Genomic DNA, 131,434 nt, shown 5'->3' on the forward strand with positions numbered 1-131,434 from the left:
ACGCCATTTTGGATCCCGATGTCGTCCACGCCGGCGACATGTTCTTGCGGCGACGCCATTTTGGATCGGCGAAATCCCGCGATAGTCAAGATGGCGTCGCCGCAAGAACATGTCGCCGGCGAGGACGACGTCGGGATCCAAAATGGCGTCGGCGAAAACTCGCGAGATTTCGCCGACGCCATTTTGGATCCCGACGTCGTCCACGCCGGCGACATGTTCTTCCGGCGACGCTATCTTGACTATCGCGGGATTTCACGATACTCAAGATGGCGTCGCCGCAAGAACATGTCGCCGGCGTGGACAACGTCTGGATCCAGGATGCCGCCGGCGGAAGATGTCGGGGATCGTGGAGCAGCGGCGATGACGGCGTGAGTATGAGAGACGGAGTGAGAGAAGGGGTCGTATGTGGAGTGAAAGAGTGAGTGGAGATGGTGAAAGGTGAGAGGAGTGTGTGTTGAGGAGTGTGTGTGTTGAGGGTTAACATGGCAAGAGGTGTGATGCTATCGCATCCTGCCATAATCTAGTTTGTTATAATCTACTGTATGTGATTATTGTTATGCTGTAATGTCTATTGTCTGTACAAGTCCCCTCTGAAATGTAAAGTGCTGCGGAATATGTCGGCGCTATAGAAATAAAATGTATTATTATTATTATTACACTTCAATAGGAGTGGATCTGCAGTACCTGGGAATGACCACTACACAATATATGAAGCTGTTACATACACTGTTGAGTCAGGGCTGGAAACGGCAAATCAGTGTCGGCTCACCACCGATCAGTTATCGATGACATATGTTAAGTGTTTGACTCCTTTAAAAAAGAGGAATAAGAAGCAAGAAGCTGATTGATAGGTCAGCAGAGACTATCCTTTTACATTCTGAGGTTGAAAACCTGACCAGTTCTTATCCTTACGTAAGCTGGCCAGTTGTGCGCATTATTCCTTGCATCATTCCCCAATGCCTGTGATAGATACACAGTGGTGTATGTAATGACACACAACTCAGCTCTTCTCTCAAACACTCAGTGCTGTGAGATGAGAGCTGCAGCTTGTCACATACACCTCCCTGCATTATTCCCTAATGCCTGGGGTAGATAGAGATGGTGTATGTAATGACACACAGCACTGCTTTTCTCCCTACACTGTCAGTGCTGTGAAAGGAGAGCTGTAGCATGTCACATACACCTCCCTGCATTATTATTCGATGCCTGGGATAGATGCACATCGGTGTATGTAATGACACACAGCACTGCTTTTCTCCCTACACTGTCAGTGCTGTGAAAGGAGAGCTGTAATGTCACACACAGTCCTGCATTACTATTCAATGCCTGGGATAGATGCAGATCAGTGTCTGTAATGACACACAGCACTGTTCTTCTCTCTACACTGTCAGTGCTGTGAAAGGAGAGCTGTAGCATGTCACATACACCTCCCTGCATTATTATTCGATGCCTGGGATAGATGCACATCGGTGTATGTAATGACACACAGCACTGCTTTTCTCCCTACACTGTCAGTGCTGTGAAAGGAGAGCTGTAATGTCACACACAGTCCTGCATTACTATTCAATGCCTGGGATAGATGCAGATCAGTGTCTGTAATGACACACAGCACTGTTCTTCTCCCTACACTGTCAGTGCTGTGAAAGGAGAGCTGTAACATGTCACATACAAATCCCTGCATTATTCCCCGATGCCTGGGATAGATGTGGAGTGGTGTATGTAATAACACACAGCACTGCTCTTCTTCCACACTCTGTCAGTGCTGTGAAAGGAAAGCTTGTCACTCACAGTCCTGCATTATTCCCTGATGCCTGGGATAGATGTAGAGCGGCGTATGCAATGACACACAGCTTTGCTCTCTTCCCTCTGCACTTGACATCTCAATAGATGCCAGCACTGGGATCTGTGTGACCTGGTTGAACACATCAGTCTTAGTGCTCATTCACACATCCGATGTTCTCATACGAGTGCTGTCCCTGGTTTTCATGGGTAGCAGCCATACTTATGAAAGTGTTTGGAGCCAGTCAAACGTCCGTGATTTTTCGCAGACAAAGCAATCTGCGCAAAATTGCGGAGACATGGCTGATATTGATCAGAGTGACGGATCAAAATCGGCAATGCAAGCATGTGGATCCGATTTTCACAGACTGTCACATAGGAGAAGATGGAGAAATTTTTTTTTCTCCACATACACAAGAAAAACCGATGACACTTGAACCACACTCTGATCAAAATAATTGTGTGAGAAACTGACGTGTGAATGAGGCCTTACTATAGCACACAGAGAAAGACGGTTTTCTTTGAGGGCGTTTGCTTTTTTCCCCCTGTATGGTGCTGTCAGATTATGATTGGGCAACATCATATAGGGTAAAAAGTAAACGCCCCCAAAGAAGTATCTCTGCTAACGCCCCCTTCTTGATTGAACTGGGAATTAGAATCTAAACTTTACCAACTAATATCTCCGCAATGGAGCATCATTTTTTTAATGAAAGTTCCCCAAACATTTTTTAACAACTAAAATATTCATAAAATATTTTTTCCCATTTTCACTACATTATATGGTAAAGTGAATAGTATAGTAAAACAAGCCCACGTATGACTGTGCAGACGGTTGAATAAAAAAAGGTATCTCCCTTAGAAGGGGAGGAAAAAAATGAAAGCATAACAAGAAAAATTAGCTAAGCTGGAAGAGGTTAAATGATGGCTTATTCATATTTAGTGTTGATCTCATCCCAGCTTTTGGTGCTTTTTTAAAAAAAAGTAGGCCCAATTTTTTTTTATACTTGTGAGGGTGTGGGATATTTAATGGTTATACAGTATTCCGGAAAATTGGCTTCAGGCAAATAACAGTTTAAATACACAAATCTAAAAAAAAAAAGTAAAAAAAAAAAATCTATTTGCGCCATGTTTCTGCATTGCTGTATGTTGGAATGACCTTCAGTGTGTGAGCACTAAACAATGGTTATAGCAGCCAAATGCCAGATTACAATGTAATTAATGGTGTACTGGAGCCATCTAGTGGTCACAATCTGTTATCACATCATAAGAAAATGAATTGTGTTGATCCTGGAAAAACCTCTAATTTACACTTTTTGAGTTTATTTCCCCTTCCCCATTGAGTCACACTCAAGTGTCAGAATGAAGAACATTGGGCCCACCGGAGGATTTGATTCTGAGGACCCACATTTCCCCCCTGCTGAAGAGCCCCCATAGCAACTACAAGGTTTGCACTATGAATTCTCCTGAAGGGGAAGCCAGGGCCCACCGGATGATTCTCTGCTTCTCTGGTGGGCCAGTCCGACCCTGGTCACACTCGAAGACTTGCAACTTGTTCACAGCCTGAAATCCAGGTTTCTACATTCTCTGTCCAATGAGCAAACTATGAAGTGAGACTTGTCTAGAATAGATACAATCAGGGGTATACACAGCAAAAGGTCCAAATTGGGGTCCCACGATCGTGTTGCAAGGACCTGAAGTTCCCAGGTTCCATTAAATGCTAAATTTTGCAGGTTTTGTACTCCTACTTCTCTCCAATTCTTGCGATCAGCGGGGGTCCTAACTGTGAGACCTCCATGGCATGGCATTTCTATTGGCTCTGTCTTCATGAGACCCTCATTGATCACTGAATGGGAGTCCTGAACCCCCCTGTCAAGGCTGCTGTATTCAACGGGGTGTCCTAGGCATAAAGCGATAAGTTTTATCACCGATCCTGTAGATGGTTGATAAATATCCATTGCGGTAAAAATCCCTTTATTGCCCCTTTCATGCATAGAAATCAACAAAGGAACTTCAAAAAGTGACATCAATGGAAAAAAAAATCTCTTACCATTTTGTGTATACAGCTCCTTTGCCATCCAATGTGTCTATGTGGTGACAGACTACAAATAAACCCTGTGCTGCCTGACCCTGCGGTCGTGTGTCTCTCGAGGTTTACCGGGCACAATACAGACAAAACTTGGCGCACCACTCAACCCACAATCCAAACGGTGGAGTATTCAATGCATTTATTTTGGCTTTTTGCAGTTTTTGTTCTGCAGAATATATCGCGCAGCAGGAACGTTTCGGTCACCGCAGAAGTCTGAGCATACGGAAGAGGAGGAAGATGGGTATTACCCGGGAAGGAGGCACAGGAAACCTGGGTATATCTAAGAGATGCCCCTATATCCAGGCACTACATTCTCCTCCAAGCAAGTACTAATCCCCTGTGTACATATAGATCTACATATGGAGTATATACATATAGACAGCCGTGAATTTATATTAGTTCATACCTTCATGTGAAAACACGCATATAAACATACATGTACAGTATATACAGTCATGGCCAAAAGTTTTGAGAATGACACAAATATTATATTTTCACATGATCTGCTGCGCTCTGGTTTTTATGTGTGTTTGTCAGATGTTTTTATCACATACAGAAATATAATTGCAATCATATTATGAGTAACAAAAGGTTATATTGACAGTTAGAATGAGTTAATGCAGCAAGTCAATATTTGCAGTGTTGACCCTTCTTCTTCAGGACCTCAGCAATTCTCACTGGCATGCTCTCAATCAACTTCTGGATCAAATCCTGACTGATAGCAGTCCATTCTTGCAAAATCAATGCTTTTATTTTGTCTGAATTTGAAGGTTTTTGTTTGTCCACCCGTCTCTTGATGATTGACCACAAGTTCTCAATGGGATTAACATCTGGGGAGTTTCCAGGCCATGGTCCCAAAATCTCTATGTTTTGTTCCCTGAGCCATTTAGTTATCACCTTTGCTTTATGGCAAGGTGCTCCATCATGTTGAAAAAGGCATTGTTGATCGCCAAACTGCTCTTGGACGGTTGGGAGAAGTTGCTCTTGGAGGACATTCTGGTACCATTCTTTATTCATGGCTGTGTTTTTAGGCAAGACTGAGAGAGAGCCCATTCCCTTGGCTGAGAAGCAACCCCACACATGAATGGTTTCAGGATGCTTGACAGTTGGCATGAAACAAGACTGGTGGTAGCGCTCACCTGGTCTTCTCCGAATAAGCCGTTTTCCAGATGTCCCAAACAATCGAAAAGGGGATTCATCAGAGAAAATGACTTTACCCCAGTCCTCAGCAGTCCACTCCCTGTACCTCTTGCAGAATATCAGTCTGTCTATGATGTTTTTTCTGGAGAGAAGTGGCTTCTTTGCTGCCCTCCTTGAGACCAGGCCTTGCTCCAAGAGTCTCCGCCTCACAGTGTGTGCAGATGCACTCACACCTGCCTGCTGCCATTCCTGAGCAAGCTCTGCACTGCTGGTAGCCCGATCCCGCAGCTGAAACACTTTTAAGAGACGGTCCTGGCGCTTGCTGGTCTTTCTTGGGCGCCCTGGAGCCTTTTTGGCAACAAGGGAACCTCTCTCCTTGAAGTTCTTGATGATGCGATAGATTGTTGACTGAGGTGCAATCTTTCTAGCTGCGATACTCTTCCCTGTTAGGCCATTTTTGTGCAGTGCAATGATGACTGCACGTGTTTCTTTAGAGATAACCATGGTTAACAGAAGAGAGACAATGATGCCAAGCACCAGCCTCCTTTTAAAGTGTCCAGTGGTGTCATTCTTACTTAATCATGACAGATTGATCTCCAGCCCTGTCCTCATCAACACCCACACCTGTGTTAATGGAGCAATCACTGAAACGATGTTAGCTGGTCCTTTTAAGGCAGGGCTGCAATGATGTTGAAATGTGTTTTGGGGGATAAAGTTCATTTTCTAGGCAAATATTGACTTTGCAAGTAATTGCTGTTAAGCTGATCACTCTTTATAACATTCTGGAGTATATGCAAATTGCCATTAGAAAAAATGAAGCAGTAGACTTTGTAAAAATTAATATTTGTGTCATTCTCAAAACTTTTGGCCATGACTGTATATATACATACACATACTGGTATATATGTGTGACCCAAATGCATACATTGATTCGAGAAAAATTTGTCATAGGAATATTCGGGCACAGTTATTATGATTAGCAATGGTCGAGTTCGACGTTCAGTCTGGTCTTTTTTCATGGCGGCTGGTATTCAGCACTCGCACCCTCGGTCAGCCATCCTGGGCGCCTCTGGTTTGCGACGTCACGACGTGCCTCGTGCCGTAACATCACGGGCCCCAGGATGCCGGGCGCCGAACTGAAGACCAGACTATACGCCGGACCAGGGCAGAACAAATTAAATTGCCCATCACTAGCTCCAACCATACACTTTATGTTTCTTACATTGGCCGGATTTATCCCATAAATAAGTACCCCCCCCCCCACACACACCTTGCTGGCCAATAGGGCTATGTGAGTAATAAATAGAGGTCGCCATATTTGTTTAGTCTATCCCCCTAAATTTGGCCCGATGAAGTAGCGGACGCTCATGTATGTACACAGCTACCTGCTTTTTTTTTTTTGCAGTTCATAAGCATCTGTACACATACCAACCATAAGCCCACTTGAACACATACAAACTCGGGAAATATAACTCCCCAAAACCTTTGTCGCACTAAGAATACATTTTATGTATACAGGTATGTCCGTGTCATTAGTATTTATACTTATTAAAGAGGAAGTATCAGCTTAAAGGGATGGGGAGGGGTAGAAAAGTGATACGCTTGATTGGTCAGGCATACAAGCCTGGAGGATTAGCACTCTAGTTTACCATCTAGTATGCCATTGACATTTCTTTTTTATATTTATCCTTGTTTTCCTTTTTTCAGCCTTTTGAGAAATCTGCCCAATCTATCCTGGGTGGGTTGCCCATAACAACCAATCACAGCACAGCTTGCATATTCCTAGAGCACTGTAAGCAATGAAAGCTGTGCTGTGATTGGTTGCTATGGTAAAAAAAAAGAGGAGTAAAACAGTCTTTGTTTCCCATAGCAACTAATCAATACACAGCTTTCCGTTTTAATGGACACTATGATAAATGAAAGCCGGGGTGTGATGAGTTGCCACATGTAGGTGTTTTTTAGCTGTTTTTTTTATGAAATTGTCTCATATTATTTTTTTTTCCCCTAGCAACCAATCACAGCATAGCTTTCATTTTTTATAGTTGTCTTGAAAAATGAATGCTATGCTGTGATTGGTTGTTAGGGGAAACAAAGACAGAGCCGTAAATGGCCCCATAGCAACCATTTATAGGCTATGTTTGTGGGGGGCAATTGCACCAGGTTACCAAAGAGGGGCTTGTGTTATGTTTGGGTGCTACCACTCCGCCTTGGAGTACCAAGGTTAAAGCGGTGAATTAAAAGAAGATTGGTTATGATGACCCCACAGAGGGCTAAAAGAAGCTTAATAGCCCAAAACGACACTAAATGGCCATCTCGGAAAAAAATATTTAAATAGGTTATTCCCCTCCCCAAAAAAAAACCCTGTAAAAATTATCTGCACCATTAATATAATACATTCAAAATGGTGGCTGGATGTACCATTCAGAAAGCGGAAAAAATGAGATCCAATCCCACATTACATTGACAAGTGTCTACACATTAAAAGGTTAAAAGCTCACTACAATGCTATAATATTGCACATGAAGTACGGCCGAGCTGTCTGGTCGAAAAAGTGATACTTCCCCTTTAACAGACCAGTCTTGGCATAAATATAGCCACCATAGCTTTAAGAATAAAAGGTTTTTATGTTTTTTGCAAGAGAGGTACCTTAATACGTTGTCCTGCTATGGCAACAAAGACAGATATAGACAGAAGACTGGATTTTTTGGATTTTTTTTTCTTAAAGGTGACCTGCCACCAGGACGAAAGTATCCAACTTTTTGCTCTTATTTCATTCTCGCTCCTCCCCTGAGTATTTTGCTTTTTGTTTTATTTAAATCCGCCATACGGTGGCAGAGATATGGGCCTTTTTATTTAGCGCTGATTTTTTTATGGTCGTTACTAAAGGGGCGGAGCTCAAATAGTAACTATGCAAAGCAGCTGAAAGACACGCCCCCACGGTGCAGACTTTAACAATTAGCCCTAAATAAAAAGGCCCATATCTCAGGAACTATATGGCGGATTTAAACAAAACAAAAAACAGATTACTTAGCTGAGGAGCGGAAATAAAATAAGGGCAAAATGGCTACTTTTGACCTTGTAATAGATCCTCCTTAAAATACCCTTGAAATTCTGCTTTGGAGGCATCACAACTAATGGGAACTGGTAGGCAGCTAAAGTGTTACTGAAAACACGTTACAATCGCATTGTCTTATTAAACAAAGGAAATAATGTCACTACCCATTTTCAGAAAAAATCCCTCCCATCACCGCTCGCGGGTGGATGGGCAGCAGTCCAGAGAGGCGCATGCTTTTGGCAAGTAATAGCGAGAATTGCGGCAAGGTGTCACTGTCATCTCATCTGGGTGGGACAGGCCCAGAGAGTGGAAGGCACTTAGTTCAATCCTCAGTATGGCTGACGAAGAGGCGGAGGCATGAGATGTGGCTTGAGACAAGGGTCTTCCAATTTAGTCCTGTGTCTGTCCAACTCGACTATCCAGGGGAGGATGGACCTCCATAGACCGATGCCGCCAACATAGAGCAAACTGGGCAATGTATCCTCAACAAAGGTGGAACCTTGACCTTACTAGCCAACCTTGGCTAATGACTATAGTAGGAAGGATTACCCCAGCACTTAAGAGCGATGACATATTTGTAGCCCCCAATGCTCTTCTAAACTAGACCATAAAGCCCATCATATATGGGAGACAGTGTAAAATGTACTCTGGACACGGAGGTCCACCAGCGCTAGAAGAATTTAAGAGCCATCTATATAGATATCCATAGGAAGCCACGTCACCATAAGACTGATGCAGGAATGATGCAGTGGCTCTTGTTATAGAATGAAGAGGTCCATGACCTGGCACAGAAGTGACCTATTGGGCCAACAGTCTTGTTCATCACTGGTGGCCCCACATGCTCTATATGGTCCTTCTCCACTCTACCAGCCTCACCGTGCTCCTCCATCTCTGCCTCTGTCTTCTGCCTTGTCCCGCTTGCGTCCAGTCTCCCCACCTCCTGCTTCCACTGCCCCTTTGTTGCCAGTTACGAGGCTGCTAATTTCATCAGTAGGCGAACGTCCAATGCTCCCATCCACCTGGACCCGGATGTCGGGAGAGATAGACAGTTGATGGTGGGGCACTAGGCCGCCATTGTCTGTGCATTTTGGGTATAGGTACGTTTTCATCTGTCCTTTGCCCTTGACATTGACTGTCCCCCTGTAGTCAAAGTCATAGCCCATTTTCACTAACACCCTGTAGCTTTCTTCACTTGCCTGGATGCGACATTCCACACCTGTTGTGTCCATCCTGCTTGCAATGTTCACCGTGTCCCCCCAGATGTCATAAAGCAGCTTGGTGGTCCCAATAACGCCTGCCGTCAGTGGGCCATGGTTAAACCCAATGCGGAGCTTAAAATTAAACCACAGCATGTTGTTGTTAAAATCATCCACCACACTCATCATCTCCTTGGCAAACTCAAAGAGCGTCTGCAGGTGGCGGTGGGGTTGGCTGCTGTCTTGGCACTGAGATGGGTTGAGTCCAGAGGCAGCCATGTACGTAGCGCCAATGGTCTTGATCTTCTCGATGCAGGAGTAATGAGGCTTGCTAAGAAGTTCATCAAAGTCTCCGATCAGTTCGTTGAGGACACGGTAGCACTCTTTACCTCCTTCGTAGTTCTCCTCGTAGAACTCGCTGAAGTTGACTATACTCGCAAAGATGACGCCAGCATCGTCGTGATTTTTGGAGTAGCTCTGGGAGACCTTCAGTTGCTCAGCTACGTGATATGGGATGATGTTCCGGAGAAGCCAGTCTGCCTGATCTCTCATACTCTGGATCTTAGTGCGGTGAAGGTCTGCCTCCACGTCTCCATGGTAGTGCAAGCGGTAGCTGACCTCAAACTCACGGTTCAGGAACCAAACCAAAAGCAGAAGGAGGAAATAAGCCACAGTGAGCTCCTGCCCAAGCTGTGACGATGGCTTACTGGTATTGCTAGTGCCAAGGTTGGCATCGGGTGGAGGGGAAGAGCTGGCGATAAAAGAAAAGATAAATTGTTAGTGAACAGATTTATTATTGTTGGTAAGATAATGTGATATGGTAAATAAACATGCAAAATGGCTGAAATCTTCCAAACCAGAGGCCCACCTGAAATCTACATACAGTATTTTGGTCTTTTCACTGTAAGGTGGTATGCTCACCCCTTGTCACGACACAGCTGTTGGGTGACCTGGGACCAAGTGCTCTTTCCCTGTCCCTAACTCTAGGGGATGCCCTAGCTCGCCCTACTCCCCGGGATAATTCTGAAGGTGAAGATGTCGGGGCCTCCACCCTTGCCTTATCGCTTGAGTTAGCCCTCCGTCTGTTCTCTTCCCCCACCCAGGGAAGAGGGACGCAACTGTGCACCATAGTACACCAACCCAACAAACAAGGCAACAAAAACAAGGGTGAACAGAAAACTCCAGGCATAAAAAATATTCACTCACATATAACAGGAATGCACCGGGGTGTGGAGGAAGGGGAATAAACCAAAATAGAGAAGGATAGGGAGTTACAATGCATACAAACGAAACAACAGTCACTAATAACTCCTCCAACTCTCCTTCTCATATGTACTCCTCTCCCACCGATAGCCATGCAGCAAAGCTCTGACAAGGATTAGTAACAGAGCCCAGATTATAAAGGGAAAAGGAGGCGCTAACCAAGCATGGCTGTGAGTAAGGGGATTTCCAACATGGCCGATTAACCCCTGATCTGCCAGAAGGAACATTTAAAATGAAGGAGAAGTGCTTCTTCTCAGCGCCGGAGTAGGAGCAATCAGACGCTGCGGTCTTCTGGCTCCACACTGTGGCCGTAACCCTGTGACACCCCTCTTCCCAAGCTACATTTTAGGTATACCATTCAGCCTACTAGTGCAAAAACTCAAAATAGAGCTGTCTACAGATGGGTCTCTATCTTTTATTTGCATTTTTTAGAGGGGTTATCAGTCATTGCACAGAAGGCGGAGGAGGTGAGCTGTAACTTCATTTATTGTGAATGGTGGATACTGTGTTATCTACTGTATATAGAGGTGTTATCTGTCATTGTACAAGGAGAAGGTGAGCTGTTACATCACCTATTGTGACTGGTGGATGCTATGTTATTTGCTGTATATAGAAGTGTTATCAGACATTGTAGAGGAGGTAGAGGAGGTGAGCTGTCACATCACCTATTGTCAATGGTGGGTGCAGTGTGATCTGCAGTATATAGAGGTGTTATTTGTCATTGTAGAGGAGGAGGTGAGCTGTGACATCACCTATTGTGAATGGTGGGTGCAGTGTGATCTGCTGTATATAGAGGTGTTATTTATCATTGTAACCCTGACTATGATGATGATGTGATGATCACTAAAAACTAATATCTATAGAACAAGAAGTGTCAGGTTATTATGCTGCTTAGTGTAAAAACTGCAGGATATATATATATATATATATATATATATATATATATATATATATATATATATATAGTGACATGGATAATACAAAAATCAACAAATTGTTCAAAATAATGCTTAACATGAAATTAGAATAGATCATTTTGTAATTATATTTTCCCTTTAAGATCAAATGAGATAAACATTGTGTGATAAATAGATATGTGGCGCCCCTGAGGGTTCAGTCGCCACAGAGGTACTGCACCTCCTCCTGAGGTGTGGTAGCCCACCATCCAGGTAAGGTGGAGACACCTGACCACACTCCAACACCTGCACTCCACACAACACGGTAGTGTAGCAAAGCACCTTCGGCGGCTCCCTGCTTGGAGTGTAGCATAGCACCCCTTGGTGGCTCCCTGCTTGGAACACGAAACGTGCTGGGAGGTGGGTGGAGTTTAGTTTACATAAAAGAGCGGAAAGAGTTGAGGAGTCAGTCAGTCAGTCATTCATTCAGTCAGTGAGTGAAGCTGTAGAAGGACAGAGTGTGAGACAGAGAAGATCCCCGGGAGAGGGATGGAAGAAGGAAGTGCTGCAGCAGGCCACAGTGATCTGGGTCTGCTGGCACAGGAAAGAGACAGAGAAATGTCATGAACTCATTTTCTGCTCCACCAGTTGAGAGTTCCCCTTCCGTTCTCCCTCTGGTGGTGACAGGAGGTAGTGCGGTTGGTTTAAGTGGTAGTGATCTGCCACCTGATGAGGAAGATAACGATTGGATCTCTAGAGTATCAGACTGGATATAAGACAGCCGACGCCCTATCCGGGTGCTGGTGATTCAGTCTGCTTCTCAGGTCCTGGACTTCAGCTCTCTTCCAGTCTTCTCAAGTTAAGTTTGTTTTTTGCTAATGTTCACACTTGCGCTTGTTGGTCAATTCAGTTTTTTGTGTAATCAGCCTGCCCCTGCTGGGGCTATGCTGAAATTCCACTCCTATTAATCAGTATTTGCCAATCTGCTTTTTGTCCCTTATTAGATTGGCCTCTTTTTTGCTCTGTCTCAGAATATTTCAGAGTGCTGATATAGGTTTAGAAGTCTAGTGACTTCAGGGTTAATTTTGCTATCAGAAGTGTTGGACAATATTTTTGTAGGTTTTTTTTGGCAGATTGCAGACAGTGTCCCTTTTCTGTCCTTTTTAGTTAGCCGGGCCTCATCGTTTGCTCAGCCTATTTTCCTGCCTTTGTTTGTATTTTCATCTTGTTTCGCCGTCAATACATGTGGGGGGCTGTCTTTCCTTTGGGGTCTGCTCTGGGGCAGTTAGTTTTCCTCTTTTCCTGTTTAAGGCTTATGTAGTTATCCGGTTGTGACGAGGCATCTAGGACCAACGTAGGAACGCTCCACGACTGCTGCTAGTTGTGCGGGTAAGATCAGGGATCTGCAATCTGCATAGTTACCAACTTCTCTGGTTTTCTGAGACTTAGCTTGTTGTCTTTTTTTCCTCCTCGGTTTCCATTCATAACAGAGAAAGGAAGCTTGATTCTCCATTGGGAAGAAGGATTAGCACGGAACGTGAGGAGAATAAGAGAACAAGGACCAGGGTTAGAGGAGAACCCTTCTCAAGTTCTAAGCGCAAGGCTGGGGTCCGGTCCCTGAGGTTGTATGGATACTAATGGTCCTGCAGCAGACACCGGAGGAATAGAAGTAGTGACCACTTTATTCCCACACAAGACTTGGGGGCACAACAGCAACATAAGAGTGAGCCGGGACTTAGTAGCACGGAGTCCCCGAAGCAGGCTACAGCTGTCTGCCGTACAAGTAGAGTTCATAGGAACATCTGACAGGAGGAACTCCAGTGTAACTCAGTACTAGGAGTACTTCATTCAAAGGCGCTATAAGAGGAGACGTTCAGAAAAGGCACATATGTTGGCGGAGTGTTGGAAAGGAGTACTTCATCTTGCCTGGAAGTTGGCTGAGCTCCTGACCCAGAGGACACGGCACGGATGCGGGCACCTGCACCTGCAACAGACTGTGAGTAAAGCTTTGGAACTACATGCCCTGGTGTCCTCCACTTATTGCTGCGCCAACCCGCCCAGCACTGCTACATCCCTTGCGCCTGACACTGCACCATCTAAGTGTCACTTCACCTACACTGCCCTGGGACTACAGCCCTGCCTGTGGAGGGCTATAACATCATTGCTGCACCACACCATCTGTCCCAGATGATCTGTCTGCAGCGTTGGCTTACATCTCCATTGCCGAACACCACAGGTGGCGTCACGATTCACTTATAAACTTTCACCACCATAAGCACACTGCAACAACCCCTTTTACAATGGGCGCCCAGGGCCACGGGCCGGGTCCCAGCTGCCGTGACATCTCCCATTGAAGCTCATCGGGCCCGGTACCGAGTACCCCGTCAGCCCTGGGAGGGCGGCCCAACTTGGAGTCACGAACAGGATGACGAAGCCCGGTGCCACCGGGTTCTGTGTGCCTACGATTTATTGGTTTGTGGAAATGTGGAAAAGACCCAATTTGATAGACTGTAAAATGAATGCTAAAAATGGCCGCCAGCGCGGAGAAGAGGGGCGTGATAACATGGGTGGTCCTAAGAAAAGGCCGCAAACTGTCCTGGGCCTCCCCTGTGTGAACTTCTATGCGACAGCAACATGGCCCACCCCCCGAGGGGTTCGTATACTGGCATGGTATGGAGGAGTAGGAAGAAGATGCCGCCCCCAGAAGGAGGAGCGGGAGCCGGTGACGGGAAAAGAGGCCAGACAGGAAGAGAAAGGAGAGAACGCCATGGTGGAAGGAGAGAGGAGGCCTGAAGAGCGAAGGGAGGTTAAGTTGAATCTCCCAGGCGCAATGGCTTAAGGCTCCGATCTGGCTTCCCATCTAGACTGTCAACAGCTGGAGGAGGAGATTGCCCGGCTGACTCATGAACTGCGGCTGAAGCAGGGGGCGCTCTGGAGGAAGAAGTGGCAGCTCGCCCTGGAGGGGCCTACACCGGCGGTACCCCAGTCACCGGTAACCGCCATTGCTGCACCGGATCTCCCCCAGGCAAACCCTGTGGAGACTGCAACCGCTGCAATACCACCGGCGGCATTCATCACCGCCGCCCCGCTGTCACCGCCGCTGTGTGGGGCCCGTTCAGAGGAGTTATCTGAGGGCCTGTGGCCTGAAGCGGAGCCCCAACCTGGACCTAGCGCGGCTGCGCAGGTCCCACCGGAGATCCCCGCAGACCCGGAGCCGCCATCTGCTCCACCACCGCCGGCATCCGGGCCGGCTACCCATGTGGATACCCCTGCAGCTGCCCACCATCTCAGGCCTGCACCAGAGCTGCAACACCGCCAGGAGGCATCAGGTATGCCCGTCGGCCCTGAAGATAGGGAAGCCACGGGGTGCCCACCGGCTACAGCGGCCGGACAGGTAGTGCTGGACTTGATCTGGGACCGCGATACTAGTTCACGGGGGGATACACCTGAACCCCTGACAGTGGTGCCGCGGTCCACGGTGGGCAGGGGCCGGTCCCGGGAAGAGGAGGAGGAGACGAGAGCCCGATGCCAGGAGACCCTCCGCCAGCTGGCAGCGGAGCAGAGGGAGAGAGAACAGAGGAGGCTGGCTGTGCTAGGCCCAGATCTAGACCGGAAAGAGAAGGTCCGGGCCGGTCACTTTGGTCCCCGGGATTCAGCCGGATGGGGACAGGTCCTCAACGTAAACCATGAGCGGGGGTTTGGGTTCATAGAAGACACCCAGAGAATCTCCCCTGGAAGCTCAAGCAACCAGTTTCCAGTACCCTAGGAGGGGACCACCAACATTAAGGAGAATATGGACAACTAACTTTGTTACCCAGGAGGGTATTTGCACCGTTGTGCCCTATTGTTTACAATTATGTTCCAGTTTTTTTTAGTTTGCCTAGTTGCGTTGGCAGCATTTATTATGGAAGTCTGAACTGTGGAGATCATGGACACTGAATGATCCAGAACTTTAATGTATATAGTTGCACCTCTTTAGGTGCCCTCTCTTGGTTTTACATAGCTCTTTTATAAATAAGGACTACCTCATCGTGGAGCAAGGCTCCTACCAAAAGGACACTGCAAGAGATCCCGGCTGGGAGCGGTGTCCAGCACTTACAAGAATTACTGAAGTTTTGATGTGAAGTATTTTATAATGTGCCTTATGACAGTATTAATAGAGAATAGCTTTTATATAGATTCTAGTTAGTATCAATGACACATAGGAATGTTTTAATAAAGAGATTTGAATAAAGATGAAGATTTGGAAAAATGCAGATGATGAACCAGGCATCCACGGTTGTCACTTAAGTTTAACAAAAGAAAGTAGAGAATGTGTAAGTAAGAAGAAGTGATAATGATTGAAATAGCACTTTAAATTAGGTAGCATAACTTTAAAGATAGTTAGTTAAAATTATTTGCAACGTTTAAGAAACAGTGCCTCTCATATTGAGAAGATTAGATAAGAACTGTTTGTTTTGCATTACTAAATTTTGTATGTTCCTGTATTTGTAAACTTCTGTTTTCTTGCAGCCCGCGGACGTGCTGTGTTTAACGGGGGGGTATGTGGCACCCCTGAGGGTTCAGTCGCCACAGAGGTACTGCACCTCCCCCTGAGGTGTGGTAGCCCACCATCCAGGTAAGGTGGAGACACCTGACCACACTCCAACACCTGCACCCCACACCACAAAGTAGTGTAGCAAAGCACCTTCGGCGGCTCCCTGCTTGGAGTGTAGCATAGCACCCCTTGGTGGCTCCCTGCTTGGAACACGAAATGTGCTGGGAAGTGGGTGGAGTTTAGTTTACATAAAAGAGCGGGAAGAGTTGAGGATTCAGTCAGTCAGTCATTCTTTCAGTCAGTGAGTGAAGATGTAGAAGGCCAGAGTGTGAGACAGAGAAGATCCCCGGGAGAGGGATGGGAGAAGTAAGTGCTGCAGCAGGCCACAGTGATCTGGGTCTGCTGGCACAGGAAAGAGACAGAGAAAGGAAGCTTGATTCTCCATTGGAAAGAAGGATTAGCACGGAACGTGAGGAGAATAAGAGAACAGGGACTAGGGTTAGAGGAGAACCCTTCTCAAGTTCTAAGCGCAAGGCCGGGGTCCGGTCCCCGAGGTTGTACGGATACTAATGGTCCTGCAGCAGACACCGGAGGAATAGAAGTAGTGACCACTTTATTCCCACACAAGACTTGGGGGCACAACAGCAACATAAGAGTGAACCGGGACTTAGTAGCAAGGAGTCCCCAAAGCAGGCTACAGCTGTCTGCCGTACAAGTAGAGTTCATAGGAACATTTGACAGGAGGAACTCCAGTGTAACTCAGTACTAGGAGTACTTCATTCAAAGGCGCTATAAGAGGAGACGTTCAGAAAAGGCACATATGTTGGCGGAGTGTTGGAAAGGAGTACTTCATCTTGCCTGGAAGTTGGCTGAGCTCCTGACCCGGAGGACACGGCACGGATGCGGGCACCTGCACCTGCAACAGACTGTGAGTAAAGCTTTGGAACTACATGCCCTGGTGTCCTCCACTTATTGCTGCGCCAACCCGCCCAGAACTGCTACATCCCTTGCGCCTGACACCGCACCATCTAAGTGTCACTTCACCTACACTGCCCTGGGACTACAGCCCTGCCTGTGGAGGGCTATAACATCATTGCTGCACCACACCATCTGTCCCAGAGGATCTGTCTGCAGCGTCGGCTTACATCTCCATTGCCGAACACCACAGGTGGCGTCACAAATCACTTATAAACTTTCACCACCATAAGCACACTGCAACAACCCCTTTTACAATGGGCGCCCAGGGCCACGGACCGGGTCCCAGCTGCCGTGACATCTCCCATTGAAGCGCATCGGGCCCGGTACCGAGTACCCCGCCAGCCCTGAGAGGGCGACCCAACTATACTGGGGCAGATTTACTAATGTCCTTTTTTCTGTTTGCCTATTCTGGGACAAGTTGATTTTTCATTCCTTCAGTTTTATTTATCTGGCACATAAATGACAATAATTTGGCAGTCCAAGTTTAGAGCAAGTATTTTTTGCCAGAAACAAACTGTTAGGTTTAATAAATGTGTCCTAATGTTCGAGTCTCCAGACCATGTCCAAGTTTAGACCCCGGCCCTGTGGTGCGCGTAACTGTTCATCGCACTTTGTCCGGAGTATTCCTTTAAAGGGGCATTCCCATCTTGACAATCATGGTATATCCACAAATCTCTGTTAAATGAGGGTATAAATTGCCATAAATTTGTTAGTTTGGGGTCCCAAATCTTGAGCCCACATCTATCTTGAGAATGGGATCCCGTTATATACTGCCTGGACAGGAGAGGCAGCTGCACCTGCGCAGGTCTCTCCATTCACTTCTATGGTAGTTCCAAAAATGACTGGCACGTTCTTAAGACAGAAGCAGTTCCCACCTCTGGGACCCGCACCTATCAGACACTTATGGCGTATTCTATGGATAAATGTCTGACATGGGAATACCCTTTTAATCTATTCGATATTCCAGATTGTTCTTTTCCACCTTTTAGAAAAAATAAATAAATAAATAAATATATATATATATGTGCTGCGAAAATAATCTATTCCGCCTCCTCAAAAAAAGGATACCGTTCACAGTTGAATATGTCGGAAATGGGCAGATGTCTAACAAAGTGTGATGTCGATGGGACATACACTTATCTATGACATCCCAATGCATTGAATTCTGGGTCCGATCCTGAATACCATGGACGTTGTACTGCCGTTGCCCTTTTAGGTTCTCCTGTTAGTATAAGAATCCATGGCTGTATTTGGTCCTTGGCATTTGTATAGACAGATGCTTGTGGCAGGTGGGGGTTTAGGACCGTGGAGCTTGGGGACAATGGGGGACTGTGAAAGGAGTCTGGAAAAATGGCCTGTGGTGAAGGATTTGTTTTGCTGGAAGGCAGATAACTGGAGAAGATGTGGCAGCTGGGCATGCAAATACGTGGCCTCCACACCCTGACCCAGACTAATCATCCTTCAGACCACAAGTACAAAGAAGGTTTAGATAATGCGAGCCAAGAACGCAATAGTCCTAGTTCTCTAACTGCACAAAATTATTTATTTTCTTCTAATAAATGTCATTATTTAGAGGGAAAAGTCTCCTTTTTAACTTATGAATTAAAGTAGAAGTTTACTTTTAGCACTTGGGATCCATTAAACTCAAAGTCTGAAGTGTTAAAAGTTTCCTTGCAGAACTCCCAGGCCATATCTAAGAAAGTGACATAGATCGTTTACTGCCTTGTCCCTACACACCCATCAGACATAACATTAATATTGTTGTGCTGCCTGAACAGCCCTGACCAGTCAAGGCCTAGACTCCACAAGATTTCCCATGGTGTCCTGTGGTATCTGCACCAATTTGCCATAACTCCTTCAACAATTGGTGCTACAGTCACTCTTTGTGGGATGCGTCAATGAGTGTTGGGTGCCCATAACAATGTCGCCAGCTCACTAATTATCCTTCAATGGACAAGATCCGTCATATCGGTAACACCCGACAAAACCTGCCGTATAACAGAAACAGCCCACAAGACCTGCCATATACCGGTAACACCCCACAAGACCTGCTGTATACCGGTAACACCCCACAAGACCTGCTGTATACCGGAAAGACCCCACAAGACCTGCTGTATACAGGGAACACCCCACAAGACCTGCCATATACCGGTAACACCCCACAAGACCTGCCGTATACCGGTAACACTCCACAAGACCTGCTGTATACCGGAAAGACCCCACAAGACCTGCCGCATACCGGGAACACCCCACAAGACCTGCTGTATACAGGGAACACCCCACAAGACCTGCCATATACCGGTAACACCCCACAAGACCTGCCGTATACCGGTAACACTCCACAAGACCTGCTGTATACCGGAAAGACCCCACAAGACCTGCCGCATACCGGGAACACCCCACAAGACCTGCCATATACCGGAAACAGCCCACAAGACCTGCCGTACACCGGTAACACCCCACAAGACCTGCCGTATACTGGGAACACCCCACAAGACCTGCCGTATACTGGGAACACCCCACAAGACCTGCCGTATACTGGGAACACCCCACAAGACCTGCCGTATACAGGGAACACCCCACAAGACCTGCTGTATACTGGGAACACCCCACAAGACCTGCCGTATACAGGGAACACCCCACAAGACCTGCCGTATACTGGGAACACCCCACAAGACCTGCCGTATACTGGGAACACCCCACAAGACCTGCCGCATACAGGGAACACCCCACAAGACCTGCCGTATACAGGGAACACCCCACAAGACCTGCCGTATACAGGGAACACCCCACAAGACCTGCCGTATACAGGGAACACCCCACAAGACCTGCCGTATACAGGGAACACCCCACAAGACCTGCCGTATACTGGGAACACCCCACAAGACCTGCCGTATACAGGGAACACCCCACAAGACCTGCCGTATACTGGGAACACCCCACAAGACCTGCCGTATACTGGGAACACCCCACAAGACCTGCCGTATACTGGGAACACCCCACAAGACCTACCATATACAGGGAACACCCCACAAGACCTGCCGTATACCGGGATCACCCCACAAGACCTGCCGTATACTGGGAACACCCCACAAGACCTGCCATGTAGATCAGATCCTTACATTTGCCCATTTTTCCTGCTTCCAACACAAGAACTGGAGATATACATTATTTTGACTATGTTTTTTATGAAAATGTACTTTTTGACCTGATATATCAGCGATTTACCTGAAATTTGTTGCAATGTCTATGTCCAGTGTCACCGGAGGCCTAGAAAAAAAGAACATAACGTTATATCATGATAAAAATACATTCTAAAGAGAAGAAATCTGTTGCATCCCTTTATAGGGCTGGCAATGACTTACGTGTCTGGGAAGAGCGGCACGTATAGAAGAATCAACAGGGACGCCCCTGCCAGGGTTGCAAGAGAGGATCGTAGCCAGGAGCTGAGCTGACAGAAGTTGCAATACTGGACGATGGGGATCAGAAGAGCGGAGCACAGGAACATGGTGTACTGGAAAAAGTGCAGAGACAGATAATGACCACCAGAGGGCGACACACCACCACAATGATTACAATTGGTGAGCCCCTAGCTCTCTACATAGACAATTACTTTCCACAATGACAGTCAATATCAGCCAAGACACGGGGCGCTACATCCACTGTGTGATATGTATATCTATATAGAATAAAAAAAGAATGAGGCCCCTTTTAGATGCTGCTTGATACCACAAACCCCTTTAAGAGATTTTTAGGCATAGAAAAATCACGAAGACCTCATCTAAAAGCTAGAAGAGTGTTTGCAAACACCAACTTTAGCTCTGGAAGACCCGGCCTATCCATGCATCACGTTTGAACATCTTGTAATACCAGATTTGCCCTGCAGTGGCCGCTGTGTTGTCAGCTAGTCACCTCCTGGAGGCGATCAGCAGTGATCAACCGATTGCCGAGTGATTTTCAATATTAAAGGAGCTGTTTTGATTGGAAATCCACTTTAAGGAGGCCATACACCGTGAAATAAGAATAGGGCTTAATTGGAATCGGAATAATGGCAAGGCTCTTTAAAAAAATGGAAAAAATGGAAAAGTCTTGGATCTGTTGTATATCTGTTGTGCGCCGCGTATGGCTGAGAAACACACAACCTCACAGTTCCCATCGCAATTTTGTTTTCCATCATTTATAAGATTGTGTCTAATGAATATTAATGGAAAAGGCCTGGGAACCATGAAGCGGAGGGAATGGATCTGAGGGGCAGACGGATGTTTCCGTGCAGTTTTGTTAATGGAAGAAGATTTCCAGTAGAACAATTTCCAATCTTCGATTATTAAACCTTTGGCACCGATTCTTGGGAAACAGGATTCAAGGCAATTAGATTAAATTGTGGGGAGACCTCGGTTCCATATCAAAAGCGGGGTCCGACCTTTCCCATCTCTCACAGACCAGCGTGTATTCTGGAACAATGTCCATGGGGAACGGCGGAAAACACAAGGTGATAACAGTAGTCGTGCATCAGGGAAAAAGGAGGCAGTCAGATCAACGCCTGGGATTAATCAATCTGTTGTCTATCGATCTTATCTATATATCTATCATCTAGAAAAAGAACAGTGGAGCAGTACAATGACAAAAATAATGGAGGGTGCGAGGCAAAAGCAAAAGGATCATCAATTATCCCATATGGCTATCCAATATCTATCTAACTATTTATCTATTATCTATCTATCTATCTATCTACCTATCTGTCTGTCTATTATCTATCATCTGGGTAGAAACACAGTATTTATGGGAGGAATAGGGCTAAGCAACAGCACATGTGAAAAAGACTTGGGTATACTAATAGATCACAGACTGAATATGAGTCAACAGTGTGATGCAGCAGCAAAAAAGGCAAATGCAATTCTAGGATGTATTAACAGAAGCATACAGTCTAGATCACGTGAAGTCATTATTTCCCTCTACTCCTCTTTGGTCAGACCTCATCTGGAATATTGTGTCCAGTTTTGGGCACCACATTTTAAAAAAGACATCAACAAACTGGAGCAAGTTCAGAAAAGAGCGACCAGAATGGTGACCGGTCTGCAAACCCTGTCTTATGAGGAAAGGTTGCAGGATTTGGGAATGTTTAGCTTGCAAAAGAGAAGACTGCCGTATACCGATTGCTTTAATTATTGTATTGTTAACGTTGTTACTTATGACTTGTGTTTTGAAACTGTTAAACTGTAAAGCGCTGCGGAATATGTTGGCGCTATATAAATAAAGATTATTATTATTATTTATTATTATTGAGAGGAGACTTAATAGCTGTGTACAATTATCTCAAGGGCTGTCACAGTGTAGAACGATCATCTTTATGCTCATTTGCACAAGGAAAGACTAGAAGCAATGGGATGAAACTGAATGGGAGGAGATACAGATTATCTATCTATCTATCATCTATCATATTTCTATGTTTCTATATATTACATATCTATCTATTGATTTTATATCTATTAAATATCTATTTTATTTACCTATGAATTACATCTCTATTTATACCTCTATGTCCCATCTTTTTATCTTTCTCTCTATCTATCAATCCCACAGTGGCTATACGGGGCTCAGTAGTATTTGCACACTGGGCCCCCATGGTCAGGGGTGCCACTTCCAACTGTACCCATGTTCCCAGGACCCATATATAATTGCAAAGCTTTGGTAGACCAGGGAGCCTATGGCCATGTTTTGTAAGCATTGCTGCTGGCCACCTCTACAGCAGCACTTAATCTGCCCAGCTTCTTCACTAGTACTCTCCTAGTCATTGCAGACAAGGGAATTATGCAAGGTAGTAGAATTCTCCAAATTGAGGATGCTTCACCACCTAAATCCAAGAGGCAAAGCCAATCAACATAGTCTTTTATTTTCCACCATACTATATTTTTTTTAATGGTAAGTTGTGTAATACCAATGGATGCACAGACTAGAGTGCGATATCCAATGCGGCTTCTATGGGAAACCTGGTCCCATCCTATCCGCTGATATTGGATGCTGAGAACCATGAAAGGACTCCATAGATATGAGAAGGGGGAAACAAAAAAACAAATTGAACTGGTTGGTCGTAGTTGACATTACCCAACTTCTTAAAGGGATGGAGCATGTTATTCCTTGCTATGGGCCCTGTTTTCTCTATGTGGGCCCCTCAGGGTCAATGTTTGTGTAAGAGACCGTATTCATACATGTGCGTTGGTATAGAAGTCCTGGGTCAAGTAGGAGAAGACGACAGCTGCAGGGAGAGACACAAGCACAGTGCCAATCAGATGACGTGGAAGCCAACCAGAGATGATCTCCAGGAGCCGTCTGGTACACAGGAACATGTCCTCCAGGTAGAATGCCATCCTTCAACGTGTACAGAAGAAAAGGGATAAAGCAATTAAACCTTTGCGTCACTTTTAACGTAAACAAACATTTTCATATCTCCACCCACGAGGATCTAGTTCATTGACTTTTCACCTACCTGACGGAAACAAGCAAGGAGAGGAATCCCAGGAGGCCGCAGACGGCTAGCACCACAAGTGGCGGCGTCGGGGGATATACAGGCACTGTACCCGGCTTCAAGAAGCAAGTGATGGACAGGAGGGCGAATATAAAAAATGAGAGGAACACATCAAGCAAGGAGCTGAACGTGGCACTGGCAAAGGTCTTCACCGGACCCATGCGCATCACCTGGAGACAAATCATAAAAACATGATGGAAAGAGTCATATCCTATAGGTGCCCACATAGATCATTGCCAACCGTGCAAATTAAGAGCATCTTTAGGTTCTGCAAACTACTACCTCCTCCTGGTAGCTCGCTCGATATGAGGTTTCCAGCTCCTTGTCTTGAAAGTTCAGGCTCCAGCGGTTAATGGGCGGCTTGAAGAAATAATCCTTCATTAAGCTGGAAGGAAAGAATTGGTCAAAGTGAGACGTCTTTGATGTGTCAAGAAATTATCTCCAGTCTTGACTCTGACCACACTATCTACGCTTTTATATATTTTTTTTTACATCATTTTTAAGTTGTTTTTTATTAATTTGTCTGTTTTATTACATAGTTACATTCCCATTCAGTAACCTCTTTCCAGTTCTTGGAGCCTTCCTTACCTTATACAGTTAGTCGTTCCTAGACCAATGTGTCTTCCGCTTCCTTTACTGACAGTTTTCTTAGAGTCTTATGCTTAGTATCTTTTTGGAGATTTTCCATTTAGTTGTTTGTGTTAAATTACTATATTCCTAATTAATTAACAAGTGCAGATGCTGCTGGGATCACACGGCTTTACCAACTAGTAAGCTACAGAGACACAGAAGAACTTGCCATCTATCTATCCATCCATCCATCAATCAGCAGGGAAGAAGTAAAGGTCGGCAGTCATTTAAATCTGCTCCTATTCTGCCACCTAGTGAAGTGAATGAAGCTAGCTAGGAATAGTGGATTCCAGAAGCGACACCTTATTAAAAACAAGATTAATTTACTTAAAAAACAAAACTGTGAAAACTTGCGCTAATGTGTGTACCCTAAAGATAAAAGCTGCAAACCAGAAGGCATGGAGCAGAGTTAGTGAAATGTGTCCCAAAGCAGAACAAGGCAAAGAATGAATTACCTTTCTGTAATCAGAAGTGGCATGAAAAGGCGGTAATCCCAGAGGTGATTCTTTGTGAGCAAGGTATATGAAGGTCCTTCTCATATGTAGTCCATGGCCAAACGGTTCCTGATATCCTGGATAAAAGTGAGCAGGATTTTGCTAAAAGACGATGTCCCGGCCGGTGACTAACGCCTATCTGTAGCTCTGCAGCGGCCGCCTGTATGTGGTGCAGACGCCGCGTCAGAGGGCAAGCCTGCAAGGTGCAGAGACGCTGCAGGACCTTGTGTGACGTCACAGTCAAGTGATGAATCACGTGACAGGCTGTGGAGCGCTATGGAGCGCTCAGGGAGCCAAAAAGAATATCCTACGCGTTTCGGAATTCTCGGATTCCTTCCTCAGGGATGGCCCCATAGAGCACAGATTACTCTTATATATCCTGCATCACTTTAAAAGCAAATAATTCAATTTCGCTGTTTAGACCGTTTGGAATCAAGGTGTCCAATTCAAATATCCATCTGCTCTCTTCCCTGGACATTTGGTGTATAAAGTTTCCCTTCCTCCAACTTTTATTAACCACTTTAATCCCAGTAAATTTAGTATCCTTTATAGAACCACCATGATGTACTAAATAGCGGTTAGAGAGGGAGTGACCTGTGAATTTCTCACAAATGTTCTGCAGATGTTCCCGAATCCTGACATGAAGCGGACGTATAGTGCGCCCTACATATAATTTTCCACAGGGACATGTTATACAATATATCACCCCCTTCGTGTCGCATGTGATGAAGTCCTTGATTGCAACTTCTGTGGATCCATTAGTAATCGAAAACTGTTTCTTATTACCCAATTTCCTGCAGGGCGCACATTTCCTACAGGGAAAGAAGCCATGTGGGTGTTGCTGTAGATGGTGGTTGGAAGCCATTATAGGGTTTAAAATGGAAGGGGCTATCATGTTTCCCAAGTTATTCGCCCTTCTAAAAATAAACCTCGGATAAACTGGTAATGCCTCCCCAATAACTTTATCGTTTCTCAATATTCTCCAATGTTTGTTTATAATTTTTTTTAAAAATGTTACTATTAGCATTATATTCCTCCATAATGGTGTTTTCGTTTTTTCTTATTTTGTGTCTAAGTAGCTGTTCACGTGGTATGTTACCTATTAAGTCCCTGGTTTTTTGTAGGGACTGAATGTCATACCCTTTTTGACAAAATTTTTAAGTTAAGGTGTCGGCCTCATCGTTATAGTCTTTCATCCTGGAGCAATTCCTATGGGCTCGTATAAATTGGCTCTTTGGAATGTTAAGGAGCCAACTTGGGAGGTGGCAACTATCTAAGGAAATATAGTTATTAGAATCCGTAGGTTTATGGAATAATTGTGTCTGAATAGTATTACCGTCTATAAAAAATTTTAAATCTAAAAAATTAACTTCTTTGGAGCTGGTGGTAGCCGTGAAATTTAAAAAATAACTATTTTTATTTAATTCATTGATAAAATCCATTATTAAGATAGGCCCACCAGACCATATAAAAACAACGTCATCAATGAAGTGTTTCCATAGTACCAGGTTCGCCCTTAAGTTGCCATCAGGAAAAATAGTTTCTTGCTCCCACATGCCGACATATAAATTTACATAACTAGGCACGAACCTGGTACCCATCGCGGTCCCCCCCTGCTGGGAGTAGTAGTGCGCTCCAAATCTGAAGTAGTTGTGAGTATAAAATCAATACATTCCACAATAAAAGAAATTTGGTCATTGGGTAAAAAATTAGCTTTTGTCAGAAAAATTTTTGCAGATTTACATCCCTTTCCATGCTGGATTATAGTGTATAAGGAAGTAATGCCCAGAGTCTCTAAAATAAAATGTTCTTTCCACTCTATAGTCTGTAAAATTTGTAAGACATGAGTACTGTTTTTTAGATATGCCGGGAGTGTGGGAACTAATTTCTGCAAATAACAGTCCACAAATTTAGAAAGATTGGCTGTTAAGCCACCTATTGCCCATATTATTGGTCTTCCAGGAGGATTGGTCAGGCTTTTGTGTACCTTAGGGAGATAGTAAAAATATGGGACTCTGGGATGGGTAGTGTTGATGAAATCAAACTCATCCTTTCTCAAAAAACCTTTGTCAAGTCCATCTTTTATTAAACATTGTATTTCTGCAAGATAACTGTCTGATGGATCATTATCCAATAGTCTGTAGGTGCGAGTATCAGACAATATACGTAGAGACTCTTTTTCATAGTCAGCAGAGTTCAAAATGACTATGCTCCCGCCTTTATCTGCTGGTCTTATTGTAATTTCAGGATTCTCTAGAAGTCGCCTAATGGCTCTACGTTCTCTATTAGATAAGTTGTATTTAAATTTTGCACACCTTTTATCGGAGATGCTTCTGATATCATGCACAACATTATTCTGAAATGCCTCAAAGGCCTCCGAATTGGAATAAAATTCGATTTCTTTTTTAAAGAGGTGTGTTGGTATGGATCTTTAGATTCCATCATGCCATCAGGATTGCTGATGGTAACTCTTTTTTTCATATAATATTTTTTAATAGCTAATCTTCTCATAAAGGATTTAATTCCTATAAAGGCCTGAAATCGATCAAACTTAGCACTAGGAGCATGCTTCAGGCCTTTATTCAATAAGCTCCTCTCATTCTCATCCAAAATGTGATTACTAAGATTAAAAATCTTTTGTTCTGAGTGGACTAGTTGATTCTCCGATGATTGTTGTCTATTCTTTTTTTTGGTAAGTTTCCCGCCCCTACATCCCCTTTGCCGTCTTTTCTTTGGCCTACCTGAAAAAACGGAAGGTGGCTTTGTTTGGTTTTTGGTTTAGATTTTTTGGCAAGGGTAGCTACATTATTTGTCATTAAAGATTGATTGACGTGGTTGTTACTAGAGGTAGAAGGAAGGTTTTCCATATTATCGAGTGATGAGAATCTATTCTGAGCAGAGATAGGCGGTGCTGGTGTGGATATAGCTAATGCTGTGTCTGGAGGTTGGGCATTCTCTACGTTAGAATCCATACTTTGTGTATGATTAGTATTAGGATTCATAGAATCATAGAATCATAGAATCGTAGAGTTGGAAGGGACCTCCAGGGCCATCTGGTCCAACCCCCTGCTCAAAGCAGGATTCACTAAATCATCCCAGTCAGATGTCTGTCCAGCCTCTGTTTGAAGACTTCCATTGAAGGAGAACTCACCACTTCTCGTGGCAGCCTGTTCCACTCATTGATCACTCTAACTGTCAAAAAGTTTTTTCTAATATCTAATCTGTGTCTCCTCCCCTTCAGTTTCATCCCATTGCTTCTAGTCTTTCCTTGTGCAAATGAGAATAAAGTTGATCCTTCTACAATGTGACAGCCCTTTAGATATTTGTAGACAGCTATTAAGTCTCCTCTCAGTCTGATATGGATTGTCCATATCAGAAATAAGGCCGGTTTCACATTTGCATTAAAGGCTGCAGCGTCGGCCTGCGCACGGCCACCACTAAGCCCCGCCCCCTGCCGCGCCTTCGCCGGTAGCTCCGCCTCCGGGCGCATGACGCTGCATGCGTCATGCGTCCCCTATCTTTATCACTGAGGACGCAGGCCGTGCGCAGTATGCGTTTTGGCGGTGCCTGCGTCCTTTTGACGGTGCGCCAACCAGCGCCAAACGCAACCTGTTGCAATTTGGTTGCGCTCGGCGCACCGTCAAAAGGACGCAGGCGCCGCCAAACGCATACTGCGCATGGCCTGCGTCCTCAGTGATAAAGATAGGGGACGCATTACGCATGCAGCATCATGCGCCCGGAGGCGGAGCTACCGGCGGAGGCACGGCAGGGGGCGGGGCCGACGCTGCGGCCTTTAACGCAAATGTGAAACCGGCCTTAGGTGAATCAAAAATCTCTCACTAGAAGTTAGAAGGGAGTTCTCACCCCCTTGTATTTCATCCAAGGTCACTAATGGGCTATATGGTCTGGGAGAATGGTAATTCTCACCAACAAAGGAGTTTGTACTTGAAAGGATTGGATAATGTAATCGTGTGGAGTGGAGTTGACTAACAGGATTATCAGATAGCAAGTCCCTCCCAAATTGTTTCTTTTTGTTTTCTATGATCTCTCTTTCTTTTATATGTATTCTTTTCCGTATATTTGCGGAGAGATGGATAATTTCAGGGTACAGTTCATATGGTTATATTACTTCAAATAATTTGGATATTTCATCCCTAATTTTGATTAAACCATTTTTCCTTTTATCTATAATAAAAGATTCTGTTTTTTTAGAGAATTCTTTAAACATAGCATCCCACTCAGCTAATGCATTGCCATCACCAATATCCCCTGAAAGAGGCTTGTAAACTGTAAGATCTTTAGGTGTACTATTAAATGACAAATACCTTCTCCAATGTGTCTATTTCCCACAAGTCCCTCATTTCTTTAATCAGATGTTGTTCTAGTGTCTTTAGGGAATCAATAACTTTGCATAGATCTTCTTTACTAGAGAGTGCAGGTATCTCCTGATGTGGTAGAAGATATCTGGGATATCAGGAACCGTTTGGCCGTGGACTACATATGAGAAGGACCTTCATATACCTTGCTCACAAAGAATCACCTCTGGGATTACCGCCTTTTCATGCCACTTCTGATTACAGAAAGGTAATTCATTCTTTGCCTTGTCCTGTTTTTGGACACCTTTCACTAACTCTGCTCCATGCATTCTGGTTTGCAGCTTTTATTTTTAGGGTACACACATTAGCGCAAGTTTTCACAGTTTTGTTTTTTATTTTCTTTTCTGGACAAATGAAGTGGTTTTGTCCTAAAAACTTGCTGCTTTGGATTATATTTATCACGCTTAGCGCCGTTGGCTCTACATTGATTTTAAGATTAATTTACTTGTCTTCTTTAATAGCCTCCACAAAGTGGAGGCTATCTATCTATCTATTTCACCAATCAGCAGGGAGGAAGTAAAGGTCAGCAGTAATTTAAATCTGCTCCTATTCTATTGAAGTGAATGAAGCTAGCTAGGAATAGTGGATTCCAGAAGCAACACCTTATTAAAAACTACATTAATTTACTTGTCTTCTTTAATAACCTCCACAAAGTGAATGGCAGTCTTCTCTCTGATGTTTTTGAGTTAATTTACTGTATTCCTAATTAATTAACAAGTGCAAATGCTGCTGTGATCACATGGCTTTACCAAGTAGTAAGCTACAGAGACACAGAAGAGCTATCTATCTATCTATCTATCTATCTATCTATCTATCTATCTATCTATCTATCTATTTCACCAATCAGCAGGGAGGAAGTAAAGGTCAGCAGCAATTTAAATCTGCTCCTATTCTATTGAAGTGAATGAAGCTAGCTAGGAATAGTGGATTCCAGAAGCAACACCTTATTAAAAACGAGATTAATTTACCTGTCTTCTTTAATAACCTCCACAAAGTGAGCGTCAGTCTTCTCTCTGATGTTTTTGAAGCGGAGAGGGAGTAGAGCGGACTGGTCCATACTGACTCCACACCAGCGACCCTTTCCTTGAAGCATCTCGTACAAGGAAGCCTGGCTGTTGTTCAAGGTGTCTTCTGGAGGAGGGCTTAGAAGTCCATTCTGGGTTTTTACATGCCGTCCGATGGCTGTGGGCTGTGTAAGAGGAATGGGGGGGATCTTTTTTGTTAACGGGGTAGGAGAATCTGATATTTCCTCATTCAAAATTTATCTCCAGTCAACACTGAAAAACTCAGTGAAATCCATTTTCATGGCAACTAATATTATATGGGGGTCAGGAAGCTGAGATATGTGGAGCTGTTTGACAGCATCCTTGCATTGTAAAGCCACAAAACAGCTTGTGGTTGTGTTTAAGCATATTAGGGTAGATTCCCCCGCACCTTCAGAGGTCATCAATATAATGAATTTCACTTACCCGGGTGCCCCCTCCTTTCCATTCTTCTGGGGTACCATTTACAGCGGATGTTCCTTCCTCCACTCCATCTCGGACTCCAGATTCTCCACAAGAAGGACAGTTCTGACAGTAAAAAACAGTAAAATATATCAAAGTTATGTAATTTTTTTTTTTATTAAATCTACTGCTTTTATAACATATCTTCATGGGGTTTGGAGTCCTATGACCACTTCTTCCCTATACAAAGAGTTAAATGATAAAATTCTAGCTTCCTGTAGCCAACACTAGAGAGAACTCACTGCATATGGGTTACTTGTAAAAATATGTATGCAGTGAACTCCCCCTAGTGGTGGCTGTAGATCAACAAAGAGATAGTTAATTGTAAGGTTCCATCTCACCACGGGACTCATAGACAGTCACGTCAGCCTCCGTGGAAAGAACCTGTCACGAGAGTGTCACATCCCCTGGAAGATCTGGAGCAGGATGGTCATGTGGGGTAATGAATCACAGGTCTTCTTTAGAGATGGCGTGAGTTGTGTCCCATATTAAATGGATTTAGTTTCTTCTGGTGCTGAAGAGGTTAACAACCCTTTCTATGCTTGTCAGAAACATGCAGCTCCATTTCAGCTGCTTCTGATCTGGTCATTCCCTCTTCCTATAAAAACTGGTCAGACCTTCTTGTCCCTGCCAGTGAAAGATTTGTCTTCCCGTGCTGTGTGCTAAAGCTAAGTGCTTAAAGTAGAGTTGCTGTAGAGGTGTTCTGTGGTTTGCCCTAGTACGTGTGTGTTTATCTCCTGGTCCCTGTTCCCATTCAGTTTATTCCTCCCTGTCCCTATGCTTCTCCTATGGTTGGTTAGTGCTTGTGTATGATAGAGGTTTTCTGTTTTCCCTGTTTTGTCTTTGTGTCTTGTTTACCTTATATTTCTGTCCCATGCCTTATGTGGTGGGAGAGGGGACAGATCAGGGTTTAACAGGAGCATAGTAAGGTCGGAGGCTCCGGCCTCTCTACCTTCAAGACGACCCCCGGGACAGGGATCGTTACCTTCCCAGTTCCAGGGACAGTTTGAGGCCCCCCTTCCTTACTGATGACTGTCACAGCGTGACAGAACCCTACTGCCTAAAATGTAAACTATACATAAATATCATAGCAATCGGCAAAAACTGTAAAACTACCACTTTGGGGCATACTTTACATAACCTGTACTCCACTTATATTTATGGCATTTTTTCTGACATACCATATCTACTTTTGTATGTTTCCCACACAATACCGCCCTCAAGTGCACATATAATATGGACACATAATGCCTAAAAAAGCTAATGGTGAAGTCCCAACAAGAAAGGGACAAAAAAAAATCTAACTTGTTCCGACTTTTCTGCGACTTTCATGTGGCGATCGCGGTGTCCTCGGAGTCGCAATCTGACCCCACTGTGACACCGTACAGTCCAAAATGTGTTGTGCGCTCATATCGCGCAGCTCTCTGCAGGAGGCCTGGGGACATTAATAGATTGGGATTCAATGTGAGCCTCATTAAGGCTGCTCTGCCTCTCACACCCATCGGGAGAAGGGCCCGGGGGTGCTGCCACTAATTGCTGCTAATGAGGACAAAGGGTGGCAGGGGGATAGCTCCTGGGGACAATCCTTAACATCCCACAGAGATCAAACCATTAACGCTTTCCTACCAGCTGGAGATTTCAGATGACATGTGCATCATTAACCCTATATGTCCAGGGATCACTTTTTTTTAAATTCCCCTATTCGGCCATATTCCTGCGATTCACACACTGCACAGGTAGAATTACCCACCTTGAGTCTTTCCACGTGAGAGCAATGGAGAAGAGAGTCACTGGCACTGTCAGCGAAGAGACCCCCCACGCCATGAGGGGTCTGGGAGCCGCTGCCGGGGTCTGATCCCTCCTGTAATGGTAGCAAGGTCTGGGAGCAGCTGCAGCTCGGCACACGTGGTCTGCGCCCAGAGATCAGAAAGGTCTTCAGGCCTAAGGGGACAAGGGGACATTAGTCACTAAACAGTCTGTATAACCACATCAGCCGCTGCCGTAGTATGGGGCCCTGCACGGTCATGATGGCTGTACTGATGCCGATATCATGGGGGCACTCTGGTTGTCACTGATATAGGCACCTTTTGGATGGTGTTAATAGCCAGCTCTGATATGTAGGCACTATGGCTAGTTCTGTTATAGGGGCACTATGGCTAGTTCTGGTATAGGGGCGCTATGGCTAGCTCTGGTATAGGGGCACTATGGCTAGCTCTGATATAGGGGCGCTATGGCTAGCTCTGGTATAGGGGCGCTATGGCTAGCTCTGATATAGGGGCGCTATGGCTAGCTCTGATATAGGGGCACTATGGCTAGCTCTGATATAGGGGCACTATGGCTAGCTTTGATATATGGGCAAAATGGCTAGTTCTGGTATAGGGGCACTATGGCTAGCTCTGGTATAGGGGCTCTATGGCTAGCTCTGGTATAGGGGCTCTATGGCTAGTTCTGTTATAGGGGCACTATGGCTAGCTCTGGTATAGGGGCACTATGGCTAGCTCTGGTATAGGAGGCACTATGGCTAGCTCTGATATAGGGGCACTATGGCTAGCTCTGGTATAGGAGGCACTATGGTTAGCTCTGATATAGGGGCACTATGGCTAGCTCTGGTATAGGAGGCACTATGGTTAGCTCTGATATAGGGGCACTATGGCTAGCTCTGGTATAGGGGCACTATGGCTAGCTCTGGTATAGGAGGCACTATGGCTAGCTCTGATATAGGGGCACTATGGCTAGCTCTGGTATAGGAGGCACTATGGTTAGCTCTGATATAGGGGCACTATGGCTAGCTCTGGTATAGGGGCACTATGGCTAGCTCTGGTATAGGAGGCACTATGGCTAGCTCTGATATAGGGGCACTATGGTTAGCTCTGATATAGGGGCACTATGGCTAGCTCTGGTATAGGAGGCACTATGGTTAGCTCTGATATAGGGGCACTATGGCTAGCTCTGGTATAGGGGCACTATGGCTAGCTCTGGTATAGGGGCTCTATGGCTAGTTCTGTTATAGGGGCACTATGGCTAGCTCTGGTATAGGGGCACTATGGCTAGCTCTGGTATAGGAGGCACTATGGCTAGCTCTGATATAGGGGCACTATGGTTAGCTCTGGTATAGGGGCACTATGGCTAGCTCTGGTATAGGAGGCACTATGGCTAGCTCTGGTATAGGGGCGCTATGGCTAGCTCTGATATAGGGGCGCTATGGCTAGCTCTGATATAGGGGCACTATGGCTAGCTTTGATATATGGGCACTATGGCTAGTTCTGGTATAGGGGCACTATGGCTAGCTCTGGTATAGGAGGCACTATGGCTAGCTCTGGTATAGGGGCGCTATGGCTAGCTCTGATATAGGGGCGCTATGGCTAGCTCTGATATAGGGGCACTATGGCTAGCTTTGATATATGGGCACTATGGCTAGCTCTGGTATAGGGGCACTATGGCTAGCTCTGGTATAGGAGGCACTATGGCTAGCTCTGGTATAGGGGCACTATGGTTAGCTCTGGTATAGGGGCACTATGGCTAGCTCTGGTATAGGAGGCACTATGGCTAGCTCTGGTATAGGGGCGCTATGGCTAGTTCTGGTATAGGGGCACTATGGCTAGTTCTGTTATAGGGGCACTATGGCTAGCTCTGGTATAGGGACATTTTGGCTAGCTCTGTTATAGGGGCACTATGGCTAGCTCTGGTATAGGAGGCACTATGGCTAGCTCTGTTATAGGGGCTCTATGGCTAGTTCTGGTATAGGGACACTATGGCTAGTTCTGTTATAGGGGCACTATGGCTAGCTCTGGTATAGGAGGCACTATGGCTAGCTCTGGTATAGGGGCACTATGGCTAGCTCTGGTATAGGAGGCACTATGGCTAGCTCTGATATAGGGGCACTATGGTTAGCTCTGGTATAGGGGCACTATGGCTAGCTCTGGTATAGGAGGCACTATGGCTAGCTCTGGTATAGGGGCGCTATGGCTAGCTCTGATATAGGGGCGCTATGGCTAGCTCTGATATAGGGGCACTATGGCTAGCTTTGATATATGGGCACTATGGCTAGTTCTGGTATAGGGGCACTATGGCTAGCTCTGGTATAGGGGCACTATGGCTAGCTCTGGTATAGGAGGCACTATGGCTAGCTCTGGTATAGGAGGCACTATGGCTAGCTCTGGTATAGGGGCACTATGGTTAGCTCTGGTATAGGGGCACTATGGCTAGCTCTGGTATAGGAGGCACTATGGCTAGCTCTGGTATAGGGGCGCTATGGCTAGTTCTGGTATAGGGGCACTATGGCTAGTTCTGTTATAGGGGCACTATGGCTAGCTCTGGTATAGGGACATTTTGGCTAGCTCTGTTATAGGGGCACTATGGCTAGCTCTGGTATAGGGGCACTATGGTTAGCTCTGGTATAGGGGCACTATGGCTAGCTCTGGTATAGGAGGCACTATGGCTAGCTCTGGTATAGGGGCGCTATGGCTAGTTCTGGTATAGGGGCACTATGGCTAGTTCTGTTATAGGGGCACTATGGCTAGCTCTGGTATAGGGACATTTTGGCTAGCTCTGTTATAGGGGCACTATGGCTAGCTCTGGTATAGGAGGCACTATGGCTAGCTCTGTTATAGGGGCTCTATGGCTAGTTCTGGTATAGGGACACTATGGCTAGTTCTGTTATAGGGGCACTATGGCTAGCTCTGGTATAGGGGCACTTTGGCTAGTTCTGTTATAGGGGCACTATGGCTAGCTCTGATACAGGGGCACTATGGCTAGTTCTGTTGTAGGGGCACTATGGCTAGCTCTGGTATAAGGGCACTATGGCTAGCTCTGGTATAGGGGCACTATGGCTAGTTCTGTTATAGGGCCACTATGGCTAGCTCTGATATAGGGGCACTATGGCTAGATCTGGTATAAGGGCACTATGGCTATTTCTGTTATAGGGGCACTATGGCTAGCTCTGGTATAGGGGCTCTATGGCTAGTTCTGTTATAGGGGCACTATGGCTAGCTCTGCTATAGGGGCACTTTGGCTAGTTCTGTTATAGGGGCACTATGGCTAGCTCTGGTATAGGGGCTCTATGGCTAGTTGTGTTATAGAGGCACTATGGCTAGCTCTGGTATAGGGGCACTATGGCTAGCTCTGGTATAGGGGCACTATGGCTAGCTCTGATATAGGGGCACTATGGCTAGCTCTGTTATAGGGGCACTATGGCTAGCTCTGATATAGGGGCACTATGGCTAGCTCTGATATAGAGGCACTATGGCTAGCTCTGGTATAGGGGCACTATGGCTAGCTCTGCTATAGGGGCACTTTGGCTAGTTCTGTTATAGGGGCACTATGGCTAGCTCTGGTATAGGGGCTCTATGGCTAGTTGTGTTATAGAGGCACTATGGCTAGTTCTGTTATAGGGGCACTATGGCTAGCTCTGGTATAGGGGCACTATGGCTAGCTCTGATATAGGGGCACTATGGCTAGCTCTGTTATAGGGGCACTATGGCTAGCTCTGATATAGGGGCACTATGGCTAGCTCTGATATAGAGGCACTATGGCTAGCTCTGGTATAGGGGCACTATGGCTAGCTCTGGTATAGGGGCTCTATAGCTAGTTCTGTTATAGGGGCACTATGGCTGGTTCTGTTATAGGGGCACTATGGCTAGCTCTGGTATAGGGGCATTATGGCTAGCTCTGTTATAGGGGCACTATGGCTAGGTCTGGTATAGGGGCTCTATGGCTAGTTCTGGTATAGGGGCGCTATGGCTAGCTCTGGTATAAGGGCACTATGGCTATCTCTGGTATAGGGGCACTATGGCAAATTCTGTTATAGGGCCACTATGGCTAGCTCTGATATAGGGGCACTATGGCTAGCTCTGATATAGGGGCACTATGACTAGCTCTGATATAGGGGCACTATGGCTAGTTCTGGTATAGGGGCACTATGGCTAGTTCTGGTATAGGGGCACTATGGCTAGCTCTGTTATAGGGGCACTATGGCTAGCTCTGGTATAGGGGCACTATGGCTAGCTCTGGTATAGGGGCACTATGGCTAGTTCTGGTATAGGGGCACTATGGCTAGTTCTGTTATAGGGGCACTATGTCTAGCTCTGGGATAGGTACACTTTGGCTAGTTCTGTTATAGGGGCACTATGGCTAGCTCTGTTATAGGGGCACTATGGCTAGTTCTGTTATAGGGGCACTATGGCTAGTTCTGGTATAGGGGCACTATGGCTAGTTCTGTTATAGGGGCACTATGGCTAGCTCTGAAACAGGGGCACTATGGCTAGTTCTGTTGTAGGGGCACTATGGCTAGCTCTGGTATAAGGGCACTATGGCTAGCTCTGGTATAAGGGCACTATGGCTAGTTCTGTTATAGGGGCACTATGGCTAGCTCTGGTATAGGGGCACTTTGGCTAGTTCTGTTATAGGGGCACTATGGCTAGTTCTGTTGTAGGGGCACTATGGCTAGCTCTGGTATAGGTGCACTTTGGCTAGTTCTGTTATAGGGGCACTATGGCTAGTTCTGTTATAGGGGCACTATGGCTAGTTCTGTTATAGGGGCACTATGGCTAGTTCTGTTATAGGGGCACTATGGCTAGTTCTGTTATAGGGGCACTATGGCTAGTTCTGTTATAGGGGCACTATGGCTAGCTCTGGTATAGGGGCACTTTGGCTAGTTCTGTTATAGGGGCACTATGGCTAGCTCTGATACAGGGGCACTATGGCTAGTTCTGTTGTAGGTGTACTATGGCTAGCTTTGGTATAGGGGCACTATGGCTAGTTCTGTTATAGGGCCACTATGTCTAGCTCTGGTATAAGGGCACTATGGCTAGCTCTGATATAGGGGCACTATGGCTAGGTCTGTTATAGGGGCTCTATGGCTAGTTCTGTTATAGGGGCACTATGGCTAGCTCTGGTATAGGGGCTTTATGTCTAGTTCTGTTATAGGGGCACTATGGCTAGCTCTGAAATAGGGGCACTATTGCTAGTTCTGTTACAGGGGCACTATGGCTAGCTCTGGTATAAGGGCACTATGGCTAGTTCTGTTATGGAGGCACTATGGCTAGCTCTGGTATAAGGGCACTATGGCTAGCTCTGATATAGGGGCGCTATGGCTAGGTCTGTTATAGGGGCTCTATGGCTAGTTCTGTTATAGGGGCACTATGGCTAGCTCTGGTATAGGGGCTTTATGTCTAGTTCTGTTATAGGGGCACTATGGCTAGCTCTGAAATAGGGGCACTATTGCTAGTTCTGTTACAGGGGCACTATGGCTAGCTCTGGTATAAGGGCACTATGGCTAGTTCTGTTATGGAGGCACTATGGCTAGCTCTGGTATAAGGGCACTATGGCTAGCTCTGATATAGGGGTACTATGGCTAGTTCTGTTATGGAGGCACTATGGCTAGATCTGGTATAGGGGCACTTTGGCTAGTTCTGTTATAGGGGCACTATGGCTAGCTCTGGTATAGGGGCACTATGGCTAGCTCTGGTATAAGGGCGCTATGGCTAGCTCTGGTACAGGGGCTCTATGGCTAGTTCTCTTATAGGGGCTCTATGGCTAGTTCTCTTATAGAGGCACTATGGCTAGCTCTGGTATAGGGGCACTATGGCTAGCTCTGGTATAGGGGCACTATGGCTAGCTCTGGTATTAGGGCACTATGGCTAGTTCTGTTATAGGGGCACTATGGCTAGCTCTGGTATAGGGGCACTATGGCTAGTTCTGGTATAGGGGCACTATGGCTAGTTCTGTTATAGGGGCACTATGGCTAGCTCTGATACAGGGGCACTATGGCTAGTTCTGTTGTAGGGGCACTATGGCTAGCTCTGGTATAAGGGCACTATGGCTAGCTCTGGTATAAGGGCACTATGGCTAGTTCTGTTATAGGGGCACTATGGCTAGCTCTGTTATAGGGGCACTATGGCTAGTTCTGTTATAGGGGCACTATGGCTAGTTCTGGTATAGGGGCACTATGGCTAGTTCTGTTATAGGGGCACTATGGCTAGCTCTGATACAGGGGCACTATGGCTAGTTCTGTTGTAGGGGCACTATGGCTAGCTCTGGTATAAGGGCACTATGGCTAGCTCTGGTATAAGGGCACTATGGCTAGTTCTGTTATAGGGGCACTATGGCTAGCTCTGGTATAGGGGCACTTTGGCTAGTTCTGTTATAGGGGCACTATGGCTAGTTCTGTTGTAGGGGCACTATGGCTAGCTCTGGTATAGGTGCACTTTGGCTAGTTCTGTTATAGGGGCACTATGGCTAGTTCTGTTATAGGGGCACTATGGCTAGTTCTGTTATAGGGGCACTATGACTAGTTCTGTTATAGGGGCACTATGGCTAGCTCTGGTATAGGGGCACTTTGGCTAGTTCTGTTATAGGGGCACTATGGCTAGCTCTGATACAGGGGCACTATGGCTAGTTCTGTTGTAGGTGTACTATGGCTAGCTTTGGTATAGGGGCACTATGGCTAGTTCTGTTATAGGGCCACTATGTCTAGCTCTGGTATAAGGGCACTATGGCTAGCTCTGATATAGGGGCATTATGGCTAGGTCTGTTATAGGGGCTCTATGGCTAGTTCTGTTATAGGGGCACTATGGCTAGCTCTGGTATAGGGGCTTTATGTCTAGTTCTGTTATAGGGGCACTATGGCTAGCTCTGAAATAGGGGCACTATTGCTAGTTCTGTTACAGGGGCACTATGGCTAGCTCTGGTATAGGGGCACTATGGCTAGCTCTGGTATAGGGGCATTATGGCTAGTTCTGGCATAGGGGCACTATGGCTAGTTCCGGTATAGGGGCGCTATGGCTAGTTCTGTTATAGGGGCGCTATGGCTAGTTCTGTTATAGGGGCGCTATGGCTAGTTCTGTTATAGGGGCGCTATGGCTAGTTCTGTTATAGGGGCGCTATGGCTAGCTCTGGTATAGGGGCTCTATGGCTAGCTCTGATATAGGGGCACTATGGCTAGTTCTGATATAGGGGCACTATGGCTAGTTCTGATATAGGGGCACTATGGCTAGTTCTGATATAGGGGCACTATAGCTAGTTCTGATATAGGGGCACTATGGCTAGCTCTGATATAGGGGCACTATGGCTAGTTCTGATATAGGGGCACTATGGCTAGTTCTGTTAGAGGGGCACTATGGCTAGCTCTGGTATAGGGGCACTATGGCTAGCTCTGGTATAGGGGCACTATGGCTAGCTCTGGTATAGGGGCACTATGGCTAGCTCTGTTATAGGGGCACTATGGCTAGCTCTGATATAGGGGCACTATGGCTAGCTCTGGTATAGGGGCACTATGGCTAGTTCTGATATAGGGGCACTATGGCTAGCTCTGGTATAGGGGCACTATGGCTAGTTCTGATATAGGGGCACTATGGCTAGCTCTGTTATAGGGGCGCTATGGTTAACTTTGATATAGGGGCGCGATGGCTAGCTCTGATATAGGGGCACTATGGCTAGCTCTGGTATAGGGGCACTATGGCTAGTTCTGATATAGGGGCACTATGGCTAGTTCTGTTATAGGGGCGCTATGGCTAGTTCTGGTATAGGGGCACTATGGCTAGCTCTGATATAGGGGCACTATGGCTAGTTCTGTTAGAGGGGCACTATGGCTAGATCTGGTATAGGGGCACTATGGCTAGTTCTGTTAGAGGGGCACTATGGCTAGCTCTGGTATAGGGGCACTATGGCTTGCTCTGATATAGGGGCACTATGGCTAGCTCTGGTATAGGGGCACTATGGCTAGCTCTGGTATAGGGGCACTATGGCTAGCTCTGATATAGGGGCACTATGGCTAGTTCTGATATAGGGGCGCTATGGTTAACTTTGTTATAGGGGCGCTATGGTTGTCACTTTTCTGGGGACACTGTAACTAATTCTGTACTGTTAGACACTGTAAGGTCAGGGTCAGTCTCTGATGACCGCACCTGGTCGCACTGTGTGTGCTCTGTCTTTGGTCATGGCGAGCGCGTCCAGTACTCCCAGTCCTTCCATGACTATCACATGCTTTGCTCTTCGTAGACTTGGCATCAGACATGTGCTGTGTTACCCATCGGTTTACTCTTTGTATGATAAACTAATTATCTTGAGAATTACCCACAACTTTTATTAATAACGCAGAATCTCGCCGGCCGCCACATACCAGCACCGACCCCGCCATACATTGCGAGCCTTGTCAAGCAGAACAGCTGCAGTAAAAATACAACCTCAGCTATGAGGGTGCGTGCGAATGTGAGGCACAAAAATGCACATACAGTAAACTATGGGGCAGCAGCTGTGCAAGGGGCGAGCGTCGGCGTGCAGTGCCCACTATGAACAGCAGGTGGCAGCACACATTCTAGGGACGGTGCAGTCTCCTGCAGCATTTGCCAGGATCAGGCTGATCATTTGGGGTCACAAACACACAATTTGGTTCCTTTATTTTCAGGTATTTAGACCTTTACTTATGGCTTGTATGGACTGCAGTGGCATGCATTAACCCTTTTTTTTTCATTTAATACCCCAGGGGACTTGAACCTGTGTCCCGTTCTGGTAGACATCCTGGTTCCTTATATTTTATATTCTGGATCATTTTCGTTCATTTAAAAAATATGGTTGTCATAAATAGACAATCCCTTTAAATTTATACTAGTGTGTTATACATAGGTAAATTACATTATGGGTCTAAGGTAAGTGGGTACAATCTCTGTACTGTGCTATGGAGTAAGTTGGCACCATAAAGAGAGCAGGAGAAAAAAAATATGCAATAAAAATACAATAGGTATATATAATAATTCATCACTATTACTCAACAATGCTAAAATATACAGCAATCTTGTAAACACCCCCCCCCCCTAGCATTAACTAGCCCTCAGTGAAATTCCCCTTTAAGGCAAGTCTGCCCAACTGGAGCCCCTGAGACGGAGCCTTTAAGGCGTCCATTCTGGCCCACCCGCTCCCCTGAAAGCTGGATAGATTATAATAGATGACATCATGTTTCCAAGGGTATTCATCCCTCGATTACATACTCAGAACTGAAATGCAGCCGACACTATGGAAAAACCTGGACAGCGCTGCCCGCGGCGCTGCCGATATCTCAAGATTCATCTCTGTATTACAGCACAGGAACACTCAGTCCTTCCCATTTGTGCGGTATAATTCTACATTTTCCTGTCTTAAAGGGAAATGTAGGATTATTTAAATATGTTACTTTTTTACCCGTTGTAAAAGCCGCTGTTCTCCTGAATCCGATGATGTTTTTCTTTTGTTCCTGCGCCTCTCCGTTCCCGAGATATTGCCCTTTCTTCCCTGCGTGTAAATTTAGTCTCGTTGGCCAAGTGGTCGTGGTCTTCATTCCTCCTATGTGGGCGTCGTCTTCAGTCCCACGCCTACTTGGCAAATAAGACTTCAATTATATACAGGGAGAAAGAGGCCATATCTCAGGAACGGAGAGGCGCAGGAACAAAAGAAAAACAACGTCGGATTCAGGAGAACAGCGGCATTTATTTTAGGTGGAGAGAATTACATTTTTATTGCGAGTGATAAATCTTATTTAAGACTCTAATTATTTTGAAGCCATTCACTTTACTAGACCAAAGCCTAAGTGCAAGGCCATGCCTGGTAACAATGGATGCCTGTAGGTTTGTATAGCACTGCACCTGTTTACTGACGGTAATCAGCCATCTTAAAGATAAATAGCTGATTTTTTTTTAACATAAGACCAATCCCCAGGCGGCCATACTTACTATCCCATTACTTGATACCACATGAGGGGTGGCCCGGTCAGATAAAGTACAAAGCTGCTTGTGAAGTTTCGCCAGAGAACAGGCAACATCCACCTCATTATATCTTGTACTCTGAGAGCAGGATCATCCTTACTTAATAGAAATCATGAAGTGAAGAGACGTCGAGTGTAAATCACACCTAGGCCGTAAATTGTACATGTACGGGAACAAGACCAAGAAGTCTGCACCACATCGTCAGTAAGTGTCAGTAAGTAATGTGTGAGGAGAGGTTGTCAGTTCCCTTCCCTCACACAGGAGAAAGGAACAGGGTAATGTTTGAATCCTGTCACTTGCTGCAAAAAAATTATGGGCCCTATAGGAGTTGTTCTTTTTCAGGAACGTGGAAAACCAAACTGTGTAAAATAACAAACTCAGACGATACCCACCCTCACCGAGTCCACCTGATCCTGAGTAACCTCCTGTATTATACCCCAGAGCTGCACTCACTATTCTGCTGGTGCAGTCACTGTGTACATACATTACATTACTGATCCTGAGTTACATCCTGTATTATACCCCAGAGCTGCACTCACTATTCTGCTGGTGCAGTCACTGTGTACATACATTACATTACTGATCCTGTACTGATCAGCAGAATAGTGAGTGCAGCTCTGGAGTATAATACAGGATGTAACTCAGGATCAGTAATGTAATGTATGTACACAGTGACTGCACCAGCAGAATAGTGAGTGCAGCTCTGGGGTATAATACAGGATGTAACTCAGGATCAGTAATGTAATGTATGTACACAGTGACTGTACCAGCAGAATAGTGAGTGCAGCTTTGGAGTATAATACAGGATGTAACTCAGGATCAGTAATGTAATGTATGTACACAGTGACTGCACCAGCAGAATAGTGAGTGCAGCTCTGGAGTATAATACAGGATGTAACCCAGGATCAGTAATGTAATGTATGTACACAGTGACTGCACCAGCAGAATAGTGAGTGCAGCTCTGGAGTATAATACAGGATGTAACTCAGGATCAGTAATGTAATGTGTGTACACAGTGACTCCACCAGCAGAATAGTGAGCGCAGCTCTGGAGTATAATACAGGATGCAACTCAGGATCAGTAATGTATGTACAGAGTGACTGCACCAGCAGAATAGTGAGTGCAGCTCTGGGGTATAATACAGGATGTAACTCAGGATCAGTAATGTAATGTATGTACACAGTGACTCCACCAGCAGAATAGTGAGTGCAGCTCTGGGGTATAATACAGGATGTAACTCAGGATCAGTAATGTAATGTATGTACACAGTGACTTCACCAGCAGAAGAGTGAGCACAGCTCTGGAGGATAATACAGGATGTAACTCAGGATCAGTAATGTAATATATGTACACAGTGACTCCACCAGCAGAATAGTGAGTGCAGCTCTGGGGTATAATACAGAATGTAACTCAGGATCAGGAATGTAATGTATGTACAGAGTGACTGCACCAGCAGAATAGTGAGTGCAGCTCTGGGGTATAATACAGGCTGTAACTCAGGATCAGTAATGTAATGTATGTACACAGTGACTCCACCAGCAGAATAGTGAGTGCAGCTCTGGAGTATAATACAGGATGCAACTCAGGATCAGTAATGTATGTACAGAGTGACTGCACCAGCAGAATAGTGAGTGCAGCTCTGGGGTATAATACAGGATGTAACTCAGGATCAGTAATGTAATATATGTACACAGTGACTCCACCAGCAGAATAGTGAGTGCAGCTCTGGGGTATAATACAGGATGTAACTCAGGATCAGTAATGTAATGTATGTACACAGTGATTGCACCAGCAGAATAGTGAGTGAAGCTCTGGAGTATAATACAGGATGTAACTCAGTATCAGTAAAGTAATGTATGTACACAGTGACTGCACCAGCAGAATAGTGAGTGCAGCTCTGGAGTATAATACAGGATGTAACTCAGGATCAGTACAGGATCAGTAATGTAATGTATGCACACAGTGACTGCACCAGCAGAATAGTGCGTGCAGCTCTCGGGTATAATACAGGATCAGTAATGTAATGTACTGTATGTACACAGTGACTGCACCAGCAGAATAGTGAGTGCAGCTCTGGAGTATAATAACTCAGGATGTAACTCAGGATCAGTAAAGTAATGTATGTACACAGTGACTCCACCAGCAGAATAGTGAGTGCAGCTCTGGGGTATAATACAGGATGTAACTCAGGATCAGTAATGTAATGTATGTACACAGTGACTTCACCAGCAGAAGAGTGAGCACAGCTCTGGAGGATAATACAGGATGTAACTCAGGATCAGTAATGTAATATATGTACACAGTGACTCCACCAGCAGAATAGTGAGTGCAGCTCTGGGGTATAATACAGAATGTAACTCAGGATCAGTAATGTAATGTATGTACAGTACATAGGGACTCCACCAGCAGAATAGTGAGTGCAGCTCTGGAGTCAGGATGTAACTCAGGATCAGTACAGGATCAGCAATGTAATGTATGTACACAGTGACTGCACCAGCATAATAGTGAGTGCAGCTCTGGAGTATAATACAGGATGTAACTCAGGATCAGTACAGGATCAGTAATGTAATGTATGTACACAGTGATTGCACCAGCAGAATAGTGAGTGCAGCTCTGGGGTATAATACAGAATGTAACTCAGGATCAGTAATGTAATGTACACTCACTGGCCACTTTATTAGGTACACCATGCTAGTAAGGGGTTGGACCCCCTTTTGCCTTCAGAACTGCCTCAATTCTTCGTGGCAGAGATTCAACAAGGTGCTGGAAGCATTCCTCAGAGATTTTGGACCATATTGACATGATGGCATCACACAGTTGGCGCAGATTTGTCGGCTGCACATCCCTGATGCGAATCTCCCGTTCCACCACATCCCAAAGATGCTCTATTGGATTGAGATCTGGTGACTGAGGAGGCCATTTGAGTACAGTAAACTCATTGTCATGTTCAAGAAACCAATCTGAGATGATTCGAGCTTTATGACATGGCGCATTATCCTGCTGAAAGTAGCCATCAGATGTTGGGTACATTGTGGTCATAAAGGGATGGACATGGTCAGCAACAATACTCAGGTAGGCTGTGGCGTTGCAACGATGCTCAATTGGTACCAAGGGGCCCAAAGAGTGCCAAGAAAAAATTCCCCACACCATGACACCACCACCACCAGCCTGAACCGTTGATACAAGGCAGGATGGATCCATGCTTTCATGTTGTTTACGCCAAATTCTGACCCTACCATCCGAATGTCGCAGCAGAAATCGAGACTCATCAGACCAGGCAACGTTTTTCCAATCTTCTACTGTCCAATTTCGATGAGCTTGTGCAAATTGTAGCCTCAGTTTCCTGTTCTTAGCTGAGAGGAGTGGTACCCAGTGTGGTCTTCTGCTGCTGTAGCCCATCTGCCTCAAAGTTCGACGCACTGTGCGTTCAGAGATGCTCTTCTGCCTACCTTGGTTGTAACGGGTGGCAATTTGAGTCACTGTTGCCTTTCTATCAGCTCGAACCAGTCTGCCCATTCTCCTCTGACCTCTGGCATCAACATGGCATTTCCGGCCACAGAACTGCCGCTCACTGGATTTTTTTTCTTTTTCGGACCATTCTCTGTAAACCCTAGAGATGGTTGTGCGTGAAAATCCCAGTAGATCAGCAGTTTCTGAAATTCTCAGACCAGCCCTTCTGGCACCAACAATCATGCCACGTTCAAAGGCACTCAAATCACCTTTCTTCCCCATACTGATGCTCGGTTTGAACTGCAGGAGATTGTCTTGACCATGTCTACATGCCTAAATGCACTGAGTTGCCGCCATGTGATTGGCTGATTAGAAATTAAGTCTTAACACACAGTTGGACAGGTGTACCTAATAAAGTGGCCAGTGAGTGTATGTACACAGTGACTCCACCAGCAGAATAGTGAGTGCAGCTCTGGAGTATAATACAGGATGTAACTCAGTATCAGTAAAGTAATGTATGTACACAGTGACTGCACCAGCAGAATAGTGAGTGCAGCTCTGGAGTATAATACAGGATGTAACTCAGGATCAGTACAGGATCAGTAATTTAATGTATGTACACAGTGACTGCACCAGCAGAATAGTGCGTGCAGCTCTCGGGTATAATACAGGATCAGTAATGTAATGTATTGTATGTACACAGTGACTGCACCAGCAGAATAGTGAGTGCAGCTCTGGAGTATAATAATACAGGATGTAACTCAGGATCAGTAATGTAATGTATGTACATAGTGACTCCACCAGCAGAATAGTGAGTGCAGCTCTGGAGTCAGGATGTAACTCAGGATCGGTACAAGATCAGTAATGTAATGTATGTACACAGTGACTGCACCAGCAGAATAGTGAGTGCAGCTCTGGAGTATAATACAGGATGTAACTCAGGATCAGTAATGTACCGTAATGTATGCACACAGTGACTGCACCAGCAGAATAGTGAGTGCAGCTCTCGGGTATAATACAGGATGTAACTCAGGATCAGTAATGTAATGTATGTACACAGTGACTGCACCAGCAGAATAGTGAGTGCAGCTCTGGGGTATAACACAGGATGTAACTCAGGATCAGTAATGTATGTACACAGTGACTGCACCAGCAGAATAGTGAGTGCAGCTCTGGGGTATAATACAGGATGTAACTCAGGATCAGTAATGTAATGTATGTATACAGTGACTGCACTTAGGATCAGTACAGGACACGTATTTACAGAGATTACATACACTTTTGCAGGATATTTTGTGTACCTGTCATGTATAATAACGCACTATGCATGTTCTATAACCAGATCTGTCTGTGCTGACGGAGGCCTGGCACAGCCGGTGGTTTGTGAATTCCCTGCCTGTTATCAGCTCTTCCTATACAGTAGGATGTGAGCTCTCTCTCTCTCTGTCCCCAAGTGTTGTGCAGAGCAGATACACAGCGATGCTGCCTTTTTATTTGCCATGTCTATGGAGTCTTTTCATGTTAAGGAACGCACAGTCCTGCCTAATCCCCCTCAGATTAACACACAATATCATATAAAACTCAGTAACACAGCGAAGTTTGTGTCTATTGTGCGTAGACTAGCAACTGTGCACGTCATCAGCCCACAAACCCGCCATTATAATGTGCCAGTCATCTGTACCTGGGAAGGAGACAAGAAACACTTAAAGTGACAGTCCACCTGTAAATAACCGTCGCTGCGAGGGGCGCCTCCCCGGAGATAATGGGCGACCACAGAGAGCCCGAGCAGAGGGGGCCACTGTGATCGGCCAGACATTGGGGGCCATTTCTAACAAAGAGGGGATTGATCACACCGCTCCACCTTTTTAAGAAACCCTACTGGACTGACTGGTTCAAGTCGGGGTTTAGGCCCATTCAGCGTCCCCCTTTTCATAGACCACTAAAAATGGCTACTCATTAGTAATCGGTGGGGGGCTGCAGTTCCATCTTCAATAGGGGATAAGATAACTTATTTGTGAGGGGGAATAACCCTTTCTCGTAAAAAAAAATATGCAAGGAAATCACCATCAAGCTGCTGTTGACGGATCCAATTATTAATCCTTTCCTTCTAATACTGCCAGCTATCTCAGGCAGTCCCATAGGATAGGGGATAACTTGTTGGTTTTTTTTGGAAGAATGTCCCTTTCATGTAACAAAAAAAAATAATGATGCAGAGGTGTCACATGCACAGTTTCACTTAATTCAAGATGTGGTTGGAGAGACCCAATCTTAGGAGCGCTGGAGGTCTCAGTGTTCGGACCCCCAATGATCAGCATGTTATCCCGTATCCTATTGATAGGAGATAACGTGTTTTTTTGAAGGAATATTCCTTTCATCGAAAAAAATTATGCATGAAAATCACCAACAAGCTGCTGTTGATGGATCCGATTATTAATCTTATCTTTCTAATGCTGCCGGCTATCTTAGGCAGTCCCGTAGACTGGACCCCCGGTGATCAGACCCCTATCCTATGAATAGAGGATTACTTTTTTCTTTAGGAACATCCCTTTCATGTAAAAAAATATGGATGGAAATCATCAACAAGCTGCTGTTGATGGATCCGACAGTTAATTTTTTCCTTCTAATGCTGCACATGATGAGGAGACCCTATAGCATGATGATTTCTTTATTTCCCGGTATCTCTTCAATATCTCCTGATCCCTATGGCAGACAAGGAGGCAACTGCACTAAGTATATGTCATAGTACGGTAATTGCTACTTAAGCAATTTTCTAAATATTTTTCATCAGAGTCATTAACTTAATGGTTCCCCTCTAAACCCTTCGGCTTTTGAGATTTTAGTCTTTTTTTTATAGACATTCAGACATGTTTAAAGATTTATGGACAACAGATGTGACTTTTTCTGGGCAAAGCTTTATTTCATGGCTATTCATCATGGAGCGAAGGAGTCTCTGTTGTATCCAGCGGAAAGAAAACTGAAATAATAAAGTCTTATAGCACGGCCACGATCGGCGTATACCAAAAATATCAGACCGTTCTTTTTTGGATTTTCTGTACTGTAAATATCGCCATACAGTGCACATATAATACCAACATACAGTGAACAGAACAAGGTAATCTAATAATACTGCTAAGCACCACTAAAAACTACCGCTATACAACTAAAGGCGGATTTATATATCTTACAGGACCCAATTTATTTCCTCCTGTGAATACCTCCCTCCTCCAAAAAAAAAAAAATTACGGAAATTACCTGTAGTTTAAACTAAAATTCGGACTGGTTCTCAGGACTGTCCAGTGAAAATTTGGACTTTTGACAAATAGGCTTCATGCCTATTGGGGCAAAGCTGAAGGCCAGTGACCAGAAGGGGCCCACAATCCTTTCATTAATAAAACATAAGGGCTTCTCTCATGCATGACTAAAGGCGTTGGTAAGAGTCGGTGAATATTACCCTTTGGCCCATTTATTTGCCATGAATATGTATTTTATTTGATCTGATCTGCAAGACTCTGTTCTCCCGAATCCAGTGATGTCTTTCTTTTGTTTCTGCACCTCTCTGTTCCTAAGATATGGCCCCTTATTCTCTGCATGTAACTCTAGTCTTGTTAGACAAAAAGGTGTGGTCTTCAGTTATACTCGGTGGGCGTCGTCTTGTTTACCACGCCCACTTGGCTACAAAGTCTAGATTTATATACAGGGAAGAAAGGGCCGTATCTCAGCAACGGAGAGGCGCAGGAAGAAAAGAAAAACAACGCCGGATTCAGGAGAACAGCGGCATTTACATCGGCTAAAAAACAAATAAACATATTTATAGGTCTTTTTTTTAAGGGAAAATTACTTTTTAAAGATTACACTGGTTGTGAACACCCAGATAGGAATCTATTATAATGTATGTGAAATGATGCTGTCCCCGTATCTCAGTGCCGTGCCTGTGCTTCTGCTACTTAGGCGGTATATACCATGTCAGACCTGCATTTCATGCATTCTGTCAGCTGAGGGTTGGCTGGAAAGACAGAGGTGACAGCTGAGAGCCGGCGAGAGCCTTTTGTCACTGAGACCTGACGGTGTGAAAGGGACACTTGTGTCTTCATGTATATTTCACAAAGCTTAAACGTTCAGCAGATACATGAGTAATGAGGAGGGAGGGAATGGCACAGAGCCAAGGAGAAGTGGGCGAGAGGGAGAGAGATGCCGAAACAGAGGGACGAGGCTGGCAAGATGGGAAAAGGGAGAAGGAAAGGGAAGAGAATTGATCAGAAGAAAGTCAGATGGCAAAAAGTCATAGCAGTATGTATTGACTGGCATAGAGTTAGACCCAAACCATGCTAGGTCGGAAGCTTAGCACCAGGGGGGGAAATTTAGGCCCAAATTTTCCAAACAGTATTCACCCAACTTTCCAGTTTCATTGAAATATTTTTGTGACATTCGTATATGCGCAATTAATTAATAGACAGACTACTCTTAATAAATTCGACACATCTTACTCCGGTCACTATGATTCTCGTGCAAAACCACCGGTCTTGATGGATCTGGGCCATAGATTGCCTCCAAATACACTGATAGTAAAGTGGTACATCCACTGTATTTTCCCCTAGTTACTCCCCTGCTTGAGGCCTGGGAGGGAGGAGACTTGGTGCTAAATTGTGCCTCCCCTGAGGACCATGATTTGCCTTTACTAGGTAGGTTTATCAATAAAAGCATCAGGGCATTACACAACCCACTGGGAAATTCTTACCATCATGGAAATTATGGATTTGTAAGTTCTGTCCACAGGACCACCATGATCGCCCACAAATGATTAGAAGTGCCCCACTTTGGGGTGTGGTTTTATTAAGCCATGCCCTTTAGAAACCTGATTCATGGGATTTAAACTTTTCCTTTACCCAAGTTTGGAATTTATCCTCGATTCACTGGATAGAGGATAAGTTCCTGATCATTGAGGGGTCTGACCGTTGGGATCCCCACTGATCCAGCGAACTGGTGATCTAATGGACACCAGGTGAGCACAACGCTTGGTTATCCCAGGCGATCCAATTCACAATTAATGCTGATGATCGACCGCCACTCCATTAGCATGGTGAGGGTCCCAGTAGTCAGACCCCCTGCATCCTATGGATGGGGGGATTAATTTTAAACTTGAAAATACCACTTTAAATTTTTTAAGTATATTATTTGGTCACACATAGGGGGATGTAAGGACTCCCCAAATGTTCTACTAGGAAAGCACTAGAATGTAAGCTCTTTAGACCAGTGCTCAACAAAAAGAGCTTGTCTTCTGCCAGTTTAGTCTGAACTTGCCTACTGAGTAGTCTTTGATTAGTGATCCAGCTGCTAGGGTGAGGCCGGGAGCCAAAACACACAGACAGGGAAAGCCGCAGAAATGGGTGTGTGAAAGGCGGCGGGGGTGGCAGACAGTGCACCGGGACAGAATCCCGTAAACCCACATCTGATAGCTTGTAGACCAGAGTTCATCAGTATTCTGGGATTATCATCACTGTGTGGGCGACTGAATTTTTTGATTTAAGGTGGAACATGTTATGACAATAAGGGAAAGGAGATAAGGGGCTGCCCATCATTTATCTGTCACTTAACAAAGTATTGAATGAGTTAAAATCCAACCTGTATACTTGTTTATCCCGAAAAGTTCTGGTAGCGCCCCCTATGTAATGCGCTGCTGTGGCGCCCCTGAGGCTCAGTCGCCACAGAGGTACTGCACCTCCTCCTGAGGTGTGGTGCCCCACCATCCAGGTAGGTTGGAGGCTCCTGACCACGCTCCAACACTCGCATCCCACACAACACAGTAGTTCAGCAAAGCCACATTGCGGCTCCCTGCTTGGAGTGTAGCAGAGCACCTTTGGTGGCTCCCTGCTTGGAACACTAAACGTGCTGGGAGGCGGGTGGAGTTAGAGTACATAAAAGAGCGGGAAGGGTTAGGATTTCAGGTCAGTCAGTCAATGAGAGAGTCACTCAGAGAGGAGTGAGGAGAGAAGATCCCAGAGAGAGGGATGGAGGAAGGAGGTGCTGCAGCAGATCTCAGTGACCTGGGTCTGCTGGCACGGGAAAGGAAAGAAGGAGAAAGACATTGAACAGAAACCTGATCTTCCATAAGAAGGAAAGACAAGTACGGAACGTAGGAGTAAAAGGGAACAGAGGACGTGGGTTAGAAGAAGAACCCTGCCTAGAAGTTCTAAGCGCAAGGCCGGGGCCCGGTCCCCAAGGTTGTATGGACACTAATGGTTCTGCAGCAGACACCGGTGGAGTAGTGGGCTGTAAATGCACTACTCCCATCTAAGACTTGGGGGCACAACAGCAACTTGGATAGTGAGCCGGGACTCAGGAGCAAGGAGTCCCCGAAGCAGGCTACAGCTGTCTGCCGTACAAGTAGAGTTCTTGGGAACATCTGTCAGGAGGCACTCCAGTGTAACTCAGTACTAGGAGTACTTCACTTAAAGGCGCTATAGAGGAGACGTTCAGAAAGGCACATGTTGGCGGAGTGTTGGAAGGGAGCATCCTATCTTGCCTGGAGGTTGACTGGGTCCCTCACCCGGAGGACACAGCACGGAGGCAGGCACCTGTGTATACTACAGACTGTGAGTAAAGCTTTGGAACTACAAGCCCTGGTGTCCTCCATTCATTCCTGCGCCAGCACACCAGGGGCCGCTGCATCTGGGTACCAGCTTCTACACTGCCTGCGTCTCTCCTCCACCCCTACATCTACACTGCCCTGGGACTCCAGCTCCACCTGTGGGAAGCTTCACCATCTTGGCTGCAACACACCATCAGTCCCAGAGGATCTGCATGCAGCGTCGGCCTAACACCTCACTTGCTGAACACCACAGGTAGCATCACAAACTATTGATTTAACTACATTCCACCATTGCAATCCCCCCCCTTTTACATTGGGTGCCCAGGGCCACGGACCGAGTCACCACTGCTGTGACACATCCCGCTGACACCGACCCGGTACCGAGTACCCCACGACCCTGGGAGGGCGACCCAACTTGGCGTCACGAACAGGATGACGAGACCCGATTCCATCGGGTTCTGTGTGCCTAGGATTTACAGTTTTTGAAGATGTGCAGAAGACCCAATTTAATAGACTGTAGATGAACATTAAAAATGGCCGCTGGCGCGGTGAAGAAGGGCGTGACAACATGAGAGGTCCTAGAAAAAGACCGTGTACTGTCCTGGGCCTCCCCTGCCTGAATAACTATGCAACGGCAACATGGCCCACCCCCTGGGGTTTCGTATACTGGCTTGGTATGGAGGAGTTGGAAGAAGATGCCGCCCCCAGAAGGAGGAGCAGAAGCCAGTGGCGGGAAAAGAGCCGAGGCAGGAAGAAGAACGCCAGAACGCCATCTTGGAGAGAGACGGGAGGAGGCCTGCGGAGCGCAAGGAGGTTATGCTGAATCTCCCCTGCGCCATGGCTGAAGGCTCGAACCCAGTATCCGAGATGAACCGCCAGCAGCTGGAGGACGAAATAGCCCAGCTGACGTGCCGCCTGCAACTGAGGCAGGAAGCGCTATGGACTTTAAAGCTGCAGCGCTCCCAGGAAGGGCCTACACCTGCGGTACCCGCACCACCGGTGCCCGCCGCTGCTGCACCGGAACTTTCCCAGGCAGACTCTGTGGAGCCTGCGACCACTGCCATCCCACCGGCAGCATCCATTGTACCCTCTCTGCCGTTACCACCGGAGGAGTCGTCTGAGGCCTTGGGAGCCGAAGCGGAGGAAGAGCTCCTGCCCGGACCTGACGCGGCTGCGCTGGTCCCACCAGAGACCCCTGCGGACCCGGAGCCGTCATTAGCTCCACCGCCGTCCCCGGTGTCCCACCGCACAGCGTCCACCGCCACTATGCCTGCACCGGAGCAGAGACCGCACCACCAGGAGGTCCCAGGTATGTCTGATGCCCCGATACCTGGGAAGGCCCTGGGGTGTACCGCAGTCGCAGCGACTGGCCAGGTCGTGTTATATCTGGTCTGGGACCGGGATACCTGTCCACGGGGGGAACCATCTGAACCCCTGACGGTGGTGCCGCGGTACACAACGAGCAAGGATCGGTCTTGGGAGGAACGGGAGGAAGATGAGAACTGGGCTAGCTGCCAAGCGACTATCCGGCAACTGGCAGCTGAACACCGAGACAGAGAGCAGCGAAGGTTAGCTGTGCTGGGCCCTGATTTGGACCGCAAAGAACAGGTCAGAGCCGGTCACTACGGCCTCAGAGATGCAGCACGTTGGGGCCACGTCCTGAATGTAAATCATGAGAGGGGGTTTGGCTTCATCCATGACCCTAGCCGAATCTCCGATCTGTTCTTCAATCGGAGGGAAGTGGAACCTCACTTGAGAAAAGGACACCCTGCCAGAAACCTAAGCCCGGGAGATCATGTGACCTTCACCAGACATGAAGGACTGAGAGGCTGGTATGCGATGAATATCAGACGGGTCCCGGAGGATCTCATCATGACCTACAGGCAGAAACTGCCTACTGCCCCCATGTACCAAGCTGGATCAACACAAGTCCCGCAGCCAAGCGTACGGAAAACCACAAGCTTGAATCCGATGGAGAAGGAGTACCTGCGGACTGCTAACGCGTTTTTCACCCCTGGAAGCAGTTCCAGCCCAGAAACCCCAGGAGGGGACAACAACTAGTCAAGATGCTTCTTTAAAGTAACTCTCGTTACCCAGGAGGGTATTTGCACCGTTGTGCCTTTTGTTTCCTAGTTCTTGTACCAGTTTTCTATTTTTGACCATCATGGTTTAGTTTTGTTTTCCAGTTGTGGGCCAGTTGTATTGGCAGCCTCCATATTGAACTGTGGAGATCATGAACGTTGAATGGTCCCGAACTGTCATTGTACATAGTTTGCACCTCTTTAGGTGCTCTCTCTTGGTTTTACATAGGACCATCTCTTCTTGAAAGAAGAATTACCTCAGCATAAGGACATTTCCAGACATGTTGGCCGGACCCGTGTCTATTATTTGCACTTATTGATAATGGTTAATATATGCTTGAAGCAGAAAGCTAGAAAGTGATAATGCTTAATGACAAATTTTATAGGGTATAGTTGAGAAAGGAATATAGTGAATGTTTTACAAATGTAGAATTTTAGTAAACGGTATACTAAAGAAATTTTGAAGTACAATTGCCTTGAATGTGAATAAAGAATTGAAGTTACAGGTAATGGACCAGACACCAGTGGCTGTCATATCGGAAAGTAAGAGAATGTGAAAAGTAATAGAACATAGATGTGTTTTTAGAAAATGTGAATTAATAGTGAGTTGCTTCTATAGCACTTTAAATTAGGTAGCATAATTTTGAATTTAGATAGCTATTTAAAACTGTTTGCAACGTTCAAGAAACCGTGCCTCCCACATTGGGAAGTTTAGTATAAGAAATGTTTATTCAGCATTACAAAATTTTGTATGATCCTGTATTATCAACTTTTGTTTGCCCTGCAGCCCGCGGACGTGCTGTGTTTAAGGGGGGGTATGTGGCGCCCCTAAGGCTCAGTCGCCACAGAGGTACTGCACCTCCTCCTGAGGTGTGGTGCCCCACCATCCAGGTAGGTTGGAGGCTCCTGACCACACTCCAACACTCGCATCCCACACAACACAGTAGTTCAGCAAAGCCACATTGCGGCTCCCTGCTTGGAGTGTAGCAGAGCACCTTTGGTGGCTCCCTGCTTGGAACACTAAACGTGCTGCGAGGCAGGTGGAGTTAGAGTACATAAAAGAACGGGAAGGTTTAGGATTTCAGGTCAGTCACTCAGTGAGAGAGTCACTCAGAGAGGAGTGAGGAGAGAAGATCCCAGAGAGAGGGATGGAGGAAGGAGTGCTGCAGCTGCCTCAGTGATCTGAGCCAGCTGGCACAGGAAAGGAAAGAAGGAGAAAGACATTGAACAAAAACCTGATCTTCCATAAGAAGGAAAGACAAGTACGGAATGTAGGAGTAAAAGGGAACAGAGGACGTGGGTTAGAGGAAGAACCCTGCCTAGAAGTTCTAAGCGCAAGGCCGGGGCCCGGTCCCTGAGGTTGTATGGACTCTAATGGTTCTGCAGCAGACACCGGTGGAGTAGTGGGCTGTAAATGCACTACTCCCATCTAAGACTTGGGGGCACAACAGCAACTTGGATAGTGAGCCGGGACTCAGGAGCAAGGAGTCCCCGAAGCAGGCTACAGCTGTCTACCGTACAAGTAGAGTTCTTGGGAACATCTGTCAGGAGGAACTCCAGTGTAACTCAGTACTAGGAGTACTTCACTTAAAGACGGTATAGAGGAGACGTTCAGAAAGGCACATGTTGGCGGAGTGTTGGAAGGGAGCATCCTATCTTGCCTGGAGGTTGACTGGGTCCCTCACCAGAAGGACACAGCATGGAGGCAGGCACCTGTGTGTACTACAGACTGTGAGTAAAGTTTTGGAACTACAAGCCCTGGTGTCCTCCATTCATTCCTGCGCCAGCACACCGGGTGCCGCTGCATCTGGGTACCAGCTTCTACACTGCCTGCGTCTCTCCTCCACCCCTACATCTACACTGCCCTGGGACTCCAGCTCCACCTGTGGGGCGCTTCACCATCTTGGCTGCAACACACCATCAGTCCCAGAGGATCTGCATGCAGCGTCGGCCTAACACCTCACTTGCCGAACACCATAGGTGGTGTCACGAACTATTCATTTAACTACATTCCACCATTGCAATCCCCCCCTCTTTTACATTGGGCGCCCAGGGCCACGGACCGGGTCACCTCTGCTTTGACACATCCCGCCGACACCGGCCCGGTACCGAGTACCCCACGGCCCTGGGACGGCGACCCACTGCCATAGAGTGCACAGATAACCATACCATACAGTCTAATTAGAAGTGCCTTACAGTATAGTGTATAAATAATAGTGCCATATGGCCAAATAATAATTCCACACTGCGGCCTAAATAAAGGCCTCATACAGCTCTTCCACCAACAGTATATACTGCAATATGGATATAATGGGTGCCTGAGTAGTAGTGCCACACAAATACCACCATAGAGCACACAAATAATACCAATATACAGACAGTCTAGATAGCGTAGGACCGTCCCTATCAGGGTCACCTTGTGAACGGTAGGACGGCTTTTATGCTATTTTTGATTGAAAACAGTATTAGTACCAACCCTGTGTTATTTAAATGCATTTTTGCTTTTTACTTATTTAGTTACAGTAGGGTTTACGGTATGTTTATTTTGCTTCTTGTAGGCTTTATGGCCAAAGTGAACATGTGTTTATGTGCTGCATGTACACCAACTTAAATCTAGCTCAATTTTTGTGTTTTTTTCTTAATATTTAGTTATGTATAACGTTTAACCTCTTTGGGGGCATTGACTAAATGTCACAGGGATACAGGGACAGAAAGGGGCCAGATCGCATTGCCCCTACACTGGTTAGAATACTTCATCATCTTATTAAACAGTGCAGTTTTTTTCCTTGCTGGCAGTGCAAAGGGTTAATCTGTTCAGTTAAAGCTCCTGGAGCTTTCCTATCTGGATTGTCTCAGGTGTTCAGTGTTGGACTCTGCTATACAAGGCTGTGGAGTCAGAGTTGTTGTCCATTTTGGTGGTACAGGATTTGCCAGTGTTAGTTCTTACTGCCTGGTTTAGAGTTGGAAGTGTAGTTCATGGTTGGAGTTACAGATTTCTTCACGACACTGTTGCTTGGAGTTTGCTTGTGTGCACATCCTCATCCTCTCCTATTTGGTTTCTCCTTACTTTAACCCCAATGTGTTCCACTCTGTTTGGTGAGTGTATTTTGTATGATTGCTATTTTAATTTATCCCTGTCTGTCTTCCCTTGTTTGTCTGGTTAGTGTGTCCCTATACACTATACTCTACATACTGCAAAATGCATAAATCAATGCTTATAAATAACTTATTATGTGCTTTTAACTGTTCTACTGCCAGATGTTAAGATAAGGTGAAAACAAATCCTGGCCGGGAAACGAGAAAGCTCATAGAAAAGCTTGCATGACGGCTTCCAAGCCTGAAGCTTTTCCATGACCAGTCGAGAGAGCGCGTGTGAGGTCAGGTGGCTGACCGACAAAGGTGACACTGCAGACCTTGGCCGCTGAACAAGAAACAAAATCTTCCGAGAATCCCATTCAGACTGGGCATTTCTGGGTCCTGTTCTTAGGATTGTGGGGGTCCCGAAGATAGGAGTGCCAGCTAAGTAGCTTTTTTTTCCTCTTCCCATTCAAATTGGGCAAATCTGAGCATGTTCGTGTATGGCCGAATAAATATGTCCAATATTCCCTGAAAAATTTAACCAACTTTAAAGTAAACTCTTGACTGCAATCCTCCCTCTTCCCGGGTGACCGTGTGGCACAGTGCCAGCCTCAGGGACACAGCCATGTAATTACTACAGCCCTTCGTCAGTGCCCTTTTGTTCTCGTCTAAGGCAAGCACACGTTCCTCTCAACCTCCCCCTTGGCAGAACCGGACACCTTTTGGCTGACTCCGAAAGCATTTAGCAACACAACCCGCTCTCCTGCACGCCCTGTTGTACATAGGAAGTGTTATGTAAGGATACAAAAACACTGAAAAACTATATTCTCTGTTGTCTGACACCACCGGCCACGTATCGAAAAATGAGGACCAAGAGTGAAACCTTTCCCGCAGCAACCGGTCCGATCACACCATAAATTTTCTGTCCTACGTCGCCAAATTGCGGGCACCTCTTAATAAATTTGGCAAGTCTTTGTTCTGCCCGTAACCCACAAACTGATTTTGGCTAGAAGTTTACAAAATTCCTGGTATAAATCATGGCAATGATGGTTGTAGAGGGCCAAGCCATGCCCAGCTATGCACCAATTTCCATGTCAATTTTGAAAATTTTACGTAAAATAACTAAAAGTAAATATGAATCTACTCTCCTTTTCTTCCAAAAGTCTTAGAATTGTGCATCGGAAGAGGATGGCATATCCTGACAATTTTTCTCCCGAGACATCGCCCTTCACAGAGGATCTGTCACTTGTCATACAAATGTCAGTTTTTTACTACCCGGTGTAAATGTCGCTGTTCTACCGAATCCGGAGATGTTTTTCTTGTGTTCCTGCGCCTCTCCGTTCCTGAATATAAATCTACTTCTTAGCCAAGTGGGAGTTGTCTTCAACTCTTCTTTGTGGGCGTCTTCTTGAGGACCACTCCTCCTTGGTAACAAGCTTAGATTTATATACAGGGAAGATAGGGCCGTATCTCAGGAACGGAGAGGCGCAGGAAGAAAAGAAAAACAACGTCGGATTCAGGAGAACAGCTGCATTTATACCAGGTAATAAAATATGAAATATTTATGGAAAATCAGTCACCTTTGGAAATTGACAGCTAGACTCATATTGCCTTCCAGCTTCAAACAAAAGAGGCTCATAGCTAACACTAAGCAATAGGGGGAACTATTTAATACAACATATGCGCCTGATGAAAAATTACCCAAAAATTATATGGTCGAACAATACGTCATCTTCTTTGCATCGCAGATATAACCATCACCATCCTGCGGCGTAGCAATAAGGGGTGCCGCGGTCCAAAAAGTCTATCTGTCACGTAAGTATTATAATTGGCACAATGTAGATTTACAGATTTTGCATCAGGGTCTAAAAATTATGCCTGTGTCCTCATTCCTTAGTGCGAATGGCAGCACCAGATCTCCACAAGGGCCTGGAGATCCAGTGCTGTCACTGGCAGTATTACTAAGCAGGATCCTGAATGGGATCTGTCTTAGTGACAGATGCCCTTTAAGCAGCGTTACCTGCGCCCCATCTGTATTTCACTTTCCCGTGGAAAAAACATATTAAAGTGATGTGATTGGCATTAGTGTGGGAACAGTGAATTCCATCCGACTCTCGGCCTAATGACAAATACTGTGCAGACGACCAGCGAGAATAAAGCTTCGGGGCTTTGAGGTCTGACAGTCTGTCTGCCAAAAATCCATTAGAAAAGGTTTGCATGCTTGCTGTTGTAATCAAGTCACTGGCTTTTTCAGTAATATGTCATTCTCTGGGAAACACACAGATTTTGTTTACGTGTGTGCAGATTTTGCGAGCGCAAATAAGGAAAAATTGGCTTCCTTGGGAAAAGGGGTATCCGCGTTACAATTAAAGGTATAGTCCCTCTTCCCGTCAAAATATTTTCAGATTCTGACTGATGTCCTAAATAAATCAGATACCGGTATTGTACAATGTCCAGGTGCCGTACGTTCCCATGTAGATAATTAAGCTTATTCGACCAGTACCTGTAATCATCACCAATGGAAATAGTTTTTTTTACAGTTTGCAGTATTGATATGACCAACTTTAACCTTTTAAAGCCGATATGTCACTGTTTTTTTCAAGACAAAACCTGTAGGCATTATTAAACAGATTTCTTATACCTGATGAGTCTGTTGTACTTACCGCCAATGGCTTTATAATGCTTTTTGAAAGTTTACACTTATTCTTATTCTTCACCAGAGTCCCTCTTCCCTCCTGAGATCTTGCACTGCTCTGTACAAGCTGCAGGTGTCAGTCATGGTGCTAAGTGATATATATTTTCTTGAAGTTTAGGACCATTTCCAATATTGGTTAAAACATCCCCCCCTTGAGTAGCTAGCCCTGTGTGCCATCCGCTTGGCAATCTTGCCCATAGGGTTGCAGCTGATGAAGGGACATTGAAAAAACACTGAGAAAAGGAAGGTAGCACAAGCACAAAAAGAAAAGACTAAATAATGTATGGTCTGCCAGATTTTACAATATAAACTGCATACAGTACGAAATAAATGTTTCAGACCTGATGAGGACGGTGTACTTACTTTGTAAATGCATGTCATAACAGCTGTGTAATCCTTTTTTTTTTTTTTTTTTTTGAGTATCATAAAATTCTCATTCTAATTTCAAAGATTATGCAGCCATTCAGACATGTCGTTTAAAAATAAATAAATAAATACACCAGCCTCATCAGGTTTAAGAAATCTATTTAACAATGCATGCAGTCTGCATTGCAAAATTTGGTGCAGTTGTATAGAAACGTAGACGTAGAAACCTTAATCCGGCAAGGTTCCCCATTTGCTTTGCTCAGTAAGAGTTAATTCTTGCATATGCCCATTCATCCAAGCGGAACCCCCCCCCCCCCCCCCCATAGAGGGAGTCTGCTCACCAGCTGCAGGAAAGGAGCCTTTCTGCCTTTTATGGCCCAAGATGTCAAGGTGAGAGGAGGAAACACAGAGTTGGAAAAGGAGGGAGTAGGGGGGTCTTTCACAATTTTATTAAACGCCCTGCAATTCCTGTCTGTCAGATATTAAAGCTACGGAAAATTCCTTGGTTCTGGAGCGGGAGAATGAAGGGTTAAAAAAAAAGGAATGATGCTCTGCACCTGTAGAGGTCATTAGGGGGGTGCACTGCAGAAATGGGATCATTAGGGGTGCCCTATGTAGGCATGAACAATATCAATCCTCAAGAAATATTGGCTCATTATTAGCCAAATACTTCTCTTACATGAAATCAAGGGGATCGATGATGTGTAGACATGGCTGTGTCATGGAGGCAATGCTCTGCAGAGAATAGCCCTGAACACGGGAGAATGTATTGGGAGTAAACGAGGGATCCTTGTGTATCCTGTAAACACTATGCCATACAGGCGAAAGCAAGCCAGGAATTAAGAGAAGGAACCAACCATATACGGTACTGTATGTCTGTCCCAGATTCAGCAGTACAGTCCCGATTTTGGGGAGAGTTGTCCTGCTGTCCCGGGAGGTCAGGAGAATTTCCCGACTTCAACTGTATCTGTGTCCAAAGGAGGCAGATATGGATGAATACAATGGTGGAGCAGGGAGCTGTCAGATCTCTGCTCCATCAGTCTGTCTGGATAGAGACTTAAGGATCTGAAGATAATTTCACGTTATCAGATCAACTGGCTGAGCAGCAAAGATCAGGGATTCATGGGCAAGTGGAATGCTTGTGTGGTGGTATCATAATCTGTGTGTGGTGACTGTGGGCATCATACTGTCTGTGAGGGGGGCTTGGCATCATACTGTGTGAGGGGGCTGGGCATCATACTGTGTGAGGGGGACTGGGCATCATACTGTGTGTGCGAAGGGGACTGGGCATCATACTGTGTGTGGGGGGGGCTGGGCATCATACTGTGTGTGAGGGGGACTGGGCATCATACTGTGTGATGGGGGCTGGGCATCATACTGTGTGTGTGAAGGGGACTGGGCATCATACTGTGTGAGGGGGACTGGGCATCATACTGTGTGTGAGGGGGACTGGGCATCATACTGTGTGAGGGGGGCTGGGCATCATACTGTGTGAGGGGGGATGGGCATCATACTGTGTGTGAAGGGGACTGGGCATCATACTGTGTGTGTGAAGGGGACTGGGCATCATACTGTGTGTGCGAAGGGGACTGGGCATCATACTGTGTGGGGGGGGCTGGGCATCATACTGTGTGTGAGGGGGACTGGGCATCATACTGTGTGATGGGGGCTGGGCATCATACTGTGTGTGTGAAGGGGACTGGGCATCATACTGTGTGTGGGGGGGCTGGGCATCATACTGTGTGAGGGGGACTGGGCATCATACTGTGTGAGGGGGACTGGGCATCATACGGTGTGTGAGGGGGACTGGGCATCATGCTGTGTGAGGGGGGCTGGGCATCATACTGTGTATGTGAAGGGGACTGGGCCTCATACTGTGTGTGGGGGGGCTGGGCATCATACTGTGTGAGGGAGAATGGGCATCATACTGTGTGAGAGGGGGGCTGGGCATCATACTGTGTGAGGGGGCTGGGCATCATACTGTGTGAGGGGGACTGGGCATCATACTATGTGAGGGGGCTGGGCATCATACTGTGTGTGAGGGGGACTGGGCATCATACTATGAGGGGGGCTGGGCATCATACTGTGTGTGCGGGGGGATGGGCATCATACTGTGTGTGAGGGGGGCTGGGCATCATACTGTGTGTGTGAAGGGGACTGGGCATCATACTGTGTGCGTGGGGGGCTGGGCATCATACTGTGTGTGAGGGGGGCTGGGCATCATACTGTGTGAGGGGGACTGGGCATCATACTGTGTGAGGGGGGCTGGTATGATTACTGTGTGTGAGGGGGGCTGGGCATCATACTATGAGGGGGGGCTGGGCATCATACTATATGAGGGGGGCTGGGCATCATACTGTGTGAGGGGGACTGGGCATCATACTGTGTGTGAGGGGGGCTGGGCATCATACTGTGTGAAGGGGACTGGGCATCATACTGTGTGTGAGGGAGGCTGGGCATCATACTGTGTGTGTGAAGGGGACTGGGCATCATACTGTGTGCGTGGGGGGCTGGGCATCATACTGTGTGAGGGGGACTGGGCATCATACTGTGCGTGAGGGGGACTGGGCATCATACTGTGTGAGGGGGGGCTGGGCATCATACTGTGTGTGTGAAGGGGACTGGGCATCATACTGTGTGTGGGGGGGCTGGGCATCATACTGTGTGAGGGGGACTGGGCATCATACTGTGTGTGAGGGGGACTGGGCATCATACTGTGTGAGGGGGCTGGGCATCATACTGTGTGTGTGAAGGGGACTGGGCATCATACTGTGTGTGGGGGGGCTGGGCATCATACTGTGTGAGGGGGACTGGGCATCATACTGTGTGTGGGGGGGACTGGGCATCATACTGTGTGAGGGGGGCTGGGCATCATACTGTGTGAGGGAGGCTGGGCATCATACTGTGTGTGAGGGAGGCTGGGCATCATACTGTGTGTGAGGGGGACTGGGCATCATACTGTGTGTGAGGGGGACTGGGCATCATACTGTGTGATGGGGGCTGGGCATCATACTGTGTGAGGGGGGCTGGGCATCATACTGTGTGTGGGGGACTGGGCATCATACTGTGTGTGAGGGAGGCTGGGCATCATACTGTGTGTGAGGGGGACTGGGCATCATACTGTGTGAGGGGGACTGGGCATCATACTGTGTGAGGGGGACTGGGCATCATACTGTGTGTGAGGGAGGCTGGGCATCATACTGTGTGAGGGGCACTGGGCATCATACTGTGTGTGAGGGGGACTGGGCATCATACTGCGTGTGAGGGGGACTGGGCATCATACTGTGTGAGGGGGACTGGGCATCTTACACTATGTGGGGGCACTGTGGGGATCATATCGTGTTTTGGCATTATACTATGTGTAAGGCACTGTGGGGATCTTACTCTGGGGATGGGACTGGGCATTTTGTAAGTGCGGGTACACTGTGGGCAACATTGTGTGTGTGGGAGTTGTAGGCATTACATTGTGGAAGAGGGGCTGTGTGTATATTATACTGTGTGGGGCGAATTATGGACATAAAACTGTATGAGGCGACTGTAGACATCATACTCTGTGTGGAGGACATTGGGCTTCATACTGTGTGAAGGGAATGTGAGCATCATACTGTGTGGGGGGATTCTGGGCATCTTACTATGTGTGGGGTTACTGTGGGCATCATATTGTGTATGTGAAGGCATCTTACTGTGTGTGGGGTGACTGTGGGTATTATACTGTATGGGGTGACTGGGTATCATATTGTGTGTGGGCTGCATACTGTGTGAAGGGAATGTTGGCACCATACTGTGTGGGGGTGGAGTGTGGGTATCATATTGTGTGTGGGCATCTTACTGTGTGTGGGGGGACTGGGCATCTTACTGTGTGTGGGGGGACTGTTGGTATCACACTGTGTGCGGGGTGACTGTGAGGATCATACTTTGTGTGGGTGGACTTTGGGCATCATATTGTGTGTGGGCATAATGTTTTGTGGGGTGTGATTGGGCGTTATACTGTGTGGGGTCACCATGGATATTATTCTGTGTGTGGGGGGGAAGTACTGTGTGCCATGTGTAAAGGCCCTGTCTCACATAGCGAGATCGCTGAAACGTCACCGATTTTGTGACGCAACAGCGACCTCGCCAGCAATCTCGCTACGTGTGACACGTAGCGGCGACCGGGCCCCCCGCTGTAATGTCGCTGATCGTGCACGGATGTCCTGGGCCATTTTTTGATCACTGGTGTCCCGCTGGCCGGCATGCATCACTGTGTTTAATGCTGACGAGCGACCTAGTTGGAGACTCAGAACTCAGGGACGTAGGCGTGAGTTGTCCGAATCGCTGCTGTGTGACAAGGTCCCAACGACTGCCGAGGTCATTATACGGATCGCTGTATCGGTGCTGCGTCGTTAGGTAAATCTGCCTGTTTGACGGCTTACTAGCGACCATGTAGCGATGCATCAGCGATCCTTACCAGGTCGTATCATTGTCGGGATCGCTGGTGCGTCGCTTAGTGTAAGGCTATGTGCACACGCTGCAGATTCACCTGCGGTTTTGCTGTGGTTTTGCCTGCGGTTTTGCCCTGTGGTCTCACACCTCTACTATGTTAAAGGAGTGAAACCGCAGCGGAATCCGCAGAAACAATTGACATGCTGCGGAAAAAAAAACGCAGCAAAACCGCGCTGAAAAAACCGCAGCTTGAGCATTGCGGTTTTGAAAAGCCATAGGGTTACATGGCACTGTACCATGTCTGCGGAACTGCTGCGGTTCCGCAGGGCCAAAACCGCAGCAAAAACCGCAGTGTGTGCACATAGCCTTATGGTACCTTTAGGGGCACTGTGTGTGGGGGGGTGGACATTAAAGCGGTATTGTACTGTATGAGAATACTAAGGGGTCAGAGAGCAATATTTCTGTGAAGAAACTGTGCATGGTTAGGGAAATTGTTAAGAGCAGAATAAAAATAGTCACAGTGACCCGCGGTATGTGCCCCTGATCAATAGCTTTCAAAGGTGTCAAGTATGGATACACTAATTTATAATGTAGTTTATGCAGATGAAAATTCTTATCCAAATACGTACCCGAATAGTCACTACCACTGTATACCTTATAGTTATGGGGAGAATCAGGCCTCCGTGGAATCTGCATCCCTGGTATATACTTGTACATAGCAGCCAAGTGCCAGGGAAACGTGTAAATATAATATACACTTCATCATCGCTGCCAAACAACTATTCATTTATATAAACTATGTATGAGGCCAGATTTCTAGGAAACGTCCTCAACGAACGTGAGAAGCTGAAAGACCAGCCTGCAATAGAGGAAGCTCCACTATTATTCAGAATTTATAGTGTCACTACCTCCTATGTAGTAAAGCCTAAGTGCTCATGCACGCATCTGTATTACATCTCTATACAATTACAATCAAAATTATTCTTCCCTCACTATTGAAAATTTGTTTTATTAGCAAAATTAATAAAATCTGCTCTTTGTAATAAACCAATGAAACAAGAATAAAGTAAATTCCTCAACACAACCAAGTAGTTTCTCCAAATTCACCATAAAATGTCACTTTTACTGACAGTCTCAGAAATATTAATCCCTCCATCACAAGCACCTTTAACATTTAGTACACTTAGTAGCACTCCACGGGCTGTTACGACCTGCTGCAAAGGTGATGCATACTAAGACACTAGCTTCTCAAAGTTTTTCACTTTCTTAGCCCATTCCTCATGGGGAATGGCTTCAAGTTCACTAATATTCTTGGGTTCAAGAGATTGGAGAAGAAGGGGAAAGGAAGCTCACACTGAAAAAAAACCCACGTTCCTATAGTGAAGCACGATGCTGGCTCCGTGATGCCTATAGTGAAGCATGATGGTGGCTGTGATGCTTACAGTGAAACAGGGTGGTGGCTTGGTGATTCATACGGTGAAGCATGGTGGTGGCTCGGTGATGCTTACAGTGAAGCTTAGTGTTGGCTCCATAATACCTATAGTGAAGCATGGCGGTAGCTCAGTGATGCCTAGAATGAAGCATGATGGTGGCTTGGTGATGCCTACAGTGAAGCATGGCAGCGGCTTGGTGATACCTAGAATGCATCATGGCAGGGACTTAGTGATGTTTACATTGAAACATTGTAGTGGCTCCGTGATGCCTACCGTTAAGCATGGTTATGGTTCGGTGATGCCTTTGATAATGCCTACAGTGAAGTATGGTGGTGACTCTGTGAAGCTGGTGATGGCTCGGTGATTCCTACAGTGAAGCATGGTGGTGGCTCGATGCCTAGAGTGAAGCATGGTGACAGCTTGGTCATTCCTCTAATGAAGCATGACAGTGATTTAGTGATGGCCTGGGACTGTGTAGCTTCATTTCATGCTGGAAACCTGCAGCATGTGATGGGTAACATGGATTCAAGTATCAGGAAGTTTTTAGGGAGAAAAATTCAAGTCTTTGTTGAGGAATCTGAATCTTGGGCGTCATTGGACTGTCCAACGGAGCAATGATCTCAACGCGTACCTCAAGGTGCACCAAAGCTTAGTTGTCTGGGAGTTGTAGTTTGGAGACCGATGCCCTAGAAGGTGTGTATGCAGTGCTACGTTTATAGCGTGGTAAAAACGTTCTCTTTAATTACAGCTCACATTTACCAGCATATACGTGTATTCTCCTTCATTCTCCAAAATCTGCCTTTCAACAGCCTCCAATGTCAACAATCAGTCAGTAAATCTCCTGTGAAGTTGCCAGGCAATACGTGCTGCGCATGAGCCCTGTCTGAAACACTGGAGTATTGAGGAAGTTTCATGCTAGGAATGCAAAAAAAATTAAGACTGCTAGCCGAGATTCATGGGACATGCAGTTCAGCAAAATGTGGAGGAGGTCCGTAAGAAAAAAACGCAGGAAAAATAATTTTTAGTTGTTTTTTTGACTTTGTATCCAATCCTGGCAATCCTCTGTGAGCTTACCAACCTGCATACAGTTTATCTTATGGTAGCAAACTGACAGGACAGGAGCGAGATTTGCACTGCTGACATTTTTATCTCACAGAGGATTATTTGGACAAGATACATTGTAACAAACCTTCAGCTGTGAGTAATTAAATGTCTGCTTCTATGTATCAAATCCTGGAAATCCTCTGTGAGTTACCCTGCCTGCTGATATAGTGATACAGGTCATTATATAACCTTTTAGAGGAGAAGTTTGCACAGCTGACATCTTTAGCTCACAGAGGAGTGTGTAGACCCGATACATTGAACCAGACCCTCAGATGTGAGTAAAGAAGTCTATATTTCTATCTAAACCTGACTTATCACATGTCCAAAGAGCAGGCTGTTCATAACTTAATTGTCATATTCGTTTAGGAACCCACTAAGGCCTAGTTCACACTTATCATGTGCTCTATGCTGAGCACTTGCATCAGTGTTCAGATGGAGCCTCCGACAGAGCCATTCAGTGCAATATGGCAAAAGTAGCCACTTTGGATTCTGCCATGGCGATGTCCATCTTTTTAGGCCCATTTTAAAAGAAGGATACCTCTGGCACAGAATCCTACGTGACTCTGTCTGCCTTATTTTACTTAATGTCTCCACTGGGACTCTGTTGGTCCTCATCTAGTGAGATGGATCCACTGGGCCAAGGGTGGAGAATCTCAAACTGGCAATGATCTTTTCTCCGACCCCCCCCCCCAGCAGATTCCTGGGGACCAAAGTGCTCTGGCTTTAATTTTTTCTTACTCTGCTCCAGCCCAATGTCTCCACTGATGTATATGCCCCAGCCACATGTCTCCAGTGATGTATATGCTCCATCCCAGTGTCTGCAGTGATTTATGTCCAAGCTACCAATTCCAGTGATGTATTTGCCTGAGCCCTGACATCTATGCCGCAGCCCCGTGTCTCCTGTGATGTCTATGCCACAACCCCGTGCCTCCTGCGATGTCTATGCCACAACCCCATGTCTAGGTATATACAGCAGTCTCGGTGTCTCCTATGTGATGTATATAAAGCAGTCTCAGTCTCTCGTATGTCATGCATATAAAGCAGTCTAGGCGTCTCCTATAATAATAATCTTTATTTTATATAGCGTTAAGATATTCTGTAGCGCTTTACAGTTTGCACACATTATCTTCACTGTACCTGATGGGGCTCACAATCTAAATTTCCTATCAGTATGTCTTTGGAGTGTGGGAGGAAAGCGGAGAACCCAGAGGAAACCCACGCAAACACAGGGAGAACATACAAACTCCTTGCAGATATTGTCCTTCGTGAGATTTGAACCCAGGACTCCAGCGCTGCAAGGCTACAGTGCTAACCACTGAGCCACCGTGCTCCTATGTGACGTATATAAAGCAGTCTCGGTGTCTCCTTTGTGATGTATACTGCAGAGCTCCTACTGCTTGAGGCCTATAAATGTAACGTAAGCAGTGATGGATTTCCCACTGTAATTAAACACGCAGTGTAATATGCACCTGTGTTCAGTACAACTTACTGCTGCAAATTCATGACAAAATTTATCATCACAAAGAGTCGCCTGCGCTCCAGACTGATGTAGACCTGGTTATGAGTAGCAACATCATTATTACCACCTAACATCACAGTCTCACCAAAGAGAAGCAGCTCCATCCGTCACATTGGGGGGGGGGTTAATTAAATGTTTGACCAAATATAACAGGGTAATTTTCAAGTTGATAATTTTGTACAGCCCACCAAAGGATGGTATAAATATCCAAATTGCCCCTGCCAGAAAAAAAAGTTACCCACCCCTGCACTAAGCAATGGAGTGTGGAGCAGAGCAGAGGGCGCCGTCAATAGAGGAAGGGAGCAGAGCCCAACCCTGAATTCCAACAGGTGTGGAACAGGTGGCAATGGCAACTGAATCCCATTTTTCAGGGATTTAGTCGGAAAACCTGACGTAGTATTAAGTGTATAAATGTGAACTCAGCCTAAAGGTGTTTGTAGGGTAAAACTAGCCAGACAAACTCCTGGAAAGCAAAAAAAAAAGATATAGGAGAGGGTAGATTTGGCTTCGGTAGATTTTGCACCAATACTCCAGGAGATCTCTGTAGACTCACACACAACTGAGGATGGTTTGTATGAAACAATTATGCAGGTTCTATGTAATAAAGGGATTGTAATAAGATTCTAATAATACATATATCTGTGAAGTAAATATCTCTGAAGAAAAATCTAGGTCATTGCAAAAATCCTGTGTACATAGAGCAGGATTTCCCATTGGCACTGTCATCTTGATCCTGGGGGTAATGTCAGCTAGTCCTGACAGGGCAAACAACTGGTGAATTGCTTTTTGGCTATGGAGGCCGGGATTCATGACGAGAACAGTTCTGTCCTGTTTATGACGGAAATATCCCACATTTCACGCTGGTGTAAGTTACCGTCCGTCGTGTCTAATGTTTTATTCAGGGTTTACTGCTGTAATGGGAATACTCAATCCTGACTTGTTGCCGCAAGCGTACAAAGCCTCCGCTGCACAATTCCGAGGAGACTACCAGTCAGTCACTTAAGGGGTTAATGAGACGGAATCACCATACCAGTCTATAGGACTGACCAAGATGGCCGGACGCTGTTCCACGCTATCTGTACCCCATTAAACGCCAGTGTTAAATTTGGGCCCTATGTGGCACATTTCGGCCTTCATACCCAGAACTCGGCCAACCCCTTCTGAATCACAATGTTTCCCCCTAGTAAAATAATAGCACACTTACCTAGGATGCCGTTCCAGACGTGTCAGCACTGGCTCCCCCCAGGCTCACTCGACATTTCTATGTCATGTAATCCCTGTGGCCAATCAGTGTTGGCGTTACTCTCCTCTCCTACGGACGTAATTGACATTCAAAGAGAGTGTTAGAGCAGTCTCGGCCTTCTCTTCCTTCGCATGTCTTGATTTGTCCAAAGGAGTGGAAAGTGAAGTCAATGCCGATGTCATGCAAGCCCCGGGAGAGCCAGTGTCGACATCGCTGGAATGGCACTAGCACCGGAGGCGAGTATAGGTGTTATTATTTTAATTGCGGGAATATGGGGATTCAGAAAGGGTTGTCCGAGCCTAATAACTCCCATCCACTATTTTGAAAATAGGGGGGAAAAGTTGCTATTTTTTGTGCAAACAGCCATTCGTTAGTGTGCCCCCATTATATGCTCGATGGGCAGAATAGGAGAGCGGCAGGATGTAACGCCTTCATTTCTTACGTCTGACGTTGCACATATACGTGTGACTTCACAGATCTCAAATCGCAAATTAAAAAGAAAATCTCACTTAACTAAAAATGTAGGGTAATTCTGGAAGAGAATGACTAATCAGAAGCACAGGAATTTATCAGAACTCAAGTGGTTTCAGATTGTACAGGGAGATGCTATCCTCCAAACAGACGACTTCCGGCCCTGTAATTGGGTTAATAGAGAGAGGCTGCAGCAAACCTCGCTCGGCTCTAAAATGGCTGATAGGAGTAGGAAACTATTTTTGTGTACATAAACTGTATATATATATATATATATATATATATATATATATATATATATACACAATATCTATGGATTGATATATATACCATATGTACCTGTCCGTCTATCTATACACATAAATATATTTATATTTTTCTGATATAGCATCTATACACATAAATATCTATACATGTATTATATATATATATATATTATATATAGAGAGAAAAAGAGATAAAGTAATGCATATCCAGTATTTTTTTTTTCATTCATTGAATATTACATACGATATATGCAATACTGTAATATTGCAGAATATATATACAGTGTATATATATATATATATATATATATATGTTCCAGGTACCCTAATTGTTCCAGGCTGCCATTACAATATAAAAAATAAAGTGTTTAACATAGCATAATAGGTATTGCCGCTTGCATAAGAGTCCAAGCTAATAAAATGTAATATCTAGTCATGACAATATAGGCCAAAATAAAAAAAAATAAAGATGGCAAAAATCTTTTCTTTTATCACTCCTCCACCATCCCCAAAAAAAAAAAAAGATCAGAGTGTCGTAAGAAACGATAACGATAAATGCTATCGATTGAACAGCAAAACATAAGGCCTATTGGCAAAAAAATAATAATAGGTTATAGGTTTTGGAAGGAGAAAACCAAAAATCTAAAGCTGGCGCTAACGTTGCCCAGGGTTCCGCCCGACAGGTGCCAGAAGGGCGCTTTTTTGGCTTCGTCAGGTAAATAAACTGAGGGTCTTGGGATATATTTGACGTATATGCTAAGGGCTTCATATTGTATTCCTCCTTCAGACCATATGTCAGACAGGTTTATCGAGACTATGAAATGTAATAACGCAAGACAATATATACAGGACAATATTCAGGCCTAGATTTATATACAATGACAGAGCGGGGGATTAACAGAGTGGAGTCTCTATAAATACTTTATATGACCGTCCAGATGTAGCAGAGCTGAGTTTACAATTCCACCAAATAGTCATATCAAAACAAAAAAAAAACCTCGACCATATCGCAGCGGCGAAGCGGTTAAAGATTCTCGTGGGAATGATTACAGTCATGGCCCAGCGTCCCAGGCTCAGCAGGATGGGTTCCAAGCTCTGAGGGTCCCCTCTCCCACGGGGGGAGTGGGCAGAGTTTTCTAAATATACCCCAGCACCACATTCCAGCCTAGAGAGGAGACTATGGCGGGCTGGGGGGGACGTCAGGCACTCCCCATTGACTCATCACTGATCTAGCCATTAGAACAACTTGCCTTTTGCTTTCAATCACATTTCCCTCATCAGGATCAAACATTAACAAATCTCAATCTGAGGATCGATCGCAACCAAAAATGATATTAAAAATATAATTATGGCTGAAAAACTATACTGGTTGGCACCCATGACCCATGACAGATGAACCTATGATATATACGGTGCCCTGAGTGATAGCATCGCCGACTGGGGTATCCCAAATGTCCCCGTACCAGCATAGCCCACCCAGAAATAGAGTAGCGGATATAATCCTGTCACACAAGGTTTATTTTTAAGCACGTGCCCCAAAGACTGACCCCTCCGAGGTCCAGATGATGCTTTTCATTGAGCCAAAAAAAGACCAACGCTATCATTTTCATTCCAAAAATATTTTTTCCCCCTGACGACCATGCGATTTTCTCAGATTTAGTCATGCAGGAAAATTCTATCTTCAATAGATCATTATATTAGGTAGCTGATTAGGAGTGATCTCACAGAGGTGAAACTGCATCACCTGCCAGAAGATGACTACACCCTTATGTAAGGGCTATTTACAGAATGCACTGATCCTGAGCTACATATTATGCTCCAGAGCTGCACTCACTATGTACATACATTACATTACTGAGCCTGAGTTACATCCTGTATTATACCCCAGAGCTGCACTCACAATTCTGCTGGTGCAGTCACTGTGTACATACATTACATTACTGATCCTGTACCGATCCTGAGTTACATCCTGTATTATACTCCAGAGCTGCACTCGCTATTCTGCTGGTACAGTCACTGTGTACATACATTACATTACTGATCCTGTACTGATCCTGAGTTACATCCTGTATTATACTCCAGAGCTGCACTCACTATTCTGCTGGTGCAGTCACTGTGTACATACATTACATTACTGATCCTGAGTTGCATCCTGTATTATACTCCAGAGCTGCACTCACTGTTCTGCTGGTGCAGTCACTGTGTACATACATTACATTACTGAGCCTGAGTTACATCCTGTATTATACCCCAGAGCTGCACTCACTATTCTGCTGGTGCAGTCACTGTGTACATGCATTACATTACTGATCCTGAGTTACATCCTGTATTATACTCCAGAGCTGCACTCACTATTCTGCTGGTACAGTCACTGTGTACATACATTACATTACTGATCCTGTACTGATCCTGAGTTACATCCTGTATTATACTCCAAAGCTGCACTCACTATTCTGCTGGTGCAGTCACTGTGTACATACATTACATTACTGATCCTGTACTGATCCTGAGTTACATCCTGGATTTACTCCAGAGCTGCACTCACTATTCTGCTGGTGCAGTCACTGTATTCATACATTACATTACTGATCCAGAGTTACATCCTGTATTATACTCCAGAGCTGCGCTCACTATTCTGCTGGTGCAGTCACTGTGTACATACATTACATTACTGATCCTGTACCGATCCTGAGTTACATCCTGTATTATACTCCAGAGCTGCACTCGCTATTCTGCTGGTACAGTCACTGTGTACATACATTACATTACTGATCCTGTACTGATCCTGAGTTACATCCTGTATTATACTCCAGAGCTGCACTCACTATTCTGCTGGTGCAGTCACTGTGTACATACATTACATTACTGATCCTGAGTTGCATCCTGTATTATACTCCAGAGCTGCACTCACTGTTCTGCTGGTGCAGTCACTGTGTACATACATTACATTACTGAGCCTGAGTTACATCCTGTATTATACCCCAGAGCTGCACTCACTATTCTGCTGGTGCAGTCACTGTGTACATGCATTACATTACTGATCCTGAGTTACATCCTGTATTATACTCCAGAGCTGCACTCACTATTCTGCTGGTACAGTCACTGTGTACATACATTACATTACTGATCCTGTACTGATCCTGAGTTACATCCTGTATTATACTCCAAAGCTGCACTCACTATTCTGCTGGTGCAGTCACTGTGTACATACATTACATTACTGATCCTGTACTGATCCTGAGTTACATCCTGGATTTACTCCAGAGCTGCACTCACTATTCTGCTGGTGCAGTCACTGTATTCATACATTACATTACTGATGCTGAGTTACATCCTGTATTATACTCCAGAGCTGCACTCACTATTCTGCTGGTGCAGTCACTGTGTACATACATTACATTACTGATCCTGAGTTACATCCTGTATTATACTCCAGTGCTGCACTCACTATTCTGCTGGTGCAGTCACTGTGTACATACATTACATTACTGATCCTGTACTGATCCTGAGTTACATCCTGTATTATACTCCAGAGCTGCACTCACTATTCTGCGGGTGTAGTCACTGTGTACATACATTACATTACTGATCCTGAGTTACATCCTGTATTATACCCCAGAGCTGCACTCACTATGCTGCTGGTGCAGTCACTGTGTACATACATTACATTACTGATCCTGAGTTACATCCTGTATAATACTCCAGAGCTGCACTCACTATTCTGCTGGTGCAGTCACTGTGTACATACATTACATTACTGATCCTGAGTTACATCCTGTATTATACCCCAGAGCTGCACTCACTATTCTGCTGGTGCAGTCACTGTGTACATACATTACATTACTGATCCTGAGTTACATCCTGTATTATACCCCAGAGCTGCACTCACTATTCTGCTGGTGCAGTCACTGTGTACATACATTACATTACTGATCCTGAGTTACATCCTGTATTATACTCCAGAGCTGCACTCACTATTCTGCGGGTGTAGTCACTGTGTACATACATTACTGATCCTGAGTTACATCCTGTATTATACCCCAGAGCTGCACTCACTATTCTGCTGGCGCAGTCACTGTGTACATACATTACATTACTGATCCTGAGTTACATCCTGTATAATACTCCAGAGCTGCACTCACTATTCTGCTGGTGCAGTCACTGTGTACATACATTACATTACTGATCCTGAGTTACATCCTGTATTATACCCCAGAGCTGCACTCACTATTCTGCTGGTGCAGTCACTGTGTACATACATTACATTACTGATCCTGAGTTACATCCTGTATTATACCCCAGAGCTGCACTCACTATTCTGCTGGTGCAGTCACTGTGTACATACATTACATTACTGATCCTGAGTTACCTCCTGTATTATACTCCAGAGCTGCACTCACTATTCTGCTGGTGCAGTCACTGTGTACATACATTACTGATCCTGAGTTACATCCTGTATTATACCCCAAAGCTGCACTCACTATTCTGCTGGTGCAGTCACTGTGTACATACATTACATTACTGATCCTGAGTTACCTCCTGTATTATACTCCAGAGCTGCACTCACTATTCTGCTGGTGCAGTCACTGTGTACATACATTACATTACTGATCCTGAGTTACATCTTGTATTATACCCCAGAGCTGTACTCACTATTCTGCTGGTGCAGTCACTGTGTCCATACATTACATTACTGATCCGGAGTTACATCCTGTATTATACTCCAGAGCTGCACTCACTATTCTGCTGGTGCAGTCACAGTGTACATACATTACATTACTGATCCTGTACTGATCCTGAGTTATATCCTGTGTTATACTCCAGAGCTGCACTCACTATTCTGCTGGTGCAGTCACTGTGTACATACATTACATTACTGATCCTGTACTGATCCTGAGTTACATCCTGTATTATACTCCAGAGCTGCACTCACTATTCTGCTGGTACAGTCACTGTGTACATACATTACTGATCCTGAGTTGCATCCTGTATTATACTCCAGAGCTGCACTCACTATTCTGTTGGTGCAGTCACTGTATACATACATTACATTACTGATCCTGAGTTACATCCTGTATTATACTCCAGAGCTGCACTCACTATTCTGCTGGTGCAGTCACCGTGTACATACATTACATTACTGACCCTGAGTTACATCCTGTATTATACCCCAGAGCTGCACTCACTATTCTGCTGGTGCAGTCACTGTGTACATACATTACATTACTGATCCTGAGTTACATCCTGTATTATACCCCAGAGCTGCACTCACTATTCTGCTGGTGCAGTCACTGTGTACATACATTACATTACTGATCCTGAGTTACATCCTGTATTATACCCCAGAGCTGCACTCACTATTCTGCTGGTGCAGTCACTGTGTACATACATTACATTACTGATCCTGAGTTACATCCTGTATTATACTCCAGAGCTGCACTCACTATTCTGCTGGTGCAGTCACTGTGTACATATACTGATCCTGAGTTACATCCTGTATTATACTCCAGAGCTGCACTCACTATTCTGCTGGTGCAGTCACTGTGTACATATACTGATCCTGAGTTACATCCTGTATTATACTCCAGAGCTGCACTCACTATTCTGCTGGTGCAGTCACTGTGTACATATACTGATCCCGAGTTGCATCCTGTGTTATACTCCAGAGCTGTACTCACTATTCTGCCAGAAATGATCTGGCGCTTTGGATTTAATTATAATATTTAAAAGAAGAAAAAAAGTGTTTAAGTGAAAGCATTGAGTCAAAGGAGCTAATTTCAGACCTTACTGGTTTGCACAGCGGCCTCTTTGGGATTTTCAGCACCTTATATAAAGGCCAAGTATATACTTTGATGCAGTGAATCAAAATGTGGAAATTCTACATTATATGAAATTAATTAACTTTAAAGCAAACGCTTTACACTAAAATTGTCTTGCTGCCTATAACAACCAATGACAACTCAGCTTTTATTTTTAAAACTGCTGTGAGAAAATGAAATCTGTGCTGTGATTGGTTGCTATGAGCAACAAAAGCAATTTCACTGCTAGACAGTTTAGATGAATGAGGCCTAGAGTTTTTTTGCGTAGTACAAGGCCTGAGAAGCCGCAGCATGACACAAAGATTAAAAAATGTCATATATCCCAGCTCTCTAGGCCCTGTACTAGGAAGAACATCTTTTTTTTCAGGAATTGTACTTCAAGAAAATAAAATTGTCCTTGGTTTCTAATGAGCAGTTACCAGTTTTACATTGGTCAGCACACAAAATGGCTTCTGCCGCTCAGCTGCAGATAGCGCCTTATAAAACAAGGAAATATTGTATCTTTACGTTGGTATTTTGTCTGTCAGGCCAAGGCGAATGGATTCAGGGTCACGAGAGTGAAAATATGAGGTGATAAACAGTATACAGCTGGAGCTGGTAATGTCAGTAAAGGAGAGCACATCTGCCATTAATGGGGTTGTCTCATGTATAGAAGTGTTTAGCAACCTCAGCAAATTAGCCAAGAAGTGGAGACCCCGTAATGTTACAGAGCGGGGGGCCGAGTGCTGAGGAGCAGAGGACAGGAATCGCACCAACGCTCTGCTGACCCCATAACTGCAGAGTCCAGACTTCCTCTGGTATAAGATCAGCACAAACACTGCGCCCCGCCAGGAGCTTCATGGCCCATCAGCTGCATGCAGCCGTACATCACCAAGCACAATGCCGAGCGTCGGATGGAGTGGTGTAAAGCCGCCACCACTGGACTCTGGAGGAGACGTGTTCTGTGCATGAACAGATCACACTTCTCTATCTGCGTGTGATGGAGGAGTCTGGTTTTGGTGATTCCGGGAGGACGTTACCCCCCGACTGCATTGTGCTCGCTGTACAGATGGTGGAGGAGGATAACGCTATGGGCTGTTATCAGGGGGCGGCCTCGGCCCCTTAGTTTCAGTAAAGAGAAATCTTAATGCTTCAGCACAAGACATTTTGGACAATTTTAGCTTTCATCTTTGTGGGAACAGAATGGTGAAGACCCTTTTCTGTTCCCCATGACTGTGCCCAGTGCACAAGCTCCATAAAGACAAGAGTTGGGGGAGCTTGGTAGAAGAACCTGACCGGCCAAACAAAGGCCCAACCTCAACCCCGTCCTAAGATGTAGATTACGAGCCCGGCCTCTCCCCAACATCAGTATCTGACCTCACCAATGCTCTTCTGGATGACAGTGCAGAAATTCCCACAGACGCCTCCAAAATCTTGTAGAAATCCTTCCTAGAGGAGCGGGAGCCGTTATATCTGCAGAATTTGTACTCACTCTCTATCAATGTCTATGGGTGTAGAACAGGAGGCCAGAAAAGCTCCTGGAGGTGTAATGCGAAGGGGGCACATACTTTTCTCCATATAGTGTAAATATCCTGGCGATCACAATGGGATGGCAGCTTTGATTGATAGTTACAATTCTGAAGTAATGGTAAGGAACAGTGAAAACTTGCTAAATTTGCCGAGTTTCTGTGTAAATGGAGAGAATCTGAAATTTCTGTTTTATGATCAGATCTCACTATGATAGTATGATAATGATAAGGAATTGCACCTTAAGCAACTTTCCGCTATGCGATGTTAAATAAGGGCTGCGTTCTAATGCTACTAATATGAGCTGCCGCTACAATGGTCAGATTGTGCCTGCACACGTGCTGTCGGCCTCCATGTTTCCAGCTCAGATGTGATAGAGCTTGCTGGCACTGATTGCGTGTCACACGACCTGGGTTACGGAAGCACTCGGGCTAATAGATATATCACTGGCAGCCCTTCAGCTATCATAATATCCCAGACATAAGGATCACACACGTCGGCGGATCTATCTACCGACACCACCCGGTTAGGTGCAGTTCCGAGCAGCGAGCCAAGGATCTGCCTTTCATAAACAACTCAACACTCAGGTTCTTTAAACAGTCAGAAGAGAGCAAAAGAAGAAAAGGATGTCTGCGCTCTCGAGCGAAGAGAGCCGAGCGCGTCACTCAGGTTTCATTGGGTTTTAAAAAGAGTCTGCGTCCAGCGCCCCTATACTCGCACACCATAGGACCGGAATACTATTGAAATCCTTCATCTGCCATCTGATCATCCAAAAAGTATATTTTTCTGCACCAATGGCAAATCTGGTTTATTGGCAAAATGCACAAACTTTTCTACAGCTTGCAATAAACCAATAAAATAGAAATAGCTCACAACAACAGAACTAATATAACAAGTGGTTCCTCCAAATTCATTACTACTGTAGTCTCATGATTATTCATCCCCTTCAAGACCAGCATCTTTAGTACTAAAGAGATTCCGTCTAGTTGTTATAACCTGCTGCAAGCGTGATACATTGCCAGACCCCAGCTTTTGGCAGCGATCGCGTTCCTGAGAAATCTTAGGCCATTCCTCATGGATAATGGCCTCTAGGTCACTCATATTCTTGGGTATACATCCTGCAATCGCCTTAAAATCGAAAAAAAAGATTTTCTATGAAAACTCAAGAATCTTCCAGGACTTCTTCTGAAACCAAGCCTTGGTAGACTTTGAGGAATGGTTGCGTTAATGTCATCCCAAACTTCAGCTTCCTCACAGACGGCATGATATTTTGTTCTAGGATTTCTTAATTCTTAATGGAACCATTCTTCACTGTAGGTATCCAGAGCCACCTCCATGATTCACCGTAGGCATCACAGAACCACCGTCATGCTTCACTGTAGACATAGCGTCATTGCCATGCTTCACTTTAAACATTGAGCCACCTTCATGTTTTACACTAGAAATCACTGAGCCACCACCATGCTTCACTGTAAACATCATCTAACCACTGCCAGGCTTCACTGTAGACTTACCTGACGATCGCCATACTTCAATGTAAACATCATTAAGCTACTGCCATGCTTCACTGTAGACATCAAGTCACTGCCATGTTTTATTGTAGACATCACCGAGCCATTGCCATGCTTCACCATAGACATCCCTGACCCACCGCTATGCTTCACTGTAGACTTCCCTGAACCTCACAGAGCCTCCGCCATACTTCAATGTAAACATCATCAAGCTACGTCCATGCTTCATTGTAGGCATCACCGAGCCACCGCCATGCTTCACTATAGTCAGGTTGTTCTTTTCTGTGTTTGTTTCATTCTTCTTCCTCCAGACTTCCCGCTGATCCACAGTCCTAAAACATTCCAGTTTTGCTTCATTGCTCCACAGAAACCTCAGTGCCTGCATCCACCACATCTTACTGCAGGTCTTTTGCAGTCACTCCAGGGTTTTGTGACCACCTGCCTCCTCAGGAATCTGGTGGCACTCAGTGGCAGCTTACTTTTACTACGTCCAGGTAGTTTAGCCGGTGATCCTGTAACTTTGAACTTGTGATATCTGCTTCCATCTGTATGTCTTTGCTGTCCTGGTGTATCCTTTTACTTCTTAGTGCAGGCAATGATTTCTTCTCTTAACTTTTTGGAGCACGCTCTTGATATCGAATGTCACGGTCAAAAACCACTGGCAAGTCGTGGTATTTCATGTCAAGCAATCTTGATGCAACTAAAGAACTTGATTATTAGGATTTAGCTATACCTGCTACACCTGGTATCCATTGGATGTGCGCAGCTTATATAATACCACCATATAGAGCCAAAATAAAATGCAATATGCAAATACTACTCCCTTACAGATAATAAATAATGCTGCTATACACTGATACTGAGGGTTTTTTTAGTCTAGATTCGATTGGTCTTGGGAAGCCCTCTAGTAAATAGGGACCTTGTGCCATTCCCAGTTTGCCACCCCCTTTATGCCACATTCATTAGCATTGATCACCAGTAAGAGGCGACCACCAGGACTTGGCTTTAGACACGAATGGAGAAATAAATATTTTGCAGTTTTAATCAGTAGAAGTACATGAAAGTTCCAGTTTTTATGGCATGGCCTGAAATGTCGTTCTGAAGTGGTCTCCTTTAATAGTTGGTCACCCCCGATAACCGGGGTCATCCACGGCTGATTGCTCCATTGTTTCCACATACATTATACAGTAAGTAAAGTGTACAGAGCATTGTCTTGGAATTTGGCCTTCCGTTTGAAGACAATGTCTTTTATCTTAAACATACAAGAATGTGTTCTGGTAATATGTCTATTATAGCGAGAGCGAGAGAGGTTATCAGACACCTGAGATAAGAGGGGGTAATTAATACCCGGGACTCTAGCGGCTTAAAGACATCAATCTAAATTCATATACATTAGGTAACCGAGATCGGATCAGATCGGATATGATATATATGGAGAGAGGGGAATTATCATCCCTGAAAACAGAAGGATCGGTCATGCTGAAATCCATGTGCCCAATCATTATCTCCAACAAGTGCATTATTTCTGTGGATGCAGAAGTTAGGTCTGAATATCCAAGAATAGGGTCCGTCACTTTCATCCGAGAGAATAGGGTCAACTATGCAAATCACACGCTAACCAAACTCTGATGTGATCCGATCCTCTCAGCCACTACCAAATAACTGCAACATGAAGCAATGGAAATATTAAAAATGCTAAAATAATGGCACAAGCCATGTGGACCCTCAAAAAAGAGTAATAGTTATTTGGGAAACCATAGTGATCAGTGCTTGTGATTATTACAGCAGAGGGGGCTGCAGATCATTACAGCAGAGGGGGGCTGCAGATCATTACAGCAGAGGGAGCTGCAGATCATTACAGCTTGGGGGGCTGCAGATCATTACAGCAGAGGGGGCTGCAGATCATTACAGCACAGGGGGGCTGCAGATCATTACAGCACAGGGGGGCTGCAGATCATTACAGCAGAGGGAGCTGCAGATCATTACAGCTTGGGGGGCTGCAGATCAATTACAGCAGAGGGAGCTGCAGATCATTACAGCTTGGGGGGCTGCAGATCATTACAGGAGAGGGAGCTGCAGATCAATTACAGCAGAGGGGGGCTGCAGATCATTACAGCTTGGGGGGCTGCAGATCATTACAGGAGAGGGAGCTGCAGATCAATTACAGCAGAGGGAAGCTGCAGATCAATTACAGCAGAGGGGAGCTGCAGACTATTACAGGAGAGGGAGCTGCAGATCAATTACAGCAGAGGGGGGCTGCAGATCAATTACAGCAGAGGGAAGCTGCAGATCAATTACAGCAGAGGGGAGCTGCAGACTATTACAGGAGAGGGAGCTGCAGATCATTTCAGCACAGGGGGGCTGCAGATCATTACAGCTGAGGGGGCTGCAGATCATTACAGCTGAGGGGGCTGCAGATCAATTACTGCAGAGGGGGCTGCAGATTATTACAGGAGAGGGAGCTGCAGATCATTTCAGCACAGGGGGGCTGCAGATCATTACAGCAGAGGGGGCTGCAGATCAATTACAGCAGAGGGGAGCTGCAGACTATTACAGGAGAGGGAGCTGCAGATCATTTCAGCACAGGGGGGCTGCAGATCATTACAGCAGAGGGGGCTGCAGATCAATTACAGCACAGGGGGCTGCAGATCAATTACAGGAGAGGGAGCTGCAGATCATTTCAGCACAGGGGGGGCTGCAGATCATTTCAGCACAGGGGGCAGGCCCGGATTGGCAATATAACCAACCGGGCATTTTCCCGCTGGGCCGCTGTCACGTGGGCCGCGGGTGGCCGCTTGCCAGCTGCTGCAGCCACTGTTGCTCCTGCCGCTGGCCCTCCTCCCGCACTGCAGGGAGATAAGCCGCCACGCACCCCATCCTCGCCTTAGCATGAGACCCCCTCCCCCCCACAGCCACTCACAGCGTCGCACTCGCTTGCCTGCTCGCTCTGTTCGCAGGACCTGTGATGAGGTCACAGGAGGGGAGGAGTCAGGGGGTCACATGATCAGCAGGAGCCTTTGTCCAGACCCCCGATCATGTCACCCCTGACTCCGCCCCTCCTGTGACCTCATCACAGGTCCTGTGCGCTCAGCCTTGCCTCTACCGTCTGCAAGACTCTGCTTTGCTGTTGTCATGGTACTGGTTGAGGTATGTATGTGTTGGGTCAGGATTTACAGTGTGGATGTAGCAGAGCTGTGTGTGTATGAGGTGTACGGAGCGGAGCCGTGTGTACGAGGTGTACGGAGCGGAGCCGTGAGTGTACGAGGTGTACGGAGCGGAGCCGTGAGTGTACGAGGTGTACGGAGCGGAGCCGTGAGTGTACGAGGTGTACGGAGCGGAGCCGTGTGTACGAGGTGTACGGAGCGGAGCCGTGTGTACGAGGTGTACGGAGTGGAGCCGTGTGTATGAGGTGTACGGAGAGGAGCCGTGTGTACAAGATGTACGGAGCGGAGCCGTGTGTGTACGAGGTGTACGGAGCGGAGCCGTGTGTATGAGGTGTACGGAGCGGAGCCGTGTGTGTGTACGAGGTGTACGGAGCGGAGCCGTGTGTGTACGAGGTGTACAGAGAGGAGCCGCGCGTGTACGAGGTGTACGGAGAGGAGCCGTGTGTACGAGATGTACGGAGCGGAGCCGTGTGTGTGTACGAGGTGGAGCCGTGTGTATGAGGTGTACGGAGCGGAGCCGTGTGTATGAGGTGTACGGAGCGGAGCCGTGTGTATGAGGTGTACGGAGCGGAGCCACGCATGTACGGAGCGGAGCCGTGTGTGTACGAGGTGTACGGAGCGGAGCCGTGTGTGTACGAGGTGTACGGAGAGGAGCCGCACGTGTACGAGGTGTACGGAGAGGAGCCACACGTGTACAAGGTGTACGGAGAGGAGCCGTGTGTACGAGGTGTACGGAGAGGAGCCGTGTGTACGAGGTGTACGGAGCGGAGCCGCGCATGTACGAGGTGTACGGAGAGGAGCCGCGGGTGTACGAAGAGGAGCCGCGCATGTACGAGGTGTACGGAGAGGAGCCGCGCGTGTACGAGGTGTACGGAGAGGAGCCGCGCGTGTACGAGGTGTACGGAGAGGAGCCGCGCGTGTACGAGGTGTACGGAGAGGAGCCGCGCGTGTACGAGGTGTACGGAGAGGAGCCGTGTGTACGAGGTGTACGGAGAGGAGCCGTGTGTACGAGATGTACGGAGCGGAGCCGTGTGTGTGTACGAGGTGTACGGAGAGGAGCCGTGTGTATGAGGTGTACGGAGAGGAGCCGTGTGTACGAGGTGTACGGAGAGGAGCCGTGTGTACGAGGTGTACGGAGAGGAGCCGCGCGTGTACGAGGTGTACGGAGCGGAGCCGCGCGTGTACGAGGTGTACGGAGCGGAGCCGCGCGTGTACGAGGTGTACGGAGCGGAGCCGCGCGTGTACGAGGTGTACGGAGAGGAGCCACGCGTGTACGAGGTGTACGGAGAGGAGCCACGCGTGTACGAGGTGGACGGAGTGGAGCCACGCGTGTACGAGGTGGACGGAGTGGAGCCGTGTGTATGGAGTGGAGCCATATGTGTACGGGATGTACGGAGAGGAGCCAAGTGTGTACAAAGCATACAAAGCGGGCTTTTCCCACGGACACAGGAGTACACGGCGGAGCCCCGAGGAGCATTTTAAAACACACACATGACGTTCCACCTGAAGTGATGTGCTGGAAGCTGACCGGAAATGAGAATTTCTTGAAGAGATTGTGACGGAACCAGGAATGCTTCAGATCCATCACCGTGTCCTCCTCCGACAGCGCAGACAGCAGGATCGCCTTGGAATCAGGGATGCCGGCCATGTGAGCGGATCATGATACGTCCTGCACCGGGAGGCTCAGGTGGGCACTACAATGGGAGCCGGGCTGCTATAGTATCTTTGTAGAATCTTTCTTTATTTCTTTCTCTCTTTTTCTTTCTTTCTCTGTTCTTTCATTCTCTGTTCTGTCTTTCCCTCATTTTCTTTCTCTCTCTGTTCTTTCTTTCTCTCTCTGTTCTTTCTTTCTCTCTCTAATCTTTCTTTTTTCTCTCTGTTCTTTCTTCCCCTCTTTCTTTCTTTTTCTTTCCTCCCTTTCTCTCTGTTCTTTCTTTCTTTTCTTTACTTCTTTCTTTCTCTCTCTGTTCTTTCTCTGTCTCTCTCTGTTCTTTCTTTCTTTCCCCTCTTTCTTTCTCTCTCTGTTCTTTCTCTGTCTCTCACTGTTCTTTCTTTGTCTCTTACTGTTCTTTCTTTCTTTCCCCTCTTTCTTTCTCTCTCTGTTCTTTCTTTGTCTCTTACTGTTCTTTCTTTCTTTCCCCTCTTTCTTTCTCTCTCTGTTCTTTCTCTGTCTCTCTCTGTTCTTTCTCTATCTCTCACTGTTCTTTCTTTCTTTCCCCTTTCTTTCTCTCTCGGTTTTCTTTTTTCTCTCTCTCTCTGTTTTCTCTCTTCCTTAGTGCCAGTCAGTGTGCCCATAATGCCAGCCACTGTGCCCTCAGTACCAGTCAGTGTGATCAGCAGTGCTAAATGGGTGCGATTAGGTGTGTACATGGGTGTGACTAGTTGTGAAATGGGTGTGGCTGGGCGTGGGCAAAATTTGCAGCGGCGCGCTATGCGCGCCGCAGTCTTTGTCCATCTTTCCCTTCTTCAAAAGTTGGGAGGTATGATAGGGGCGGCTATGACCAGGGGGTCTGGTTGCCCAATAGAGAGCAGTTCTGCCAGGAATTCTGTTACCGTGCGTACAAAAGGGGACAGAGATTTGGGAGGAGTACTGTACCTAAAAGCAATAAATAGGACTGAGCTGAAATACTGGGCACAGCTGTGACTACATGTTATATGTTAATCTCCTCTCACTTCTTGTAACCTACAAGTGTACAAAGATATTATATAGTCACCATGTGACTAGTGGGCCTGTGTAACTTCAAATGCCAGGGCTGAATTTTAGTCCCAGTCCGGCCCTGACAGGGGGGCTGCAGATCATTACAGCACAGGGGGGCTGCAGATCATTACAGCAGAGGTGCTGCAGAGCATTACAGCAGAGAGATACTACGGAGCATTGCACAGAGGTTCTGCAGAGCATTGCAGCGGAGAGGATAGAACAACCCGTGGAGCCTTCTTGCTGACCCTGCTTGTGTGTACAGCAATAACAGAGATCAGGTCCGATCCACCAAACCACAACACAAATAAAGTCTTATACAGGCAAAAAAAAAGGAACAAGAGTCACCCATCCGTCCATTTAGGAACCTCGGAAAGGATCACAAAGACTTATTGTATCTGGAGAGATAAATAAAAGGCCTACAGGTTCATCAAAGGTGAAGGTCACGTGATGGCACCTGAGACAGGTTCAGATAACGGACATGTTTGGCCCGGGGAGAGGAAAACATGTATTCATAGTCACAAGATTGGGCAAGAGCGGCTCCGAGTAAACAAAAACTGACAGTATTGTTTTACCCCAATGCGAAAACATTTACCGATCTATTGTGAGTGCTCTGCGAGGAGAGACGCAACGCTATGCAACAACATACTGTAGGGCGCCGCTTATCATATAGGTGCCACTCATCTTTGTTTTTTATGATCGCTTTTGCACTAAACTTTAATTTTCCTGATTAATTGACATGAAGAATAAATGCAGTGGAGGGGGTTAGCAACCTCCAACAGCTTCTATTGTGAAACTACAACTCCCAGCAACCTGTAGGCTATATGCACACGTTGCGGAATTTGATGGCGATCCGCAGCGTTTTTGGGCGTTTTTTAGAGTTGTAGTTTTACAACAGCCGGAGTGGCGCAGGTTGCTGACCCCTGACTTGTGTAATCAGGGCTGCCCGTGTCAGACACACTATATTTGCAAACAGACCGGTGACACCAAGTTATCAATAAGTTCACATATTTCCAGGAGGAACAACAGAGGGACCGCACAAAGCAGGATTTTATGAAAAGGTGCACAAATGGTGATACATCCTCGTCCGGAGGTCGGTCCGGCGTTGCGAGCGCGCTGCTTCTCTTCAGACATTACCGGAGGTGGATTTTTAAGTGTCACGTGTTGTGTAAACAGAAGGACTTGGAATACCCTTATTTGTTCATGATGCCGCTGCCTGCAATGTGTTTTCAAAACGAGGACGAGCAATTATGTAAATCATTTCCTTGCTTTGATAACACTTAAAAATTTATATATATATATATATATATATATATATATATCTCAAAGTGAAAAAAATTTAAAAAAACAGGGACGAGGTGAAAAGTTGAACCAAACGAGACGGAGGTCACATAAAGATGGTGGCAAATGAAATGATAAAGTTGCAAAATTTGCGTAAATAAAATAAATAAAATTCCTCCTGCGAGATGTAATCAACTGCAGAAAATCCCAAACTATTCTGATCACATTCTACACGAGGAATCTGGACACCAGGAAGGAACTTCAAGTTTCTTTATATACCATGGACACATTTACATATATATATATAAAATATTGTCCATCTGGAGGTGGACAGTAGGTGGCGCTAGAGGGATCTGCTGAAGAAGAGCTAATTTGCATAATTTTTCCCACTAAGCACTGCCTGCTGGATCTCTTTAATGAGAACCAGTATTCCTCAGAGGGCTGTATATATGTGACAAAAATGATATATAAATATATTTTATTTACATATATATTTTTATATATGTTTGCACATATATTTATTTCTGCACACATATATATATATATTTTCTTTTTACATATATATGTTTTTACATATATAAGCATTCATTTATGTATTTTTTACATATATACTTACATATATTTTTTAATTTTACATATGTATATACATACAGTGTATATTTTTTCTTTGTACATATATATTTATTGTTATATATATATATATTTTTTTCTTTTTACATATATCTGTGATAAAAATAAAACATATTTCAGAAAATATTCATTAAAAAAAGTGTGCACATATAAAAAATTATATGTAATTTTTATTTTTTCCATTTATATATACTGTATATGCTGTTCAGTATATATATATATAATTTTTGTTACATATATATTTTACATATATACACTGTTTAAAAAAAATAAATAAAGAGAACACTAAAATCCCACATCCTAGATATCACTGAATGGAATATTCCAGTTATAATTCTTTATTCATTGCATAGTGGAATGCAAAATAAAACATAAAAATGATCAATGTAAATCACAATATCCCATGGAGGTCTGGGTTTGGAACAATACTCAAAATTGAAGTGGAAAATCAAATTACAGGCTGATCCAACTTCAGTGGAAATGTTTCAAGACAAGGAAATGATGCTCAGTATTGTGTGCGGCCTCCACGTGCCTGTATGACCTTCCTACGACACCTGGGCATGCTCCTGATGAGGTGACGGATGTTCTCCTGAGAGATCTCCTCCCAGACCTGGATTAAAGCATGAGTCAACTCCTGGACAGTCTGTGGTGCAACGTGGCGTTGGTGGATGGAAGGATACATGATGTCCCAGATGTGCTTGATTGGATTCAGGTCGGGGGAATGGGCAGGCCTGACCATAGCATTAATGCTTTCATCATGCAGGAACTGCTGACACATTCCAGCCACATGAGGCCTATCATTGTCCTGCATCACAAGGAAACCAGGGTCCACTGCACATATGGTCTTACAATGGGTCGGAGGATCTCATCCCAGTACATAATGGCAGTCAGGGTACCTCTGGCTAGCACATGGAGGGCTGTGCTGCCCTACAAAGAAATGCCTCCCCACACCATTACTGACCCACTGCCAAACCGGTCATGCTGGAGGATGTTACAGGCAGCAGAACGTTCTTCATGGTGTATCCAAACTCATGTCTGTCACATGTGCTCAGTGTGAACCTGCTCTCATATGTGAAGAGCACAGGGCACCAGTGTCGAATCTGCCAATCTTGATGATCTCTGGCAAATGCCAATCTCCATGCATGATGTTGGGCTGTAAGCACGTGTGGGCGTCGGGCCCTCATACCACCCTCATGGAGTCTGTTTCTGACAGTTTGAGCAGACACATGGATGTTATTGGCCAGCTGGAGGTCATTTTGCAGGGCTCTGGCACTGCTCCTCCTGTTCCTACTTGCACAAAGAAGGAGGTAGTGGTCCTGCTGCTGGGTTGTTACCCTCCTTCCAGCCCCTCCTCATCTCCTGGTGTACTGGCCTGTCTCCTGGTATCTGCTCCATGTTCTGCACACTGTGCTAACAGACACAGCTACTCTTCTTCCGACAGCTCACATTGATGTACCATCCTGGATGAGCTGCACTACCTGAGCAAGTTCCGTGGGTTGTAGACACCGCCTCATGGTGCTGTATCTCTAGGTGTGAGAGCAATGACAAAATGCAAAAATGACCAAAACAGTCAAAAAGGATGAGAACGGAGAAATGGTCTGAGGTCACCCCCTGCAGAACCAATCCTTTATAGGGGTTGTCTTGCTGATTGCCTGTTGTCTGTTCCATTTGCACAACAGCAGAAGAAATTGATTCACAATCAGTGTTGCTTCATAACTGGACAGGTGGATTTCACAGAACTATGATTGAGATGGAGTTACATTGTGTTGTTTAAGTGTTCCCTTTATTTTTGTGAGCAGTGTATATATATTTTATTACATATATTACCCTTGGAGGGGTGCTCATTCTCATTGAAGAGACCCAGCAGGCAGTGCTCCATGGGACAAAAATTATGCAAATTAGCTCTCCTTCAGAAGGTCTCTCTAGTGCCATCTACTGTCTATATACAAAACACAGAAATTGAACTTGTTGGATTTTCATATTTCCAGTCCTTTATTCCCCCAAAGATAAGCAGCAATAAATCTACATGGCAACCGCTTATTATGTATGACTGATTTTCTAGCCTGAGAAATCTCTTCAAATCTGCCACATAAAATATCACGAAGTAGCGACCACTCTTCCTACAATCTTTACCACAGTCCTTCTAAAACTTCCATCTAGTGCACCAAATAACACCCCCAAACAGCGTTCGTTGCAATACAAACCCTCGGAACACCATTTTCTAATTACTTATAGGATTTTAAGCAGCGTAACAAAATGAAAACCATTAGAACGTTGAAAATATAATGCTTGTGGTACAACCACAAGTGAGTGGATCCGACAGTCTGAGATCGCAGGCGGTAAGAATGTAGAGCAGTGGGATGGCGGGACGTAAATGGTCTGTAATGTGGGACTTTTAACCCTTTTAGTTTCATCATCATTTCGCCATAACATTTACAGTCATGGTCTAGATCTTGTGCGCGCTGCTCCTAAAAGGATCATATATTGTGGTATTATATGGGCATAGTGTGGCCGGACCCCGGTAACGGGATCAGCCACGGGACTCTCGTAAGGCCTGTTTCACACTTCCGTTTTTGTGTCCGCCAAACGGATCCGTTTCCGTTTTTTTGACGGAAACTGATGCAAACGGATCCGTTTTTTTAAAAACGGATCCGTTTTTTTGACGGATCCGCGGTAACCGTAATGGAAGTCTATGGGACAAAAAAACCGATCCTGCAAAAAATGGCGGATCCGTTTTTTTACGGAAAACAACGGATTTTGACGGATTTGAAAAAACGGAAGTGTGAAACAGGCCTAAGAGTGCCAGCCACATGGCCCTGATAACAGTGTCGGCTACAGGACACCAACAACAGGGCCCGTCATAGCACCCTCATAACAGTGCCAGCCAGAGGACCCTAATAACTGGGCCAGTCATAGGACCCTGATAATAGTACCAGCCAGAGGACCCTAATAACAGTGCCAGCCACGGGACCCTGATAACAGTGCCAGCCACGGGACCCTGATAACAGTGCCAGCCACGGGACCCTGATAACAGTGCCAGCCAAGGGACCCTGATAACAGTGCCAGCTACAGGGCCATCATAACAGTGCCAGCCACAGGACCCTAATAACAGGGCCAGGCATAGGACCCTGATAACAGTGCCAGCCACAGGACCCTGATAACAGTGCCAGCCACGGGACCCTGATAACAGTGCCAGCCACGGGACCCTGATAACAGTGCCAGCTACAGGGCCATCATAACAGTGCCAGCCACAGGACCCTAATAACAGGGCCAGGCATAGGACCCTGATAACAGTGCCAGCCACAGGACCCTGATAACAGTGCCAGCCACGGGACCCTGATAACAGTGCCAGCTACAGGGCCATCATAACAGTGCCAGCCACAGGACCCTAATAACAGGGCCAGGCATAGGACCCTGATAACAGTGCCAGCCACAGGACCCTGATAACAGTGCCAGCCACAGGACCCTGATAACAGTGCCAGCCACGGGACCCTGATAACAGTGCCAGCCACAGGACCCTAATAACAGTGCCAGCTACAAGGCCATCAAAACAGTGCCAGCCAGAGGACCCTAATAACAGGGCCAGTCATAGGACCCTCATAACAGTGCCAGCTACAAGGCCATCATAACAGTGCCAGCCAGAGGACCCTCATAACAGTGTCAACCACAGGGCCCTGATAACAATGCCAGCCACATGGCCATCACAACAGTGCCTGATAACAGTGCCAGCCACAGGACCCTGATAACAGTGCCAGCCACAGGACCCTGATAACAGTGCCAGCCAAAGGACCCTGAAAACAGTGCCAGCCACAGGACCCTGATAACAGTGCCAGCCACAGGACCCTGATAACAGTGCCAGCCAAAGGACCCTGATAACAGTGCCAGCCACAGGACCCTGATAACAGTGCCAGCCACAGGACCCTGATAACACTGCCAGCCACAGGGCCCTGATAACACTGCCAGCCACAGGGCCCTGATAACAGTGCCAGCCACAGGGCCTTGATAACAATGCCAGCCACATGGCCATCATAACAGTGCCAGTCACGGGACCCTGATAACAGTGCCAGTCACAGGACCCTGATAACAGTGCCAGCCACAGGACCCTGATAACAGTGCCAGCCACAGGACCTTGATAATAGTGCCAGCCACAGGGCCCTGATAACAGTGCCAGCCACAGGACCTTGATAATAGTGCCAGCCACAGGGTCCTGGTAAAAGTGTCGGCCACAGAACCCTCATAACAGTGCAAGGCACAGGACCTACATAAATGTGCCAGCTATAGAACCTTGATAACAGTATCAGCCAGAGAACTCTCATAGCAGTGTCAGGCATAGTACCCACATAACAGGGTCAGGCATAGTACCCACATAACAGTGTCAGGCATAGGACCCACATAACAGGGTCAGGCATAGGACCCACATAACAGTATCAGGCATAGGACCCACATAACAGTGTCAGGCATAGGACCCTCATAACAGTGCCAGACAGAGGACCCACATAACAGTGTCAGGCATAGGACCCACATAACAGTATCAGGCATAGGACCCACATAACAGTGTCAGGCATAGGACCCTCATAACAGTGCCAGACAGAGGACCCACATATCAGTGTCAGGCATAGGACCCACATAACAGTGTCAGGCATAGGACCCTCATAACAGTGCCAGACAGAGGACCAACATATCAGTGTCAGGCATAGGACCCTCATAACAGTGCCAGACAGAGGACCCACATATCAGTGTCAGGCATAGGACCCACATAACAGTATCAGGCATAGGACCCACATAACAGTGTCATGCATAGGACCCACATAACAGTGCCAGACAGAGGACCCACATATCAGTGTCAGGCATAGGACCCACATATCAGTGTCAGGCATAGGACCCACATAACAGTATCAGGCATAGGACCCACATAACAGTGTCAGGCATAGGACCCACATAACAGTATCAGGCATAGGACCCACATAACAGTGTCAGGCATAGGACCCACATATCAGTGTCAGGCATAGGACCCACATAACAGTGCCAGACAGAGGACCCACATAACAGTGTCAGGCATGGGACCCACATAACAGTGTCAGGCATGGGACCCACATATCAGTGTCAGGCATAGGACCCACATAACAGTGTCAGGCATAGGACCCACATAACAGTGCCAGACAGAGGACCCACATAACAGTGTCAGGCATAGGACCCACATATCAGTGTCAGGCATAGGACCCACATAACAGTGTCAGGCATAGGACCCACATAACAGTGTCAGGCATAGGACCCACAAAACAGTGTCAGGTATAGGACCCACAAAACAGTGTCAGGTATAGGACCCACATAACAGTGACAGGCATAGGACCCACATAACAGTGTCAGGCATAGGACCCACATATCAGTGTCAGGCATGGGACCCACATAACAGTGCCAGACAGAGGACCCACATAACAGTGTCAGGCATAGGACCCACATATCAGTGTCAGGCATAGGACCCACATAACAGTGTCAGGCATAGGACCCACATAACAGTGTCAGGCATGGGACCCACATAACAGTGTCAGGCATGGGACCCACATATCAGTGTCAGGCATAGGACCCACATAACAGTGTCAGGCATGGGACCCACATATCAGTGTCAGGCATAGGACCCACATAACAGTGTCAGGCATAGGACCCACATAACAGTGTCAGGCATAGGACCCACATAACAGTGTCAGGCATGGGACCCACATAACAGTGTCAGGCATGGGACCCACATAACAGTGTCAGGCATGGGACCCACATAACAGTGTCAGGCATAGGACCCACATAACAGTGCCAGACAGAGGACCCACATAACAGTGTCAGGCATGGGACCCACATATCAGTGTCAGGCATAGGACCCACATAACAGTGTCAGGCATAGGACCCACATAACAGTGTCAGGCATAGGACCCACATAACAGTGTCAGGCATGGGACCCACATAACAGTGTCAGGCATGGGACCCACATATCAGTGTCAGGCATAGGACCCACATAACAGTGTCAGGCATAGGACCCACATATCAGTGTCAGGCATAGGACCCACATAACAGTGTCAGGCATAGGACCCACATAACAGTGTCAGGCATAGGACCCACATAACAGTGTCAGGCATGGGACCCACATAACAGTGTCAGGCATGGGACCCACATATCAGTGTCAGGCATAGGACCCACATAACAGTGTCAGGCATAGGACCCACATAACAGTGTCAGGCATAGGACCCACATAACAGTGTCAGGCATAGGACCCACATAACAGTGTCAGGCATAGGACCCACATAACAGTGTCAGGCATGGGACCCACATAACAGTGTCAGACATGGGACCCACATAACAGTGTCAGGCATAGGACCCACATAACAGTGTCAGACATAGGACCCACATAACAGTGTCAGGCATAGGACCCACATATCAGTGTCAGGCATAGGACCCACATAACAGTGCCAGACAGAGGACCCACATAACAGTGTCAGGCATGGGACCCACATATCAGTGTCAGGCATAGGACCCACATAACAGTGTCAGGCATAGGACCCACATAACAGTGTCAGGCATGGGACCCACATATCAGTGTCAGGCATAGGACCCACATAACAGTGTCAGGCATAGGACCCACATAACAGTGTCAGGCATAGGACCCACAAAACAGTGTCAGGTATAGGACCCACATAACAGTGTCAGGTATAGGACCCACATAACAGTGACAGGCATAGGACCCACATATCAGTGTCAGGCATAGGACCCACATAACAGTGTCAGGTATAGGACCCACATATCAGTGTCAGGCATAGGACCCACATAACAGTGTCAGGCATGGGACCCACATAACAGTGTCAGGCATGGGACCCACATAACAGTGTCAGGCATAGGACCCACATATCAGTGTCAGACATAGGACCCACATAACAGTGTCAGGCATAGGACCCACATAACAGTGTCAGGCATGGGACCCACATAACAGTGTCAGGCATGGGACCCACATAACAGTGTCAGGCATGGGACCCACATAACAGTGTCAGGCATAGGACCCACATAACAGTGCCAGACAGAGGACCCACATAACAGTGCCAGACAGAGGACCCACATAACAGTGTCAGGCATAGGACCCACAAAACAGTGCCAGACAGAGGACCCACATAACAGTGTCAGGCATAGGACCCACATAACAGTGCCAGACAGAGGACCCACATAACAGTGTCAGGCATAGGACCCACAAAACAGTGCCAGACAGAGGACCCACATAACAGTGTCAGGCATAGGACCCACAAAACAGTGTCAGGTATAGGACCCACATAACAGTGACAGGCATAGGACCCTCATAACAGTGTCAGGCATAGGACCCACATATCAGTGTCAGGCATAGGACCCTCATAACAGTGCCAGACAGAGGACCCACATAACAGTGTCAGGCATAGGACCCACAAAACAGTGCCAGACAGAGGACCCACATAACAGTGTCAGGCATAGGACCCACAAAACAGTGCCAGACAGAGGACCCACATAACAGTGTCAGGCATAGGACCCACAAAACAGTGCCAGACAGAGGACCCACATAACAGTGTCAGGCATAGGACCCACAAAACAGTGTCAGGTATAGGACCCACATAACAGTGACAGGCATAGGACCCTCATAACAGTGTCAGGCATAGGACCCACATATCAGTGTCAGGCATAGGACCCTCATAACAGTGCCAGACAGAGGACCCACATATCAGTGTCAGACATAGGACCCACATAACAGTGTCAGGCATGGGACCCACATAACAGTGTCAGGCATAGGACCCACATATCAGTGTCAGGCATAGGACCCACATATCAGTGTCAGACATAGGACCCACATAACAGTGTCAGGCATGGGACCCACATATCAGTGTCAGGCATAGGACCCACATATCAGTGTCAGGCATAGGACCCACATAACAGTGTCAGGCATGGGACCCACATATCAGTGTCAGGCATAGGACCCACATATCAGTGTCAGACATAGGACCCACATAACAGTGTCAGGCATGGGACCCACATATCAGTGTCAGGCATAGGACCCACATATCAGTGTCAGGTATAGGACCCACATAACAGTGTCAGGCATGGGACCCACATATCAGTGTCAGGCATAGGACCCACATATCAGTGTCAGACATAGGACCCACATAACAGTGTCAGGCATGGGACCCACATATCAGTGTCAGGCATAGGACCCACATAACAGTGTCAGGCATAGGACCCACATATCAGTGTCAGACATAGGACCCACATAACAGTGTCAGGCATGGGACCCACATATCAGTGTCAGGCATAGGACCCACATATCAGTGTCAGGCATAGGACCCACATATCAGTGTCAGGTATAGGACCCACATATCAGTGTCAGACAGAGGACCCACATATCAGTGTCAGACATAGGACCCACATAACAGTGTCAGGCATGGGACCCACATAACAGTGTCAGGCATAGGACCCACATATCAGTGTCAGGCATAGGACCCACATATCAGTGTCAGACATAGGACCCACATAACAGTGTCAGGCATAGGACCCACATATCAGTGTCAGGCATAGGACCCACATATCAGTGTCAGACATAGGACCCACATAACAGTGTCAGGCATGGGACCCACATATCAGTGTCAGGCATAGGACCCACATATCAGTGTCAGACAGAGGACCCACATAACAGTGTCAGGCATAGGACCCACATTACAGTGTCAGGCATAGGTCCCACATATCAGTGTCAGACATAGGACCCACATAACAGTGTCAGGCATAGGACCCACATATCAGTGTCAGGCATAGGACCCACATAACAGTGTCATGCATAGGACCCACATATCAGTGTCAGGTATAGGACCCACATAACAGTGTCAGACAGAGGACCCACATAACAGTATCAGGCATAGGACCCACATATCAGTGTCAGGTATAGGACCCACATAACAGTGTCAGACAGAGGACCCACATAACAGTATCAGGCATAGGACCCACATATCAGTGTCAGGCATAGGACCCACATATCAGTGTCAGGTATAGGACCCACATAACAGTGCCAGACAGAGGACCCACATAACAGTATCAGGCATTGGCTCCTCATTACTGTGTCAGCTGTAAAACGCTCATACCAATGCCAGTCACAGGGCAACCATAACAGTGTCATCCATAGAACCCTCATAACAGTGTCACCGACAAAACCAGTGTCAATCATGGAATCTTCATAATAGTGGCAGCCACCACTACCCCTATATCTCTGTCACCCACAAAACTCTAATAATAGGGCTAGCCACAGGACCCCCCCATAACAGTGATAGTAAAAAAAAATAAAATACTTTGTGGAGTTTTGCATCTGGGTGGAAGGATGTAACCACTGTGGTCTGATAGATGGCGGCAGGAAAAGAGCCGCTGAAGCAGCTGTACTCTGGATGTAACTCATGACCCCACCACCCAATAATGCCAAGAAAGTGTTCACATGTGCCACTTTCCACACACATGCCATGGCTTCGTCAGCCATCTACTGTGACATGATAAATCTTTATGTATACTAACACCTAGCAGCGGATCATAAATCCGCAGGAATCCATCATGGTAATCTATACCGTAGGTTATCATTTATAAAATACCTGATACTATAATTATGAAGAATTGGATTATAAACAGTATCATAATATATAGAAATACCCCGACTGTGGATTATAAAGCAGGATTAGCAAGTTCTAGGAATGTATGTAATATATAGTGATCTCCGGTAATCGACATACTGAGGATTAACAGTCAGAACAAATTAGTTTTAGGTATAGGATAACGTGATCCTCCAATTTTGGATTATCAAGCAAGATCAGTCAGATCTGTGAATGTGGGACATGTAGTGGGATCTCCTGACTCCAGTGGATCACATTTTAGGATTTTTTTTTATTCCGCATTGTTATCGTTTAATACACCCCCAATCAGGTTTCCGTGATTCGCGATTGGCATTAGCTCTGATCGCAGCCGTTAAACCCCTTACATGCCATAGTGAACAATGACCATAGCGTCTAAGAGGTTATATTTGTGTGTGTGGGATCTCTGTATCCCACTGGATCCCCGTGGGAAATCAGTAGATTGTTTAATAGCAGCTGGGGGACTATAGGGGTGGCGGCTCAAATATGGACTTCCACTATATGGCCTCCAGATTTCTATAAAAACATAGCTCATAATAGTGTCAACCTACGTTCTCCATAAAATCGTGCCCTCTTAACCACGACAGCCAACCTCTAAATCAGTACAAGCACGGTGCCCTAGATCAGTGCTAATCAATGGCAAAAAAAAGGACCAGCATCTGTGTGGGACTTCGGACATAACTGGGATTCGGTGGGAGACGGAGGATGGAGATAGTATTAAAAGTAGTGATCTTTCACGCCAAGAGACCAGGGACTCTAGGAATAAGATCTAGTTCATGTACAAACTAGGCCACAGGTGCCACATATGAGTGGTAGCCACAATGGACTTTCTGTTAAGATGTCATTAGTGGTTCAGTGATGGAAGCATGGACCAGATGCCACCAACCCTGAACTCCTAATGCCACAACTGGTAATCTGGGAGACTCGTCTACTCCTCTTGGAGTCTGAGAGGTCTCCCTTTTTGGGAGGAAGTCTCTTTGACATTACGGGAAAATCTGAATATGTGGATACACCAAATGACTACATAGTGATTTCCTGGCTCCAGGTTCTCAGGACAAGATTACATAGCGCTTTTTCATTTAAAGAGTATGATCTCCTGATAGCGGATTATCAGGATGGGATTAGACATTACTCGATAGTACATAATATATAATAAAGACAAATGAACAGGATAAAGCAGTGCCAGATAGGCATCTAATTCTCGGTGACCTCCTCAAAGAAAATTATGAGCGTAACACTCAAAATTGTAAATGTTCTAAAGAAGAATTTATCGCCACGCTACAAGAAGTGTGTCTAAGATCTAAACCACTGAATAAAATAATCCTCGGCAATTCAATTATATACTGTGGTAGTTTTGACTTCCTTGTAATCTAATGTCAAGTGATTGGTTGTCAGTTTTGTTCTAAAATCAAATGTTGTAAATAAGATTATTGCTTCTGAGCAAAGAATTAGGAGATAGGCCTAATAGCATATTAATGGGACAGGTCTTACCTTTCAGCTGATCGGCCGCTACAATCTGCCCAACTCGTTCCACCACCAAACTGTCTTCCATCAAGTATCGATCATCCAGATATTTTGCAGTTTTCTCAGAAATGTGCACTTTGCCGGCCACACCAAGCTGCTCCATAAGATTGGCAAGGTTGACATCATTTGACCACACATCGAATTTAAACCTCCGCATGCCCAGGATACCGCATAACACCGTTCCAGTGTGTACACCGACACGCATGTTGACCATCTCTTTCTTTTCCTGGCAGAACTGCTCAATAGCCTCAATCATGCCAAGGCCCATCTCAATACAGCAGTAGGCATGATCTGCCCGTGGCTCAGGGCATCCTGCCACGCAGTAGTAGCAATCACCCAAGGTGCTGATCTTCTCACATTTTGTCTCCTCGCAGAGCCGATCGAAACGGCCAAACAGGTCATTGAGAAGTCCCACAAGGGCATGAGCAGACTTGTTGGCGCTCATCTTCGTAAATCCTACAATGTCGGCAAATAATATGCTTACTTGTTCTATTCTTTGCATCTTGAAGGGCCTGAAGACAATTGGGGTCTTCTGGATAGAGGATTTCTTTTTGCGACTTTTAGGGCTTGACGCCGAATGCCTCTTTACTGAGTTCTCACTCTCATCATCACCCTGCTTCATCAGGTCATCAGCAATAATCCGTGGCATGACAGAGTGAATCATCCTTTCTTTGAGGGCTTTCTCCACTTCTAGATCTTTGCCATGCATGATGGACTGGCCAACCTTTAGGAAAGTGCTGCGTGATCGGACCTCAGACATTATGAAGAGATGGACTCCGATAGCATGAATACACACATGCAATAGCGCCTTGCTCAAAAGTTCCCAGTGAGCCATTCTATCAGCCAAAGGAGCAAAACACCCTTCATCACGAAAGTGGTATCCAAAGGTCTCGAAAAGTATAGAGTAAACTACCCCAAGACAGGCACTGAGGTACAAGGGCAAGTGCATGACTGAGTAGTGGAGGAGCAAAACCTCTACACAAATGGAGAAACTGCCAACTTGGGACAAGCAAGAAGTCGAAGCGGGAATTAGGAAGGAAGTTACATTGGATAGATCATTGCGGGCAGCTTTAGGAGTCAGAACCTGGAACTGAGAGGCCAAAGTCAAGGCAAAGACCAGCAATGTGACAAGTAAGGAGACTGCCGTGCAGTGACGAGTATAGGATTTAGTAAAGGTGAAGGAGAAAAAGCCTAGGCACACCACAAGGAAGCACAGGGTTGGTACAAGGTAGCCAATCAGTTTGGCTTTCATATGGAAACCAAAGTAGATGCTCCACAGGAGCGCAGAGACAGAGAGGTACAGTAGAGCGTAGCGAAACCTGCGCTGCGTCTGGGGGAAGCATCTCTCCACGCAGGCTTCCTCTAGGTTACTGGAATCAAATTTTGGGTTCCACCAGTTGGATGTTGACCTTTCAAAAAGTTGGGGGAGCTTCTTCTGCCTTCTAACACCCCCGACTCCTCCACCCTTCTTGACTCCCGACTCCCCCGAGCTGCAACTGGATGATATGCTATATTTGCAACGTCTTGAAGGTGCTTGGTGGTGCTGCCTGTTAATTTTTACAGTTACACTAGTATTGTCCCCACTGCCGTCACACCTCACCTCCGTATGATGCAGCAGCTGCTGGTTCACCGGGGAAGCCATATTGTCGATATATAGTTTTCCTGGGACTTTTTTTTTTCTTTCCACCTCACACCCTCTTCCAACACCACCAATAACACTGCCGCCCCCTCCTAACCTTCAGCTACAGACTTACAGAAGGGTTTTGACAGCTTTCAGCCTGCCTGAGGCAGCACTCACTTGTGCCTCCATGCAAAGTAGCCTCTCCTGTCTGTCTCTTCTGGTAGCTAAATACAGTCATTCAAGAAAGCAGATATCTCCAGATGCAGACGGACCACGCCAGAGTAAGGCAATGCAGTCCATACATTAATATGTCGGAAAGACACCCCAAAAGAGATGGTCGAGGTAGACCCTACCGCCAATCATTTCCTTCCTCTTAGAAATATTTAGGAGTAGGTCACTCAGTATTGTGTGCCTGGAGGGAGAAAATAATATACATTATATTCCATCCACGTTAGGGGGGGATCCATCTTTATAGGAAAATATTCCAGTATTCCCAGGATGACATGCATAAAAGATACAGAGGACAGAAGCAATTTCCTGAGGATCCCTCTTCTTTTTGGGGGGTGCTAGATGTTAATTGCAGTCTTTCTTCTGGATCCCTCTTTAGGCAATCCCTTTGCAGTGGTGTCTGGCTCCCGATCACTCGCAATCTATGCAGCAGGTTGGGGGTCCCCTCTCCTGGTGGTTAGGGGTGCAAACAGGAAGGATCTGAAGCTCCAGTTCTCTTTGGCCAGACATGAGGGGCCTCACACCAGCACAGACAGGCCGCTTGCTTGCTCTTCTCGCTTTCCTGGCTGATTTTCCTATGCTGGGTTGAGCAAGGAGGGGGGAAGAGGAGGAGGAGAGAGAATGGGGGCAGGCAACGAGGAAAGGGAGGTGGAGAGAGATGGGAAAAGGGGTAAAGGCTGAGGAAAGGGAACCGCAGATATGTGATTTCAAGGGGAAAAATGCGAAAGGAGGGAAAAAAAAAGGATGCAAAGTCATTAAGTGTTCCTCATGTGTTACATAGCCATGGAGGAAGATTACATAGGTTTTTATTTTCCTACACATGGCTGTGACATACAAATGGAATTGAGGGCCTTTTCCGATTTCCTTTTAATGTAACGTAACCTTAGGTAATGGCAGCATCGAAGTGATAGTGTCCTACGATAATATGTTAGGTAATGGCAGCATCGACGTGATAGTGTCCTACGATAATATGTTAGGTAATGGCAGCATCGACGTGATAGTGTCCTACGATAATATGTTAGGTAATGGCAGCATTGACGTGATAGTGTCCTACGATAATATGTTAGGTAATGGCAGCATCGAAGTGATACTGTCCTACGATAATATGTTAGGTAATGGCAGCATCGACGTGATAGTGTCCTACGATAATATGTTAGGTAATGGCAGCATCGACGTGATAGTGTCCTACGATAATATGTTAGGTAATGGCAGCATCGACGTGATAGTGTCCTACGATAATATGTTAGGTAATGGCAGCATTGACGTGATAGTGTCCTACGATAATATGTTAGGTAATGGCAGCATCGACATGATACTGTCCTACGATAATCTGTTAGGTAATGGCAGCATCGAAGTGATACTGTCCTACGATAATATGTTAGGTAATGGCAGCATCGACGTGATAGTGTCCTACGATAATATGTTAGGTAATGGCAGCATCGACGTGATAGTGTCCTACGATAATATGTTAGGTAATGGCAGCATCGACGTGATAGTGTCCTACGATAATATGTTAGGTAATGGCAGCATCGAAGTGATACTGTCCTACGATAATATGTTAGGTAATGGCAGCATCGACGTGATACTGTCCTACGATAATCTGTTAGGTAATGGCAGCATCGACGTGATACTGTCCTACGATAATCTGTTAGGTAATGGCAGCATCGACGTGATAGTGTCCTACAATAATATGTTAGGTAATGGCAGCATCGACGTGATAGTGTCCTACGATAATATGTTAGGTAATGGCAGCATCGACGTGATAGTGTCCTACGATAATCTGTTAGGTAATGGCAGCATCGACATGATACTGTCCTACGATAATATGTTAGGAATTGGCAGCATCGACGTGATAGTGTCCTACGATAATCTGTTAGGTAATGGCAGCATCGACATGATACTGTCCTACGATAATCTGTTAGGTAATGGCAGCATCGACGTGATAGTGTCCTACGATAATCTGTTAGGTAATGGCAGCATCGACGTGATAGTGTCCTACGATAATATGTAAGGTAATGGCAGCATCGACGTGATAGTGCCCTACGATAATATGTAAGGTAATGGCAGCATCGACGTGATAGTGCCCTACGATAATATGTTAGGTAATGGCAGCATCGACATGATAGTGTCCTACGATAATATGTTAGGTAATGGCAGCATCGACGTGATACTGTCCTACGATAATCTGTTAGGTAATGGCAGCATCGACGTGATAGTGTCCTACGATAATATGTAAGGTAATGGCAGCATCGACGTGATAGTGCCCTACGATAATATGTTAGGTAATGGCAGCATCGACGTGATAGTGTCCTACGATAATATGTTAGGTAATGGCAGCATCGACGTGATACTGTCCTACGATAATCTGTTAGGTAATGGCAGCATCGACGTGATAGTGTCCTACGATAATATGTTAGGTAATGGCAGCATCGACGTGATAGTGTCCTACGATAATATGTTAGGTAATGGCAGCATCGACGTGATAGTGTCCTACGATAATATGTTAGGTAATGGCAGCATCGACGTGATAGTGTCCTACGATAATATTTAGGTAATGGCAGCATCGAAGTGATAGTGTCCTACGATAATATTTAGGTAATGGCAGCATCGACGTGATAGTGTCCTACGATAATATTTAGGTAATGGCAGCATCGACGTGATAGTGTCCTACGATAATATGTTAGGTAATGGCAGCATCGACGTGATAGTGTCCTACGATAATATGTTAGGTAATGGCAGCATCGACGTGATAGTGTCCTACGATAATATTTAGGTAATGGCAGCATCGACGTGATAGTGTCCTACGTTAATATGTTAGGTAATGGCAGCATCGACGTGATAGTGTCCTACGATAATATGTTAGGTAATGGCAGCATTGACGTGATAGCGTCCTACGATAATATGTTAGGTAATGGCAGCATCGACGTGATAGCGTCCTACGATAATATGTTAGGTAATGGCAGCATCGACGTGATAGCGTCCTACGATAATATGTTATTTAATGGCAGCATTGACGTGATAGTGTCCCGCGATAATCTAGAGGTCCAACCCTGGTGGACCTACCTAGGCTCTCCCAAGATCAATCTTCCTACAAATTGTTCATCCATCAAGTTATCACGCTTCGAAATTGAGCCGAAGGCCGCTAAATGATAATAATTATGAAAGAGTCAGGAACGCTATACCGGTGCCCACGTGTACTGTGCCCTGCCATCGACTTCTACTGGCCGTATATAGTGCCCGATTACATTCGGCTGGCATATGGCCGAATCCTTCTTCCTCAGTAAACAGAACCCAATCAATCCCGCCATCGTTCCGTGGTACCACAAATTTAAACATTGAGGCTTTCTTATGCAAACATAGCCTTATTTGAGTGAGACCGGCCTCTTCTGGAAGCTCTATATTACATAAAGGGACCTCCCAGCTCAGGACCACTATGAACAAGGGGACGTCAAGATATTAGTATGCCCGCAATCAGCGCCGGCGCTAGGTTTTTAAGGGCCCTTGTGGGTTCTTCTTCTGGTGATTCAAGCTGTAGATTTTACCATTACAATTTGGGGGTCAAAACATTTTCATTTAATTTTGCAAGATGAAGTGACAAAAAAGTGATTTTTCCATTTTAATATTTTTCCAAACCATTTTGGGCTCTATATGACTTTTATATCCCTTTTTATTCCATTTTTTTTTTTTTAGGTGGAGGCAAACTAATAAAAAAAACAGCAATTTTGCCATTTTGATATTTTTCTTCTTTACCATTTTGGGAGCCATATGACTTTCCTGATCTTTTATTCCTTTTTTTGGGAGGAGGAAAAATAATATAAATAATGATAATACAATTCTGAAATTTCAATATTTTTTTGCCATAACGTTTTGGGCTCCATATGACTTTCTGATCTCTTTTTATTACATTTTTGAGGGGAGGCAAAGTAATAAAAAAAAATCAGCGATTTTGCCACTTTGATATTTTACTAGTGCGTACCAATACACACGAGACGGTATTAAAATATGTTCATATTTTTTAGGTCTTTATTTATGTGTGTGCACTTGATATGTACGGCCAGCTTAACCCCAAACAATACCACTTTAGTTCATGTTGGGCCCACAACAGATAGGCCCAAAGGGTGGAGAAACCAACTAATCATCTTTGTACTATATATTTACTGGTTTCCTTTTTGTTTTCCTCCGTTTTCACTCTATGCACCTTGAAAAACAAAATTTGGAAAGCATCAGCAAGTAGGAAGAGGACTGTTCTTCCTGCCTGCTGATGGTTTCCAAGCACAAAAACACACACAAAAAAAAATTAATTTACATATGGTAATAGTAAAATGCACTGCCTAAAACTTACCTAAATCCATAATCTTCACTTAATAAATGTAAAAAAAAAATTAAATTATATGGCCAATTACATCTCAGTGTTCAGTTGTGGATTATTTTCTTGATTCCTAAATGAAAAAAATAGAAATAATGTACAGTAAAATTCCTTTACTCTGGCATCTGATAGTCCAGAAACTCTCATAGGTTGTTTTATTAAGCGGAAGTTTTAGATGAGATATTTTATATTTGCATTTTATGTCCAATAATCCAGAATATTTGATAATCCAGTATGTGTATTTTGCTGTTACCTTTTACAGTCAGCTGCCGGTAATGATTATAGCTATTTGCACATATTACAAGTAAGTGAAGGGGTTTCTGCCGCTAGAAGTTTTTATAGGTATAATTACATTTGCAATTGCTGGCAGTTCCTCCCTGCGCCATTTATTTATCTAACCCAAGCATCCAGAACTCACATTGACCAGATGCCGTTAATAAAATACAATCCTCACATGATCCCTGCTGCTTTCTATAGCCTGGGAGCATGCCATTAGAATATGTCCTGCACTCATAGACCATGACTGGCAGCTGACAAATATCATTCATAGAAAATGACGATTATTTGCCAATTATTTACATAGAATGGCTCCACCTAGTGTTCAAAGTGTATAGCTATGTGCACGTCCACCTGTCGAGCAGAGTTCTTGTGGTCACACGTGCTCAATCATTCCTACCCCCAGTCAGGTCTCTAATCACTGCAGCCTTTAGAAATCATTTTCTACCTGCTTGTCAGGACAGGAGCAACGTCTCAGCATTAGAATGGCAGTAATGGCAGGGTAAAACGGAATAGTCAGCTGCCAGAGGTAGAAGGAGACTGATTCTTGCCAAATCCTGCCTCAAGTAACACAATTTACCAGCAACACCATTGGGGACAAACTAAAACCACAAAATTACTATATTTTTTTTATAAACTAGAAATGCTGCAAATCACTTTAAAAGAGAACCAGTCACTTGCCATAAAAGTGTATTGTTTTTATTTGGTGTAAATGCCGCTGTTCTCCTGAATCCATCGATGTTTTCCTTTTATTCCTGCTCTTCTCCGTTCCCGAGATATAACCCCTTCTTCCAAAGGTATAAGTCTTTTATAGTCAACTGGGCGTATCCTTCAAGGATGTGCTCACAGAACAGTTTAGGGTCACGCCCATTTGGCTATATTTATATGCAGGTAAGAGGAGGCCATATCTCAGGAACAGAGAGGCGCAGGAACAAAAGAAAAACAACACCGGATTCAGGAGAACAGCGACATTTATGCCACGCACACAAGCAAAAAGAAAAAAACATTTATGGCAGTTTGGATTTTATTACTTATCATCTCAGTGTTTTACGCCTCTGATATTTTTAGCGTGAGAATAATTGATGCTCCTTCTTCAGAATTTCTGCACAGGTGACAACAAAATCCTTTTAGACCATGTTGTCCTGGTCATCAGTTTTTTTACTGGATAAATACCGCCCCCTGGTGGAAATACTGCAGAAATTCATGTCTATAAAATACAATGGCCATAAAGTTTCCATGGATTATATAATAAGACCCAGGGTTTCCACACCGATAATACTGATATAACAATACATTAAGTTGCATAATGTCTAAGATCTAATGCGATGGTACTTGTCACAATTTTTGCAACAGTTACATAATAGGTTTACCTACTACCTCTAGTTTTGCAGTAGTAATGAAAAATATCTATTGACTTTTATGTGGATTAATCATGTCAAAGTGATTCAAAGTCTTCAGATGTCTCATCATGTGACTAGAGTTGGTGGGCAGAAAAATTGATCATTTATGCTTGATGAACTATTGACTTAAAGGGAATCTGACATGTGGTTTATACTGTATATTCTGACAGCTGCATGACGTAGGGACAGAGATCCTGATTCCAGCGATGTATCACTTAGTTTACTGGGTGCAGCAGTTGTGATAAAATCTCAGTTTTCTCTGCTGCAGATCTAGCAGTGCTTGAATGCTGAGCTCTGTATAACTCTGTCCACATCACTGATTGGTAGCTTTCTGTGTATGCTGTTAGAAAGCTGCCAATCAATGCTGGGGGCGTGGCTGGAACACCATACACGTAGTCCTGTATGATAATCTCCTGCTGATAAAACATTGATTTTATTGAAACTGCAGCACACAGGCAAGTAAGTGACACATGGTTGGAATCAGGATCTTTGTCCGTACATCATGCTGCTCTCAGAATACACAGCAAAAATCTAATGATAGATTCCCTTTAATAAACCATTAAGCACAGACTAGTAGAAATCCAGACATTCAGCCGACCACCCAAGAGGTCTCCTTCACTTAAGCCTGATTCACACAGCATGCAGCGTGTGCATGATATTTTTGAATTCTCATTTGCTTTGTTGATACTGTAAAATGCTACATTTTTCCCCCCATGAAAAATGACTTCTGAACAAGCCCTTTAAGGGGTTGTTCTGGACTTTAACGTTGATGATCTATCCTTAGGATGGGTAATCAATGTCTGATCAGTGGCGATGTGACACCCCCGCTGATCAGCTGTTGCTGTGTCGGCTGCTCAGTTGCGGAGCTGCACAGCACAGCTCTTTCCACCGCTTAGTGGCCGCGGTTGGGAACTGCACATCCGCCACCTATTCAGATCAATAGGGGATGGATTTGCGGTACATGGTTGCGGTCCGTATTCCGTAGATGAAGCTGTGCAGTTCCAGTTGATCAGTGGGGGTGCTGACTGTCGCACCCCCACCGATCAGACATTGATGACCTATATAAGGATAAGCCACCAATGATAAAAGTCATGAACAACCCCTTTAAGAGACATTTATACTCCATGATTATTACCTCTAGGAAAGTATGCATTCATGCAGCCTTTACAGGCTGACAATCACCCAATAAAGGAGCAAAACGATTGTTTGTCGGGTGAAATGATCTTTTGTGCTGTGTAAAGAGGCTATTAGAAATCAAACAGGGAAATCCTTGCGTGTGTTGCGGCTGTCATACAGCTGCGAGACATGCAGCCGCGGGGACTAGAACATATTTTTTAAGCACGCCGAAGACACTCGGTTAGCACCCGAGCATGCTCAGATAACACCTTATCCCAGCACGTTCGCTCATCATCATCACTAGTCACAACGACTTATATCCCCGCACCAGCTAGCGCAATACTGTATATTCCTTTCTCCTTCTCTGATCATGAGTCCTTGGTCTTCACAGCCTACAGTATGGTACATGAGACAAGAAATACTGCAGAATCTTGGGACGTGGCCTCCATGAGGCTGAGTATTCCTTCTGTGTTGGCTTAGCCATCTGTTGCCCAGACGGAAGCTGCCCCCCCCCCCAGGAGGCTTATTTTAGATTTTAGGTTTATTTACAAAGGAGGGGGACAACTGTACAAGATGGTGATGGAGTCTCGGCATATTCTTAGTGGATGGGGACAAAGAAAAAAAGTACATCAGTCCTGGAGAGAAAGTCTATTAGGCCCTGTTCACCTCATTTGAGAGTTACTTCTGGAAAAATGGGATGGAGCCACTTTGTCTGGCCTCTATTCCGATGGTGTGCCCTCTGTGACAAAGTCACTGGTAAAGTGCTGGAGGGGAGACTAATGGCGTCAGTGATATAAAACCCCAAGTTTTTCCTCCAGCACATTAAGTTTTGTGAGTGGTTAACTGCAGGGCCGGACTGGGACTAAAATTCAGCCCTGACATTTGAAGTTACACAGGCCCACTAGTCACATGGTGACTACATAATATCTTTGTACACTTGTAGGTTACAAGAAGTGAGAGGAGATTAACACGACTATATAACATGTAGTCACAGCTGTGCCCAGTATTTCAGCTCAGTCCTATTTATTGCTTTTAGGTACAGTACTCCTCCCAAATCTCTGTCCCCTTTTGTACGCACGGTAACAGAATTCCTGGCAGAACTGCTCTCTATTGGGCAACCAGACCCCCTGGTCATAGCCGCCCCTATCATACCTCCCAACTTTTGAAGAAGGGAAAGATGGACAAAGACTGCGGCGCGCATAGCGCGCCGCTGCAAATTTTGCCCACGCCCAGCCACACCCATTTCACAACTAGTCACACCCATGTACACACCTAATCGCACCCATTTAGCACTGCTGATCACACTGACTGGTACTGAGGGCACAGTGGCTGGCATTATGGGCACACTGACTGGCACTAAGGAAGAGAGAAAACAGAGAGAGAGAGAAAAAAGAAAACCGAGAGAGAAAGAAAGGGGAAAGAAAGAAAGAACAGTGAGAGATAGAGAAAGAACAGAGAGAGACAGAGAAAGAACAGAGAGAGAAAGAAAGAGGGGAAAGAAAGAAAGAACAGTAAGAGACAAAGAAAGAACAGTGAGAGACAGAGAAAGAACAGAGAGAGAAAGAAAGAGGGGAAAGAAAGAAAGAACAGAGAGAGACAGAAAGAACAGAGAGAGAAAGAAAGAAGTAAAGAAAAGAAAGAAAGAACAGAGAGAAAGAGAGGAAAGAAAAAGAAAGAAAGAGGGGAAGAAAGAACAGAGAGAAAAAAGAAAGATTAGAGAGAGAAAGAAAGAACAGAGAGAGAAAGAAAGAACAGAGAGAGAAAGAAAATGAGGGAAAGACAGAACAGAGAATGAAAGAACAGAGAAAGAAAGAAAAAGAGAGAAAGAAATAAAGAAAGATTCTACAAAGATACTATAGCAGCCCGGCTCCCATTGTAGTGCCCACCTGAGCTTCCCGACGCAGGACATATCATGATCCGCTCACATGGCCGGCATCCCCGATTCCAAGGCGATCCTGCTGTCTGCGCTGTCGGAGGAGGACACGGTGATGGATCTGAAGCATTCCTGGTTCCGTCACAATCTCCTCAAGAAATTCTCATTTCCGGTCAGCTTCCAGCACATCACTTCAGGTGGAACGTCATGTGTGTGTTTTAAAATGCTCCTCGGGGCTCCGCCGTGTACTCCTGTGTCCGTGGGAAAAGCCCACTTTGTATGCTTTGTACACACTTGGCTCCTCTCCGTACATCCAGTACACATATGGCTCCACTCCATACACACGGCTCCACTCCGTCCACTTCGTACACGCGCGGCTCCGCTCCGTACACCTCGTACACGCGCGGCTCCGCTCCGTACACCTCGTACACGCGCGGCTCCGCTCCGTACACCTCGTACACGCGCGGCTCCGCTCCGTACACCTCGTACACGCTCGGCTCCTCTCCGTACACCTCGTACACTCGGCTCCTCTCCGTACACCTCGTACACACGGCTCCTCTCCGTACACCTCGTACACACGGCTCCTCTCCGTACACCTCGTACACACACACGGCTCCGCTCCGTACATCTCGTACACACGGCTCCTCTCCGTACACCTCGTACACGCGCGGCTCCTCTCCGTACACCTCGTACACGCGCGGCTCCTCTCCGTACACCTCGTACACGCGCGGCTCCTCTCCGTACACCTCGTACACGCGCGGCTCCTCTCCGTACACCTCGTACACGCGCGGCTCCTCTCCGTACACCTCGTACACGCGCGGCTCCTCTTCGTACACGCGCGGCTCCTCTCCGTACACCTCGTACACGCGCGGCTCCGCTCCGTACACCTCGTACACGCGCGGCTCCGCACACCTCGTACACACGGCTCCTCTCCGTACACCTCGTACACACGGCTCCTCTCCGTACACCTCGTACACACGGCTCCTCTCCGTACACCTCGTACACACACGGCTCCGCTCCGTACATGCGTGGCTCCGCTCCGTACACCTCATACACACGGCTCCGCTCCGTACACCTCATACACACGGCTCCGCTCCGTACACCTCATACACACGGCTCCGCTCCGTACACCTCATACACACGGCTCCACCTCGTACACACACACGGCTCCGCTCCGTACACCTCATACACACGGCTCCTCTAAGTACACCTCGTACACACACGGCTCCACCTCGTACACACACACGGCTCCGCTCCGTACATCTCGTACACACGGCTCCTCTCCGTACATCTCGTACACGCGCGGCTCCGCTCCGTACACCTCGTACACTCGCGGCTCCGCTCCGTACACCTCGTACACTCGCGGCTCCGCTCCGTACACCTCGTACACTCGCGGCTCCGCTCCGTACACCTCGTACACTCGCGGCTCCCCTCCGTACACCTCGTACACTCGCGGCTCCGCTCCGTACACCTCGTACACTCGCGGCTCCGCTCCGCACACCTCGTACACTCACGGCTCCGCTCCGTACACCTCGTACACTCACGGCTCCGCTCCGTACACCTCGTACACACACGGCTCCGCTCCGTACACCTCGTACACACACGGCTCCGCTCCGTACACCTCGTACACACAGGGCTCTGCTCCGTACACCTCGTACACACAGGGCTCTGCTCCGTACACCTCGTACACGCTCGGCTCCTCTCCGTACACCTCGTACACACGGCTCCTCTCCGTACACCTCGTACACACGGCTCCTCTCCGTACACCTCGTACACACGGCTCCTCTCCGTACACCTCGTACACACACACGGCTCCGCTCCGTACATCTCGTACACACGGCTCCTCTCCGTACACCTCGTACACGCGCGGCTCCTCTCCGTACACCTCGTACACGCGCGGCTCCTCTCCGTACACCTCGTACACGCGCGGCTCCTCTCCGTACACCTCGTACACGCGCGGCTCCTCTCCGTACACCTCGTACACGCGCGGCTCCTCTCCGTACACCTCGTACACGCGCGGCTCCTCTCCGTACACCTCGTACACGCGCGGCTCCTCTTCGTACACGCGCGGCTCCTCTCCGTACACCTCGTACACGCGTGGCTCCGCTCCGTACACCTCGTACACGCGCGGCTCCGCACACCTCGTACACACGGCTCCTCTCCGTACACCTCGTACACACGGCTCCTCTCCGTACACCTCGTACACACGGCTCCTCTCCGTACACCTCGTACACACACGGCTCCGCTCCGTACATGCGTGGCTCCGCTCCGTACACCTCATACACACGGCTCCGCTCCGTACACCTCATACACACGGCTCCGCTCCGTACACCTCATACACACGGCTCCGCTCCGTACACCTCATACACACGGCTCCACCTCGTACACACACACGGCTCCGCTCCGTACACCTCATACACACGGCTCCTCTAAGTACACCTCGTACACACACGGCTCCACCTCGTACACACACACGGCTCCGCTCCGTACATCTCGTACACACGGCTCCTCTCCGTACATCTCGTACACGCGCGGCTCCGCTCCGTACACCTCGTACACTCGCGGCTCCGCTCCGTACACCTCGTACACTCGCGGCTCCGCTCCGTACACCTCGTACACTCGCGGCTCCGCTCCGTACACCTCGTACACTCGCGGCTCCGCTCCGTACACCTCGTACACTCGCGGCTCCGCTCCGTACACCTCGTACACTCGCGGCTCCGCTCCGTACACCTCGTACACTCACGGCTCCGCTCCGCACACCTCGTACACTCACGGCTCCGCTCCGTACACCTCGTACACTCACGGCTCCGCTCCGTACACCTCGTACACACACAGCTCCGCTCCGTACACCTCGTACACACACGGCTCCGCTCCGTACACCTCGTACACACAGGGCTCTGCTCCGTACACCTCGTATACACAGGGCTCTGCTCCGTACACCTCGTACACACAGGGCTCTGCTCCGTACACCTCGTACACACAGGGCTCCGCTCCGTACACCTCGTACACACAGGGCTCCGCTCCGTACACCTCGTACACTCACGGCTCCGCTCCGTACACCTCGTACACACGGCTCCGCTCCGTACACCTTGTACACACGGCTCCGCTCCGTACACCTCGTACACACACGGCTCCGCTCCGTACACCTCGTACACACACGGCTCCGCTACGTACACCTCGTACACACACGGCTCCGCTACGTACACCTCGTACACTCACGGCTCCGCTCCGTACACCTCGTACACTCACGGCTCCGCTCCGTACACCTCGTACACACACGGTTCCGCTCCGTACACCTCGTACACACACAGCTCTGCTACATCCACACTGTAAATCCTGACCCCACACATACATACCTCAACCAGTACCATGACAACAGCAAAGCAGAGTCTTGCAGACGGTAGAGGCAAGGCTGAGCGCACAGGACCTGTGATGAGGTCACAGGAGGGGCGGAGTCAGGGGTGACATGATGGGGGTCTGGACAAAGGCTCCTGCTGATCATGTGACCCCCTGACTCCTCCCCTCCTGTGACCTCATCACAGTGCGACGCTGTGAGTGGCTGCGGAGGGGAGGGGGTCTCATGCTAAGGCGAGGATGGGGTGCGTGGGGGGAGGCGTGGCGGCTTATCTCCCTGCAGTGCGGGAGGAACTTGAAACTATCACCGCCGGGCCAGTGGCAGGAGCAACAGTGGCCGCAGCAGCTGGCAAGCGGCCACCCGCGGCCCACGTGACAGCGGCCCAGCGGGAAAATGCCCGGTTGGTTATATTGCCAATCCGGGCCTGGCGGGGTTCCTCCTGCTCACCGCTAGCAGAACACACCTGGTTCAGGTTGGGCCCTGCACAACAACTTCTCTGGAGTGTTCCTCTCCAGACTCTGAACTCTGCTGCCTTTGGAGGCCAACAACTTAAACCCCAGACCACCCTGTGGTGGAGATAAGGTGGACATCCTCCCACCCGCTCTATAGATGTCCACATAAAGGCCAACCCATGAAACAAATTAGGTGTTAACGTTAACGAGGTGTACGGAGAGGAGCCGCACGTGTACGAGGTGTACGGAGCGGAGCCGCGCGTGTACGAGGTGTACGGAGAGGAGCCGCGCGTGTACGAGGTGTACGGAGAGGAGCCGTGTGTACGAGATGTACGGAGCGGAGCCGTGTGTGTGTACGAGGTGTACGGAGAGGAGCCGTGTGTACGAGGTGTACGGAGAGGAGCCGTGTGTACGAGGTGTGCGGAGAGGAGCCGCGCGTGTACGAGGTGTACGGAGCGGAGCCGCGCGTGTACGAGGTGTACGGAGAGGAGCCGTGTGTACGAGGTGTACGGAGCGGAGCCGTGTGTGTACGAGGTGTACGGAGAGGAGCCGTGTGTACGAGGTGTACGGAGAGGAGCCGCGCGTGTACGAGGTGTACGGAGAGGAGCCGTGTGTACGAGATGTACGGAGCGGAGCCGTGCGTGTGTACGAGGTGGAGCCGTGGGTGTACGAGGTGTACTTAGAGGAGCCGTGTGTATGAGGTGTACGGAGCGGAGCCGTGTGTGTGTACGAGGTGGAGCCGTGTGTATGAGGTGTACGGAGCGGAGCCGTGTGTATGAGGTGTACGGAGCGGAGCCGTGTGTATGAGGTGTACGGAGCGGAGCCGTGTGTATGAGGTGTACGGAGCGGAGCCACGCATGTACGGAGCGGAGCCGTGTGTGTACGAGGTGTACGGAGAGGAGCCGCACGTGTACGAGGTGTACGGAGAGGAGCCGCACGTGTACGAGGTGTACGGAGAGGAGCCGCACGTGTACGAGGTGTACGGAGAGGAGCCGTGTGTACGAGGTGTACGGAGCGGAGCCGCGCGTGAACGAGGTGTACGGAGAGGAGCCGCGCGTGTACGAGGTGTACGGAGAGGAGCCGCGCGTGTACGAGGTGTACGGAGAGGAGCCGCGCGTGTATGAGGTGTACGGAGAGGAGCCGCGCGTGTACGAGGTGTACGGAGAGGAGCCGCGCGTGTACGAGGTGGACGGAGAGGATCCCCGCGTGTACGAGGTGTACGGAGAGGAGCCGTGTGTATGAGGTGTACGGAGAGGAGCCGTGTGTACGAGGTGTACGGAGAGGAGCCGCGCGTGTACGAGGTGTACGGAGCGGAGCCGCGCGTGTACGAGGTGTACGGAGCGGAGCCGCGCGTGTACGAGGTGTACGGAGCGGAGCCGCGCGTGTACGGAGCGGAGCCGCGCGTGTACGAGGTGTACGGAGCGGAGCCGCGCGTGTACGAGGTGGACGAGGTGGACGGAGTGGAGCCGTGTGTATGGAGTGGAGCCATATGTGTACGGGATGTACGGAGAGGAGCCAAGTGTGCACAAAGCATACAAAGCGGGCTTTTCCCACGGACACAGGAGTACACGGCGGAGCCCCGAGGAGCATTTTAAAACACACACATGACGTTCCACCTGAAGTGATGTGCTGGAAGCTGACCGGAAATGAGAATTTCTTGAGGAGATTGTGACAGAACCAGGAATGCTTCAGATCCATCACCGTGTCCTCCTCCGACAGCGCAGACAGCAGGATCGCCTTGGAATCGGGGATGCCGGCCATGTGAGCGGATCATGATACGTCCTGCACCGGGAGGCTCAGGTGGGCACTACAATGGGAGCCGGGCTGCTATAGTATCTTTGTAGAATCTTTCTTTATTTCTTTCTCTCTTTTTCTTTCTTTCTCTGTTCTTTCATTCTCTGTTCTGTCTTTCCCTCATTTTCTTTCTCTCTCTGTTCTTTCTTTCTCTCTCTAATCTTTCTTTTTTCTCTCTGTTCTTTCTTCCCCTCTTTCTTTCTTTTTCTTTCCTCTCTTTCTCTCTGTTCTTTCTTTCTTTTCTTTACTTCTTTCTTTCTCTCTCTGTTCTTTCTCTGTCTCTCACTGTTCTTTCTCTGTCTCTCTCTGTTCTTTCTTTCTTTCCCCTCTTTCTTTCTCTCTCTGTTCTTTCTCTGTCTCTCTCTGTTCTTTCTCTATCTCTCACTGTACTTTCTTTACCCTTTCTTTCTCGCTCTCTCGGTTTTCTTTTTTCTCTCTCTCTCTGTTTTCTCTCTTCCTTAGTGCCAGTCAGTGTGCCCATAATGCCAGCCACTGTGCCCTCAGTACCAGTCAGTGTGATCAGCAGTGCTAAATGGGTGCGATTAGGTGTGTACATGGGTGTGACTAGTTGTGAAATGGGTGTGGCTGGGCGTGGGCAAAATTTGCAGCGGCGCGCTATGCGCGCCGCAGTCTTTGTCCATCTTTCCCTTCTTCAAAAGTTGGGAGGTATGATAGGGGCGGCTATGACCAGGGGGTCTGGTTGCCCAATAGAGAGCAGTTCTGCCAGGAATTCTGTTACCGTGCGTACAAAAGGGGACAGAGATTTGGGAGGAGTACTGTACCTAAAAGCAATAAATAGGACTGAGCTGAAATACTGGGCACAGCTATGACTACATGTTATATAGTCGTGTTAATCTCCTCTCACTTCTTGTAACCTACAAGTGTACAAAGATATTATATAGTCACCATGTGACTAGTGGGCCTGTGTAACTTCAAATGCCAGGCTGAATTTTAGTCCCAGTCCGGCCCTGAACCCCGCTCTCAGAAGGACTGTGCTTTCTGCTACCATTTTGTTTTGCCCAGAGGGCCGTATTTTCTTCACCACACCTTGGTATATGCTGTCCATAATAAACCAAAGGAAGTTCTTAAAGCTGCAGTGTTCCCATGTTTACCTCCGTGTACCGATCTACCACACCTCCTAAAAAAGACAGACACTCCCAGATTGGAGACCAGGTAGAATTACTCTGTCTGCCTCGTTAAAGTGAAGGGTTCTTTCGGGGGAAGTCTGACTCCCATTTTTTTGAGTTCTGAAGGATTTCCTGAATCGGTGATGAACGTGTGACCTTAATGTGATGTGAATAGGGCCTTACAGTGACTTTTTGACAATGGTCACCAAGAAGATCTTCCCAAGAAGACATCTGACTGCAACATGTTGCCGGAAATTCTTAGAGCCATGCAGTAACTATTTCAACTTTTTTGTCTTTAGCAGCATGTCATTGAGGCAAAGTCATCTCCAAATGGAAGAGTCTATCTGAGAACTCTCTAGTGTGATAGTCTAAACCCAGACCTGTCCTCAAGTCACCTGGATTTCCAGGGAGTCACCAGATTTTACATCCTTGTCTCTCAGTTACCTCTTCAATGGCAATTTTTTCCTCCAGCAGTATCTTCAAGAAACATCATTGTGAAGGTGTCCTGTGGTTCCCTGAGTCAATACAAGGGCTTCCGTGAATCAACTTTTTTTTCGCACTCCACATAGGTGGCTGAGTAGATTGACATCTTGTCTATGGAAGTAAATATCTTTTTTGTGACCTAGATAGAGAACTAACATTCAGTTGAAATGTGCTGTGGCGCATAGAGCCACTGCACCGCAACCTCTACACCAGCCACAGCATATCAGGTAGGTAGCTGACGTCCTCGTTCCCGTCATGGCCGGCAGATTACATCGCTGCCACGCGCCGCCAAACCCCTCTGCACCTGCTATGGAGCAGGAAAATGACATCGTAATTCATTGGAGCAGGGACAGAAGAGAGGAATCACTTTTTTATGTAGGGCCAGGATGGGGACATTATTACAGGATGGGGGATATTATTACAGGACAGGGGTAATTATTACAGGATTGGGGATATTACTACAGGATGGAGATATTACAAGATGGGGACATTATTACAGGATAGGGATATTATTACAAGATGAGGGACATTATTACAAGATGAGGGCCATTATTACAAGATAGGGATATTATTACAAGATGGGGATATTATTACAAGATGGGGAACATTATTACAGGATAGGGATATTATTACAAGATGAGGGACATTATTACAAGATGAGGGACATTATTACAAGATGGGGGACATTATTACATGATAGGGATATTATTACAAGATGAGGGGCATTATTACAAGATGAGGGCCATTATTACAGGATAGGGATATTATTACAACATGGAGATATTATTACAAGATGAGGGACATTATTACAAGATGGGGGACATTATTACAGGATAGGGATATTATTACAAGATGGGGATATTATTACAAGATGGGGGACATTATTACAGGATAGGGATATTATTACAAGATGAGGGACATTATTACAAGATGAAGGACATTATTACAAGATGGGGGACATTATTACAGGATAGGGATATTATTACAAGATGAGCGACATTATTACAAGATGAGGGCCATTATTACAGGATGGGGATATTATTACAGGATGGGGTTATTACATGATGAGGGACATTATTACAGGATGGGGATATTACAAGATGGGGACATTATTACAGGATTGGGATATTATTACAGGATGGGTGACATTATTACAAGATGGGGGACATTATTTCAAGATGGGGGATATTGTTACAAGACGGGGGCCAGAATAGGGGGACACTATTACTCCACAGTGGGGGACATTAATAATATTCCCCATTGTGGCCCATACATTATTAATTATTAATTTATGGACGCATAAAAGGTGGACGCTATTACTGTACGGGAACAGAAACGGTGTACTTTACTACTGTATTGTTACCATTGGGGAGGAGGCTTTGCAGTTGTATTTGAGCACAAAGACAAATTACTACTGAATGGGGAACAAAGAGGAATTTTAGTAAATATTAAGAATTTTAATGGCAGTTTTACTTTTCAAATTGTGTGGCATTAATTTCCTAATTTATTGGTGTTTTTTTGTCTATTTTGTTAGTATTAATAAATGGTATATTTTATTGATTCCTTATAGCATCAGAGAATTATCTGTTGTCATAATTAAGTGTCTTAACGTAAATTACAGTGCAAGGTGCAAAACGCGCGTCGGGTGTGCATTTGTATGCCCTTTAATCATGGAGTTATATTTCATAATAACCCTCTGCACTGACATTTGTGTATATACTATGCATGTCATTTTATGGTAACTGGTATCCGTCTGCAATATTGGGATTATGGTTTAATTCTACCTTTTTTTCTACCGGCAGGAACACTGGTTGTGTGCTGGACATTGGTGGCGGTGTGACCCATTGTGTCCCAATGTATGAGGGTTGCTACGTCCAGTTTCTAATAAACCTCTGCTGCCTCCCAATTCCTCCTTTAACGTGTGCTCCACAACCCCCGCTTTCATAATTAGTGGTGTAAAAACAAAATGATGCAACATTTTTAATGGAACCTAATTGGAAAAAATATTTTTAGCCCCAAATATGTGCATTTAAGTAAAAAATGTCCCCCAGAGGTGTGCAGAGCTTGATTGCAAGAAAGGACTGCATGACTACTTCTGAGATTGCCTGTCAGGTGTTTGGCCTAGTTATACTGTTGAACCCTTAGCATTTTGGCTCACTATCACCACCCTGTGGCTGTTTTTATTAATTGCGCTATTATAATCAATGTCATGTTGATAACATGAACGCCCCTCCGCCATCTTTTTAAATTGTTTTTGTTTTGTATTTCAGTAAATGGTATTGGATTCTTTAATTTGTGTCTATTATTTGCTTTATTATTCATTCATGATTTAGTTGTAGGGTTTTATTCTTATGAGTCCAGCACTGAACCCATTATTTCTTACAGGAGCGTGCATGCTACCGGATAACCATTGTTTCCTTTATACTGAAATGAGAATTTCACCGATTGGCCACATGGTGGCAGAAGTGTTCAGCGTTCGCATGAGTCATGGGCACAGCAAAATATTATATGGCGATATTATACAGTGTCTGTATGGTGGGTATATTTAGTCACTATATGGCGGTATTATTTAGTCAGTGTGTTCCTGTGGACACAATCTGTTGTGTGACAGTATAATGAAGAGATGTCACACTAGAAAACACTTGTGTGCAGCCTGGGCCTATGGCAGCATTGAGAAGACTATAATAAAGCTCCGCATGGGAGGGGCTACACTAACAATTATGTTCCTGTGTCAGCAAATCTCAGGGCTCGCTCACTGACATGCAAACAGGTGGCGTCACGAACTATTCCATTAACTATAATCCACCATTTCAATTCCCCCATTGCTTGGGCGCCCAGGGCCATAGATCGGGTCACTGCTGCTGTGACACATCCCGCTGACACCGGCCCGGTACCGAGTACCCCACAGCCCTGGGAGGGCGACCCAACTTGGCATCACGAACAGGATTACGGAGCCTGGTATCCCCGGGTCCTGTGTGCCAGAGACTGTTGTGTGCTATAGACTGTGTGCGAAATTGGCGCCATTATCCCGCTGATTGGTGCGCGCGGGAAGAAAAAGGGGCAGGCCTTCGTGGGCGAAGCCTGCCACAGAGCGCGAAGAAGTGAAGTGCCGCGCGGGAAGAGAGGACAACGCGCGAGAAGGGGAGGAGCTGAGGCCTACAGCCCGGAGCATCGGGCCTGCGAAGCGGCAGCCGGTAAGCTCACTCAACCCCCGGCCCTGGCTAACGTTAACTAGGGGGGAAGAGAATGTCTGTGCCAAGCAGAAATGCAGCGGCGGACGCCGCCACCAACCCCTCAGCGCCGCAAGGAGTAGCGCCCACCGCAGCGGTCCCCATAATGCCGCTGTCTATGCACTACCTTCCGGGAGCAGCCTGGCTACCGCAGTACTCGGGTGAGTCACATACCCTGAGTGAATTTAAAGCGAGACTGTGCAGTTTGTTTAAAGTCTACCCTCTGTCTGAGAACCAGAAAGTGAATATCCTGATTGGACAGCTAACGGATGCAGCACAGAGAGAGGTGAAAGCCTGGCAGGACACTGACAAAGACACTGTTAAAAAGATTCTAGCCAAGCTGAGAAGCACCTTTGACACTCGCACTGCAGCTGAAATCAAGATGCGATTCTTTGGATGTAAGCAGAGAATGCAGGACAGTATAAGGGACTATGCTCTTAACCTGCAGGAGGCGCTGAGAGCAGTTAAGCAAGTTGATCCTGACAGTGTGAAGGAGAAAGATAAACTGTTAAAGGAGCAGTTCATTGAAGGACTCCTATCCAGTACCCACAGAGGACAGTTGCGCATCATAACCCTGCAAAACCCTGATCTGGACTTTGCTGATTTTAAGGACAGGGCTATTTGGGTACTGCAGGAATCAACTGACAGCCGTCCAGCGCCACCTAGGCGCCCAGCAATCACTTACCATCAGGAAGCAACATCTTTCCCTTCCATCCCTGTAGAGGCTGATGCACAGACTCTGGATAAAGATCCAACTGAGGAGCTGCGTCTTCAGGTCCAGGAGTTGACCAAAGGGATGGCTGCACTTACTAAAACCGTGCAGTCCCTGCACGTGTCCTCCAAGGAAGAGATCCAGCTCGCTTCCAGTCCAGAGGATGTCCCGTGGCTCCGGAAGAGAACCCCACCACTCCAAAGGAGGAACAACGACCGCTATGACCAGGACGGATGTCCCATCTGTCGTCTCTGCTACAAGGCCGGTCATCTTGCAACGTTTTGTCCTTTAAACGAGCAACCCCTGGGGCAGAGGGCCAACCCCCAGGAGTAGGACCACAAGGCCCAAGGAACTGGCGAGCCAAGTATGTTGGAGGGAGACCGGTCCTTCCTGTGGAGATTGACGGCATCCCCATGAACGCTTTGCTGGACACTGGCTCCCAGGTGACCACTATGCCCTATATCCTCTACAAGCGGTATTGGGCTGACTCTGAACTCACCCGTGGCCCAACTGATGAACTAACAGTAGTTGCCAGTAATGGTCAGTCTTTACCCCAAGTGGGATGTAAAGAAATTACTGTTAAAGTGGGGCGGGTAGAGCTAAAGTCTCAAGGTCTGATAGTTGTGGATATTGATCGACGTGAATGTAATCCCATGATGACTCTTGGTACAAATGTAATTGAAAATTGTCTGTCCGAGTTTATTGTCTTGTTGCAACAGGTGGCTGAGACTGCTGGTTCCAGTGAACAACGAGTCCTGCAGAAGGAGATCAGAGCCCCGATGCAAAGACAACAGGTAGAACTCTCTGGCGGAGAAATTTGCAGCGTCAGAGTGAGTGATCCCTTCCCCATTGCAATACCCCCCAGATGTGAAATGTTGATTTGGTGTCGGGCAGTCATAGGCCTCAGAGGGAAGGATTACCAGGCATTGGTAGAACCAGTATATTCTGATAGCAGGCACACTGTCCTGACAGCCAGAGGGGTGGTTGATGTACATGAAGGGAGAGTATCTGTACGCCTTTTGAATTGTGGGGAGGAGGCCATGATACCTCGGTATGCCACAATTGCTAAGCTGCTCATTGTCATTGTTAATAACAACTCTTTGCAGGCAGCAGAGCCCTTGGTCTCATCCGATCAGGTGGAGGACAATGGCTCTGTGAAGCAGATGGAGGAGTGGTGCCAGCAACTGCAGGTGGGGACTGACTCTACACCTTCATACCAGAAAAATGGGGTTTACAGAGTGACACAAGAATATGAGCGGGTATTCAGTAAACACCCACTAGATTTTGGGCAGGCAAAAGGGGTTTAACATCATATCCCCACTGGAGATCATCCACCCATTAAAGAAAGGTACCGGCCTATACCCCCCACACAATACCAATGTGCTAAAGGTATGTTGAGGGAGATGAAGGAAGCTGGGGTTATCAGAGACAGTTGTAGCCCCTGGGCAGCTCCAATAGTTTTTGTAAAGAAAAAGGATGGTACCATGAGAATGTGTGTTGATTACAGGAAAATTAACAGCATTACACATAAAGATGCCTACCCATTACCCAGAATTGAGGAGTCAATAGCTGCACTTAAAACTGCTAACTACTTTTCCACCTTGGATCTCACCAGTGGGTATTGGCAGGTTCCCGTGGCAGAGGCAGACAAAGAGAAACCAGCATTTACCACTCCAATGGGTCTCTGTGAGTTCAACTATATGCCATTTGGGCTCTGCACTGCCCCAGGAACATTTCAACGGCTGATGGAGTGCTGCCTGGGACACATGAACTTTGAGACAGTCCTGTTGTACCTTGATGATGTCATTGTTTTCTCCAAGACTTATGAAGATCATCTGGAGCACCTGGCTGAGGTGTTTGAAGCTTTGTCCAACTTTGGCCTGAATATGAAGCCTTCCAAATGCCACCTCCTGAAGCCCAAGGTAAAGTACCTCGGTCATGTAATGAGTGCAGAAGGTGTGGCACCAGATCCTGACAAAGTCACAGTCATCTAGGACTGGCCGAAGCCCAGCAACCTCCATGAGGTACGCCAATTCCTCGGGTTGGTAGGCTACTACCGAAGGTTCATCAAAGGCTTCACTGAAATAGCCACTCCTATGCAAAATCTCCTGGTGGGACAGTCCAAGAAGGCCAAACAGAAAAGTTCCACCTTTGAATGGACTGAGGAGTTGGAGAGATCCTTCACCAGACTGAAGATGGCTCTCACAGGAGATGAAGTTCTGGCCTACCCAGATTATGACAAACCTTTTGTGTTGTATACTGATGCCAGCAACGTGGGACTGGGAGCAGTACTGTCACAGGTACAGAATGGCAAAGAAAGAGTGATCTCCTACGCCAGCAGGAAGCTTCGCCCCACTGAAAGGAACCCTGACAACTACAGTTCCTTCAAGCTGGAGTTCCTCGCCATAGTCTGGGCTGTGACTGAAAGATTCAAGCATTACCTAGCTTCAGCCAAGTTTACCATTTTCACGGACAACAACCCGTTGACTCACTTGGACACTGCAAAACTGGGTGCACTGGAACAGCGATGGATGGCTCGGCCGTCTAACTATGAGTTTACCATCAAGCACCGGGTAGGGCACAAGAATGCCAATGCGCTGTCCAGAATGCCTAATCTGCCAGATGCAGGAGAAGACCCTGAGGCTCTTGAAGAAATAGAGTTACCTCCCTTCCACCGGCCAATCGCGGCCCAGCGTGCTCAAGGAGTGAGAAACAGACGGTCTGGCTTGAAAGAGGTCACCCTAAATCCATTGCCCCATCATGACTGGGCAGAAATTCAGGATAGTGACCCTGCAGTCCACCTGGTGAAGGAGCTACTGTCACAAGCTGACTCACGCCCAGAGTCAGATGCTCCTGAAGAAACTCAGCAATTGTGGAAGGAAAGAGGCCGGCTGTTCATCTATGAAGGAAAGCTGTGTCGGAGGAGTATCAATGCCCGCACTCATGAGCTGGTCTGGCAAGTAATAGTCCCAAAGAGAGAGGCATCGATGGTCTTGGAAGCATACCACAATGGAGCTGGACACTTCGGATGGAAGAAGTTGGAAGCATTGCTCTGGGAGAGATTCTACTGGGCTGGTATGAGGAATGCCATTGAGAAGTGGTGCCGGGAGTGTGGACAATGTAACCTGCGCAGAAAGGATCGAGACAGCCAGAGAGCTCCTCTGCAGCCAATAGTGACCAAGCAGCCACTCGAGTTGGTTGCCCTGGACCATGTGAAGTTGGTCCCAAGCCGGTCGGGCTACATCTATGTTCTTACCATCGTGGACCACTACTCAAGATTCCTGGTAGTTGTGCCTGTCAAAGATCAAACAGCTAGGACAGCAGCCAGAGCATTCCAACAACACTTCTGTAGGCCACATGGATATCCTGGGCGAGTGCTTACGGAACAAGGTCCAGCCTTTGAGGCGGAAGTGTTCCAGGAATTCTGTCACTTGTATGGTTGTAAGAAGATCCGGACAACACCGTACCACCCACAGACCAATGGCATGTGTGAGAAGATGAACCAGGTGGTGATCGACCTGCTGAAGACCTTGCCCTTGGAAGAGAGGAATCTGTGGCCAGAAAAGTTGCCAGATCTGGTAGACCTCTACAATCATATTCCTGTGAATTCCACCAATTGCACTCCAGCCTACCTGATGAGAGCGAGGCCTGGTAAGCTGCCTATTGATTTGGACATGGGAGTCCTTACACCTGAAGTGACGTCACCAGATGCTGACTGGGACACAGAGAGGCAGCAACAGTACAGAAGAGTACAAGAATGTGTGGAAAAGAGTTTAGCTCAGGCAAGACAAAAGCAAGAAAGGCACTACAATCAGCATGCACCTGCAGTTCCCTTGTCACCAGGAGAACAAGTCCTAAAGAGGAAAAGAAGATTGCATAAATTGGATGATCGATGGGAAGCTGAACCCTATACCATTCTACCCTCAAACTTTGACAATACCAAGGTGTGCCTTATTAGTAAAGATGGAGGAGAAACCAACAGCAATATCAAGAGATCATTTGAAATTATGCCCTGACCAGAAAAAAAAAGAAAGACGGGAGGAACAAGATAATGTCCAACCCATAGAGGAAGAAAAGGTCAGGACCATACTTGGAGAATTCCCTGCAAATTGGACTAAAGTAAATGATGCTATAGTGGTGCCAGTGTTGACATTTCCCCAGCTGGTAGCACAGGAAGAAGTGACTCAAGAAAATCCTGAAGATCAGGAAAATCAGGCAGCAGAAGCCACACCAGCAGTGGAGCTGGAGAGTCCTCGCCCTGCCAGTGGTGAATCTGTTATACCCATGGTGAGACTAAGAGTTTGCAGACAATCTAGTATCCCTGTGCCATGCAGAACCACCAGTAGTGTATCCAGGACATTACACACTACACCAGTAGTTAGCCTCAGACAACCAATGTTACGCCACTCTACTCGTACTACACAAGGTATACCACCCATCGGATATCGTATATAGCTAAGTTAATGTAAATGTTGAAATTGTATGTATATATGTAACTGTTCTCAAGCTTTGTGCCTACAGGTAATCTGTAAGAGTTTCCTTTGGAATTTGCCAGTTTTGTTTTATGGACATTGCACCACAGGACTTGTGTGGTCACCAATTTGTATATAGTTCACCATTTGCCCAGGAATGGACATTGATGCTTGGACTTATCATCATAGGACTATTTTTGGAACTTGTGGTTTTTGTACATTTTTCAAAATCTTGTAACCTTCATACTGTTTACATGTTTTATATGTTATTCATATGTTTTTGTTCAGCCCAGGAGTGCTGACTTGCACTAGGGGGGAATGTGGCGCCCCCAGGAGTATGGCCGCCACAGTGGCTTTGCCTTCCTCCAGGGAGGGTAATGCCAGGCTTTGAAGCAGTGAAGGGTCTCTCTCGCAGTTAACCTATACATGCAACACAGTTCCACTCCAGGCCAGCAGGGGAGACCCTGAACCGGAATTGAAGGGAGGAGTGCTCTCTGAGGGCCAAGAGGAAGAAGTGGTTAGTTAGTGTGAGGAGGTCCATGTGTGCAGACATGTGGAGAGAAACTGGAGGTTGAGCTGAGGAAAGAGAGCTCCCTCCCAGTGAGAGCGCAAGAACTGGAGTCTGGTCTTCACGGGGGTATGTATACTGACGGTCCTGCACCAGAAACCAGAGGAGTAGGAGGCTGTAAATGCCCTACTCCCATCTAAGACTCGGAGGCACAATAGCACAGAGTGAGCCAAGAGAGGAATAGCGGCTACAGCTGTCTGCCATACGAGGAGTGCTAGAAGAGAATTTTGAGGAACTTCAGTGTAACTCAGTACTAGGAGTACTTCACTCAAATAAGCGCTAGGGAAGGAGACTGCACAGCCCATCTGCCGAGAGAGAATCCCTGAGCTGCTTCCAGGCTAGCCTGCTCCAATACCATCTGTAATCAGGACCCTGGACTGCATTTATCAAGTAAAGGTACAGAAATTGCACCCCGCTGTGTCTTGTCTGCTTCCTACCCTTCTGGCACTGCTACATCCCCGTGCCAATCACATTTACACTGCCCTGGGACTACAGCTTCACCTGTGGGGAGCTTTTACATCTTTGCTGCACCCTACCATCAGTCCCAGTGGATCTGCATGCAGCATCGGCTTAACATCTCACTTGCCGAACACCACAGGTGGCGTCACGAACTATTCCATTAACTATAATCCACCATTTCAATTCCCCCATTGCTTGGGCGCCGTGGGCCACGGACCGGGTCACTGCTGCTGTGACACATCCCGCTGACACCGGCCCGGTACCGAGTACCTCACAGCCCTGGGAGGGCGACCCATATATAATAGATATAACAGAATGGGGGACATATATATCAAGAAGAGGGACATATATGCCATAATTGGAGACATATATCAAGATTGGGGACAAATATATCAGGAAGGGGGTCCAAGATTGGGGACACAGATACCATGATGGGGGACATTACTACAGAATGGGAGACATTATCACATAATGAAAGGGGGTGAACACATATGTCTTTAAAGGATTTACAAGAGCCCATACATCTGACTAACATGCAAAGGGAGCCCAGGTCCAAATTTTGCAGCAGGGCTTATACGCCTTTGGGTTCACTCATTGCTGACACATTAATACACTTCAGGTACAGTACTTTATTGTAGGGAAGGTCTGCACAGTAGATGTGACATGACATCTCAGTGATCCACTACACAATGGACATGAACCGCCATGATGTATATATTGTGAAGGTGTCCTGTGGCATCCTCTGCCTATACATTAGAGGCACATTCTTTTTTTCAGCCTTACAGAATGTGGCTTCCATGATTTATACTTTATTTTTTAGCTCTCCTTATAGATAATCAAGTAGACTGTCCATGGAATTGACTATATGTGACATAAGAAGGATAGAGAGCGCCCACAATGTGTGACATAAACTGAGATTTTTTTCATGCATATCTCTAAAGAAACTGCATCAATAAATTCCTGATTCATTCATACACATTCAAACACTAAGACATAGACTAATGCACAGAAATTGACATTTATACACTAATTTATTCATAAATAAAGTAATACACAGAGAGACATATATTCATGTACGTCTACACACCCTAATCTGTTGTGTGAAGGCCTCAGAGGTTTATTGAGAACATTAGAGATCTAATAACATCAACCATTGCTATCGCTGCCTCAGATTTATAGTCGCACAATGCCTCCAAAGGGGCCGAGAGATGGAGGTTCCCCTATGGTCACGGGTCTAAGGTTTTACACAGCATCCGCCTGCAGTGTTGAATCATCCATTTTTTTAGGGGCCCTCGTTCGTCATTTTTTTAATGTTTTCCATAGTTCTGTCTCCCGCAGCGTATTTCCAACCCTATAAAAACATCTCCATGAAATAAGTAGTGGAGTCTTTAGGTGCCCATACACATTAGATCCGTGTCAGCTGGTAGGACCTGCGGACCATCTGATATGTATGGAGGCCGCTTGACACTTTACTGGCAGACGATACTGGGAGGGAAGAAGGATCTACCATGATGGAATACAGCTCTCGAATTATGTTCGAAGAGGTATCTGGCAGTGAATAACTCCTATCTTTTGATGGAGAATACATACATGCTCGGCCAAACTGAGCATGCATGTGTATGATAGACAGCCATCTTGATTCTCTACAATCTCTTGGATCTCTCTGCAGCATTCGACACTGTGGATCATCAGCTCCTCCTCACTATGCTCCGCTCCATCGGCATCAAGGACACCGTTCTCTCCTGGTTCTCCTCCTATCTCTCTGACCGCTCCTTTACTGTATCTTTTGCCGGTTCCTCCTCCTCTCACCTTCCCCTTACTGATGGGGTTCCTCAAGGATCGGTTCTAGGCCCCCTCCTCTACTCCTTGTACACTGCTCCTATTGGTCAAACAATCAGTAGATTTGGTTTCCAGTACCATCTCTATGCTGATGACACCCAATTATACGCTTCTTCTCCTGACATCACGCCAGCCTTTCTAGAAAACACCGGCGATTGTCTAAACGCTGTGTCTAACATCATGTCCTCACTATATCTGAAACTGATCCTGTCAAAGACTGAACTCCTTGTGTTTCCTCCCTCTACTAATGTACCTATACCCGACACTGCCATTTCCGTGTGTGGTTCCACTATTACTCCCCAGCAACATGTCCGCTGTCTTGGGGTCATACTTGACTCCGAGCTTTCCTTTGCCCCCACATTCGATCACTGGCTCGCTCTTGTCCTCTTGTCATCTGCACCTCAAAAACATTTCTAGAATTCGACCTTTTCTTACTTTTGACGCTGCAAAAACTCTTACTGTTTCTCTTATTCATTCTCGTCTCGACTATTGTAATTCTCTTCTAATCGGTCTCCCTCTTACCAAACTCTCCCCTCTCCAATCTGTCTTGAATGCTGCAGCCAGGATCATATTCCTCACTAATCGTTACACCGATGCCTCTACCTTGTGCCAGTCATTACACTGGCTACCCATCCACTCCAGAATCCAGTACAAACTTATTACCCTCACCCACAAAGCCCTCCATGGCTCAGCACCACCCTACATCTCCTCCCTTGTTTCAGTATACCACCCTACCTGCGCCCTCCATTCTGCTGATGACCTGAGGTTAGCATCCTCAATAATCAGAACCTCCCACTCCCGTCTCCAAGACTTTACACGTGCCGCGCCAATTCTTTGGAATGTCCTTCCCAGGTCAATACGAGTAGTCCCCAATCCCCACAATTTTAAGCGTGCCCTGAAAACGCATTTATTCAGATTTGCCTACCGCCTCAACACATTAACCTAATCTATCCCTGTGTGGCACAGCCAAAAGTTTTACCATAACCAGGTTCCCCGCATCATGTTCCCACATGCTTTATGCATCCATTAGCCCTCTGTGTCTGTACTGTTACACACTTAACATTATGGCTGGTCCATACAATCAGGGCAATTGTTACCACCCACCTTTCGTGTCTACCTCTTTCCTCATAGACTGTAAGCTTGCGAGCAGGGCCCTCATTCCTCTTGATATCTGTTATGATCTATGTGATTATTGTTATGCTGTAATGTCTATCGTCTGTACAAGTCCCCTCTGAAATGTAAAGTGCTGCGGAATATGTCGGTGCTATAGAATAAAATTTATTATTATTATTACAATCAGTCTCCTTACACTATTTTTCTAAAAAGATTACATTCCATAGGGATTCCACCGCTCTTGCATTTGCTAAAGCTGCCCCAGAAGGTAAGCTGGGGCACCTCGAGTTCTCTCAGTGGGTGGAAGTTGAACAGGACTTTTCCTCTTTGTAAATTTTGGAAAACCCAAGTCTATGTCTTCAGTATCATCCATGGATGATGATGCATGCATGGTCCACAGCTATTTTTAATGTTCCTCCCATGCACATGTATGCTCAGCTCAGCCAAGAAGTAAAGAGGAGTAAGCTGCTGCCAGAGACCTTTGTCGTTGGCTTTTCTCCCTTAAAATAAAGGATCATTTATGTTCCTAATTTTTTTTCTTTAAGCATCAAACTTTTTGTAGATTTATTACCAAGTCTTAAAAAAATGTTAAAATTTGAGAGTCCTCAGTGGTTGATACCTTTTAATGGCTACCTGAAAAGATGAATTGCGAGCTTTCGAGACTACTCAGGTCTTTTCAGTAGTAGTCTCGAAAGCTCGCAATTTGTTACCATCTTTTCAGCTCGCCATTAAAAGGTACCAACCACCGAGGACTCTCAAATTTTAATATTACTCTATCTACTGGCTAAGACGGTACAAAGATATAAATTTTTTATTTACCAAATTAATCTTTTAGAAAAAGTCAGCTACATTTTGATTGATAGTTTCTTTCGAAACAAGAAGCGGCCGTGGTGTATTTTTGTGTATTTTTCAGGAGTCCGAAATCCGCATTGTCTGGTAAGAGAAGGAGATCACAGAGAGTCCGACGTTGACAAGCACAAACATTTTTATTGTACGTCAAGAGGAAGGTCCGTCCGGAGGACGCCAGCAACAGACTGAAAGGAGGGTTTGTGGTAGAAAAGCAAATGGAGCAACTCAATTACTTGGACCAAGCGGCACCTCCTGCAAACATACATCGACTTTCCATTGATACCCTTGGGAGCCGAAACTGCGAATAGTACATGGTTATTCCCCATATCCAACTGAGATTCAACTAATACAATATATCAAAGAGTAACTAAACTTCAAAATAGTTATGAAACTTTGCAAATCACTTTATTAGGGAATATTTCTTTGTTCTCGGGGAAAAAAAAAAGAAAGTGGCTTCCAAACCCCGGCGGTTCCCCAGTGTATTTTCCTGCCTTTTTCTACATTTATGTCAGAACCTAATCACGCGGAATACAGATGTTGGCAGTGAAGGTTGCCGATCCTTTAACCACCAGCATCAGTCCTCTGAAGGAGTACATTTTGATATCAATGTAGCTAAAGAAAGGCAAATAATATTTATTATGCCATTTTTCTTTTTACAAGGATGAAGGCAAATCCTCTAATAAAGTGATTTGTAAAGTGTCATAAGTTTCCTAATTGGACAAAATGATAAAAAAAAAAACTATAAGTTTAGATCCTCTTTTGACTTATTACGAAGAAAAGAGGAAAAGAAACACATTACTCTTCTCATTCTCGCTTATTTACCTTTTGTTTTCTATGTTCCACTTCCCGCTGCCTTATAAGGAGAAACCAAAACAAGTCTGTGCACCACCGGGAGGCAGTGTGCTGTACAGCAGATAAAACTTCCTGCTACATGTACCAATCTATATATGAGCACATTCCCTTTATGTCTCCATACATACAAGATAAGGTTTGTACTGCAGATGGCAATCTCTCCTGACCCATACAAATGGGTACTCAGAGTGCTAGCAATCATCTCCCATAAAAGAAAGCAATATCTGTCGGTAGGCCCCTATACTCATCAGATGGTTGTCTGGTTCCGTCGGGAAACTTTAATCTAATGTGCTTGAGGGATTAGATTAAATATATGCCAGTGTGCTATTAGCTTCCATGCTGGCTACAAGCACCATTACCATTGCATTGGTTTTCGGCATCAGAGGAAGGGGTGGTACGTCCCCGAAATGCGTTGGCTTTCCTTCACCTGGAGCAAAAAGCAGAAGTCAATGGTCATAGCCCTGTACCTATCTACCAGGCCAAATCTGAGCGGCTCCCAGCACTTACATATATCTCCACCATGTCCTCCTGGCTGTGAATTTGAAGTAATATTTAG

At 46.3% G+C, this 131,434-nt stretch overlaps 1 protein-coding gene across 1 annotated transcript; it reads right to left on the minus strand.

The window, feature by feature from the left end:
- Positions 1-3,989: 3,989 nt before the first annotated feature.
- Positions 3,990-101,112, minus strand: ADCY9 (adenylate cyclase 9). Its single transcript, XM_073553528.1, has 10 exons — positions 98,661-101,112; positions 32,209-32,399; positions 30,423-30,524; positions 29,922-30,142; positions 23,736-23,838; positions 23,415-23,623; positions 23,137-23,296; positions 20,296-20,444; positions 20,159-20,200; positions 3,990-10,007 (listed from the first exon to the last, which is right to left on the minus strand). The coding sequence occupies exons 1-10, from the start codon at positions 100,333-100,335 to the stop codon at positions 8,933-8,935; spliced, it is 3,927 nt and encodes a 1,308-aa protein (XP_073409629.1). The 5' UTR covers positions 100,336-101,112; the 3' UTR covers positions 3,990-8,932.
- Positions 101,113-131,434: the final 30,322 nt, after the last annotated feature.

The sequence above is a fragment of the Dendrobates tinctorius genome, unplaced genomic scaffold, assembly GCF_039654945.1.
Source record: "Dendrobates tinctorius isolate UK_male_01 unplaced genomic scaffold, ASM3965494v1 ptg000202l, whole genome shotgun sequence".
Classification (NCBI taxonomy): domain Eukaryota; kingdom Metazoa; phylum Chordata; class Amphibia; order Anura; family Dendrobatidae; genus Dendrobates; species Dendrobates tinctorius.

Excerpts from the sequence above, each read along its gene's own strand:
- ADCY9 (XM_073553528.1), bottom strand. The coding sequence starts at position 100,335 with ATGGCTTCCCCGGTGAACCAGCAGCTGCTGCATCATACGGAGGTGAGG. Across the intron at positions 32,400-98,660 it reads AGCGGCCGATCAGCTGAAAG|GCCTGAAGACCTTTCTGATC; the intron begins GTAAGACCTGTC and ends TTGTCCCCTTAG. Across the intron at positions 20,445-23,136 it reads ACTTCTATACCAACGCACAT|TACACCATGTTCCTGTGCTC; the intron begins GTATGAATACGG and ends CACTTTTTCCAG.